Source organism: Cupressus sempervirens, chromosome 10 (genome assembly GCF_028749045.1).
Source record: "Cupressus sempervirens isolate cs-2001-9-10 chromosome 10, ASM2874904v1, whole genome shotgun sequence".
NCBI lineage: Eukaryota > Viridiplantae > Streptophyta > Pinopsida > Cupressales > Cupressaceae > Cupressus > Cupressus sempervirens.
Window position 1 is genome coordinate 778,246,212 of NC_143127.1, and position 144,179 is coordinate 778,390,390.

General features: G+C 32.9%; 1 pseudogene; it reads left to right on the forward strand.

Moving 5' to 3' along the window:
- Nucleotides 1–5,691: 5,691 nt before the first annotated feature.
- Nucleotides 5,692–102,385, forward strand: LOC149536183 (sesquiterpene synthase Cad-like; annotated as a pseudogene).
- The last annotated feature ends 41,794 nt before the right edge of the window (nt 102,386–144,179 follow it).

Genomic DNA, 144,179 nt, shown 5'->3' on the forward strand with positions numbered 1-144,179 from the left:
ACTTGCACACCTTCTCACTTAACACATCTTCAAGGAGTTGAATAAGGTACTCAATTTTACAAAAGATAAATGATTCAAGATTTGAAAATAATTTTTTGGCTTTTCTCAAATGGGGTCTAGTGTACTTATTCCTAACATTTTTGATGATTTAAGCCCTTTTTATACTCCAACATTTTCATGGACTTGAAATCCTTCTACTTCTTCTATCTGAAATACTTAAGCACATGTGTTGAATATGAACATACAATATACCACAGTAATCTTTATTGTTATGGATAATGAGGATGCCATGATGACCTACATAGAAGATAAACATCAATATACTAGTGCTAGGGGGTAAACATAATTCTTAACAACTAGGCCTGACTAACAAAAAGAAATAACAAAAATTGGTCAACTAAGAAAAGCAACAATTGTGCACTAGAACACTTAGCACACTTATGGAGGTGTGCTCACTAGGTTAAGCACCACGGTTTGTACATCTAGAAAGGGGAAAACCTAGTGCACCTTGTGAAGGTGCACATGTATAAAGCAAGTTAAGGCAGTGTACATAGCACACCTTGTTAGGGTATGCATGTGCATTGGGTGTGCTTGTGTGCACCTTTAGCTTTCATGCAATACTTGATATTCTTGGTTGGTAGATTTTGAATGATGCTAACTAAAAAACCTCCTAAATCTAAAATACAAAAGTTCGACTCCCTAAGGCACCTTGGAAGATAACCTATTCTAAGGAACAACCTTTATAGAGTCAAATTAAAAAAGGACGGTCCCCATTTCCAAAGTAAAAAATAGGGCGTGTGTTGTGGAACCATAATAGATATCTAAGGAATAAGGATTGGAATTGTCACAAGTATGAATTTTTTCCTTTGATTGAGTCATGGACACAATTTATTAATGCAAGGATGAAGTGATTTGAAAAAGGTTTCCTATAGTGGATTTTGTATAAATATTCATATGAAATATGAGTAAAATATTTGGAGCATTATGAGAAACATAAGGGATAGTGGAATATGAAAATTGGACATTATTGTAAGTATGCATAAATAATGTTTGTGAAATACCCAAAAAACTTTAAGAAGGAAAAATAATAGGATTAAAAAAGCATTTAAAGATAGAAGGAAAGGGATAATTGTGTTGAATGCATGTATTTATGAGAGGTGGAGCATAAGTAGATACACTACTTATTGAGGTAGAAATATGAATATAGGTTTAATGAGGGGTACTCCTGTTATTGACATAAACATTTGCACACCATCATAGAGGAATAAAAATAAAATTACAGGAAATAAAAAATTACAAAATTGTGAAGCTTATTTTCTATTATCATCAATGAAAAGATATTAAAATATTAAGAAATATGACATGCTAAAGCCACATGGGCAATTTGATTTCAATACTTTGCATGCTAGAGCTACCATATACATCATTAGAACTACCCTAGATAAACTTAGGGACCTTCATTATATAGGAGGGTTTTAACCACCCTAGACAATTCTAGAAATTATAACCCTCTATTTTGAGCCTAAACATCGCTAAAGTTAGATGATTTATCTTTTCTTCCATTGGAACAATCCGGTAAAATCTTTCAAAACTCACATGAGTTTTTGGGAGATTTTTATTTTTTTATTTTTATTTTATTTTAACAAAAGTAACTTTTGGACACTATAACTCTTCACTTGTTGACCTGATTTATTAATATAACACATTTTAGAAATGGCACAAAGTTATCTACTAGCTCAAGATGTCAGATGTGAGCCATGCAAAGGTTTAAACTATTTTGAAAGCCTCTAAATCCTTCATAGTTGAGTTCAAATTTTTGTACCCCTCTTCCAATAAATAAATAAATAAATAAAATAATATCTTTGAAAGTAGACTTGATCTTACCATGAAACATTGCCATAAATCTGATATAACTAAAGTAAATCTTTAGAGGAATAGATTAGAATATTATGAGGTTTAATAAATAATTTACTAGTGTAAAAGAAAAATTAAGAAACTTCTTTATAGTTAATATATAGTGTATATTAAGAAAAAATGATGTATATTAGGGAAAAAGAAAAAGAGACCTTCAAACATAACCTTCTAAAGGTCCCAAATTTGATTAGCACTACCCAAACTAGGGGATGCAAAGGGTGTCAATGTTGAATTCTAGTATTTATATTCCCAAATATATACTCAATAGATCTCTTTTTATAAGATATTATTTCTCTTTAATTTTATGTATTTAATTGATTTGATTAGTGAGAGTAAACTAACTAATTAAATTGTAAGCAAATGTAGAAGCATATATGAATGCTAAAAACATAAAAGGATTAGATCCATAAAATAAAGAAACATTTCATTAGATTTGGCCTACTGTCAACTTAGTATCATGTTATTGTTTCTCCTCTTCTATTTCTTCACAAGTGTTCATCCCAATCTCCGATTGTTTAGACCTGTGCCTTCTAAGCATGGTAATATTTCATGAGTATTTTCTAGTCTATTGTTTTTTTGGTTTGTGGAATTTAAAAAACCCAAATTTGTACAAGCTTTGGTTTAGCCAAATCAAAGTTTTGCATATCTTCATTCCAATTTTTGAGATTTTACTGAAATTGTTTGTTTCACTCGAAAGATGCGTGTAAAGTACGTAAGCTTGGAGTTGAAGAATTCTTTTAAAAAGTATTCCAATCTATTGTTTATACACTCCTTAAAAATCAAAACCAAGTTTTTATTTTCAATTCCTATTTCCTAGTAGGAAGTTGGAAAACTTGGTTTTGAAGGAAAATTGGAAGTTCCATATGCTAATTCCATTTTGCAATTTTTGATACAAATGCACAAATTTTCAAATCTAGGTTTTGAAAAAGCCAATTCCTGTCATCTTCTAGGAACCAAATGGTATTTTGTTTCTAGAATGTCTCCAATGCTCAGCAAGCTATATATAATCTCAGTATGTTGAATTATGCAAGTTGTGTCTTACGTCAGTTTTACTGAGCTATATTTCAATGCAAAAGGTAATTTAAATGCAAATTATTTTAATCAATAAAACAATAATTGATGGCATAGTTTCTTTTTGATCAATTACTTGCAACATTTTTTTAGGTCAGAAAAAAGTTCTTCCGCAACCCTTGTATTATTATAAAAGTATTTAAAGAATACCATTCACATGTAATCTCGACCAAAGTGGCTAAATTAGTTTTTTGCCCAACCGATAATAGATTAATAATTCAAATGGTACTGACTAGAAGGCTTAAACAAAAGTTGCGAACAGATGATTACATAAAATTTTGAACAAGTTATGTAGTGAATATCATCCTTGTACAGAGTAACGGATGATAAAATTTGAAACTAGTTATGAATCGAATATAGTAATTAAACATATTAACACATATGGTCACATGCTTCAACAAAATTTTAAACTAGTTATACATTAAATGTCAACCTTATACATCAGAAGGAATCAAGTAAATGAAAATTAAATAGAAAAGAATCAAATAAATACTCAATATCTTTTTTTCCTTTTTTGGTGCCAGCTTTCTTGTGGGTTATTTACATGTGTTACACTTCAAGATGATATCTTTAAGTCCAATAATCATGTTATAAAATTTATATTGGAGGTAAAACTATCGTATATACATGCTGATAAGCATACAACAACAAGGCAATTTCAATCTAGTTCATGACACTACTGAGATGTATCCCATCTGCAACTTGTATAGATACTCTTCTTCTTCTGTTAAACTACCATTAACCCATTCTCCCCTGTAACTACGCCGTTTGAAATCTCCTATCACATTTGATCCATAAGATTCCAAAACTATCAAATTAAAACATTTTAATTGATAAAAAGTACAAATGAGAAAATAATGTATAACATCCTAAAGAGAAAAAAAAATACGAAATTCAATCAAACATGAGTAGTGACATATTTAAATTCACAATTTTTGAGCCAGAAAATAACTCATCCGGATCAGTATATTGTCGACTCATTAGTAGAGGAATCAAATTCTCTTTTCTGGAAAAACAAAGGTTACAAGAATAAAATCAGGAAATTTAATATTCTCTATTAAAAGGAATATAAATAGTAGCTTTTCCTTCCTTATATACATTTTCCATGATTGAATGACTTTTCTTGGACCAAAATCATCAAAATTATCATAGTTCTCCTCCTCCTCGAAACCTTCATCAGATGTCAATTCATATGAAGTAGTTTCATTGCTCAGTATTGACTGCTTAACATCTGTAGTACTAATAGCTTGAAAAATTAATATATCATTAATATTATTTTGATTAATTAAAGTGGGAGGGGTTCTAACTCATAACAAAAAAGTAACATCAAGTTCAATAAACCAGACATTCCAAAAAGATCATGAGCAGTGACCCAATGGAAAAATATCATAACCAAAGCTAATAGCTATAGTAAACAAAACCAACTAACCATAAAAATTTATACTATTCAAATGTTTGTATAAATAATCTCAGAGCATATTTAAAAAGAAAAAAGAAATAGTTATCATTAATGTTATTTGTTTCTTGGATTTGATTGTGTGAACATTCTTTTAACATAATGTTTTTCGTGATCCATCATCAAGATGCATGCAAAAGAAAAGAAAGAGAAAGGAGCATCTTGATGATGGATCACAGTGTGTGAACATTTTTTTAACATAACATTTTCTGTGATCCATCATTAGGATGCATGCAAAAGAAAAGAAAGAGAAAAGAGCATTCTTGTGATGATGATTCATGGAGTGTGATTGGAGACGTTATGTTAAAAAATTGTTCACACAATCAGATCTAGAAAGCAAATAACACTGATGGATTGCAGATATCGGATAACTCTAATTTATCAGTATTACAAACAATATTATGTCATATTCATTTAAAAATAGTTAGCATTTTACCTTTGAATGAGAATGTTAAAACTTCCTTACTATGATTTGAATCCTGTGATACAAATTTGGTAGACTTGGACACATCCTTTGCTATGTGGCATCGGCGTTCAGCAGCTTCCTTTTCTTTCTCCATTTGCCGCTTCTTCTTTGTCTCTTCTTCCATTTCTCTCTTCTTTCGCTTAGATTCAACCTGTTTAATTATTTCTACTCTTATCATACAACACAATGATAAAATTGTAATAAAATTGTAATTGTGAACTCCTTTCTGAGAAATCTTAGCATACAACACAATGATAAAATTGTAATAAAATTTGTAATAAAATTGTAATTGTGAACTCCTGTCTGAGAAGTCTTGATTCTAATCTACAAGAACATAAATAATAATAATAATACCAAAGCTTTGTGTCTATATTCTTTTTCTTTAATCTCTAGATGTTGTTGCTCCTCAGCTTCCTTTTGTTGCTTCCGAACTTCTTCTAGTCGCTTCATCCACTTTTCTTCATGTTCTCTCCTTTTCCTTTCTTCCCTTTTCCTCTTGACTGCCGTAGCCTCCTCTGCAATTTTATGTCACTGTTTCGCCTTCTGTGTTTTCTCCTGCAATTTCCTAAGCCTGTCTTCTTCCACTTTCATTTTCCTCTCCAAATCATTTTTCAACTTCAAATCGACAATTGATTTTGCTGCCATTGTACCTCTTTTTCTACTTAGTAATTGAATTATGAGTGCACTCTTTACCTTTTTTTTCTGCTTTCACATCCAAACAACAATGAATTTCTTACTTTTATTTCTATATTGTTTTATACTTGTGTAGAAGAGTGAGTAATTTATGGCACAGGTGCATCAGACAAAATTATTCTGGCACATTGAGTGTGGAGCATCCACAAAAGGTAAAATACATTCATTACGTTCTCCACCAGCACAACAAACAAAATTCTCTATATCCTCCCATTAGGCTTGCATAACCTCCATTAATGGTTTCTGCCCTGTGGTTTAGAAAGCTTCTCTTCCACAAGATCTTGTCTACTTAGTGGGGATTTATTATTCATTGTGTCTGCTAATTTGATTCTAACTTTTGACCGGCCTTAACGGGCACACTCGAAGCTAGATTGACTGCTGAGGTAGCAGATGTGAACCCATTCATGCCGACCGGGCTTAACCAGCACACTCGAAGCCAGATTGACTGTTGAGGTGGTATTTGTGGGACCGTTCATGCCATCTGTGTCTATTTCTTAGTGGGTTGCCATTAATTTTGAATTCCATCTGTTCCCGCCTGACATCAAACAGATGGAATCTTTAGATAAAATATTTGTTGTTTCATTCTGACCCAATAATTGTTTTATAGCAACGACAATGGGAGCTTCTAAACAGAATATAGGCCTCTATCACACCAGAATAGAAAGATGATTATTTTCAAATATCAGTTGGAAATATTTTGATAGGCATTTCTGAAAAATGTGGAAGCAAAGGCAAGGCAACTGATCTGGTCGATCTGATTGTTCAAAGAAATATGGCTTCATGGAATGCGTGGACTGCAAGATATGCACAAAATGTTCTTGTCCAAAATGATTTAAAATGTTTGTACCAGATTTAATTGCATGGTATAAATGCCAAACTTTGCTATACTTTGTTGTACTTTGCCCAGCCTATCCGAAAATGGGAGCAATGAAACAGAATATACCCTTAGATCTTGTAGCTGCAAATGCCCTGCTTCACCTGCATGCAGTAGCTGTAGGTACAAAGTGTAAGTATATAAGGCACACCAATTGTTTGATTAAAATATCTTTGAAAATTATTTAATTCCATGTTAGGGTTGGCGGATGTGCCAAATTGGAGTCATTAAAAAAAAAAGCAAACAGTTTCATGAAAATCCTTCAAAGCAATATGGTGGAACATGCCGACTATAGTATTTATAATTACATAGATTTGTTGAAGCCTTGTCATATAACGGGAGTAGGTTATGGACAAAAGGAAAACATAGAGGATGGAGAAATATTGTGAGAGATAGTTGCAACGATACTAGTAGACATTTATGCAAAATATTATCACACATTATTAATAATTCTGATATTATAGGATATTTTAGATACATTCGAGCACATAAATTACTGAATAATATTTAAAGCTATCGAATTATATATGTATATGTTTAGGTCAAAACAAGTTTAATAATTGTTTTATAGATGTATATTATGTGTGTAAAATTAATGATGGTATTCAATATGATGACTTGTGTTCAAACTAGAGATTTTAGTTTAAATATGATTAGAGATCCTCATATTTATATATATTTTCTGCTAATATTTCTTCTATCATTCCTCCTTGTCATCGTTTAACAACTCTGTCTAATTATAAATATGTTACATACTTCATTCTAGATATGCTTCTCACATGCTTCTAAACCCTCAATATACAAGTGAAACAACTTTGTAAATTCAAAAATAGAATTGCAATTCTAACTCTATTATGTTCAAGTCTTCACATTGTAAATGTTTGACTGTGAAATTGTTACAAACCTATGGCCCATTGACTTTATTTTATCTATTTTTGAATTAGATTGTGGAAAGAGTGATTTTTAATGATACATGTCTAGATGTTAAATATGAAGATAAAGTCTTACCAAAATTATTTGTCTTCTTATGAATCCTAAGGACTATTCCCTTAAATACCTCTAATCCCTAGCTCATACTTTCATCCATTGTGTTGACAAGCCAACCAACACTTTTGTACCACATTTATGAGTTGTTATGGACTTAGATGCAACTGACCAATTCAATAAATATAATACAAGACACATAGAGTCATCTAATGACTATGGAATTAGGTTCCAATATTTATTTGGTAGAATTTGAGTTTGTATATCAAAACTCTTGAGCTTCAATACTAGAATCTAATTTTTAGAATTATGGGGGCTCCCCTATATCGTCCAACACTTCCAAATGTCAACAAAAAACTAGAACTATCTAGAAAGAATATAAGTCGTGTTCCAATCAAATATCTTCCACATCTAATTTTTTATTGTCTAAATATTTAGAGCATAAATAATTTAAAAATCTTACAAAGGTGATTGTTCTTAATGAACCTTCCCAATAATTTGATCAACCTTAATTCCATTAATTTATTTTATTTCTCTAAAAGGCTGTCTAGGAGCTATAATGAGTGTTATTTTTCCTACAATTTCATAAAGTTAACAAACACCATACATATACTTTATGCTATTCAAACATAAAATCTATGATTTATAAGTAATGTGATTCATCTTAATGGCGGAATGATATAGAAAATAGTTTTTTGCTCTAATAAATACCAAAGAAATGATACATTTTATTCTTATGCTTCAAAGTAAAGTACAAAATAAAATTTCAACAATATTTTTTCCATCTAGATTCTAATAGAACTACTTCCATAAGAGAGAGAGAGAGAGAGAGAGAGAGAGAGAGAGAGAGAGAGAGAGAGAGAGAGAGAGAGAGAGAGAGAGAGAGAGAGAGAGAGAGATTTTCCTATAGTGCAATCACACTATTTCAAATACAAAAAATTAATAAAGATACTTTACTATCAAAGAATTTCCACATTCTATGTTTTACTTTTTCTTTTGTGCACTATATCAGACAAAAAATTACTTCTCATGGTGTAGGAGGTCACAAAGCACAATATTCTATCATTGTTCACCATTCTCTCCAATGCTAAACTATGTTTCTACATGTGAAACCAAATTATTCATGATCCAAGTTGATCAATTGAGACAAGTGTAATCCTTTTCCAATGGAAAGTTTGAGGAAAGAGTCTTTTCTATTCTAATTTTACATGTTACAGTTTCTAATTTCTGATTTGAGATGTTGTAATCTATTGAAATTATAATATGAAAAATTGTATTATCTAGTTAAATTATAATTGGTATGTTTAAATGATATGAAAAAATCATCATAGCACCAAGGTAAAAATATAAAAACTTTATCATGGGAGCAACATGAGAGAGATTTGGAAAATAAAAGGGATCCAGAATGAGACTATTTTGTGAACAAAAAAATTTGTGCTTTGTTGATGAAGAATGTCTTTAGATGAGGTATATGAAACATCAATAGGAAGAAAAAGAGAATTAAAATTAGAAAGATAATGATGATGAATGATACTCCTACACTCAACAAGATAATTGAAATGTGAAAATTTATCTATGATTTCTCAAGTTGAAGTCGTACTGTCATATCATTTTGAAGGTACACTATCATCTAATATTGGATTCAAACCATTACATCATGTTCTATGTCCGATGGTGTACGTACTCCCTCCTATCATATTGAAGGCATTCAATCAACATAAGAAGTTGGTGATAATTAATCTTTCACATCTCAGTATTAAGTCACATCATCTTCAGTTGAAGGTATGAAATTCAACCAAAATTTTGTTGATGTTCCTAAATTTGAGTTCACTAAAGCCATTAGAATACCTTATACAATTTCTCTTTAAAATCCAAATATTGCATTGATGTATTCAAAGGTCATTGGCACATCATCTTCATCATCATCTTTGTCAATAGTGCCAAACAAGCACAAAGATCAACATTACTCATACATATGACCTCGTCTAGACTAACAAGGGTCATAATCAATTGAAAGAGTGACACAAAGAATGATACTTTAAGTTAGAGCACTAATGTTTCCTAGTGTATCGACCTCTACATGTTCCTTCACAACATAATGAACACCAAAATGCTCCACCTATGGCTTGCCAACATGCATCATAGGTAGATTAGGGTCATGATGTGTCCCTTTTCTCTCAAATAATGACCCACCACCATGATAAACCTACAATACAATTTCCTTAATAAATATTTATAAACCTCGTTATTGATAGAGGGGGGAGCACCAAAAATTATTTTTATGTCATCAGTGATGCATTAAATAATACAGAACCTCTTTCTTTTAGTTCTAAGGATGTCGTCTTCTCTTCTAACTTTTAAAACAGTTTACATATGTCATATTTTATTTAAAATAAAATCATCTCTAAAGGATAACTTGTTTTCATAATAACTATTTTCTCTTCTCTCTTATTATTCCATACATTAAGTTTCCTAGTAATTGAAGCTACATAGCTCAAACTGGACTCAAGTGACTATGTAAGTTGTACCCCTAATAGGATTTGTTTCAGCAAAATTAGTGAAATTGATGGAAGTCATTGAGGCTCAGGTTCTTCATTCAACGGGTTTTGTGATGGAGAGTTTTATGGTGGATTGGGTGGAGAGTTATCCATAATACCTAGGAGTTAAATAATCCTATTTTAAAAAGATAATAGAATATAGTTAAGTTTGATTGAGAACTAAAACACTTTAAATTTAATTAAAAAAATGATCATTTAAAAAATTACTTCTTCCACTATATTTTTATTGGCATTGATGTGGAGACACTTTTGAGGAGAATTGACCAACAAATTTGTAGCTTATTGTGTGTTCCCAGTACTAGAAGTAGGGAAATAAGAAGAAAATGTGTTTAGAATGTTGAAAATGATAAAATGGTTATGAGTTTGAGTTTCTATCATTTTTTTGACAGTGCGATCATGCTATAGGGTTACTACACATTGTTTTAGCCCATAGTGCAATCACTCTAACTATGATTGTATTATATGCATGGATAAAAAAAGATAGTGACACCTTTTTGTTACCACATCTTTGTGCACTTATCCCATTTAATCTATGCATATAAATTTTGATACCACATTAGGGAAGGAACTCCATCATAATGAAGAGTTTTATGTTGAGAATGGATTGAATGGAAATTTTATCCACTTTTTTTTCTAAACCTTCAATTCCGTATTTGGTAGATATGAATATTATAGCCCCCTATATTGGAAAAAAAATAGGAATATACCCTAGTGCTAGAAGGTTTTTCAAAGTGGCTTTTCATAGAAATAAATATGGAAATTTCATTCTTGATTATGTCTAGCTATGAAGAAAGCTTTTTATATTGTTGCTTATATCTTAACATTCAAACTTTAATATTTATAATAAAATATTTATAGTCATACCATTTAACTTTCATCTCTAAATTCTTCTCCTTCACTATTATTTTAAATAATATTTTAGAAAAATTGGAAACTTTGTGTCAATAAATTAAAAATCAGAATATTTCATCCACACAACCTATCAAGTCTCATTGTAAAAATAGAAACTATCAAGGATCTCCCTATAAAAACTATCTTAAATACTTAGTACTAGATGCAACCTTCAATTGCATAAGATGCTACAAAATCATAACATTACAATATATTGGATGATTACAATATAATGGCCTTATACTTGGGCTAGGAATATTTAATGTTGTAGCTAATTTTGCACTCTTCTTTTTTGATCGTGCACGTTTTTCTCTGAGGGGTACAAAACTATCTAGTTTCTTTTATTGTAGCATATATTTTGTAATTATTTGTATTCAAAAGAACTATTTGATTTGGCCTAAAATGACCCATTTTCATTATGTATCCCTTTGATTGGAACATTGATACACCTCTTATTTTTATCTTCTTTGCATATTGGAGTGGATTGATGGATAAAAGATCATCTTTATATTCAACAAAATAATTAGGAACCAACTTTCAACAATCTCAATGTCACCTTATTTGAAGACACTGTTTCCAACATGGGGTCTAACGAAAAATTAAAAATCTAAAAGATAATAAGTGGAGCCCACTCCATAAGTAATTATCATGAGTACTAAAGGTCTCAATTAATCTATATAAAATATGATGACTACTAAATGTCTCAATTAATCTATATATATCAACAATATTCAAGGATATAATGATGAGATTTAAAATATTTAAATTGGTTACAAACTATGAAGATGAGAATAATCCACTAGATGATAACCCACCTAGCATTATTAATTAACATTTGGAATTCCATACTTTATTTTCAAGTAATTCAAATTAAGGATTAGGACTCTCTCTATTGATATCAATAGTATGATGAAATTTACATAAATATTATATTGACTATAGCTACAATTAAGACATTACATATTTTATATATCTTTAAAAAGATGCTTACAAGCTAGTAAGAAGATCAAAACATAAACATAAACTAAAGATAAGAGGATTGAGAAAGAAAGCTACACAAGTATCATTTGAATTAGTAAAAAATATAAAATAGTAAAAATTCTAGTTGAGAGACATGAAAAATAATTTTACATGTTCTATAGAGAACTTATATACCAAAGTTTTGTGTCTATGTTCTTTTTCTTTAATCTCTAGACATCATTGCTCCTCAGCTTCCTTCTATTGCTTTCGAACTTCTTCTAGTTACAATACACACTATTAGGTGTGACCTTGTTAGATGATTTAATCACCCCATTAGGAGTGTCTTGGTTAGAGGTCTTTATAATAATTCAACTAAATTTTCACCTTGTTAGAGGATTTACAAAAATGGTTGTTAGACCAACTCTGTAAAGAGATTCTAAATTCACTATTACAATGGTAAGAAAGAAACAATGAAATGACCTAATTGATATGCAACTTATCTTTCTCTGATTATAGATCTATGTTCTTCTTTTCTAAATCCTTACTAATCGAATACAACTTTGCAACACCTCCAAGATATCTAATCCTTCATCAAAATTCACTCATTATTTGCTTATTCCTTTCTCATCCATATAATCGCTCTTCCATTCACTTTTTCACACTCACACATACATTATTTCACAACTTGAACAACTATATATATACCTTTTAAATTTATCAAGTCGGCTCATGTATAAGTTACAACAACTAAAAAACATTAGTCAGCTACATTAATTCCATGAAATAAAATAAAAATCCTTCGCTAGCTGACTCAGCTCAGTAACCACTATTCCAGAATTATTTTCTAGTGTTAACCAAATGAAGCTCAATGAACACTGCAAAACTTGCAAAAAGTCCTTTGGAGACCGAGTGAACCCGGTTAGCACTGACCTTCCTTTTTTGACCTTGTGAGCTCGATAGAAGTTAACTTTCTGCCACATTTCCTTTGATGACCAAGTGATCTTGGTAGATACTAACTTTATGTCACATTTTCTTTGATGACCGAGTGATCTCGGTAGAAGCTAACTTTCCTTTGCTAACCTTGTGAGCTTAGTAGACTCTATCTGATGACTGATATGACATTTGTGTAACATCAAAGACAACATTCAATTAACAATTGTATCTAACAATCTCCCTCTTTGGCATTGATGGCAACACAATATGTCATAGCAGAATGAAATTTGAAAACAAGTCTAACAAGTTTTTTCTTGTTAGAACAACTTTCTTTAGCAAACTCTCCCTCTTTGACAACACATGCCAAAGACAACATACCTCAAATGAATTTTAATGTACCTTTAGTAGCAATTCACATGCAATGTTTTTTGTCTATGCTACATCAACTGATAGATCTTTAACTTGGTGTTTTGATGCATCACTAAAACTTCATTTTAGTGAACTTTGGATAGGGGAGTGACCCCTAACTTACTTCTTAGATACAAGAATGCATCCTTAGGTAATGGCTTTTTGAATATGTTGGCAATTTGATCATTTCTATGGACATATTCCAATTTGATCTCCTTATCTTGCACTAATTCTCTAACAAAATGATATTTTATTGCAATGTGCTTGGTTTTTGAATGCATCACTAGATTCTTAGATATGTTGATTTCACTTGTGTTATCACATAACATAACAACTAGTTCTTTGATTTCCACCTTCATGCCTTCCAATAACAATTTAAACCAAACAATATTAGAATAGTTTACTGCTGCAGCAACATACTCTACCTCTGCTGTAGATTGGGATGTACAATTTTTCTTTTTTCTTGTCCAAGAAACCAACCTCTTTCCTAGAAAGAATTCTCCTCCACTTGTACTTTTTCTGTCATCAAGGTTTCCTACCCAATTAGCATTAGTAAACACTTTTAAATCTAGATTACCTCCAAATTTGTACCATAAACCATAATTTTTAGTTTCTTTCAAATATCTCATTATTCTTTTGATTGCCATCATGTGATTTTCTCTTGATTTTGCTGAAAATCTCACTACAAGGGCAATATCTGATCTAGTATGAACTACATACTACAACTTTCCAATCATAGATCTATACAAGGTTTAATTTACTTCTTTTGATTCATCTTCCTTGGTAAGTTTTAATCCAGTACACATAGGAGTCCCAACTGGTTTACAATCTTCCATACCAAACTTTTTTAATATCTCCTTGACGTATTTTGATTGAGTGATGTAAATACCATTTTTATTCTATTGAATTTGAAGACCAACAAAGAATTTTATCTCACAAAACATAGATATTTCAAATTCCTTGTTCATTTTTTCTAAAAATTCTTTCCTTTATATACAAGCTATTGTTATCATTAGTTCTTTGAAAACCAATCTGAATAAGATAGTTATGCAATCTTTCATACCATGCTTTAGGGGCTTGTTTCAGACTGTATAGTGCCTTGTGTAATTTGAAAACCATGTTTCTTTTATCTGGATCAACAAAACCTTCAAGTTGTTCAATGTAAACCTCTTCATCCAGTATACCATTGAGGAATGTTGACATGACATCCATATGATAAACTTTGAATCCTTTGTGAGTAGCATATGCAAGTAAGGTTCTAACTCCTTCTAGTCTTGCAATAGGAGTAAAATTTTCTCCATAGTCTATTCCTTCTTCTTGAGCATATCCTTTGCATATTAATCTAGCTTTGTTTATTGATACCTTACCATCTTCAGTCAACTTGTTTCTAAATATCCACTTGGTTCCAATCACATTTTTATCTTTAGGCCTGGGTACAAGAGTCCATGTCTTGTTTTTCTCTATCTTCTCTATCTCTTCATTCATAGTCTCAATCCAACTATCATTTCCTAAAGCATCTTTGATATTTCTAGGTTCAAAATCAGCAAGTAAACAAGTAACTTTCAACTTATTTCTTGTCATGGTTCTTTCAGATTTGTCACTAATGATTTGGTCTACTGAATGATGTCTCCTGACATATTTTACTGATACAAGTTCTTTGCCTTGTGAATCATTGTTATTATTTTGTATTTGAACTTCAGGTTCTGGCTATTCTGGCTCAATAGGTATTGGCTCAGGTCCTTCAGACTAGGTATACATTTTCTTGGTAGCATTTGAGTCTAACTCGTGTTGCTGTAGCTCAGTTTGAACTTCCTGTAACTCAATTACTAATGAATAAGGAGTAGAAGATTCCTGATTGATTGGTACTATACTAATTTCAATGAAAACAAACCTTCTATAATCTTCTAGTTCCCTTTTGCTTTCTTCTTCAGTCCTTTCTACAAACTCATCGACTTTCACATGTGCACTTTCTATGACTTTGTTAGTAGACAAGTTCAAACATCTATATGCTTTACTTTTGCAAGAGTATCCCAAAAATAATCCTTCATCACTTTTCACATCAAATTTTCCTTTTCTAGATTCTTTCAAAATGTAAAATTTACTTCCAAAAACTTTTGGATAACTTACATTAGGTTTATAGCCATACCATAGCTCATAGGGAGTTTTGAATGAGTCTCTTCTTAGCTGTACTCAGTTTAGGGTATGAACTGTAGTGCTTATAGCTTCCTTCCAGTATTTGATGGCAATGCCTTTTTCAATCATTAAGGTTCTTGCACAATCCATTATAGATCTGTTCCTCCTTTTAGCTATTCCATTTTGCTTAGGAGTTCCAGGAGCTGATACCTATCTTTTGATTCCTCTTTCAATGCAAAAGTTATTGAACTCATGTGAAATGAGTTCTCCACCTCTGTCTGACCTCAAGCATTTCAATATTTTCCCTATTTCCTTTTCTACTCTGGCCAAATACCATTTGAATTTCTCAAATGCTTTTGATTTGTTCCTTAGATACATGAAAATCATCATTCTTGAGTAGTCATCAACAAAAAGAATGAAGAGCTTTTCTCTAGTATAGCTTTCAATTCCAATGGGTCCACATAAATTAGTATTCACAATTTCTAATATATCTTCAGACTAAGAGTCTTTACTTTTAAAGCTAGTCTTTCCCATTTTACCAATCTGACAATTCTTGCATAGATGTAATGGGCACCCCTGAATGTCCCAAAAACTAAACCAAATTGCTGAAAGGAATTATGTAAAACAGTTTGCATTCAACTTCTTAAAACCCCTTATAACTCTGGAAATCAAACATTTATTTGTTTGTTGTGTTTCGTGCATGGAATTGGTATCATACAACATAAACAAGAAAAAAACTACAACAATATGCAAAGTGGAAATGAACTGCGGCTAATAAAATGTTATTTTCAGAATTCATAAAACCAAATACATGGCAGATTTATCAACTCACTAATTACTTCAGCAATATTGTCATAATACTCCAGCCCATGCTTACGAATTTTCTGCTACAATACTTTGTCCTCCAATCAGTCCACTACCTTCATAATACCATTCCCTCCAAGCGGCATAAGCGTCGGAAAAGTAGTGAAGAAGATATGAGCAAAATATCAAATCTGCCTGTAGCCGAAAATGTAACTAAACTGCCTGATAATGAAGCCAATAAGAAAGAATTCCAAAGGCCAAACCCCAAGGGAATGACATCTAGAATGTTACAAGAGAGGATAGACGTCCTCAAATGCCAAGAACGGAGCTGCAACTCACACACCAATTTCTTCTCATATTCAACCTGCCTAATGAAGCCACAGATGCTTCCTTTTATTCTATTCCCACGGGTCCGCTCAACTCATATGGGCAATGTGGGATAAAAGATTTGTAATATAAAACATATATTAAAATACCCCTTATGTCTCCCTTGGGTACACATCACCATAAAATAAATATTAAAGTAACACTTTAATATTTTACAATTAAATTAGACGTTACTTTAATAAAACTTCAGGCATTAAAATGTATTAGCAATCGAACTCCGAATAATGCGAGTGATAGCTCATCGGAAAGCTCTGACCGAGGAGTATCAAATCCAATCACCAAAATTGACCTGCACTGTGTCCTGCCGACTTACTAAAAATAGTAAGTATGCCTGAAACTGAGTAAATCAACTTCGTTTTGGCCCAAACTGGAAATGACTAGGCCAAAACACTCCAAGATCCCATTAAACCCTTCGTTAGCCCTCGGGACCATGTAGAACAAGGCTAACGCACACACACTTGGTCAACTGCTAAAATGGGGACATTACAGTCCGCCCCCCTTGAAATTGCTTGTCCTCAAGCAATCTCAGTCCAGCCTGCTGAATAACCTGCTCACTCTCCCATGTAGAATCTTCCTCCGGCAGGTCTTTCCATCTGACCAAATACTCCTTCACTATCCTGCTTCTAAGCTTCCTCTCTCTGGTATCCAGAATAGCCTCAGGTACTAACACAAGCTTCCCCTCCTCATCCAAAGAGGGTAAATCTGCAGAAGGCACTACACTCTGACCAATGGCTTTCTTAAGCCTAGACACATGAAACACATTGTGCACTCGATTGCCTTCTGGAAGCTCAAGCTCATAGGCGACTTTGCCCACTTTGCGAATCACCCTGTATGGACCATAAAATCTAGGTTTCAACTTTTCAGCTCCACTCTTCTTGAGCGATGACTGTCTATATGGTTGTAGCCTCAAGTAAACCATATCCACTACCTCGAAGCTACGCTCTATTCGGTGCTGATCAGCATACAATTTTTGTTGATTCTGGGCCTGTTGTATATTCTCTTTGAGCACTTTCAGGATGTCCTTACTATCCTGCAATAAGTTTTTGGCTTTGGGCACTCTATTGTCCCCCAAAACTAAATCCATGAAGCTAGGTGCTTCATAACCATAGAGTGCCATGAAAGGAGTCATCTTGATGGACATATGATAAGTGGTGTTATAACAATACTCTTCCATATGCAACCATCTGATCCAAGCCTTTTGTTGTGTAGTTACATAGTTCCTCAAATATCCTTCCGCCCATTTATTCACAATCTCTATTTGCCCATCTGTTTGCGGATGATAACTAGTGCTAGGTGTAAGATCTGTACCACACAACCTAAACAACTCTTGCCAAAAAACACTCATAAACTTACTATCCCGGTCGCTGACAATGAATCTGGGCAACCCATGTAACCTGAATATCTCTTTAAAGAAAAGCTCTGCCACCTGTGCTGCTGTGTAAGTGGACAGAATAGCAATGAAGTGAGCAAACTTCGTCAAGCAGTCCACCACCACATAGACGCAATCCCTTCCCTGTACTCGTGGTAAACCAGTGATGAAGTCCATCGAAATACTTTCCCATTTCCTATCTGGAATGGGCAAGGGCTGTAATAAACCTACAGGAAATGTGTGTTCTCCCTTATTCTGTTGACAAACCACACACTCCCTGACATACCTTTGAACATCATCCTTGAGCCCTTTTCATGAAAACTGCTCTCGGATCTTCCTGTAGGTCTTGAAGACCCCCGAATGTCCAGCTGTGGGTGCATCATGAAATGCCTTTAGTATCGCCTCTCTCAAATGTGATGATGGAATCAAATAAACCCTGTCCTGAACTCTAATCAATCCATCTATCACCTCATAGCGATCATCCTGTATGGTACCTGAAATCAATCCAGAAGCCCAAGCATCTCCGACATACTCTGCTATAATCCGATCTCTCCAATCTCCTGAAATCTCTGCCAGAGCACATAAGTGAGGTCTCCGAGATAAGGCATCAGCCACCACATTTTTCTTACCTTTGACAAACTCTATGTCAAAGTCATAAGCCTGCAATTTAGTCACCCATTTTTGTTGCCGATCATTAAGATCATCCTGGCTCATGAAGTATTTAATACTGTTGTGATCAGTCTTGATCACAAAACGTCCACCTACCAAATATGATCAAAATTTGGCCAATGCATGCATTATGGCCAACATTTCCCGGTCATAGACAGAATAACTTTTCTCAACTCCTCGGAGCTTCCTACTCTCGAATGCAATGGGATGCTTCTCCTGCATCAATACTGCTCCAATTCCATCACCAGATGCATCACAATGAAGCTCAAAAGGCTTCGTGAAATCCGGTAGAGCTAGAACTGGACATGAAGACATTACCTGCTTGAAATGCTCAAAACACCTCTGTGCTGCCCCTGTCCACACGAAGGCTCCTTTCCTGGTAAGATCTGTCAAGGGTGTAGCAATCTGTGAGAATCCCTTAACAAACCTCCTATAAAAACCACATAAACCAAAGAATCCCTTAAGCTGTGTAAGGTTTGTGGGAGTAGGCCATTCTACAATAGCTCTAATCTTTTCGGGATCAACCCGAACGCCATCTGCACTAATGATATGCCCCAGGTAAAGGAGCTCAGTCATGCCAAACTCACATTTAGATTCCTTGGCATACAATGACTCTCTCTCCAGAATAGATAACACCTCCTCTAGATGATGTAAGTGCTCCTCCCAGGTCTTACTGAAGACCAAGATGTCATCAAAGAAGATCAAGACAAATCTCCTCAGCTGCTTCCTGAATACCTGGTTCATACAACTTTGAAATGTAGCAGGTGCATTGGTTAGACCAAATGGCATAACCATGAACTCAAAGTGGCCATAGTGACATCGGAAGGCTATTTTCTCAATGTCCTTTGCTCTCATCCTGATCTGATGGTATCCGGATCGCAAATCAATTTTGGTGAAGAAGCATGCCCCATGCAACTCATCAATCAGCTCATCATTCCTAGGAATGGGATACCTATTTTTAATTTTTTTCTTATTCAGTGCCCTGTAATCGATGCAAATGCGCATCGTCCCATCCTTCTTCTTTACCAATACTACTGCTGAAGCAAAAGGGCTCTTACTGGGCCTGATATGCCCCATCTCCAACAAATCCTTAATCACCTTCTCTATCTCATCCTTGTGTTTCTTAGGATGACGATAGGGAGTAATCATAACTGGTTTTGCTCCCTCCTCGAGCTCAATAACATGTTCCATCCCTCTGTCAGGAGGAACCCCATGAGGAATATCACTAAATACTTTAGCGTGTCTATCGAGTATCTTCTGGACATCTAGTGGATGACTCTTTTCTTGTGGCTCTGGTGAAGTTGGCATAATGTGGCACTCTGCCGCCCACTCTATGTCATCATGACGAAAAAGTCTCTGCATTCTCCTCAAGGACACTATTCTGCAACCTCCATCTGAAAGCCCTCTAAGTACCACAGTTCTCCCCTCATGCTGGAATCTCATCTCCAATTTTGCTAGATTGAGTGTGAACTCAACTAGTGAAGCCATCCATGTCATGTCGAGGATGACATCATAATCTCCCATGTCCACATCATAGAACTCATCCTCCAACTCGTAGCCATCTCCAAACCTGATGCGAAGATTAGATATCTTCCGAGTGCATAATAACTTATCACCGTTAGCCACCATGACTCTAAACCCATCATGCTCCTCTGTCTGTAACCCTCTCGTGGCTACCAACTGTGCATCTATGAAGTTATGTGTAGCCCCAGTGTCAATAAGAGATATCACTTTCTGCCCCTGGATAGTACCCCTAACCTTAAATGTGATTGCCTTTTGGGCCCCTTGTCAAGCGTGCCAACGATCTATCATCCTTAGGAATGTTGCTCTCCTCTATAGTGTTACCCTCATCTGAATCGGAGTGCTGATCCTCCCCTTCTGACTCTGACTCTTCTGCTGAAAAATACTCCATTTGATTTGCCTTAGCCTTGAGAGAACATTTATGAGATAAGTCCCAAGGCTCTCTACAATAGAAGCACAGCTTCTTCTTTCGAAGTTCATTCAAGGTTTCATTGTCTAGTCCTTTTGATCCTTCTTTGGGTTTGCTATACTCTTTCTGAAATGATTTTTTGTCTTTGTCCTTGTGGTAGGAAGAATCTGTTGAATGGTTTTTTCCTTTGTATACCGAAGGGGCTAAATCTCGTGCCTTTTTAGTTGCTTCAGCTAACATGAGTGGATCATGTCCCTTCACCCAACCTCGTAATGGATCAGCAAGACCATCACAAAATAACACCACCAATCTCCTAGGAGAGATATCAGTAACAAGTACAGACAAGCGCTGAAACTCGGCAATGTAAGCATCCATAGAACCTGACTGTTTTAACTGTGCTAGCTCCTTGAAATGTAACTCGGGATCCTTAGTGTCAAATCTCCCAATCAATGTTTCAGTGAATTCCTCATAGGATGTAATCTGATTATGCCCCAAAGTCACCATGCCATGATGCCACCATTCATGTGCAATGCCATCCAAGTGCATAGCCACATACTTGATAGCCTCCTCCTCAGGCATAGGATTTAGCTGCAAGTATGTATCTACCTTCTGCACCCAAGCTCGTGCAGTCATCTTCCCTAAAGCATCATAATAAGGTAAAGAAAGTTTTCCAACTTTCTTCCTCAGCTCAAAGTTTTGATTCCTCCCTCCTGCTTTAGGCATGTGTCTCATCCTCAAGTCCATATAATCTCTAAGAGAAATATCCGCCTGAAACTCTGGTCCACTAGCCTCCCAGTCCCTCCTGAACTGATCTTGTAACTTGGTAATCTGCGGTTCGTTTACTGGATGAACCGGATCTCTGGGTGGAAAAGTGGGTAGAAGAGGTCTCGAGCTCGCAGTCCGTACTGGGCGTGCAACATGTCTAAAGTTATCAGCCTCATTCCCATTATTGCCGTGTCCATTATTACCATTAATGTTATTCTCAGGACCATTGTTGTTGCCTTGGCCTTCATGGTTATTGTTTCCCCCGTTGTTAGTGTTTCCCTCGTTGTTATTGTTTCTGTTGTTGGCATCACCTGGATTAATATTGACACCCATCTGTCTAGCCATGAGCTGCAACATCATGTCCATTCGCCTATTCTGCTACTGCTGCATACGCTGCCCCTGCTCTAATGTATCTAGTAACTGTCGGAACAGTACCTCCTCCTGATCTGGACCAGCATTTCTGCCTCCACCTAATCCTGTATTCCTGTCATCTCGATCACCCATATTATTGTCCTGATCACAGAATATCTCCTCTGTGTCTGTATGGTTGAATTCAATGTCCCCCTGCACGGATGTACTAGACTGTTTGCTTTGCAAGTCTGAAATCCTATTTTGTCTTGCTCTGGTATCGCAAAAATTATAAGACCCCTGTCGCATGCTCAAACATAAATGCTTAGCTTGCATTTTTTTACTTACTTTTTCCCTCTATCCGGCTGTTCCAAATTCCCTATAAGACCTCCACAGGATGGCAGGACTTATAGCTCTGATACCACTGTAATGGGCACCCCTGAATGTCCCAAAAACTAAACCAAATTGCTGAAAGGAATTATGTCAAACAGTTTGCATTCAACTTCTTAAAACCCCTTATAACTCTGGAAATGAAACATTTATTTGTTTGTTGTGTTTTGTGCATGGAATTGGTATCATACAACATAAACAAGAAAAAAACTACAACAATATGCAAAGTGGAAATGAACTGCGGCTAATAAAATGTTATTTTCAGAATTCATAAAATCAAATACATGGCAGATTTATCAACTCACTAATTACTTCAGCAATATTGTCATAATACTCCAGCCCATGCTTACGAACTTGCTGCTACAATACTTTGTCCTCCAATCAGTCCACTACCTTCATAATACCATTCCCTCCAAGCGGCATAAGCGTCGGACAAGTAGTGAAGAAGATATGAGCAAAATATCAAATCTGCCTGTAGCCAGAAATGTAACTAAACTGCCTGATAATGAAGCCAATAAGAAAGAATTCCAAAGGCCAAACCCCAAGGGAATGACGTCTAGAATGTTACAAGAGAGGATAGACGTCCTCAAATGCCAAGAACGGAGCTGCAACTCACACACCAATTTCTTCTCATATTCAACCTGCCTAATGAAGCCACAGATGCTTCCTTTTATTCTATTCCCACGGGTCCGCTCAACTCATATGGGAAATGTGGGATAAAAGATGTGTAATATAAAACATATATTAAAATACCCCTTATGTCTCCCTTGGGTACACATCACCATAAAATAAATATTAAAGTAACACTTTAATATTTTACAATTAAATTAGACGTTACTTTAATAAAACTTCAGGCATTAAAATGTATTAGCAATCGAACTCCGAATAATGCAAGTGATAGCTCATCGGAAAGCTCTCACCGAGGAGTATCGAATCCAATCACCAAAATTGACCTGCACTGTGTCCTGCCGACTTACTAAAAATAGTAAGTATGCCTGAAACTGAGTAAATCAACTTCGTTTTGGCCCAAACTGGAAATGACTAGGCCAAAACACTCCAAGATCCCATTAAACCCTTCGTTAGCCCTTGGGACCATGTAGAACAAGGCTAACGCACACACACTTGGTCAACTATTAAAATGGGGACATTACAATAGACCGACCTTAGGTTTCTTTATGTTAAGAATGCTTCTTACTTTCTTGAATTTTTTTATCTTCACCAAATTATCAAAATTGACATGACACAACCTTTTATGCCATAACCAACTTTCTTCAACTTAAGCAATAAAACATGAACCTTCACCAAGTTCAAGATAAAATAAGTTACCTTTTGTTTGAGTGCCTGATCTAATTAGTTGACGCAAGAGCATCCAGAGGTATAAGGGAAATCTTGTGTCACCCAAAAAAATGTACTTAGATTTAGTTTTTGTTTCATGTGTTTTCATTTCTGGATACCCATTTGGGTCAAATAAAGGTCCCAACTCTCATAGTTCCACTATCAGTGTTCAAGGATAGAGTATTTGAACATCTTGGGATACGTGTAAATGCTAAAAAAATAGGAGTATGTAATTGAGCCATCATTTTGGAGAACTAGGAGGTGTAAATTGGCCAAATGAATCTAATTGTAATTTAGAGCATTGTAGAAAAAGAATCAGGTCAAAAGGGCCCACGGTTTGAAAGTTATCGCAATTTTTTGAGTTTTGGAGACCTCCTAAAAATGCTTCAAAGTCAGGTTAGGGGCATTGAATGACCTAAAAAAGAGCCAAAAATGGGGGAGGTGCTAAGCTCATCCATAGGGCTATAGAGCACTTCGAGAGCTTTTCAAAAATGTAAATGGTTCGTGAATCAGAGCGACGGTTCAAAAGTTATGCCTCCCGAAAGTTTGGTTACCATTTTTGGATTCCTCTATATTTGTACCAACTTCTAACACAACTTCTGAAACCTTCTACTTGGTCAGTAGATGCCTACTAGCACTTTCTAGAATGTATTCCTAGTCCTTAACACTCCAGGGTCTATTTAAGGACATTTGTGGCATTCTAAAAGGTAGTTTGGAGTGGAGTTTGAGAGGAGGTACTGAAAGGAGAAATTATCTCTAGATTTATGTTATTGTAAGACCTTAGGGCATGTTTTTAAGTCTATTTTCTCTGTACTAAATGTACTAGCTTATTTTCATAGTTAATACAATTTTCCTTTTCTTGTTGTGTCCATTCTGTGTTTGGGTTGTGTACCCATCAAGTTGTATCAGAGCGGGTTTTCTTGAGTGTGTAGACAGAGCACCGACTGTGAGTCAGTTTGCACCAGGACTGTGTGGTTGTGGGTTTGAGTTAAGAAAATGCCTCCACGAAGAGAGCATGGTGGAAGGGCTAGAGCTGTTAATCTTGAGGAGGTTAGAGCCCTCCAAAGGTAGGTACAAGGATTGCAGGAGGAGCTCCGTAGAGGAACAAATGTTGTCGCAGGTGACGATAGTGAGGATGACAATGAAGAAGAAGAAATTGGACCAGAAGAGGAATTTGATGGGGAAGTTCTAAATCAGGAAGAGGAAAGGCTTTTTGGGGCCATTACTAAATTTGGGAAAAGACCTACAATTAATGTGGGTGTATTTTCAGGAAATCTAAAACCAGATGAGTTGATCGACTGGATCAATGAACTGGAAGAACACTTTGAGTATGAGGATATTAGGGACCTAGATAGGGTTAAGTTTACAAAGGAAAAACTGAAAGGACATGCCAAAATTTGGTGGCAAGAGGTTCAATCGGAAAGAAATAGAAGAGAAAAGGAGAAGATCACAAGGTGGGATCGCATGGTGGAAAAATTGAAGAAGCAGTTCATTCCTATGGACTACAAGCTTGATTTGTTTAAGAAGATGCATGCGCTAAAGAAAGTAGGAAGATCAATCCAAGAATATATAGAGGGGTTTTATCAACTTTTTATTAGAGCAGGGCATGCAGAAGCAAATAAGGAGAAGGTTGCTCGTTATATCAGTGGCTTGCGACCTAGCATCCAAGAGGAATTAAGTCTGGTAAGAATGACCAGCATTGAAGAGGCATACTAGTTCGCCCTATGAGTTGAAGAGAAGTTGAATAAGAGGTTTGAAGGGAGAAAAAGAGGGCATGGTCAAGGAGGAAGAGGAAGCGGTAGGTCATCTGGAGGTCGAAATAAAACCCAAAAGTAAAATGAAGGTGTGGGTACTAGCAGGAACCAGAGGAATGAAGATATGATCAAGACTTTGGAAATCAGAGAGGAAGAGGTAGAGGACATGGACAAGGAAGAGGAGGCTTCTGTGGTACCTATTTCCATTGCAATAAAGAAGGCCATCATGCCTTTGAATGGCCTCAATAATAAGGAAGGATAGATAGGAGAGCTGAGGGTCAAGCTAGGGTTACTCATGTCGATGAGGATGCACAGTCATCACATTTAGAGGATGCAGAAAGAGGAGAGACCTTGGTAAGTGAAAGGGTCTTATTAAGTGGTGAGATTGAACCAGGACAAAGGAGGAGTTTGTTTCATACCAGGTGCAAATGTGAGGAAATTTTTTTTGATGTGATCATTGACGGTGGTACAACTGACAACTTGGTGTCAGAAGAGATGGTATCTAAGCTGAAGCTCAAGAGGGAGAAACATCCCCAGCCCTATTAGATTGCTTGGGTAAATGACGATCATAAGGTCTTGGTAAGTGAACAATGTTTAGTGAAATTGAAAATTGGGAGTTACCATGATGAAGTTCTCTGTGATGTTATTCCGATGGATGTTTTCCATCTATTGTTGGGTAGACCATGGTAGTTTGATAGACATGCAGTACATGATGGTCATGCAAACACATACTCTCTAACAAAGGATGGAGTTCATAACAAACTGAAGCCCATGAAAAAGGAAGGTCAAAAGGTATGTAGCAGTGCTAGGATTTTTCTTGTTGATGGAAGGAAGTTTTTAGATGGAATGAAACATCAGTGTATGTGCTATGCTTTGATTCCTAGGAAAGATAAAGAAGGTAGTAGTGAAATACGACTTGAAGTTTCAGATTTACTAGGTGAATTTGGAGATATTATCTCTAATAATGTTCCAGAAGGATTTCCACTAGTAAGGCAAATCAGTCACTAGATAGATCTAATTCGAGGACCAAGTTTGCCTAACAAGGCTGCTCACAGGATGACTCCTACTGAAATAGACAAGCTAAATAGATAGGTTCAGGAGCTGTTAAGGACAGGCTTGATTCAAGAGAGCCTAAGTCTATGTGTAGTACCAACAGTACTCGCACCAAAGAATGATGGAGAGTGGAGGATGTGTACAGATTCTTGAGCTATAAATAGGATAGCCATCAAGTACCAGTTTCCTTTGCCAAGAATGGATCATCTTATGGACTGCTTGAGTGGAGCTCAATACTTCACAAAGATAGATCTCAAGAGTGGTTATCACCAGATACAGATACGAGAACAAGATGAGTGGAAAACAACCTTCAAGACCAAGGAGAGTCTTTATGAGTGGTTAGTCATGCCCTTTGGATTGACGAACGCCCCAAGCACCTTCATGCGGCTTATGAATGAGGTACTTAAGAAGTTCTTGGGAAAATTTGTTATTGTCTATTTGGATGATATTTTAATTTTCAGCAAGACTTTGGAAGAACATTTATTTCATATTTGTAGCATCCTTGAAAGGTTAAGGGAAGAAAAACTATTAATTAATTTGAAGAAGTGTATCTTTGCAAATAGGGATTTAGTCTATTTGGAGTTTGTTATATCCCTTGAAGGTCTCAAAATGGATCTAGAGAAGGTAAAAGCCATCTTGGAATGGCCTACTCCAAGGTCTACTACTGAGGTAAGATCATTTCATGGTCTGGTTAGTTTTTACAGGAAGTTTATTAAGAATTTTAGTGTCATATGTGCACCCCTAACTGACACAATAAGAGGGGATAGAAAAGAGTTCAAATGGATGGCAACAACTGTGAGAAGTTTTAAATTGCTGAAAAAGAAGGAGACAAAACAACCTATGTTGGCACTTTTAGATTTCAGAAAGGTGTTCCAGGTGGATTGTGATGCTAGTGGCAGTGTTATTGGGGCTGTATTAAGCTAGGAAGGTAAGCGTAATGCATATTTTAGTGAAAAATTGAATGATGCAAAGAAGAAATATTATGTTTATGATCAAGAGTTCTATGCAATAGTTCAGGCCTTAAAGAAATGGAGGCATTATTTGTTTCCAAAGGAATTTTTTTTGTATACTAATCATCATGCATTATAGTACCTAAATAGCCAAGGTAAATTGAATCAGAGGCATATGAAGTGGGTAGAGTTCTTGCAGAGCTATACATTTGTGTTGAAGCATAGAAGTGAAAAATCTAACAGGGTTGCAGATGCACTAAGTAGGAGACAGTTGTCACTTACAGTAATGCAGGTTGAAGTAGTCAGGTTTGATGAACTCATGAATTTGTACCCTGAGGATCCTAATTTTGTTGAAGCATGGAAAGCTTGTAAAGAGCTTGTTGCTGTAGATAGAACCAAGTGGTTAGACTATTTGATTCAGGATGGCATATTGTTCAAGGATAGTCAATTGTGCATTCCAAGGAGTTCCATGAGGGAAAATCTGATTAAGGAGAAACATAGCAGAGGGATGGCAGGATATTTTGTTCGAGATAAGACCATTTCAATTCTTAGAGAACATTATTTTTGGCCTCAAATTTCATAGGATGTGAAGAAGTTTGTACAGAGTTGCCAGGTTTGTCAAGTTGCCAAGAAATTTAGTCACAATGCTGGACTATATTAGCCATTGCCTGTTCCATCAAGGCTATGGGAGGACATAAGTATGGATTTTGTTCTTGGATTGCCAAGGACACAACATGGTAATCACTCAGTATTTGTGGTGGTTGATAGGTTCTCCAAAATGGCACATTTCATTCCATGCCACAAGACTAATGATGCTATCCATATTGCAGACTTGTTTTTTAGAGAGGTGGTAAGACTACATGGTCTTCCAAGGAGTATAGTTTCTGACAGAGATACTAAATTTGTGGGGTATTTCTGGAGGACATTGTGGAAGAAGTTGAGAACAGACTTGAAATTTAGTTCCACACATCACCCACAGACTATCGGCCAAATAGAAGTCATAAACAGAAGTCTGGGCAATTCGCTGAGATGTTTAGTTAGGGATAAGTGCAAGGGATGGGATTTTATTCTACCACAAGTAGAGTTTGCTTAAAATAACTCTATAAATAGGAGTATTGGAAAATGACCATTCCAAATTGTATATGGAAGTAGCCCAAGGATTGCGCCAAAATTGAGAATGACAGAGGAAGTAGAAAGGACAAGTGCTGAAGCTGAAGAAATTGTTGAAAATATCAAGTGTCTACATGAGGAGGTTCAAGCACACATTACCAATATGAATCAAGAGTATAAAGCTAGGGCTGATCAACGGAGAAGACATAAGGAATTCCAAGTAGGGCATCTACTCATGGTGCACTTACGAAAAGAAAGATTTCTAGCTGGTACTTACACCAAGCTGAAAATGAAGAAATTTGGCCCTTGCAAAATTCTAAAGAAACATGACTCAGGAAATGCATATGAGGTGGAGCTACCAGATGGTGTTCACATTTCTCCTATTTTCAACATTGCAGACTTAATAGAGTATCATGATGATGGTGCAGATGAGGAGCTGGTGTTAGAGCAATGTCCAATTCCTGCTTCTAAGAAGGAGGAGATAGAAGACATTCTAGATCATCGTGTGGGTAGACATACTAGAAATAGGCAGTATGAAGAGTACTTGGTCAAGTGGAAAGGATGACTGATTGAAGACTCAACTTTGATTTCAGCAGTTGAGGTTTCCCATTTGGGATATCCTCTACCATTCATAAAGTGACAGGGTCACTTTTCAATCTACCCTGGGTGTTTGATGCAAGAGCATCTAGAGGTATAAGGTCAATCCTGTGTCACCCAAAAAAATGTACTTAGACTTAGTTTCTGTTTCATGTGTTTTTATTTTTGGATACCCATTTGGGTCAAATAAAGGTTCCAACTCTCATAGTTCCACTATCAGTGTTCAAAGATAGAGTATTTGAACACCTTGGGATACATGTAAATGCTGAAAAAATAGGAGTATGTAATGGAGCCATCATTTTGGTGAACTAAGAGGTGTAAATTGGCTAGATGAATGTAATTGTAATTTAGAGCATTCCAAGAAAAGAATCGGGTCAAAAGGCCCCACGGTTTGAAAGTTATCGTAATTTTTTAGGTTTTGGAGACCTCCTAAGAATGCTTCAAAGTCAGATTAGGGGCATTAAATGACCTCAAAAAGGGCTGAAATATGGAGGATGAGAAAAGCTCCTCCATAGGGCTATAGAGCGCTTCAAGAGCTTTCCAGAAATGTAAAAGGTTTGTCAATCGGAGCTACGGTTCAAAAGTTATGCCTCCCAGAAGTTCGGTTACCATTTTTAGATTCTTCTAGATTTGCACCAACTTCTAACGTGGCTTCTGGGGCCTTCTACTTGGTCGGTGTATGCCTACTAGCACTATCTAGAATGAATTTCTAGTCCTTAACCCTCCGGGGTCTATTTAAGGACATTACTGGCATTGTAAAAGGTAGTTCAGAATGGAGTTTGAGAGGAGGTACTGAAAGGAGAAATTATCTCCAGATTGATGTTATTGGAAGCCCTTAGGGCGTGTTTTTAAGTCTATTTTCTCTGTCCTAAATGTACTAGCTTATTTCCACAGTTAATACAATTTCCCTTTTTCTATCGTGTCCATTCTATGTTTGGGTTGTGTACCCATGATTAGTTTTCCTTTGTCATTTAGCAGTCTTGCTTTTTCATGCATGAATTATACTTTGAGTCCATTATTGAGTAGCTATGCCACACTCAACAAATTATGCTTTAGTCCTTTTACCCAATAGGCATTATCACATATAAGTTCTTTGGTTAGAGATATTCTTCCTCTTCCTTTTATACAACAAGGTTCATTGTTACCAAATCTTACACTACCACCATCATAGTCTTCAAAATATTCAAACTTAGTTTTATCACCAGTCATGTGATGAGAACAACCACTATCTATGATCCATGTGTCATTTTTGCTCATATGAGAAATGAGTGCCATTTCCACATCATTATCAGACTCATCTTTCATAGCAATGTAGACAATTTCATCTTCTTCTTCATCATTAGAATCATTAAAATCTTTAGCCATAAAACATGTTTTCTTACCTTTGTCCCTGAAGGATTTGAAGTCTTTCTTGCCATTGTACTTGTAATCTTTCTTCTCATCTTTGACCTATTTGTTTGGGCACCTGGCAGCAATATGACCAATTTCTTCACATGAAAAATAGATTAGAGGAACTTTACCTTTATATTTTCCTCTACCTCTAGAATATTTCCTTGCTAGTAGAGCTTTAATCACTTCAAGATCACTGTCTAAACTTTGTTCTGATTCATCTTCACTTTTTGACTGGGATTCCTTTTTCTTTTTGTTTTTCTCATTGAGTGAAAGCTTGTCTTCAAATGCTGATTCAATGTTTTTGGAAGCTCGAACATAGTTGTCAAAGTTGTCTAGTTCAAATGCAGTTAATCTTCCAACTATGGCCTCTAGATTTATCTTATGATTTGCTTCACATCTTCTTTCTTGGATTGCAGAGACTCTAATTGCATAGATTGGTAGTAATGTTCTGAGAATTTTACTTATAATTGTCTCTTCACTAATATCTCCTCCGGATGCTTTGATTGCACTGGCACATGCTTTAACTCTTTCAACATATTTGGCAATATTTTCATCCTCTGTCATTTTCATTTGGTCAATTTGTCCTCTCAGACTTTCTACTTTGGCTCTTCTCACATTATCATCTCCTCCATAGATTTCTTTCAGCTTGTCCCACATTTCAAAGGTAGTTTTGCAATCCTTGATGTGATCAAATTCTTCATAACTCAAAGTAGATGCTATATCTATCATAATAATGTTGTGAGTCTTCTTTTCAGCAATATCATTGACAAATAGTGTACTAGCAGGTTCTTCATATTTTTCATCAAGGTACTTCAATCCTGTATCGCCAATAGATGCTAGATGAAGTCTCATCAATCCTTACCATGCAAAGAAGTTGTTCCTATTAAGTCTTGGAATTTCCCTTTTGTAAGACATCTTAATCTTTAGCTTAGATCCTTGAAATCTTTTCCTAAAAGCTCCAAAAAGCTCTGATACCAATTGTTGGAAATATAGATGAAATAACTGAGAGGAGAGGGGTTAATCAGTTACCACAAAAATAAGTCCAAAAATCCCTTAGATGTCTAAAATGCTTATTTACTACTGATACTCAATAAATAGTGCACAAATACTTTAACTTGGTAATGTAACTAGTTACTATTCATCTAGCATTCAAAGATATTAACATGCATGAAGAGCTTAACTAAATGAACACAAGAGATACCAGATTTAACATTGAAACCTAATATGGGAAAAACCACCAAGTAACTAGTCACCAATTTTCACTCTTTTGAAGTGAGCCCTGTTAGGAGCCAACCCTGTTAAAGGTTACAATACACACTATTAGGTATGACCTTGTTAGAGGATTTAATCACCCTGTTAGGAGTGGCCTAGTTAGAGGTCTTTAGAACAATTCAACTGAATTGTCACCTTGTTAGAGGATTTAAAATAATGGCTATTAGACCAACTCTGTAAAGAGATTCTGAATTCACTATTACAATGATAAGAAAGCAACAATGAAATGACCTAAATGATATGCAACTCATCTTTTTCTCATTAAAAATCTATGTTTTTCTTTTTTGAATCTTTACTGATCGAATACAACTTTGCAGCACCTCCAAGATATCTAATCCTTCATTAGAATTCGCTCATTACTCACTTATTCCTTTCTCATCCATATAATCGCTCTTCCATTCGCTTTTTCACACTTACACATACATTATTTCACAACTTTAACATCTATAAATATACCTTTTAGATTTATCAAGTCAGCTCATATATAAGTTACAACAACTAAAAAATATCAGTCGGCTATATTAGTTCCATGAAATAAAATAAAAATCCTTCACTGGTCGAATCAGCTCGGTAACTACTATTTCGAAATGATTTTCTAGTGTTAACCAAGTGAAGCTTGGTGAACACTGCAAAACCTGCAAAAAGTCTTTTGAAAGACCGAGTGAACTTGGTTAGCACTGACCTTCTTTTGCTAACATTGTGAGCTTGGTAGAAGTTAACTTTCTGCCACATTTCCTTTGATGAACGAGTGATCTCGGTAGATACTAACTTTATGTCACATTTCCTTTAATGACTGAGTGATCTTGATAGAAGCTAACTTTCCTTTGCTGACCTTGTGAGCTTGGTAGACTCTATCTGATGAATGATATGACATTTGTGTAACATCAAAGACAACATTCAATTAACAATTATATCCAACAAGATCCTCCCATTAGGCTTGCATAACCTGCATTAATGGTTTCTTCCCTATGGTTTAGAAAGCTTTTCTTCCACATGATCTTGTCTACTTAGTGGGGATTTCTTATTCATTGCATCTGCTAATTTGATTCTAACTTTCTTTAATGTTAATTTGATTCTAACTTTCTTTAATGTATTTTTTTTTAATTATGAAAATTTTAGTTTTCAATTTTTATGTTATTAAATTCTTGATATCTTTGCTTCTTTATTAAATTCTTGCATTATATTTAGAATTTAGAATTTTTATTTTTATTTTCAGTTGTTTTCTTTTATTATTATTCCAATATTTTATGATTAATTTTCCTCAAATAATCATTTCAATTGGTTTTTTTCAGATTTCAAATATTTTTTTTAGTGTTTTTAATTGTATAACTAATTATAAAAACTTGACATTTGTTTATACAAATTTTTATTAGATTCTCTAGTTTATTTAGCCTCCATAATTTTTTTCCTTAGTTCACAAATCAGTTTTAAACTTTTGGTCCAATGAGTAAAGTACCTTTATAATAGGTCTAGTAAAATAATGAGTCTAAAAATCAATATCAAGATTGATAAAATTGACGAGAGAAATGATAACCATATATTTACTTTTTAATATTAATTATCTAGATTTACTTATCAATAGTTTTAGATTTTTACTAGAGGAAACTCTTTTTTTTTTTTTTTCTCTAGTGATATTATTATTTCTTTTATGGGATCTATAATTTTTTGTTTTTCTAATATTTGTTCATGTTTAGCTATTAGATTCAATTTGGTTTGTTGTTAGGGTTCTATTCATCTAAGTTTTATAACTATGACTAAAGTATTATCTCCTTAATCAATTATTTATTAGTGGTATAGGTTGAGTTTGATTTATATTATTATTTTGGTTGAGATTCAAATAGAATTATAGTTGATGTTGTGTGGAGAATTATAAGTATAATTTAATAAGGTTTAAGGTTAAATTTTGGTTAGTTTTTAATTAGGTTTCATACTAGAGTTCTATTTCTTTATTCTTAGCCTTAAAAGTTTTTTTACCTTTGACTTCATGACCACAAGATTAAGGCTAAATATGTTTTATTATTAAGGATAAGGCTCAATTATGTTGATGAATAAAGTAACTTTTCATGCATTGTAAGGATTAATATTCCACTAGGTTAAGAGTAGGGATTAGTGATTAATGTGATTGGTCTTTAATTAGGATTAGTATTAGGATTCAATTGATATTATGGTTAAAGTTCAAGGTTACCATTAGCTTAAGGCCTTGTATTCAATTTTGATCAGGATCATGGTTCATTTTTTACTACTTTTAGTGTTAGGATATAATTTGGTTTAGGATTATGGGTTGATTTGATTTATTGTTCTATTTGGTTTAGCTATATGGTTCTATTTAGTTTAGATTTTTTTGATAATAGAGGAGTGGTTATATATGTTTTAGTTTCAAGTTTAGGTTTAAATAAGTTGATAAATATGGTTCAATAGTTTAGTGTTTAATTAGTTTTCAAATTTGGGTTTTGTTGATTAGTAGATGTGCTTTTGTTTACAAATATTAAATTGACTCTATCACCCTATTTTTTGTTACAAATAATTATTAAATGATTGGGTAAATGTGCAATAATCACTCCCCTTTGAATTTTACTAAAAGGTCCAACTCCCTTCACAAGAACTTTAATAAATTATTATTAAATTAATAGAGAAATTTAATTTAACTGAAAATCACTTAAGGTCTCTTAGATCATTTCTAGATGAAGAGTGTAATATTAGAAATCAAGGAGATTGATCACAAATCTAGAAAATCAAAGTTCTTCATTATTTATGATTCCAAAGAATACAATTCTTTTAAATTTTTTTTCTCATAGAAACATACATTCGGTGAATCCGAATATAGATTTGAACCATTTCCATATATTAATTTTATCAATCAATGTTTGTAGACATGACATTCTAATTCAGAAATATTTAGACAAATATGGGAATCATTTCATTCATAAACATAAAATCAAAACCATTTTTTTTTCTAGCACCTACTTTTTCCAAACCCTTATTAGTTTTTAGCTAAGCTAATATATAAGCAATCTAAATATCCAATCTTTCTTGAAAAATTGAGCTCCTAGTTCACAAATCCGTTTTAAAACTTTTGAGACAATGGAAAAGGTACCTTTATAATAGGTAAAGTAAAATAAAGAGTCTACAAATCAATATCAAGATCGATAAAATTGATGAGAGAAATGATGATTCATTATATCTATCCATCTTCTTCATCATCATCTAGAAAATTCTTTGAAATAAGTATATTAGGTCTTTACCTAATCATCTCCTTAAATGTAATGGTCCAACTCATGAATCTTATCTTCAACACAATTTCCATCTCTATAGAAATCAATCGAGTCGACTGGGAAACATGATTTCCTTGAATTTATTCCCATACTGTCACCTAACAATATCTAAATTTTGACACTAGGTCGTCACTAAATTACTCATTTGTTGTAATGATTTTCACTCGACATCAGTTATCTTTTCTGATTGATACTAATGCTCAATACACACGAGATTTAATTAGAACAAACTATAGCTCAGTTGACACTAGCATCACTTGACATTCCTTAGCCTTTTACTCTATTGGTCGAGATGGGTTAGCTTTCTTGGCATAAAAAATCACTTTTCTTTATAAAAGTCTATCTAACTAAATGTCCATTGTAACTCCTTTTTCATAAGTCAACTTTTCCTCTAGGTGGTATTGTTATGAGTGATTTCTCAAATCATCTCCATCAATTAAATAGATATGACATTTAGATTAGGTAGCAATATGTCTTATCAAGAGATTTGACATCTATGACAAAACAATAATTGTTTGAATTTGTAAGTTTACAATATATGCATGCTCTCCACTACTCAAAAAAATCAAGGTCAGTTTCATACAAAGCCTTCATCTCATTAAAATCAATAAATTCAACCTTCATCTTGGTCAAAAAAGATATTTGTCTACTCAATGCATCTACAAATCGATTTGTGACTTCTCTCTTATGCTTGATCACAAATGTGAAATTCTCCAAATAATCAACCCACTTGATATGCCTCTAATCTAATTGATGATGACTTTCCAAATATTGTAAAGTCTTATGATCGGTATACAAAAAAAAGTCCTTGGTTACTAAATAATCTCCCCACTGCTTTAAGTATTGGACAAGGTATGTGCAGGATCATGGTGTGCCAAAAAGTGGCGATCTAAAAAAATCTTTAGTTCTGAAATATCTCAAACCATTTCAAAATCTATTCCAACCTTTTTCACACCCACCCTAATACTAAATGAAAAAACATCCTATAAATGTTCTTTTGTCCTATTTTTATATGATTTTTACTTCAAACATATAGCTAATGACTTTTTTTTCACCAAAATTTGATGAAATAAAAATGGTTTCTTAAGAATGTTCTTATATTTCCATAAATGTATGGTTTGTCAAATTATGAGTTTAGTAAATAATTATTACTTATTTTCTAATGGAGTTATGTATAAAGTCTTAACAAACACACTACTTGAAAAAAAAACTATAACTTTCAAATGGTACAACATTTTTTATATCCAAAAGATGCATCACATTCTATGTTTCTTCTTCTATAAGGGAAAAAAATGAAATATTGAATTTTACAGAGTTTTCAATTAGTTAAGGTGGTCAGACACAAGTTTTTTATTCTAAAAATACTAAAGTCAAAAATTAATTATTAATTATTATTTAAGAATAAAATTACCCAAAAATATGTGTCACATCCAAGCATGAGTCTACTACTTTTATCTAGAATATTATTAAAAAATATTATTATTTGGTTTTGATTAAGGTGGTCAGAAATACATCTATTTTGTATTTTTGTTTTGAAATTTTTGTAATATTGCATTAAGATTAAAAATTTTGACCAATCAATTTTTAATTTTTTGAGATAAGTCCTAGTAGTTTAGAAACTAGATTCAATTTTCTAGAGATTCTTTTCTCTCAACTTTTTGATATAAAGTTAATAACAAGTAGAAAATTGCACATCAAGTTGACATAAACCTTACTTTCTAATTTTTTATTGCCACTTAAGAGCATAGTTTAGTTGACCATCATCTTGCACGTACCTAAAAACAACATATAAATATTGACTATATATAGAATACTTTATTTTTAGCATTATTTAACTTCTCACTAAAGAATGTAATAAGTTTACCATCTTGACTCAAAACAACTCCAATTGTACTATCACTTGCATCACATTTCATTTGAAATACCCTATTGAAATTAGAGAAAGCTAACATTTGTAATTAAATAACCTTCCACTTAAATATTTCAAATCTCTTATCAATACCAAATGTCCACTTGAAGTTGTCTTAGTCATAACATTACAAATTGAACAAAAATTTCTAATGATCAAAACTTGTCAATCCATCAAATGATCTAACTTCACCAACATTCTCAAATGGAGGCTAGTGAGGAATTTATTTTACATTCTTAGGATCCATCTTCAAACCATCATCATAAATTACAAAAACCAAGGTACAAAATCTTATCTTTCATGAATGAACACTTCTTCAAATTAACTTACAACTATTCTTCTTTCAATCTCTCCAACATTTGGCTAATATGCAATAAATGTCCTTCCCTACACTTATTGAATATAGGAATATCATAAAGGTATAAAATTACCAACTTACCCATGAATTTATTCAAAACCTGATTTATCAACCTCATAAAAGTACATGGCACATTATTTAAACGAAAAGGAATAACCAACAACTCATACAACTCCTCTTTTGTCTTGAATGTAGTTTTACATTCATCAACTTCTTTGATTCTAATTTGATGATAGCCAATCTTAAAATATATCTTGGTAAAATATTTTTCACTAGTTAAACAATCCATTGTATCATCTATCCTTGACATAGGAAAGTCATCCTTTACTATGATGATATGAATTTCTTTAGATTTTTTACACATTCTTCATTCTCCATTACTTTTAGGTGCTAGTACAAGAGGTATTGTACATAAACTCAAACTATCTTTGATCAAACCTTTTTGCAATAAGTCATGAATTTACATATTAAATTCCTCATTCTTAGTTGAGGTCAATCTATAAGGTTATTTGGTTGACAAAATAACCTAAGGAATTAGGTCCGTACAATGACTTATACTCCTCGTAGGTGGTAAATTATTAGGCACATTATCCAAAATATTCTCCTTGTACTTGGTAAGTAATTCTTCAACTTCTATTAGAACTCGATCAACACTATCATCACTTGATGTATTAAGAATTAAAGAAAAAAAAACTTTTTGTTTCCTCGAATCTTTGAAAAACTAATTTCCATTCACCAAGAAAACCAAAACTATTGTACAATGATATTCATATGGTATCTCTATTAAAGCTAACAATACATGTCTCTTTCCATTAGCCTAAATGGTATAGTGATTTAATCTCCCATTATGTACTACTTCTCTATCATACTACCAAGGTCTACCCAAAAGAATATGAAAGAAATGGATAGGCATGATATCACACAAGACTTCACCATAATATCTCTTGAATCTTAAATTTTAGAAGGGCTTTTTCACTTACCAATAATTTATGCTCATTGCTGATTTCAACAATATGGTATAGTTTAGGATGTTTCAACCTCTTCAAATGCAATGTGTTAATTGACACCCTTCATGGGAGGGAAATTTGCTTCAAGTGATGGTCAAAAAAATCACACAATCTAATGCTGAAAAAATTCACTCACTTACAATGTGTTGATCAAGTCCTCTAATGCCAAGTTTTATGAGCTTCCACTATTAAAGATTACCTTGAAAAATCTATCTTCAATCATGTATTTGGTATTGAGTAGAATTCTTGTTTAAATAAGTTCCTTATCATCTTTCTTATTCCATAAGAATCTCCTTCTCATCAAGTTCCTTCAATTTTTAGGTTCATTAGGTGGACTCAAAGATTCTTCTTGAGATAATGCATTTCTATTATTACTCCAAGTCTTCTTCTAAAATTAAGTACATTCAAAGTCTCTATGACCATCTCCATACTAAAAATAATTTCCATAGAATTTTTCTCTATTGTAACCACCTCAATAAGAACTACTTATTCCTCGATGTGAAATACCACCTTTCCACTTGGTCTATCCTTTGTCTTTTCCTTTCTATTCATATTTGTCTATATCTTTTACTATACCATCATATCTCATATTTTCTTCATAAGATCTACCTCTACCTCTTTGAAATATTCCCCCTCTTCCTCTTTGTCTCTTCTCACACCTCTTTATCAAAACCTCTTTATCCCTCAAAGCATACTAGTATGCTTCCTTCACATTATCTATTTTCACATGATTGATCTCATCTTTAATTGATGTCCTTAAGCCATTCAATTATCTAGAAACTTTTGTTGATCTAAGATTTGTTTTTCACAAGTGAGTATCAACACACTTAAGTTATTTACTTAGTTCATGCCAAACAAGTAGTACATGCCGAGCACAACCATGTATATTATAGGGCATGTTGAGTCCATAGTGAGTGTTGAGCCACTCATATGTCAAGTCACTCAAGTGTCACGTAGATAGTGTATGCTGAGTGATTCAGGAGCTGAGGGAATAGTGGATGCTGAGTGATATAGATGTTAAGTCACAACAAAAAAGTTAGTGTAATCATAGAGCATTCATGGTGGCTAAGGAGTTATGAAGTGAGATAAAATTGTAGAATGAATTAGAGTAGAATAGAGGAAAGAGAAGAGTATACAACAAAGATATATCTAATCAAGAAGGATCAAGAAGACATCAATTAAAACAAGATTTTTTATTAGGTGAACAAGTGCTAACTGCAGGATCAATGCTGACACATTCTAACAGGTGACTTTAGTCAAAATCTCTTAATAGAGTAGTCCTAATAGGTTGTATTGAAATTCTCTAACAAGGTGCTTACTTAATTGTGAGTTAAATTCCTTTAGCAAGGAACACTTCTAATAGGGCATTGAAATCCTCTAACAAGGTGAGACCTAAAAGTCTTTATAAGCCTTTAATAGGGCAGACCTTTCATAGGGTAGATCATGTCTCATGATCAAAACATTCTAACCTTAATTGGATACACTTTATTACTGTAGTAGTGAAGATTTGTGGTTTTTATCCCCACCCTAGTTTTACCTTCACATTGGAGGGTTTTTGGGTAATCATATCTAGTGTAATATGTGTGTGAATCTTTACTTGTTTACATGTTCTAGATATACATGCTTTACATGTTATTTTAGTTTACTCATTGAATTTATGAGATGGATGTGTGGTTAAAGTTTTATGGATCTAAGTTTTAACTACTAATTCACCCCACCCCCCTCCCCCCCATAAGTTTACCTTTCATATTTTAATTCCAACAACTTTCTCAACTTCATCATCTACATGTCCAGATCTAATATCTAACTTGTAGAACTCCTTAATATAAGCCTTTGTAGTTGTAACCTCCTACCTCAAGTTTTGCATTCTCCTCAATAAATTTACCTAAAAATATACAAGTAGGAAATTATTCTTCAATTTACCTACCATCTTTATTCAATTTCTAATCTCTTCTTTTCTTCTTATTTGTCTATCTATTTGCAAATATTCCCTTGAAAGTGGAGCAAGACCCTTCAACTTGATAACTTCTATTTTAAACTTCCTTTTATCAGAGGTTCTATCACACTCAAATAAATTCTCCATCTCAAAGATCCAATCGAAGAAGGCATTGGTATTCAATTTCACATCATAATTAGAAGCTTCAACAACGATTTTATAATTTTCTCTAGATAAAACCCTTAAAACCCTCTCTTCATCTTCTTCAATTTAAGGTTCAAGATTAGGTTCTACTACTTCTTCATCACCACTGATATCATCAAGATATACTCCTCTCTTTTGAGATATTTCAACAACATAGATAATGTGGCTATGATTTGTCTCAACATCTCCATAATAGAATTTTATGCATTTCCTCTACCTCAAACAATCTTGACAACATGTTCCTATAACATTGTAACCCTTTGCAAGTTATAGGTCATAACTTAGATCTTCCACTCTACAACCAATCAAACTAGGGTTCTACACAGTCCTAAAATTCACATGAACAAAACCTCACTTGGATACCACTTGATGCAAGGTATAATTATAGCTAGGGTCAAAGCCTCAATAAATTACAATGCAACCTTAGTAATTTAATACAACATAAGGATAATAATGAAGAAACAATGCTAGAAGGAGACAAAAGATAGATCTTTATTAATTTAGCAATTTAATCCATACATGCAAGGCTATAAGGCCTTTTGGGTTGCCACAAAATATGAAAAATCAATTATAGAATAGATTCTTCATGTAACACGCACAATCTATGATCTTCCAAACTCAAAGATATAACTCTACCTAGCCTTTACGTATTCTCTCTACATATTAAACCTAAGAATTGACCCCTTTATTTATACTTTCCAAAATGGCTTTCAAAAGATTCCAAATTTGCATTGGATAAAGAAATGACCAAAAATAAGTCCACCTACTTCCCAATGATCGACCCAATACATTTAATCTAGACCATGAATTACATACAAAAGTCGTCTCTCAAGAATCAAATAGACACCTTGGTGAAAAAAAGAACAAGATGTTGGAATATTAGGAAAGGTGGGATGTTGAGAGGTAGATGAATAAGTATTCTAAAAAACTTTTACCATTAAACAAATTCAATATTCACATTAATTCCTCTATCACTCGGTAATCCTATATAACATCTACCACATTAATTGTAATTGAAACTAACTTAACTAATTACACATGCATCAATCATAAACTCATAAACATAAAACATAACACTTTACACAATCATTTGATTACACAAAAATACTTGGCCATAGGGAAAATTGTAGTGGGGATGGTATCAAAAAATCTATCACTACTACAGTAAAAAGGTTCCTTATCGGGGTTATAATATATTGTCAATTCTAGTGACTTTCTCTATTAGGATTATATAGTCATATCTACTAGGATCTACCTTTCTCAAGGATTTTAGAATAGTCCTCTAATTGTGTACTCGGTTAAGAGATTTACATAAAATAAAGTTAGGTCGACCTGTTTCAAGGATTTATAACTGCTACGCTGATTAGAATGTAGGAGAAAGTTAACTTTGTAATAGAAACTTACTTTTATTCATTAGATCCATCTTCTCCTCACTCATATATCACCTTCCTAGATTGATCTGCAGTTCCTCTCAATTCTTCTCAAATCTTTGATATCTAACGTATGATACACTATGTACTTTACTCTATCATCTGTTTTCCTTTCACCCTTCAATACTTTTCTCAATAATAATAGAAAGCTTCTAAATTATTCCATATAGGTTATTTTATAGTTTCCTTTTGCCTCTTTGCAATCTAACCTAATTAGGGTCTAGGAACTTTCCAAAATCCATCATTGATTTTAATCAACGGTCTACAATAAGCTATGATTTCATTCCTCCCCTTTCCTGGGTTTCATTGGTCTTTTCTACCTTATAATCATAGAACATTCAATTAACATTATTCAAGAAATATTTGTAAATATTTACCTTGAACTGTCTAAAATATTTTTCAGTTGGTATGATCATGTCTCATTAGATTTTGTACCAATCCAAACTTTCACATAGTCTTTATTTCACCCAGCAAATATTATATTATTTGTGTTGCCATTCAATATTATCTCTTCTCATCTATAACTATGTAGCTTGGTAATCTCTTTTCTTGGGACACGCTATCCAGCTTGGTGAATGGTTCTTTTCAATGTATAAAATGCTCAATAAATACTAAGCTCAAGTATAATTGTAAAACTCATTCATCTCTTTATTCTTTTCTCACGAAATATCACAATTTAGTCACTATGCTCACTTTTAGTTAGATTTTTGACACTAATTGGTATTATGATTATACATGGGAGTAACATTCCCCCCTTTCGACATTAGTGAGAAAACATTATGTGTAGAAATAAATACAACCCCCTTTGTGCATATACATTTTGGCATGATCTAGTTTTCAAAATCTTTCTCAAAACTATTTTTATTTTCTATATTATATCAACTCTTGATAACTTTGTAAATAAACATAATACAAATAAATATATAGAAAAAAGTATATACTATCCCCACTATTTTTACACTAATGTAAAAATAGATCTAAACATAGAAATAATTACATTGGATGCAATCCAAAGTGATTGAGAAAATCCTTGTGATTCTTCAGTATAACTTCCAATGTACTATCCCAATTGGACTTGATCAGGTCAATAATCTTCTTTTCTATCCTTAGTTTGGTAGTGAGATCTATCGCGTGATCAATAATAGATAAGTTCAAGGAAGCTATGAGATTCTTTGCAAATTTAATATGATCCTCCATCACCTCAACATGAGATAATATTAATTATTTAATTTTATTATATTAATTATTTAATTTTATTGATCTTTTCTCTGAAATTACTCTCTTCTTTTAACAATTCATGTTGAAGACCTATAAGAAGTATCACTCGGTTATAGTGCAGGGATGGTATACTTCAATTTGTTTTCAATTCACTAACACTTTCCTTCATATAATCACTAACCTTTTGAAATTTTCTTTTTACTTCACTTGTTAACTAGGGAATGTGACACAATTTTTGAAATAATAGTAAAACATTCTTCTCAATTTTTCCAATCTAGTATCATAGGTGGACAAAGAGACTTGGTGTATAGCAATTTCACTAGCAATGTTCTCCAACACTTGTTTCTCAAATTTCTTCTCTTCTCACTCCATAAGCTTTGATTGTGTATCAATTTTTGGTGCATTAAGCTTGTCCAATTTTTATGGGTTGATAAAAAATGATTGTCTTCTCATTCAATAGAATATCTGGAATATCTAGCAATATGTCCTTGACATCATCTACAACTATTTTTTTTTTATGCTCTCTTCTTATTCTTTTTTTCTCAAATTGTTTAGCACATAACTCAATATATATTTCTATTTTCTCTTCATCCAAAGTATTTGGATAGCAGTTTGGTATAACGATCACTTTATCTATTGTTACAGGGTTAGACTTGATTTCTTGTGCTTCCTTCTTCTTATTCTTAATTTTTTGACTTCTTTCTTTTTGAATATATAATTCTTGTGCTTAGTGATACACTTTGTGGCATAGGAACTTAGAATTTTATACATCTATATTTGATTCCAGTGTCTTTCTTTGATTCATATCCCTTTTTTGTGAATAAAAAATAACAGAAGCTATAGTAAGTGCTACAAAAGGCTCTAACTGTAACACCCCACCAAGGGATCAAAAGAATTAACCTAAAATTTTTACTAAGTTTGGTAGCATTTTTTTATAAAATCAATAAAATTAAACCATTCATAACATAGTAGCGAAAGCAATAACATTATCCAACTGAAAGTAAACATTAACATACATACATAATAGGTTTCATTCTTAAGGATCCCTTAACATTGAATCACATCTAAATTTAACTATTAATGATTCCATCTAGTACTACATCCACATAAAATAATACTAAAAAGTCCAACATTGTTAAATTACATTTTTGATTGCTCAATCATCCACTATACATGCCACATGGTGTGAAAGGCTTAAAAGAATATACATCCATGTAAATAAATTACATCATCCTACTAATCCATGATGCAATAAAGTAAATGTACTCACATGTCCTACATGATACATCATCATAGAAGATAACCATAAAGCATCAAACATAATTAACTAAGTGCACGGTTCCTCCCAACCATAAATAGAATCATTAGATCATCGTGGGCCCTAGCCATCCCTCTCTGCGTAACATTCCAAATCATTGAAGAGATCATCAGTATTAACATAGTAGGAATGTCACACCTAAATCATACTACATCATATGAAAAAAATGATCTAACACGCTACAATATATGCATAAGAAATCTAATCATATAACATAAATCATAAGGCAAGTAAACAACATCATCTGTCATATACTAATTATCAATATAAGGATACGTTTCCACCATCATAATCCATGAATAGAAGAAGATGCCAACAAGAGAATGCGTCAGCCACGGTGTCTCGTATGGATCTCAAATAATAAGAGTGGAAAGGCACTACCACTCGACCGTGTTGTACCTAAATGGTCCACTACCACTGCGCTAAGGAGATAATCTCAAGTCTCAAATAGGCTATCAAAATCACGTAGCATAATACTCTCTAAGTTCAGGAATCCTAAAAGTATACTAACTCAAAGGTTCCAACACAAACCGACATCTAATCCCAGAGGCACAAAAAAGACATGTAGGAAACCTACAATTAATTATGCTACATAACTCAATGATTATCCAATTCACTAATGCTCTCATTTTTAGGTTTATTATCAAGTGAAAGGCTTTCTTCTATCCTATAATTATTTCATATATACAGTTGATTCGATTAAGGTTTAACCCCATGTTATCTTAAAATCAACCCTTTCCAGTGCCAATTCAATTAAATTTAATCAAATTAATTAACATTTCTTCCTAAAGGACATCACCCATTATCCAAAATAAGACTTATCAAATTTCAATTAAATCAAATCAATTAAAACTTTATTGTATAACCTAATTATCAATTAGATTTAATTAATTCTACGATTAAATTAACTAGTAGCTATGTCAATAACTACATGATTATCAACTGATCATAATTTTTTACATTAAGAGTTAACTATATTTCATTCCATCAATATTCAAATTAATACTTTTGATAATAACAAGTCATAATAAATCCCCAATATTAATATCTCAAATAAATTCCTCCTATGTACGTTGATTAATTAAATCAGTTAATTAATACTCCTCCAATAATTAACCAATTCAAATTGATTAATATATTTTACAAAACTTTAATCATTAGTCTCAACTAAATTAACTTTAATTGGATTAACTACTTAAGCCATTTATACTATTATTTACTTAATAATTTGCTAGACCCAACAAACATTAACAAATAATAAACTCAATTTCTTCTCTTGAAAATCCCCAAAATAACAACTTAAATATTTTATTTATAACATTATTATTAACTATAATTAAACTAAATTATAATTAAAAATGATTAAATTAAAATTAAGTTATTTATTTAAAATCTAATTAACTTGAGTATACAAATTTCATTGATATATATATATATACATATATTCTAATATTATTAGTCACATATGAAATCGAATTACAAACTCAAATCATAATATAGCCATTAACTAGGGCCAATAAATGGTATATTATACCCATGGCCCATTTTTTAAAAAGTCGTTGTTGTAGCGGCAGTGCTGTGCACTAATGGTCATTGTCGTAGTCAGCCCTGTGACCACAGTCATAGGTATGACTAGGTCAATGAGCCATTAGGTTGGCACAGATATATATACATATGAAGAGTGGGGTGGGGTGAAACTTCCCCCCCCCCGCCCCACTTTAAATTACTTTGTTATTATTATTATTTTTAAATCATTTTCTAAAACACTTTTCCCATATGAGTATTTCAGATTTTAAACATTATTATTTTTTACTAGGATTAAATATTTGATTTTTTAATATATATATATATATATACATATATATGTATGTATGTATATATATATATGCATAAATATATGTATGTATATATGTGTGTGTGTGTGTGTGTGTGTGTGTGTGTGTGTGTGTGTGTGTGTGTGTGTGTGTGTGTGTGTCTGTATATGTATGTATGTATATATAAATGTGTGTGTGTGTGTGTGTGGGTGTGTATATATATATATATATATGTATGTATGCAGATTAAAATATATATATGTATATTTTAAATAAGGAAAACATTTACAATAATGCTTGCAAATATAACATTATTTTTTTAAACAAATAGGGCTTTTCAATTTTATAAATTAAGAATTTTCTCTTTAATTATTGTTCTCTAGATTTTCCTTATTGCTCCTTCTAACAAGTTGTCCATGGGCATCTGAAAACCATAGCCCCATAATTGCCTCAGATCTATGCATATGAAAATTTCTTATATAGAATTAACTACCCATAATGAAATGCAAACAACCAAGATATGAAAATCCTCATCAAGCATTTAGAAGACACGAGGAAGACATGAAGTGCAAGAAGCAAAATAACATAAGCCAAAATCACAAGTGTCTTCTTGGACACTAATGCTAAATCACTTCTCCTCAGAAACTGCAGAGCAAGCTCCTTTCTTCTCCAATGTTCCCAAGTCCTCCAAACGTGCTCCCTAAGCTTCTAGGAGTGTCTATATATATAGAGCTCTCATGAGGTACCTAGAATGTCTCTAGAAACAACCAGAAGGTGTTGACAACTAAGCATGACTCTTTTCCAACCTTCTAGATGAGTCATAAGGTTGCGGACATCATGTGCTTAATTTGTGTGCTAACTCCTATGTTGTTGACAACTTGTGCATAATTAGAGTGCAAACTCTTGTGTTGTCTACATGACAACTCTCGAGAATTTCCAAACTCCTATGTGAGCAAATATTAAAATAATGCACATTAATTAATTTAATATTCTCTTTACTCTTTTCAATACAATTTATTAATTTTAAATCTCATGCACTCACTTTTATAAATCCACTTGTTTAATATATTTTAATATCTTTTCCATTTTTAAATTCATTTTTGAAACTTAATTGCTAAAATACATAATAATATTATTTAGCATTTATTAAAAATGAACTCTAAATATATTTGTAGGACTAGAAAGCTGGTTAAAATGCATAACACAATATCAAAAAATCACATAACTCAATAATCATACATTAGCACCCACTAGTCTACCATGAAAGCCAAACTAATAAATAAAGCAATAGAAACCCCCTCTTTTGTTTGTAGCTCCCATGTCCTTCTTTCTTCTTCAAATGATTGTAGCTACAATTTTCCTATAGTGCACACAAGATTGAAGCAAAAGCCTATGATATGGATAATGCCATGAGAATACTAGAAGTTTGATTTTAAGCTTGAGAGAAAAAAGTTTACATGCAAAGAAGTGGGGACTCAAAGACTTAAGAATTCTGATTTTCAAGACTTAAGCATTAAGATCCAAAATGAGAGAAAGAGTGTCCATTTTATAATTGACATGGAGGATGAGAGAATTGGATTTTTCACCCATAGATATGCAATGTGACAAGAGATTCCTTTGAGAATCCATGACGCATATGAAAAAATATGCCAATTGTAAGATTCTATGACACATGAAAGTCAAACTTTTCTAAATGTGGAAGAGAATCTATGATGCATCATAAGACACCTAAACCCACTTAAAGGCAAGAATCTATGACAAATAAGTGAAATAGGGACATGTGTAAGAGATAAGAATATTTGATTATGATATATCCTATCCAAGTGTCAAAGGAGAATCAACGAGGTGTCATATGGAATATTCGAATTAAAAATCCTCTTATTCCACAAAATAAGAATTAGTAGAAAATGGAATTAATGATGGAAAATGGAACATAGGAAATTGTAAATTTCCATGGTTTACGGATAATGAATTAATTAATTAATTAAATTAATTAATTGAGGATGATAATTAGGAAGAATAATTAGAAAGAATAATAGGATTAAGTTATGGTTTATTTAATCCTATAGAGAAAATTAGTAGATGATTGGCCAAATTGATTAAATGAATGCGACTATACCCTTTGATAAAAATGTAATGATAATGGACATCAAATAAGATGATGATAGATAGACCAAAGCCATGGTCAAATTGAATGATAGATCAAAATTGATAACATGCCAAGGACACATGACATGAATTAGTTGATATGTAACATTTAACTGCCATTATAAATGCTACAGGATTGAAATTGATTGAAAAGGTTTGATCATAATAACATCGATGAACACTGCCAATATTATTAAAATGGTTGATGATGCCATGATCTAACATTGAAAGCCTCAACAATGTCAAAGATTGGATGACATGAATGATAGTTTAACCTAGCACTAAGAGCCACGACAATACTAAGGTCAGATTGATGAGATTGATAGGTTGATAGGTTTCCAAGGCATTGAAAGCCACTACAATACCTAGGAGTGGATAAATGATGATTGATTTGGGATTTTTGATATGCTTTGGGTTTATTAGGATGATTTCGAGTGATTCCAGGTTGATTTGTGGTCTTTTTGAGTTGATTTGAAATGGTTTTGAGTTTATTTGATATGATTTCGAGTTGATATGAAATGGATGCGAAAGAGGATACAAATGATAAAGTATGATCAATTTGGCCAAAAGATCAAAGTTATTAGAATGAGAAAATGGGACAAATTAGTATGAAGAAGTGATGAAACCATAGATGTGAACCATTTTTGAGCATCTACAATATTATTATTAAAATAAATATAACTTATAATTTAAACTTATTATGTTCCAAATTTAAACTTATAACTTTTATCTTCAAATTAATTCTTTTTATTTAATTAATTTCCCTATTAAGTAAATAAAATAAATATTAAAATATCATAAGAATTTTCCATTTAATTAAAACTTTTAATTCGATTTAATTAGTAGGAAATACCCCAAAGACTCATAAAGTAAAATACAAAAATCCATCATGGAAAAACACATACAAATCCCATGTGTGGGGGAAGTGTTTGGGGGAAATCTCATGGTAGGTGCGTTGTTCAAGGTTTGTTGTGCCATAGCTTGATTATGAGGATCTTGTGGATACATGTTCAAGGGGTCTGCTAGTAATGGTTGTGATGCCTCAATTTGGTCTTCATCAAAGGTTTATTGGATTTTCTTGTTCTTTCTCTATCTTGGATGAGGTTTTGGTTGTGCTTGTGTCTCAGAAAACAAAGGTTAATAAAGTTCCTTGGGTCTCTGAGCTGATTGTGTGCTAGTAAGTGCTAGCGTGATACTTAAGAATGTCGATACAATGGAATTTTTGAGTGTTTTGGTGATTAAGAGTGGTAGGTATGCAAGATATGAGTGTTTTTGGGATTTATAAGTGTTACGCAATGTGAGGAAATGCTAAATAAATTAGGGTTTTGATGTGCAAAGAGAAATGTCCTAGGGATATTATGCAAATGCAAATGCAAGGTGATGTTTTGAGGGTATGCAAAATGAATGTTAGGGTTATGTTTTGAATTTGATAATGACACTAAAGGTAGGTGTATGCAAGGTAGACTATGCAAAGGATGGTTTCCAAGGGTTGATAATGACATTTAGGATATGCAAAATGAGGGTAAACGATCAAGAAGGCAATTTGGTTGATGGGTAATCTGATAGGGTTTTGTAGTGAGAATGATACTAAGGTTTGGACCATGCCAGATGAAGGGGATATACCACTAGGGTAAGTTAAAATGATGTTTGGGGATGCTAGGGATATGATTATGCTATGACAAGGGTATATGGAAAGTTTTGAACTTAGGTAAAACCTTTTAGAAAGTATTTTGTCTAGGAGTTTAACCTTGTGATAAAGGACTTTGGATCTTGACCAAAAACTTATAAAAGATGAAAAGATCAAATTGTTAAAAGATGACAAGGTCAAATCTATCAAGACATAGATAGATTTTGACCCAAGAAAGTGATAAGAAAAGATATAAAGACTAGTCAAGATCCATTATCCGTCAACACTAGGAGATACTCTAAGACTCATACTTTGTCTAGATTTTTGACTAAATTCAAAGGTTTTGGGGGTTAAAAATGATGTTTTGAGGACTCAAAATGGTGGTAATGTTGAGAAGATGTGTGAAATGGACAATTCCTATGATGTAAAAAGGGATTTTGGGTGCAAGATACGATTTTGCATCAAGTGCAGAATGGGGAGGTGTAGAGGCTCCTGGATGTAGTTTTAAGGTTCTAAAGTGTAGTCTAAAAGGCCAAAATGGTACTATAGGTGACCAAGTGTGCCCTAATAGTGCCAAGTGCACTCAAATAGTACCAACTATTTTAATGACATAGTTGGGGCTACTTTGGGCACAGTTGGTAAGCTAGGAAGAATATTTGTTGATCTTGAAAGGTATGGTTGCCAAACTAATATGCCAGGAAGCTAAGATGCTAGGGTTGATGTTAGGATGGGCTGAGAAGTGTAGAAGAGATTTTATTACCTATAGAATGATGTCCTAAGTGAAGGTGATGAAGACTAGGTGATGCCGAATGTAGATCTGGACAAGCTAGTGCAAGGGGAGCTAACCAGGTACCTAAGGACACTATTGAAGCCCCAAAATGTTATCCAAAACCCAAAACTGGGTCTCAAGACCACCAAGTGTACCAAAATAGTGTAGATTGCATCAATTATGTAGTTGGTAGTTTTATGATGCAATCAGTAGTTTAGGGCGCAGTTGGTAAATTAAGCTGAAACTAAGGCAATTCTGGGAGCTATGGTTTGCAGATTGATATCATAGAGAGGTAAACAATAGGGGATAGTGTTAAGACTAGTATGAATGCTGAAAATTATTGTTAGGACACCTAGAATTATGGATAAAGTTGTCAAGATGACAAATAGTTATGCAAAGATGCAAGGTGGTGAATGCAAAAGTGCTGATTTTGAGATGGGAATGTAAAAACTAAGGGAGGTAAACTGAACCTAAAAGGATGCAATATGAAAGGTAATAGATACTAAATGAGGACTAAAAGGTGAAATATGAATTATATATGATGCATGAATGAGGCCTATACTAGGGTGAAGGGAAATGAAGTCTATGCAAGTGTAAGATCTATGTTTTGCCAAGCACATTTAGGAGTACAAGTCACCATGTTTTCCAAGGTTTGAGTGTGTTGAACCAAAGTTTGGAAAAATGTTTTGACAATGTGTAATTTTTTGACAAGTTCAAATGATATCCAAGGTGTAAATTTAATATTTTGGCTTTTATCTTGATTATGTTTTACACACACGCAAGACACATTAAGACAAGAATAGCTATTGTTAAAAGTTAACAAACACACCACAACCTAGGCTTTTAGGACTATATCCACTAAATTCCTACTTGAACCGAAGTTCAATTATATTATCTAGAGTGGGAAAGCTAGAATCTTGGCACCATAGGCTCCCCCTTACAGTGCACTCACTTCTTAGGGCTACCAAGATCTACTTCCCAAGAGACATGACTTCCCAAGGGACTGTTGCCTCTACTAAGGACCACAAGAATGTAGGATGTCTTCATGGGCATGGGTGACCCCTTAAGCTAGTGGATAGAAAGGATTTTGGCCACTAAAACATGATTTTTAGTAAGGGAATTATGTTTGGCAAGTGAATGACAAACTTTCGTAGAAGGTCTCCTAGCCCCAAGAGCCAAGGTTTGACGCACCACAAGGGTACTGGAAGAGAGCTATCATGCAGCAATACTGCCAACATGGCTTTCATCTTAATTTAATTTTATATAGTGTCTGGAATGTTGACCTATATTTTGGCCCATTATCGCTCTGAGGTCATCCCCTGGCATACCCAATATCGAGTATCTTGGTCCAAGGTAGGCCTCCTATAGAAGTTACATGGATTTCTATTACACCCAAGATCCACAAATGGTGAGGGAAGAGGATACGTACAATGGAACTTCTAGGGATTTAACAATGTAGACACACTAGGTAGAAAAGAAAAAGGTTCATTTTAAGCACCAAACAAAGTGTTAGCTAATCTAGGAAATCCACACACATAGTTTTGAAAGACACACAAAGTCTTCGACAACGTCCTGCAAAGCACACATTAGTAGTTTCTTATGATCACATCTTCATCCAATGATTGTCACATGCTAAGAATAGACCATCAGTAACACAAAATCACCTAATCTATGTCCTAGAGAGTGATAGGAACCTTAGATGTAGATTCTAATTGATGCATGTGCTTATTGTGAACCCAAGTGTGCTCTCACAGAGTAGATTGCACCCCAGAAGGCCAAAATGGCTTAGAAATCCCCCAAGTGTGCCTAGACAGTGTAGACTATGTCAAAGACATAGTTTGGGCCTAGTTGGGTGCAGTTGGGAAGTCAGGTGCGAAGTGTAGGGAAATAGTGCCTCGACAAGACCCATAAACTGAAATTTTCAAAGCTACACTCCCAAGTGCACCCAAATAGTGTAGACTACATCAATGATGTAGTTGGGCACCAATTGGGTGTAGTTGGTAAGTTAGAAACAATAGAAAGAGGTTTTGGTGGCTTCTAGACTCCTAAAATTGCTCCTAGGGGTCCCAAGTACGCCCTGACAAAGTAGAGTGCACCCTAGGACAACAAGCTAATAGAATGCATGAAACAATAGCATATACGCATTTGACTAGACCCCCTAATTAATATAGGTGTCAAAAGGAATAGTAGATAGTTGTTATACCCTTCCAAGTGAGCTCCTTTCTTGCACCTGCAAGCACAAAACAAGAAAACCCAAGTTAGATATGCATGTTCACGTCAGGTTCACCAAATGTAGGACCGAAAAAATGGGTTAAAATGCATAACACACTATGAGCAAATCATGAAACTCAATAATCATATGTTAGCACCCACTAGTCTACCATGAAAGCCAAACTAATAAAGAAAGCAATAGAAACCCCCTCTTTCATTTGTAGCTCTCATGTCCTTCTTTCTTCTCCAAATGATTGTAGCTCCAATTTCCCTATAGTGCACACAAGATTGAAGAAAAAACCTATGATATGGATAATGCCCGGAGAATACTAGAAGTGTGATTTTAAGCTTGAGAGCAAGAAGTGTAAATGCAAAGAAGTAGGGACTCAAAGACTGAAGAATTTGGATTTTCAAGACTTAAGTATTCAGATCTAAATTGAGAGAAAGAGTATCTATTTTATAATTGACATGGAGGATGAGAGCATTGGATTTGTCACCCATAGATATGAGATGTGGAAAGAGATTCCTTTGAGACTCCATGACGCATATGACAAAATATGCCAATTGTAAGATTCTATGACACATGAAAGTCAAACTTAGCTAAATGTGGAAGAGAATCTATTACGCATCATAAGACACCTCAACCCACTTAAATCTAAGAATATATGATGAATAAGACAAATAGGGACATGCGTAAGAGATAAGAAAATTTGATATGATTATGAGTTGATATGAAATTGATGTGAAAGAGGATACAAATGATAAAGTATGATCAATTTGACATACAGATCAAAGTTAGTAGAATGAGAAAACGAGACAAATTAGTATGAAGAAGTGATGAAATTGTAGATGCAAACCATTTTTTAGCGTCTACAATATTATTATTAGAATAAATATAACTTATAACTTTAAACTTATTATGTTTCAAACTTAAACTTATAACTTTTATCTTCAAATTAATTCTTTTGATTTAATTAATTTCCCAATTAATTAAATAAAATAAATATTAAAATATCATAATAATTTTCCATTTAATTAAATATTTTAATTAGACTTAATCTCATGGAAAAAAAAATACAAAATTAAAGCAAAATAATTAATATCACAAATTATGTCATCTGACGCATTGGAAGGGTACTCAACTTAGATACTTATCCTAATTTTCAATTAGGACAAATGGCTTAAAGTGTTGGGATTTGAACTTGAGTATTTATCTCCCCCCTCTTATCATTGAGATAATATGATAGGGTACGCTCATCTTGGCAATTTAGGGAAGTTGATACTCGATACTTGCAACTTGCATAAAACTGATGCATGTACAAGCACAATATATACTAAACTAAACAAGCAATGGCAAGAAGTGGTGCATTGTGTAGATCTTGACCAGTAGGTGACTACAACTCCTTTCCTTAACCACATCAGAAATGCCATATATGAAGAAAAAAAATATGCACACCATACACATGAAAGTATGGGGTAAGTATCCATAAGAAAACACATATGATTATAAATCATCTAACTAATCATCATCAATAGCTTAAATCACATACTAATCATTATATATACATGAACTATAAAGTACCAAGTAATCTCATCATATACCAATTGAATTTGAAACAATATCTGATAATCTCAAAATAATGTTACTTATAATCATCAACATAAAACTAGACCTAAAATAGTTTGACAATGATAGAAAAAATGTAAACTAGGGGTAGGTACTACACTAACTCCAAGATGATTACTTCAATGATTATGCGTACTTGGACAAACTTGTGCAATATGTCTCGAATACATCTCCAATTGCATGAACATAAGTCCACAAATACAATCTTGGTGCTCCTACATACTAGTTTTTTGACTACCCTAGGATGCTCCTAATTAAATTTCCCACTTGAATTTGAATCTCTAAGTGACCATGGTTTAGTCTTTTAGATGTGTTTAGTTCACTTTTGTGTTTTCAATAATAAAAGTGAAGAATGTCCTACTATTGTACTCTAGAGTTTTCCTACTTCGAGAAAACCATTGTAATTGGGCCAAGATAATTTTAGGAAACTACATATAGAAATGGATGGGACTACATTTAGAAAAGTTAATTTTGACAACCTAGACAATCTTCATACAATCTTTTTTTGAAGTCTTGTACATAAAATTACCACAATCAGTGTCTCCTTCTTTGTACAAATTAGATGTTATCAATTAAGGGGAATAAACGCTTGTAAATTCATGAAATTTTGGCAATATATTAGAAGTAGAGAACTAATTTCAAGCTAGGAAGAAAAAAAAATTGGGATAAAGTGGGTGAACATAGAGTTGGACTAAATTTTAGGTGGAAATGTGAGCAACAAAAGCAGTTTTGGATTTGGTAGAAAATATCAAGTATCCACTTAGAATCTTATTATCCTACAAACTAGACAAAGAAAGAAAAAACTTATGAGAAGTTGGGAGAAAGTCATAATTCTTTTAATTATTAGATCACACAAAATTTTATTTCTCATCGATTGAAACAAAAATAATAGATTATCCCATCCAAGCCAATTATGATTTTGTACAATCACATGACCTTTCAAGTGCATTGAACCAACATTATAATGAGTCATGGAACTACAAGTAAGTTCTAGTTGACAAAAATATATAGTTAAAGCACAAGAAAATTGCTATTAAACTAATGTTAAAAAAATACATGTATGTAAACATGAACTATGAAAGATGTGTATGAGTTGAGAAAGATGAATTCAATGCTTGACATGACCATGAATCATACTCCTATTACAAATTGTGGCATATTCAATAAAATAGGAGAAAATTGAAAAGAGGGGTATCCATACTTTACTTTGGCAATTTTGGGTATGTGTGAAGGGAACAATATTGCAAGAATATGTATATACGATAAATTAAAGAGTAGGAAGAGAGGGATTGCAGAGTGTAATAGATAAGAAAACATTATGGTAAACTTTTTAAGTTTATTTTTATAGTTATATTTTTAAGACTTAATTATATAGTATGTATGTTCGAAATTACATAAGTATAATTAGGTTGACTTCATGAGTAAATACTAGAAAAGACAACAATAGACATTTTTTTCCTTCCTCAACATAGTAGTTCAATGTTCATTGATATCTCATGTCTTAAATATCTCAAGAAATCTAAGAATGTCACTAATGTTTTAGTTTAAATGTTACTAAATGATGGTAGATCTAAATTATATCATATGAAAAAATAAATAATAATATTTATAATCCTTATTCTTGATATGAATCCCTTTGTCTGACATTAGTTTGTATTGGACTATATTAATTATAGTTTCATACATTGATTTTTGGTATTAGTTTTATAATTATGTTCATCTTTATTGATACAATTGTATTACTTTTAAATATTTTACAATTCATTTTAAAATATTCTCTTACTTTCGAGAGGAAAATAATTTATATGAATCATATGATATATGAAAATATTGCATTTTGAGTGAAATATATTTATAATGTTTCAATCATGTTAAAGTTTGATATAAATAGTGTTTATTTTTTTATATATTTTTTTAATATTTGATATACATTTAACATAGATCTACATCCTCTTCAACTTATAGGATAATCATTTAATAACACAAAAATATGTCTTACAAGGCCACCTATAATGTCATCATTTAATAAACTTATCTTTAGAGAGAGTACTTAATTAGATATATTTTAATTATTAAATAAACCATAGACTCATAATTACATATTATAGGCTAATTATTTTGTCTATGGGCTCAAAGAAAGCTAGAACAATACCTAAAACTTAGATAATTTTAATATTACCATAATCGGTTGTTCAACCCTTATCTTAAGAAACCTTGTCCATAATGAGTTCTACATTGGATCTCAAGTTTTCATAGATTACATAAGTACCTTCCTTAGTATGGAATTCAGTATACCAATTTTTAGCATTTTTGCGATTCACTTTATTTGGCCCTTTTTTATTACATCTTATAACAAACTCTAGAAAGCTTTGAAGGAAAGGTTATGTTTCTTCTATATTTTTTAAATATTCCCATGTTTGACCACAAGGATTCTCAAATACATTTACGATGGCATGTCATCTAAAAAAAGTTTTTCAAAGTTCCTCAAAATCTAGATGGTTAAAGTTACACACAAAGAAATATTGCAAAATGCTAATCTTTTGAAGGGCTTAGTATTAAATCTTCTCCCCCCTACAATCAAAAAAAAAAACATTATCTCCTTTTCTAGATTTCCAGAGATAGAATGAAATTACAATAGATAGAATTAATCATATATTATTGTGTTATTTATTCAAGCTTTTAATATAACAAAAAATAGTCTTAGCCTAATAAATATTTCCTTCTCAACATTTTAAATAAATGGAAAAGGAGGAAAAGAAAAACACCATTGCAAGGCCTTATACTAAAATGTTTTGGTAACTATTCATTCAATGAACTTGTTATCATGAGAAACGTCTCTGAAAATTTGTTTGGGAAGTTTTCACGTGACTCAAAGGGAACATCTCTATAGTTATAAGTCTCAAAGTTAGGGATGTCGATGCATTGAGGAATTACAACATTAATGATATTGTTGAGTAGTCATTTAGCATGATTCTAATGACAAAAATTATCACGAATCTCTGTCTTGAAAAGTTGATCAATGAACAACTCCAAGCTTCTAGATGGTTATTTTTCAACCTATTAGGAAGCTCAATTGAAGATAAATGTAAATGTTCACAAAGAGGCCTTTTATAGTATCTGTCAATTCTACACAACTTTACCAAAATGTATTAACAAAACCAACACATTTTTGTATTTTTCCATTTATGATGAATGGAATTTCTTATCAATCAAACCATATGAACTTCTTTTCTAATAAAAAATTTGAAAAGAAAATAACGAAGATAGGGTAAGGAGAGATTAAAGTAAATTACTAAAAAGGGGAAGTCCTAATGGACACAAGCCAAAGCAACAACACATCTATTAATTAAATTATCAGAAGGACCTAGTAGAAAAAAAATGAAATTAGGAGTAGTGCTTCATCAATTCCACTGATGCAATCATCAATGAGAAATTTGATGGAAAAAATATATATACTTCATGATTCATCAAATTTTGCAGCCATGAAAAGTGCACACACATGAGGAAAAATAATATGCATGAATAATAGTCATCCTTTCTCTAATTCACCACAACGATAAATTTTTTTAATATATGTGAAACACCATAACTAAAACATCACAAAATTACCATAACACAATAAAACCATAGGCTCCATTACTATTCATGAACATAAATTCATAAAAAGAAACACAAATTTAGCAAGAAATACTACATAGAGAGTAAGTGAACCAATAGCATCCTTTATTACATCAAAATACTAGCCTTCAATACATATTACATTCATGTATTTAAAGTGTTCCCTTTCCTTAATATGATACTAGGAGTAAGAGTTCTTCTAAGACAAATAGTATCCTAAAAACTAATAAAATAAAGCTAATTGTATACAAACTAACTCTCTAAATGGTGCTAATTAGGTCTCGACCCTTGTTTATATCAATTAATGTGTGCATGATCATTTACATGACTAAATATTGTAAAAGAAGAAGAAGATAAGAATATAGAATCCATGAGATGATTTAGGAACCATTGGAGCTTCAAAAATTGCAAGAACATCCTTCTCTAAGATATTTTAGGAGTTAAACTATCATTGAAACACACTTTCAGTGCATGGAATGCTGAAAAACCAGAACAAGTAGTTAATTGTCAAAGCACTACAACTTATCCAAAACAATCAGCTCACCTTTGTGTTTAGTGCACATGATGAAAAGTGCACCTCTATGTCTGGAACACTTTGTGAAAAATACACCTTCATATTTGGTGCACCTTATGAAGTGTGCACCTTTGTGAAAAGTACACCTTGATAAAAGGACCAAAAATGATAAAAATTTTCTAAATCCACAATTTTCTAAAAGTGATCAATTTTTTGTTAGTCCACAATTCTCCAAAACTGGTAGAATTTAGTAAGTCCATAATTGTCCAAAAGTGATAGAATTTTTCTAAGTCCACAATTTTCCAAAAGTGATAGAATTTTTTCGAAGTCCACAATTTTCCTAAAGTGACAATTTTTTTTTTCTAGTTTCACATTTTTTTAAAGTGGTAGAATTTTTTCTATGTGCACAATTTTGCAATTGTGACTAAATTTTTTCTAAGTCCACAATTTTACAAAATTGAGTTAATTTTTCTAAGTCCATAATTTTCCAAAAGTGACAAATTTTTTTAAAGTCCACAATTTTCTAAAAGTGACACAAAAAATTCTAAGTTCACAACTTTCCAAAAGTGACAAAAGTTTTTCTAGATCCACAATTTTCCAAAAGTGATGCAATTTTTTCTAAGCCCACAACTTTTAATTTCCAACATCTAGGTCTTGTTGGTGTTCAACCAAAATGATGTTTGGATGTTCTCCTTTGAACTTTTGGATGATGGAGATGATTTCTTGAGGATTTGACAAGTCTAAAGATTCATACTTTTCCATCACTTCCCTTTGGAAATCATGAACTTCTTTCCTTACAACTATAAAATCATCTAGCTTAGAGTTCAAATCCCTTAGTGTCTCCTTGGTTTCAAAAATATATCCAACATCATCTTTAGAGGATACTTCTTGAAACAATGCTTGAATTTTTGTACAGCTATATTCACATAGTATAGTTGGGATTTGGAGTCATCATCAAATATCTCTAAGCTGGTTGAACTATATTATTTATTCACTTTTAAGAGTTGGGCATGCTCTATTTGTATATCTTGGATATCTTCATACATAGATAACATGACCTTATAATTGACCTATATGTTCTCAATCTAATCATCAATCTTATTATGTTATTATCTTGTATAACATATAAAAACATTTGGTATCTCTCACTACCAAGTGCAAATCAATGAAATATGAATTCTTCGGTGCTCCTTGGAACTTGAAAGTCATGGGTTTGAGTGTGATCTTAGCTACTACAGAAGATGAGGAAGCCATGGTAATCTTTGAGACCTCTATATGTTTCTGATATGTACACTAGCTTATCTTAAGACTTAGCACACCTTTAAAGTTAGTGCACCTTTCTACTTGCACACCTTCTAACTTAACACATCTTCAAGGAGTTTCATAAGGTACTCAATTTTACAAAATATAAATGTTTCAAGATTTGAAAATAATTTTTGGGTTTTTCTCAAATTAGGTCTAGTGTACTTATTCCTAACATTTTTGATGATTTAAGCCCTTTTTATACTCAAACATTTTCATTGACTTGAAATCCTTCTACTTATTCTATCTGAAATACTTAGGCACATGTGTTGAATATGAACATCCAATATACCATAGTAATCTTTATTGTTATGGATAATGAGGATGCCATGATGACCTACATAGAAGATAAACATCAATATACTAGTGCTAGGGGGTAAACATAATTCTTAACAACTAGGCCCGACTAACAAAAATAAATAACAAAAATTGGTCAACAACTAACAAAAGAAACAATTGTGTTGTAGCACACTTACCACACTTATGCTACTGTGCTGACTAAGTTAAGCACCATGGTTTGTACATCTAGAAAGGGGAAAACCTAGTGCAGCTTGTGAAGGATAAATAATAGGATTAAAAAAGCATATAAAGATAGAAGGAAAGGGATAATTGTGTTGAATGCATGTATTTATGAGAGGTGGAGCATAAGTAGATACACTAGTTATTGAGGTAGAAATATGAATATAGGTTTAATGAGGGGTACTCCTATTATTGACATAAACATTTGCACACCATCATAGAGGAATAAAACTAAAATTACAAGAAATAAAAAATTATAAAATTTTGAAGCTTACTTTCTATTATCATCAATGAGAAGATATTAAAATATTAAGAAATATGACATGCTAAAACCACATGGGCAATTTGATTTCAATACTTTGCATGCTAGAGCTACCATATACATCATTAGAACTACCCTACCTTCATTATATAGGAGGGTTTTAACCACCCTAGATGATTCTAGAAATTATAACCCTCTATTTTGAGGCTAACCATCCCTAAAGTTAGATGATTTATCTTTTCTTCCATTGGAACAATCCCATAAAATCTTTCAAAACTCACATGACTTTTTGAGAGATTTTAATTTATCTATTTTTTTTTAATTTTAAGAAAAGTAACTTTTGGAGACTATAACTCTTCACTTGTCGACTTGATTTATTAATATAACACATTTTAGAAATGGCACAAAGTTATCTACTAGCTCAAGATGTCATGTGTGAGCCATGCACAAGTTTAAACTATTTTGAAAGCCTCTAAATCCTTCATAGTTGAGCTCAAATTTTTGTATCCCTCTTCCAATAAATAAATAAATAAAATAATATCTTTGAAAGTAGACTTGATCTTACCATGAAACATCACCATAAATCTGATATAACTAAATTAAATCTCTAGAGGAATAGATTAGAACATTATGAGTTTTAATAAATAATTTGCTAGTGTAAAAAAAAAACTAAGAAAGTTTTTTAAAGTTAATATATAGTGTATATTAAGAAAAAAAAATGATGTATATTAGGGAAAGAGAAAGAGAGACCTTCAAACATAACCTTCTAAAGGGCACAAATTTGATTAGCACTACCCAAACTAGTGGATGCAAAGGGTGTCAATGTTGAATTCTAGTATTTATATTTCGAAATATATACTCAATAGATCTCTTTCTATAACATATTATTTCTCTTTAATTTTATGTATTTAATTGATTTGATTAGTGAGAGTAAACTAACTAATTAAATTGTAAGTGAATGTAGAAGCATATAATAATGCTAAAAACATAAAAGGACTAGATCCATAAAAATAAAGAAACATTCTTTGAAATGAAAAAATAAATGAAACTTGAGGTCGCATAGGAGAAGCAAAATCAAGTCTAAAAATATGCTATCAAACTATGTCAAAATCTCAAATAAAAACAAATATAATACCCTAAAACTAAGATCTGTGGATCTTGAAAATCAAGGATTCTTTGGTAAAGGTCAACCTGGAGGGTCTAGGTTAACATGGATTGAGATATGGCTCGACCTTAACTTGTGTTTTAAGAAAACATAAATCTAAAAGTTTGGCAAAAATATGAAACCCTAGTTATAAAATTTGAATTTGTTACTTTGGAATTTTTCATGGGAGGAAGAGGAGAAATGTCCTTAGTCAATACATGTTAGGAATTAAACTTGAAATGAGAATGCATATAAATGGTAAGCTAAATGTAAATATTCATCTTACTTACCAAATCAATAAGGATGGATTCAGTTATAATATCCATAAAGATATATGACTACTTGAATATAGATGTGTAATGTAGAATGTAGGATTTATCCACAAATGTAGTAGATCTAAAATTGGAAAATCATCCAACAATGGATGTGAGTATTCTCCTTAATAATTGAACAACTGAATCCTTGAATAATACTTACAAGCTTTCTTCCAAATGATGACTTGTATGCTTTCTTATGTGCATACTAAATAATAATGGATAACTGGCATATAGAGTAGATCTGGTGCACATAAAAAATGATGATTAAATGAAATGAATAAGTCTTCTTTCATAGTGATTTAAGAATCATAATTGAAATGGTTGATAATACAAGGTAGGAAAATAAATTAAAGACCCCAAGATGGGTCAAGGATTCTAAATCAATGATATTTGATGTCATATTTTGTATATATTATATTTCTAAATCTTAGATAAGAGATATTAGTCAATGTTGAGTATTTTGGAACTTTAACAACAATACAATGTTTTAAAAACTAATGTGGGATAAAAATTCAAAGAAAATTCTCATCTCAGTATTATCTATTTTATGAGCCAATTATTATTATTTTTAATTATTATGCGACCTATAGCATAGTTTGAGACAACATGTTTCTTGTAAGCCTTAAAATCGTCTATCATGAATGCATTATTTTGCAAGATTTAAAAATCATTAATGTCAGTATTTTTATCTTTGCATACATGTTAAACATTACTTGCATTTTGTTTTTTAAATATTAAGGATCTTAATAATTCAAATTTCAAATTTTTTATAAATTATAGAGTTTAATGTGCCAACAAATAGATAGAAACTAATAGGGTGAATAATAGGATGAAGGAAATGAATATAGGAAGTTTTATATCATATTGGGGAAAATTCTTAGTTAGGAATGATACATCATATGAGAAACACCCTATTTGTTTCCCTTATAGAAAGAGAGGGCTTGCTACATTTGTCTTTCATAGAAAGAGGGAGGTTGACATCATGGTTTTCCCTGAAGGAGTAGATGGATGAGGAATAACTAATTAATTCTTTATTTTGAAATTGAGGGGGTGTTATTTACATTTGGTTAAGGTGTCAATTTTTAGAGGAAATGTGTGTGATGTGCAAGAATATGATTGATCATTTGTGTGGCAGATGAGTGATTCTTTTATAGGAGTAGAGGGGAATTCGGTGTACATAATTAGAGGCACATGATACACTTAGAGGAGATATGTAATCTCAAAGAAAATGTTTCTCATTGTGTGTGGGAGGTGATAATTTTCATGTTGTGAAATGGTTTTAGGTTCTATAATTAGGAAATAAACTAATGTAGTAAGTTTGGTAATTTTTAAGTGAGTGACAAGGATTGGTGACCATGCTTTAGAAAAGCCTCTGGAAGGATTAGATTCAAAACCGTTGTAATGTTCCACTCTTGTCTAAATTTATATAATAAAGGAGGGAATGTTGGAGCTTTACTTAATTTAGATTAATCTTATAGCTTATATTAATATTTGAAATCACGTATATTTAATTATGGAGAGTTATATTCCCTTAAGTGGTTACCCAGAGGAATACAAGTTATATATAAAAACTACTAATTAAATTTTACAATTTAGTGATGTAGATATATCAATCTTAGTGTTGTATTTAAGAAAAATTCCATTGCCTTCAATTTTTGTTGTGATTTTTTGAGCTTCTAAGCTAGATAGCAAGAGCCAAGTGAGTCCTTTGTCTTCCATCAAATTGAAACATTTATATCTATCAGTGTATGACCCCTCCAATAGAATCTACAATTTTTTCATGAACCTTTTTCTTCATACTTAATCTCATGGAATTTTTTCATCCAAGAAATTGAATAAACATTTTTTCTTAAATCTTCTCTTCTCTTGTAAAGTGTCAACCTTTGATTCAATATTGAGGGTTTTTATTTATAGTAGGATTTCTTTGGAATCACATTTATCATGTATTCACCTTGAATTCTCTTATTAGTTGAAATTCATCGATAGGTTATAGAACTTGAAATAAAATCAACTAAACTCTAGATTCTATAGTCTATTTGAAGATCCAAATGAATATTTGACTAAAAATATTGAAGTGCTATGAATTTGTATATCTTCATGAAAATTTGATTAGACTTTAGGATTCAATAAAATTTTGAGGAATGCATTCCTCATGCTCTATATCCCTCAAAATTTCATATTTTCACATAATGTTTCAAAATTTGTAATTTTAAGATACCAATAGTTTACTTAAAATTTATCTTAATATATTCTTCAAGGGAATATACTTCTAGAAATATTGATGAAGTTGAAGTAGTCAACCACTACTACATGATTGAAGATATGGACATGGGTAGTTATGGTATGGTTACCTTTGAGGTCACTTATAACTAATATTGGTTATAGTAATGTTTTTTTTTGTTTAAGACTCTGACCAAAATTATTGAAATGATGTTTTACACTAGAGAGCTTTGTTGGTGAACCTTGTCAAGATTATTTTGGGATAAAATGGGATTCATGATAATTCTATAGGTTTTCCTTAGGGGAAATTTTTACTCATGGAAAAAATTTCTAGCCTTGCTTTAATTTTCACAAGGTTCATAAGTATTTATGTCCAAGGGTGAGGATCAATGATAATTATAAAGTGTGTTTTAATTCCTTATTAGAATTATCTACTATTTTTTTTCATTTTAAGTCTCCCCAAGATCTGATTTCCATATCTTTCTTGAGAAATAAAAATGCCATCATGCACTTATTTTACTTCTATGCCTAGCAAATACGTCAAGAGACCCAAATCTGTCATTTCAAACTCACTTTTCATGGTCTTTTTGAAATTAGTGATGAGGAAATCATCATTCCCAATAACATTTAATTTGTCTATACATAAGACAATAATTAAAACTTTTCCATTAGTTGCCTTGATGTAAAGAGTGGGCCCACCATTTCTTTTTCTAAATCTATTTCTCATCAAATATAAGTCAATCATGTTGTACCATGCCAGTGGAGCTTATTTCAACCCATAGATATTTCTTTTCAGCCTATAAACACTCCACAATTTTTGGCAAACCATCTACCATTTTTTTCATGGATAATAAATTTAAGCTAACATAACTAAGATGTACATACCTAAGATGCCATAGCTTGAATGAGTCTTCAATCACATTCTTTAGATCTAATTTCTTATGTACTATAGTGCATACATTCTTGGGAGGTGCAACAATGATTTGAGAAGAGAAACATGTCTCTATTCTCCAAGGAAACATGCAATTCTTTGTCATTTGAATAGTCACAACTATTTTCTTACTCCCATCATTCTCATGGATGACACAATTCTCATTTTCCATCAGCACTTTATAACCATTTTGAATGAGTTGTCTAATACTCATCAAATTGTGCTTCATACCCGATGAAAAATAAACATTTTGAATCTTCTTCTTCTCACCTTGCTTGGTGTGAATCATGATAGATCCCTTGTCCACAATAGGAATGGTTTCATTGTTCCCCATTCTAATTTCAAATTAAAAAATTTTATCAATAAAAGAAAAGAAAATTTCAATACCACTCATGTGGTTGCTGCAACCACTATCCAAATACCACACCTCAGAACTACCTTCTTATCCAATGTTTCACATTATGAAGGCCACAAAATTATTTGTTTCACCAACATTCATAGCAGCCACATTTGCACTTTTCCTTAACTATTTAGTTTTCTTTTTCTAGCACTCACTTCCATAATGCCTAAATTATTGGCATTAATAACACTCCACATCTCTCTTGTTAGATATTTATTTTTCTTGCTTCCTCTAGAGCGATTTTGAGAGTTTCTTGCTCCCTCTTGGCTACCTTCTTGTCCTAAGGCTTCTCCTCCAACATTTCTTTGTTTGGAGTTACCATGACCTCTACCAAAGCCATTTCTTCATCTCCCACTACCTCTTGCATTGGCTTGAGCTTTAAAATCTTGATGTTAGAAAGATGTTCTTGATCTATTAATTTAATGCTCATGTGTTTGGAGAATACCCATCAACTCATCCATAGTTAAAGTGGTTAGGAATTTTTCCTCTTCAATGGTCATCACAAGATTATCATACTTTTGGGGTAGACTTCTTAAAATTTTCTCCACTATTATTTTCTCCTCATATTCTTCTCCATTTGAGTTCAACTAGTTTATAAAACCAAAGATTCTTGAGGTAAATTTTGTAATATACTCATGTTCTTTCATTTGAAGATTCTCAAACTCTCTTCTAGTCATCTATAGCTTCACCACATAGAATTTATTAGTCCCTTTAAAATTAATCTCAAGGATATCCCATGCTTCTTTTGAATAGTTAGCTGCTACAAGTTTTGGAAAAATAATCTCTTCCATGACTACCTCAATCAATCTTATTGATTTTGTATCTTTCCTCCTTGACCCCTTCCACTGAGTCTTTTGATTATTTATTAGGGAATCATAATGAGATGGTTCTGTCACATCATTGAATCCATTGACCAAAAACTCCCACAAATAATTTGCTACCATAATGGTTATCATCTTCTTTGCTCGAGTATTATAATTTTTGTAATGTTCTCGACGATACACTTGAGAATAACTACCTAGTGGAAACCACTTCAGGGAAATGTGCCCAAGGAAAACCAACTGAGGGAAAGTTTTGAAGGGAATGTATGTGAGATAGGCCACCTAATGAAAATTTCTTGAGGGAAATCAATCAAGGGAAAAAAATGCAAGGGAACCACAGGGGAGGTATCTTGAGGCCATGCCATAAGGAGCCAAGGTTGCATTGCAGGGAGACAAGGCCACATCTGAGAGACCCTGATGCCATTCAATAGGAATCCAAAGCCTACAGAAAGGGAGGCAAAGGCTACAAGGATAGAAGTTATTAATGTGACATTCAACTAATTAAAGACAACTATGAATCACTTAATGCCTAATATTCACCAGATACCAAAAGTAAGCCACATATAGAGATGTAATAAATTATAGAAAATTCTCAAAATCATACTATAGACAAAGATGACACCCAAACAAGTAGTATAGAGGATGAAAATGGGTGGGGTTGAATCTCACTAAAACTATAAAAGCCAAATAGTGAAGATCTCTCACTTCCAAAATGGAAAACAACATAGAACTCTGAAAAGAATTCCCATACAATAAAATAATCCAAATAACATGTCCAAAATAACCTACAAGATGACCTTATAAAAGGCTTTGAGGAAGCTTCCCAAAAGGATTACAAAAATGGTGACAGGTTGACAAGTTACGATAAAATAAAATAAAGAGTAGGTCCCTTTATTAATTAAATCAATTATTTAAATAAGTCCTTTTGATATGTTTTTCTTAGGACCATTTATTTAATTGACCTAATTAAATATTTTATTAAAAATTAGGGACGTTACAAATCCTCACCATCCAAAAATTTCTTGTCCTCAAGCAATTTTCTATCCAATCCATACTATCAATTCCTCAATCCCAAATCAAAAGCACAAGTAGATGATGTGAATTGACATCAAATCTCTTTTGCAACACATAATCATCCAAATTTTGCTATGCAACTCTAATATAAACATTATTGTACTCTTCACTATGATACCAATGATGACAATAAATGAAATCCTTTATGTTGTGATATTCAAAAATCACTTTGGGTATGGTCATAGGCATAGATGTTGATGCTAGCACAAACTTAGCCATTGACACAACCATTATGACTGCTATTATACCCCTTATTGGAAAATGCCGTCTAAATAAACCCTATAGAATATTCACAATGGATAAAGCCTTGTTTGTGAGTAGCTCATATAATGATATCACAATCATGAGTACCGTATTGAAGGGAGCCTCAATGGATAGATACTTGATGATAGTATGTAGACAATACAAAAGGCAAGTTGTATAGTTAGTTAGCCAATGTGCCTCAATAAAGGGAGTCTTAGTGAACATTATGTTAGTGAAGGGGTCCTCAGTCATAAGTAACTCAGCAACATGAGCAATGAAGGGTTCCTCAAAAAAGGGAGTCTCAACGAATAGTATCTCAGTGAAGGGAACCTCAACAAAGAGTAACTTAGCAAAGGGAACCTCGACCATGAGTACCTTGACATAGAAAGTCTCAAAAAAGAGCACCTTAGTGGTAGAAAAAACATTGATGAAATACAAAATTTCAGCTACAAAGAGAGCTTTGGAAGAACACAAAAATTTGATGATGAATAGAGCCTTGACAATTAACATCTCCTTATTAATGTACATGATGATAGAAGTAGAAACAATAATGGACATAGCCATAGTGATAGACACACAATGGTGATAGAGAAAACCATTATGATGATGGCACAACTACAACTATACTGACAATGATAGAAATAGCCATAATGATGATAATGAGAATGATGGGGACACAACCCAAGCATAGAATGGACAGAATAGGAATGGGAAATTTTATTAACTTTGTGAATAAGCTAATACATTTAGTACAGAGAAAATAGACTTCAAAACATGCCCTATGGGCTTACAATAGCATAAATTTGGAGATAATTTCTCCTTTCAGTACCTCCTCTCAGACTCTACTCCGAACTGCCTTTCACAATGCCAAAAATGTCCTTAAATAGACCCCAAAGGGTTAAGGATTAGGAATACATTCTAGAAAGTGCTAGTAGGCATCCACTGACCAAGTAGAAGGCTCCAAAAATGGTAACCAAACTTTCAGGAGCCATAACTTTTAAACCATAGCTTCGATTGACAAACCATTTAAATTTTTGGAAAGCTCTCAAAGCGCTCTATAGACCTCTAGACCAGCTTCGCTCGTACCCCATTTTTTGGCCCTATTTGAGGTCATTTAATGCCCCTAACCTGACTTTGAAGCATTTGTAGGAGGTCTCCAAAAATTGAAAAATTGCAATAACTTTCAAATTGTGGGGCCTTTTGACTTGAATCTTTTTTTGGAATGCTCTAAATTACAATTACATTCATCCAGCCAATTTATAGCTTCTAGTGCACCAACATGATGGCTCAATTACATACTCCTATTGTTTTAGCATTTATATGTATCCCAAGGTGTTCAAATACTCTATCCTAGAACACTGATAGTGGAACTGTCAGAGTTGGAACGTTTATTTGACCCAAATGGGTATCCAAAAATGAAAACACAATGAAATAGAAACTAAGTCTAAGTACATTTGTTTTTGGGTGACACAGGATTGCCCTTATACCTCTGGATGCTCTTGCATCAGACACCCAGGGTAGATTGAAAAGTGACCCTATCACTTTATGAATGGTAGAGGAAATCCCCAATGGGAAACCTTAGCTACTGAAATCCAAGTTGAGTCCTCTATTGGTTGTCCTTTCCACTTGACCAAATACTCTTCATACTGCCTATTTCTGGTACTCCTACCCACACGATGATCTAGAATGTCTTCTATCTCCTCCTTCTTAGAAGTAGGAATTAGACATGGCTCTAACATCAGCTCCTCATCTGCACCATCATCATGATACTCTGCTAAGTTTGCAATGTTGAAAATAGGATAAATGTGAAAAGCATCTGGCAACTCCACCTCATATGCATTTCCTGGGTCATGTTTCTTCAAAATTTTGTAGGGGCAAAATTTCTTCATTTTCAACTTGTTGTAAGTACCAGCTAGAAATCTTTCTTTTTGTAAGTGTACCATGACTAGATCCCCTACTTGGAATTCCTTATGTCTTCTCCTTTGATCAGCCCTAGCTTTATACTCTGGATTCATCCTGGTAATGTGTGCTTGAACCTCGTCATGTAGATGCTTGATATGTTTAGAAAATTCTTCAGCTTTAGCACTTGTCCTCTCCCCTTGCTTTATCTTCCTCAATTTTGGGGCAGTCCTTGGGTTACTTCCATATATAATTTTGAATGGTGATCTACTAGTACTAATATTTATAGAGTTATTGTAAGAAAACTCAGCTTTTGGTAGAATCAAATCCCATCCCTTGGGCTTATCCCCAACTAAACATCTCAACAAATTACCCAAACTTTTGTTTCGCCATCAGTCTACAGGTGATGTGTGGAACTGAATTTCAAGTCTGTTCTCAACTTCTTCCACAATGTCCTCCAGAAATACCCCACAAATTTAGTATCTCTGTCAGAAACTATACTCCTTAGGAGACCACGTAGTCTCACCACCTCTCTAAAAAACAAGTCTACAATATGGATAGCATCATGAGTTTTGTGGCATGGAATGAAATGTGCCATTTTGGACAACCTATCAACCACCACAAATACTAAGTAATTACCCCTTTATGTCCTCGACAATCCAAGAATAAAATCCATACTTATGTCCTCCCATGGCTTTGATGGAACAAAAAATGGCTGATATAGTCTAGTATTGTGCCTAAATCCCTTGGCAACTTGACAAATCTGACAACTCTCTACAAACTTCTTCACATCCTGTGACATTTGAGGCCATAAAATAATGTTCTTTGAGAATGGCAATGGTCTTATCTCCACCAAAATGTCCTACCATCCCTCCACTATGTTTCTCCTTAATCAGATTTTCCCTCATGGAACTCCTTGGAATGCATAATTGACTACCCTTGAATAACATACCATCTTAAATCAGATAGTGTAACCACTTAGTTCTATCTACAGCAATAGGCTCTTTACAAGATTTCCACACTTTAGCAAAATCAAGATCCTCAAGCTATAGGTTCTTGAGTTCATCAAACCCAACTACTTCAACTTGCATTACTATAAGCAACAAATGCCTCCTACTTAATGCATCTGCAACCCTGTTAGATTTTCCACTTCTATGCTTCAACACAAATGTATAGCTCTACAAGAACTCTACTCATTTCATATGCCTCTGATTCAATTTACCTTGGCTATTTAGGTACTGTAATGCCTGATGATCAGTATACAAAACAAATTCCTTTGGCAATAAATAATGCCTCCATTTCTTTAAGGCTTGAACTATTGCATAGAACTATTGATCATAAACAAAATACTTCTTTTTTACATCATTCAATTTTTCACTGAAATATGCAATAGGTTTACCTTCTTGGCTTAATACAGCTTCAATAGCACAGCCACTAGCATCAAAATCCACTCGGAACACCTTTCTAAAATCTGGAAGTGCCAACACAAGTTGTTCTGTCACCTTCTTCTTTAGCAATTCAAAACTTCTCGCAGCTGCTGTAGTCCATTTGAACACTTTTCTATCCCCTCTTATTGTGTCAGTTAGGGGTGCACATATACCACTAAAATTCTTAATGAACTTCTTGTAAAAACTAACCAGGCCATGAAATGATATTACCTCGATAGAAGACCTTGGAGTAGGCCATTCCAAGATGGATTTTACCTTCTCTTGATCCATTGTGACCTTCAGGTGATATAACAAACCCCAAATAGACTAACTCCCTTTTTGCAAAGATACACTTCTTCAAATTAATGAACAGTTTCTCTTCCCTCAACCTCTCAAGAACACTATGAATATGCAATAAATGTTCTTCCAAAGTCTTCCTAAAAATTAAAATATCATCCAAATAAACAATAACAAAATTTCCCAAGAACTTCTTAAGTACCTCATTCATAAGCCGCATGAAGGTGCTTGCGGCATTAGTCAATCCAAAGGGCATGACTAACCACTCATAAAGACCCTACCTAGTCTTGAAGGCTATTTTCCACTCATCTCCTTCTCGTATCTATATCTGATGATAGCCACTCTTGAGATCTATCTTTTTGAAGTACTGATCTCCACTTAAACAATCCATAAGATTGTCCATTCTTGGCAAATGAAACCGGTACTTGATGGTTATACTATTTATAGCTTGAGAGTCTGTACACATCCTCCACTCTCCATCCTTCTTTGGTGCCAGTACTATAGGTAATGCACATGGACTTAGGCTCTCTCAAATCAAACCCTTCCTCAATAGCTCCTGAACCTGTCTATTTAGCTCCTCAATTTCAGTAGGAGTCATCCTGTGAGCAGCCTTGTTAGGAAAACTAGCTCCTGGAATTAAATCTATCTGATGACTGATTTGCCTTACTGGTGGCAATCCTTCTAGAACATTATCAGAGATAATATCTCCAAACTCCCTTAGTAAATCTGAAACTTCAAGTGGTATTTCACTACTTCCTTCTTTATCTTTCCTAAGAATCAAAGCATAGCACATATGTTGATGTTTCATTCCATCTAAAAAATTTCTTCCATCAACAAGAAAAATCCTAGCACTGCTACATTCCTTTTCACCTTCCTTTTTAATGGGCTTCAGTTTGCGGCAAACTCCATCCTTTTTTAGAGAGTATGTGTTTGCATGACAATCATGTACTACATGCCTATCAAATTGCCATGGTCTACCCAACAATAGATGGAAAACATCCATTGGAATAACATCACAGAGAACTTCATCATGGTAACTCCCAATTTTGAACTTCACTAAACATTTTTCACTTACCAGGACCTTATGATCATCCTTCACCCAAGCAATCCGATAGGGCTGGGGGTGTTTCTCCCTCTTAAGCTTCAGCTTAGAGACCATCTCCTTCGATACTAAGTTATCAGTGCTACCACCATCAATGATCACATCACAACATTTATTGTCACACTTGCACCTGGTACGAAATAAACTCCTCCTTTTTCCCCGTTCAATGTCACCAATTAGTAGGACCCTTTCATTTACTAAAGTCTCTCCTCTTTCTACATCCTCTAAATGTGATGACTGTGCATCCTCATCCACATGAGAAACCCTAGCTTCACCCTCAGCTCTCTTATTTGTCATTCCTTGTTGTTGAGGGCATTCAAAGGCATGATGACCTTTTTCATTACAATGGAAATAGGTACCATGGAAGCCTCCTCTTCCTTGTCCATGTCCTCTACCTCTTCCTCTCTGATTTCCAAAGTCTTGATCATGGGAGTGGTTGAAACCCTTGTTCCTCTGGTTCCTGCGAGTACCCACATCTTCATTTTTCTTTTGGGGTTCATTTCGGCCTCTGGATGACCTATCACTACCCCTTCCTCCATGACCATGCCCTCTTTGTCTTCCTTCAAACCTTTTATTCAGCTTCTCTTCAACTAGTAGGGAAAATTGGTATGCCTCTTCAACGCTGGTCATTCTTACCAGACTTAATTCCTCTTGGATGCTAGGTGGCAACCCACTGATATAATGAGCAACCTTCTCCTTATTTGCTTCTGCATGACCTACTCTAATCAAAAGTTGATAAAACTCCTCTGTATATTCTTGGACTGATCTCCCTACTTGCTTTAACCCATGCATCTTCTTAAACAAATCGATCTCATATTCAACAGGAATGAACTGCTTCTTCAATTTGTCCACCATACGATCCCACCTTGTGATCTTCTCCTTTCCTCTTCTATTTCTTTCCAATTGAACCTCTTGCCACAAAATTTTGGCTTGGCCTTTTAGTTTGGTATTTGCAAACTTAACCCTATCTAGATCTCTCATATTCTCATACTCAAAGTATTCTTCCAGTTCATTGATCCAATCAATCAACTCATCTGGTTTCAAATTTCCTAAAAATACACCCACATCAATTGTAGGTCTTTTCCCAAACTTAGTAATGGCCCTAGAAAGCCTTTCCTCTGCCTGATTCAGAACTTCCCCATCAAATTCCCCTTTTGGTCCAATTTCTTCTTCTTGATTTTCATGTTCACTTTTGTCACCTGTGGAAACACTTGTTCCTCTTTGGAGCTCCTCTTGCAATGCTTGTACCTGCCTTTGGAGGGCTCTAACCTCCTCAGGATTAATAGCTCCAACCCTTCCACCACACTCTCTTCATGGAGGCATTTTCTTAACTCAAACTCATAACCACACAGTCCTGGTGCAAACTGCCTCACAGTCGGTGCTCTGTCTACACACTCAAGAAAACCAGCACTAATACCACTTGATGGGGACACAACCCAAGCACAAAATGGACCCAATAGGAATGGGAAATTTTATTAACTTTGTAAATAAGCTAATACAATCAATAAAGAGAAAATAGACTTCAAAACATGCCCTATGGGCTTACAATAGCAGAAATTAGGAGATAATTTCTTCTTACAATATCTCCTCTTAGACTCCACTCCAAACTGCCTTTTACAATGCCAGAAATGTCCTTAAATAGACCCTGGAGGGTTAAGGATTAGGAATACATTCTAGAAAGTGCTAGTAGGCATCCACCGACCAAGTAGAAGGCTCCAAAAGTTGTGTTAGAAGTTGATGCAAATCTGGAAGAATCCAAAAATGGTAACCGAACTTCTGGGAGGCATAACTTTTAAACTGTAGCTCCGATTGACGAACTGTTTACATTTTTGAAAAGCTCTTGAAGCACTCTATAGCCCTATGGACTAGCTTTGCTCATCCCCCATTTTTTGGCCCTATTTGAGGTAATTTAATGCCCCTAACCTGACTTTGAAGCATTCTTAGGAGGTCTCCAAAAATTGAAAAATTGCAAAAACTTTCAAACCATGGGGCCTTTTGACTTGATTAATTTTTTGGAATGCTCTAAATTACAATTACATTCATCCGACCAATTTACACCTTCTAGTGCACCAAAATGATGGCTCAATTACATACTCCTATTTTTTGGCATTTACACTTATCCCAAGGTGTTCAAATACTCTATCCTAGAACACTGATAGTATAACTATAAGAGCTGGAACCTTTATTTAACCCAAATGGGTATCTAGAAATGAAAACACATGAAATAGAAACTAAGTCTAAGTACATTTTTTTTTGGGTGACTTAGGATTGCCCTTATACCTCTAGATGCTCTTGCATCAAAGAACAACAATAATCACTAACACATACTCGATAGTACTAGACATAGACTCAATGATGACGATAGGTAGAGAATCAATGATGACAAGCAAAAACTTGATGACAACGATGGACACAATGATTATAGACACAAACTTATTAGAGGGAAGTTAAGGCCACATCAAAGGGATTCAAGGTTGTATTAGAGGGAACCTAATGTTATGTGAGAGAAACCTAAAGGCTACAAAAAATGAGCTAAATTCTTTGAGGAAGCATATATAAATGTGACATTCAACTAATTGAAGATAACTATGAATCACTTAATGTTAGATATTCACTAGATGCCAAAAGTAAGTCACATGTAGATATGCAATAAATTATAGATAATTTTCAATCTTATATTGCATACAAAGATGGGACTTGGACTTGCAAGATCCAAACAAGTAGTATAGAGGATGGAATAGGGTGCAATTGAATCCCAACAAAACTATAAAAGCCAAATAGGGGGAAGATCTCTCACTTCCAAAATGACAAACAACACATAACTCCAATATGAATTTACATACAATAAAATAATCCAAATTGCATGCCTAAAACACACTACAAAATAATCCAAATACATGTTACTAAAAAATAAAAAATAAAAGAGCAGGCCACTTTATTAATTATATCAATTAATTAAATAATTCCTTGTGATATTATTTAATTTTTGAGACCATTTAATTAATTAACCCAATTAAATATTTTATAAAAAATTGGGGAAATTAAAATTTTGTCCATTAAAGGATGGTGGTATTTGCTAAGTCTTTCCTTCATCTCTAGCCATTTTTCCTGCACAAAAAAGTTCAATACCAAGAAAAACAAATGCCCAAATACACAAGGATTTAGTGGTGGCTCTGATCCCATGTCAAGAAACTAGAGAACAAGGGGTTAATCAACTCTAGCTGAGCTACTCGATAAAATAATGTCCAAGTCACTCAATCAAAATAGGAAGCACTCGCCCAAAATGAACACCAAGACAAGGTCGAGAAAATGTTAACCCTTGGTAATCTTACTTTTTAACCCACTACCAAAAATTAATAATAAAATTCCAAAAACTACATGAACAAAACTTGTTATTTTATTTTTCCTTACAACCAAACACACAATGGAATAAAGAAAATGGAGACAACACAAACACAAGAGCTAGAGATATGCAAGTTTTCTTGCTTGCTTGTTTTCTATTAAACTAAAATGAACTATTAAAAATCTTCTTCTTTTCTATTAAACTGAAATGAAATATTACAAATTTGGAAGGGAATAAACTACAAACTTAGAAAACTAAAATAGCTACTACTGTTGTTCATAAAATAAACTTGCAGCAATATGTGGCTGCATACAATAACCTCGGAGTAATCACTACTCAAACATGACAAACTTTGGTGTTGATGTCTGCCTAACTTAACAAACTACTGAATTTAGTAATCTGAATTTCCCAGAAAGTTTGATCAATAATCCTAAAACTTTGAAACTAAGGAAAAAAATCTACCACAAGTGGAATAGATCTTTTAATGAAGATTCTATTTCTTAAAAAAATCCAATGCAGATTCCTCAAAAAAAATATTCGGGTTGAAGCATGAATGAAAAGTACATCTGATATAGGAGTAGGGATCCCCTATCATGTCATTAGATTTAGCCTACTATCAACTTAGTATCATGTTATTGTTTCTCCTCTTCTATTTCTTCACAAGTTTTCACCCCATTCTTCAATTGTTTAGACCTATGCCTTCTATGCATGGTAATATTTCATGAGTATTTTCTAGTCTATTGTCTGTTTGGTTTGTGGAATTAAAAAAACCCAAATTTGTACAAGCTTTGGTTTAGCCAAATCAAAGTTTTTCATATCTTCATTCCAATTTTTGAGATTTTACTGAAATTGTTTGTTTCACTTGGAAGATGCATGTGAAGTGCATAAGCTTGGAGTTAAAGAATTTTTTTTAAAAAGTAGTCTAATCTATTGTTTATACACTCCTTAAAAATCAAAACTAGGTTTTTATTTTCAATTCCTACTTGCTAGTAGGATGTTGGAAAACCTGGTTTTGAAGGAAAATTGGAAGTACCATATGCTAATTCCATTTTGCAAATTTTGAAACAAATGCACAAATTTTTAAATCCGGGTTTTGAAAAAGCCAATTCCTGTCATCTTCTAGGAACCAAAAGGTATTTTGTTTCTAGAATTTCTCCAATTCTCGACAAGCTATATATAATCTCAGTATGTTGAATTATGCAAGTTGTGTCTTAAGTCGGGTTTACCGAGCTATATTTCAATGCAAATGGTAATTTAAATGCAAATTATTTTCATCAATAAAACAATAATTGATGGCATAGTTTCTTTTTGATCAATTACTTGCAACATTTTTTTAGGTAAAAAAAAAACTGAACCGCAACCCTTGTATCATTATAAAAGTATAAAAAGAATACCATTCACATGGAATCTCGACCAAAGTGGCTAAAAAAGTTTGTTACCCAACCAATAATAGATTAATAATTCAAATGGTACTGACTAGAAGGCTTAAACAAAAGTTGAGAACAGATGATTACATAAAATTTTGAACAAATTATGTAGTGAATATCATCCTTGTACAGAGTAACGGATGATAAAATTTGAAAGTAATTATGAATTGAATATAGTAATTAAACATATTAACACATACGGTCACATGCTTCAACAAAATTTTAAACTAGTTATACATTAAATGTCAACCTTATACATCAGAACAAATCAAGTAAATGAAAATTAAATAGAAAAGAATCAAATAAATACTCAATATCTTTTTTTCCTTTTTTGGTGCCAGCTTTCTTGTGGGTTAATTACATGTGTTACACTTGAAGATGATATCTTTGATTCCAATAATCATGTTATAAAAATTTTATTGGAGGTAAAACTATGGTATATACATGCTGATAAGCATACAACAACAAGGCAATTTCAATCTAGTTCATGACACTACTGAGATGTATCCCATCTGCAACATGTATAGATACTTTTCTTCTTCTATTAAACAGTCATTAATCCATTCTCTATTGTAACTACACCATTTGAAATCTCCTGTCACATTTGATCCATAAGATTCAAAAACTATCAAGTTAAAACATTTTAATTGATAAAAAGTACAAATGAGAAAATAATGTATAACATCCTGAAGAGAAAAAAAAATCAAATTACATCAAACATGGGTAGTGACGTACCTTCATTTAAATTCACAGTTTTTGAACCAGCAAATAACTCATCTGGATCAGTATATTGTTGACTCATTAGTAGAGGAATTAAATTCTCTTTTTTGAAAAAACAAAGGTTACAAGAATAAAATCAAGAAATTTAATATTCTCTATTAAAAGGAATATAAATAGTAGCTTTTCCTTCCTTATATACCTTGTCCATGATTGAATGACTTTTCCTGGACAAAAATCATCAAAATCATCATAGTTATCCTCCTCCTTGGAACCTTCATCAGATGTCAATTCATTTGAAGTAGTTTCATTGGTTAGTATTGACTGGTTAACACTTGTAGTACATAACAACTTGAAAAATTATTATATCATTAATATTATTTTGATTAATTAAAGTGGGAATGGTTCTAACTCACAATAAAAATGTAACATTGAGTTTAATAAACCAGACATTCCAAAAATATCACGAGTAGTGACCCAAGGGAAAAAGATCATAACCAAAGCCAATAGCTATAGAAAACAAAACTAACTAACCATAAAACTTTATACTATAAATATGTTTATATAAATAATCTGAGAGTATATTTAAAAAGAAAAAAGAAATAGTCATCATTAATGTTATTTGTTTCTTTCATTTGATTGTGTGAACATTCTTTTAACATAACGTTTTTCGTGATCTATCATCAGGATGCATGTAAAAGAAAAGAAAGAGAAAGGAGAATCCTGATGATGGATCACAAAGTGTGAACATTTTTTTAAAATAACATTTTCCGTGATCCATCATCAGGATGCATGCAAAAGAAAAGAAAGAGAAAAGAGAATTCTTGTGATGATGGATCATGGAATTTGATTGGAAATGTTATATTAAAAAATTGTTCACACAATCAAATCTAGAAAGAAAATAACATTGATGGATTGCAGATATCAGATAGCTCTAATTTATCAGTATTACAAACAAAATTACATCACATCTATTAAAAAATAGTTAGCATTTTACCTTTTCATGAGAATTTTACAACTTCATCACTGCGATTTGAATCCTTTGATAAAAATTTGGTAGACTTGGAGACATCCTCTGCTATGTGGTGTATACATTCAGAAGCTTCCTTTTCTTTCTCCATTTGTCACTTCTTCTTTGTCTCTTCTTCCATTTCTCTCTTCTTTCGCTCATATTCAACCTATTTAATTATTTCTACTCTTTGCATACAACATAATGATAAAATTGTAATAAAATTGTAATTGTGAACTCATGTTTGAGAAATCTTGATTCTAATCTACAAGAACATAAATAATAATACTAATACCAAAGCTTTATGTTTGTGTTATTTTTCTTTAATCTCTAGACGTCATTGCTCCTCAACTTCCTTCTGTTGCTTCAAAACTTCGTCTAGTCGCTTCATTCACTTTTCTTCACATTCTCTCCTTCTCCTTTGTTCCCTTTTCCTCTTGACTGCCCCAGTCTCCTCTACAATTTTATGTCATTGTTCCACCTTCTATATTTTCTCTTGCAATTTCCTAAGCATGTCTTCTACCACTTTCATTTTCCTCTCCAAAGCATTTTTCAACTTCAAATTGACAATTGATTTTTTTGCCATGGTACCTCCTTTTCTACATAGTAATTGAATTATGAGTGCACTCTTTACCTTATTTTTCTGTGTTCACATGCAAAGAACAATGAATTTCTCACTTCTATTTCTATATTGTTTTATACTTGTGTAGAGGAGTGAGTAATTTACAGCGCAGGTGCAATGGAAAAAATTATTCTGGCACATTGAGTGCAGAGCATCCACAAAAGGTAAAATACATGAATTACATTCTCCACCAGCACAAGGAACAAAATTCTATAGATCCTCCCATTAGGCTTGCATAATCTCCATTAATGGTTTCTGCCCTGTGGTTCAGAAAGCTTTGCTTCCACAAGATCTTGTCTACTTAGTGGGGATTTCTTATTCATTGTGTCTGCTAATTTTATTCTAAATTTCTTTAATGTTAATTTGATTCTAAATTTCCTTAATGTTAATTTGATTCTAACTTTCTTTAATGTATTTATTTTTAATTATGAAAATTTTAGTTTTCAATTTTTATGTTATTAAATTCTTGTATTATACTTAGAAATCACAATTTATATTTTTATTTTTAGTTATTTTCTTTTATTATTATTCCAATATTTTATGATTAATTATCCTCAAATAATCATTTCAATTTGTTTTTTCAGATTTCAAATATTTCTTTTAATGTTTTTAATTGTATAACTAATTATAAAACCCTGACATTTGTTTATACAGATTTTTATTAGATTCTCTAGTTTATGTAGCCTCCATATTTTTTTCCTTAGTTCACAAATCAGTTTTAAACTTTTGGTCCAATGAGTAAGGTACCTTTATAATAGGTCTAGTAAAATAATAAGTCTAAAAATCAATATCAAGATTGATAAAATTGATGAGAGAAATGATAACCATATATTTATTTTTAATATTAATCATCTATATTTACTTATCAATAGTTCTAGATTTTTACTAGAGGAAACTCATATTTTATTTTTACTCTAGTGATATTATTATTTCTTTTATGGGATCTATAATTTGTTGTTTTTCTAATATTTGGTTATGTTTAGCTATTAGGTTCAATTTGGTTTGTTGTTAGGGTTCTATTCATCTGAGTTTTATAACTATGACTAAAGTATTATCTCCTTAATCAATTAGTTATTAGTGGTATAGTTTGAGTTTGATTTAGATTATTATTTTGGTTGAGATTCAAATAGAATTATAGTTGATGTTGTATGGAGAATTATAAGTATAATTTAATAAGGTTTAAGGTTAAATGTTGTTTAGTTTTTAATTAGGTTTCATACTAGAGTTCTATTCCTTTATTCTTAGCCTTAAAAGTTTATGTACTTTTGAGTTCATGACGACAAGATTAAGGCTAAATATGTTTTATTATTAAGGTTAAGGCTGAGTTATGTTGATGAATAGAGTAACTTTTGATGCATTGTAAGGATTAATATTCCACCATGTTAAGAGTAGGGATTAGTGATTAATGTGATTGGTATTTAATTAGGATTAGTATTAGGATTCAATTGATGTTATGGTTAAAATTCAAGGTTACCATTAGCTTAAGGCCTTATATTCAATTTTGATCAGGGTCATGGTTCATTTTTTACTACTTTTAGTGTTAGGATATAATTTGGTTTAGGATTATGGGTTGATTTGATTTATTTTTCTATTTGGTTTAGCTATATGGTTCTATTTAGTTTAAATTTTTTGATAATAGAGGAGTTGTTATATATGTTTTAGTTTCAAGTTTAGGTTTATTTAAGTTGATAAATATGGTTCAATAGCTTAGTGTTTATTTAGTTTTCAAATTTGGGTTTTGTTGATTAGTAGATGTGCTTTTGTTTACAAATATTAAATTGACTCTATCACCCTATTTTTTGTTACAAATAATTATTCAATGATTTGGTAAATATGCGATAATCACTCCCCTTTGAATTTTACTAAAAGGTCCAACTGCCTTCACAAGAACTTTAATAAATTATTTTCAAATTAATATAGAAATTTAATTTAAGTGAAAATCACTTAAGGTCTCTTACATGATTTCTAGATGAAGAGTGTAATATTAGAAATCAAGGAGATTGATCACAAATCTAGAAAATCAAAGTTCTTCATTATCTATGATTCCAAAGAATAAAATTCTTTTAAAGTATTGAACTACCCACCTTACAATGGCATGCCTCCTCACTCTGAATTGGAACAACACGTGACATAAAATGAAATATTCTCATAGAAACATACATTTGATGAATCCAAATATATAAATTTGAACCACTTCTATCTATTAATTTTATCAATCAATGTTTGTAGACAAGATATTCTAATTTAGAGATATTCAGAGAAATATGAGAATCATTTCATTTAGAAACATAAAATCAAAACCATTTCTTTTCTAGCACCTAGTTTTTCTAAACCCCTTTTTGTTTTTAGCTAAGCTAATATATAAACAGTCTAAATAACCAACTTTTCTTGATAAACTGACCTCCTAGTTCACAAATCAGTTTTCAAACTTTTGATACAATGGACAAGGTACCATTATAATAGGTAAAGTAAAATAAAGACTCTACAAATAAATATCAAGATTGATAAAATTGATGAGAGAAATGATGATTCATTGTATCTATCCATCTTCATCATCATCCTCGAAAAACTTCTTTGGAATATTTATATTAGGTCTCTACCTAATCATCTCCTTGAATTGAATGGTCCAACTCATCAATCTTATCTTCAACACACTTTCCATCTCTACAGAAATCAATTGAGTCAACTAGGAAAAATGATTTCCTTGAATTTACTCTCATGCTGTCACCTAACAATATCTAAATTTTGACACTGGGTCATCACTAAAGTACTCACTTGTTGTAAACATTTTCGCTCGACATCAATTAACTTTTACGATCGATATTAATTCTCAATCAACACTAGATTTACTTGGAACTAACTGTAGCTCAGTTTACACTAGCATCACTTGACATTGCTTAGCCTTTTACTCTATTGTTCGAGATGGGTTAGATTTCTTGGCATAAAAAATCACTTCTCTTTACACAAGTCTATCTAGCTAAATGTCCATTGTAACTCCTTTTTCATAACTCAACCTTTCCTCTAGGTGCTATTGTTATGAGTGATTTCTCAAATCCTCTCCATCAATCAAATAGATATGACATTTAGATTCAGTAGCAATATGTCTTATCAAGAGATTTAACATCTATGAAAAAACAATAATTGTTTGAATTGTAAGTTTACAATATATGCATGCTTTCCACTACTCAAAAAAATCAAGCTTAGTTTCATACAAAGCCTTCATCTCATTAAAATCAATAAATTCAACCTTCATCTTGGTCAACAAAGATATTTTTCTACTCAATGCATCTACAAATCAATTTGTGACTTCTGTCTTATGCTTGATCACAAATGTGAAATTCTCCAAATAATCAACCCACTTGATATGCCTCTAATTTAATTTATGATGACTTTCCAAATATTGTAAAGTCTTATGATCGGTATACAAAAAAAAACTCCTTGGTTACTAAATAATGTCCCCACTGCTTTAAATATTGAACAAGGTATGTGCATGATCATGGTGTGCCAAAAAGTGGCGATCTAAAAAAATATTTAGTTTTGAAATATCTCAAACTATTTCAAAATCTATTCTAACTTTTTTCACACCCACCCTAATACTAAATGAAAAAACATCCTATAAATGTGCTTTTGGCCTATTTTTCTGTGATTTTTACTTCAAGCATATATCTAACGACTTTTTTTTCACCAAAATTTGATGAAATAAAAATGCTTTCTTAAGAATGTTTTTATCTTTCAATAAATGTAAGGTTTGTCAAGTTATGAGTTTAGTAAATAATTATTACTTATTTTCTAATGGAGTTATGTAGAAAAGTCTTGACAAACACACTACTTCACAAAAACTATAACTTTCAAATGGTGCAACATTTTTTAAATCCAAAAGATGCATCACATTCTATGTTTCTTCTACTATAAGGGAAAAAAATGAAAAATTGAATTTTACAGAGTTTTCAATTAGTTAAGGTTGTCATACATGAGTTTTTTATTCTAAAAATACTAAAGACAAAAATTAATTATTAATTATTAATTAAGAACAAAAATACCCAAAAATATGAGTCAAATCCAAGCACGAGTCTACTACTTATATCTAGAATATTATTAAAAAATATTATCATTCGATTTTGATTAAGGTGGTCAGAAATACGTCTACTTCATATTTTTGTTTTGAAATTTTTGTAATATTGCATTAATATTCAAAATTTTGACCAATCAAATTTTAATTTTTTGAGATAAGTCCTAGTAATTTAGAAACTAGATTCAATTTTCTAGAGATTCTTTTCTAGGAGTACCTTTGGTGGAATTTTTGATTGAGCTCCATGCGAGTTGAGCGATTCAACTATGGCGGGAACAAGCTTGAAGCTAGGTACTTTCCATTCGACTCCCTTCACAACCATTTTAGAGCCCCTCTTCACCTTGCTACTGTTGGTGCTCGCAGATGCCATTGCTGCTCTATGCGTGAATGATTTCATAAAATAAATTCTTCACTCAAAAATCACTTCAAATCACTTGAACTCACTTGCGTGCTCTTAGAAATCTCTTTGCTCTGTATATTCTAAATTCATGGTAAAAAATGAGATCAAATTCTGCCTTTTTGATGAAAATTTTGTCATTAATGCTTAGGTACGAAGGTAGCTGAGATGACTTAGGGTTTTTTAGATAGTCATTAACTTACTCGATAAACCTTAAAACTCGGTGAACAAACAAAACCTTTTATATTCTTGACCAAGCTCAATTAAGTCTGAGACCAACCTTGCTAAGTAGATGCATCACAGTGAACTATGTCTTGTATCTGAAATACTAATTTGTTATTTGCACTCCTTCATTCTAGAACTGCTTAGGATATAGCTTGAAGATGTAGTCCTTGATCCTCCTTGATGAGTCTAATTAGAAATGGCGGAGTCACCCATTTCTTGAGTGACATTGCCATCATTTGAACTTTCTGGTTCAGTAGATTTAGGAATCCACTGTTGTCTCATATGTTTTTGAATTTTGTCAGCTCTAGCTTTCTTTTCATCTTCAACTCTTCCTATGTTCATGAAATTCTTGGATATATGACCAAGTTTGATACATGTATAGCATCTTATGGTAGTATCTTTCTTCCTTAGGTGATGCCTTGTGTAGTTTACTCCAATGAGTCCATATTCTCCACAATAGTGACATCTGCACCAAGTATTGTAGTCCCAACGAAATAATGTTTTGACAATACGTTCTACTGAATTTAATGATTTAGATCTGCACTTAGATGCGTTGTGACCTTGTTTCTTGCATTTGTGACATTTGCCTTCAAATTTTGGTTTCTCTTTGCATTCATTGGCTTTGTTACCATGTTGATTGCAATTGTAGCATTTACCATTGAATTTTCCTTTACCATTGCTCCAACATCTGTTAGATGTGTAATCTATCTTGCCATAGTGATTTCAAGTGGGTCTTTGATTCCTTTGGGTACCTTGTTTGTAAGATTCACCTTCTTCATTGTATCCAAGGCTTGCTTTACCTTTTTGTCTATGAAGATTCTGCTCATTTTGCTGATTCAATTGATCCACATCTATTTGAGATTTTAACATCCTTTCATTGACTTGCTTTTCAATATTTAAGTCATTTTCCAAACTTTCATTGATTTGTCTTTCAGATCTTAGATCACTTTGTAAGCTTGCATTGATTTGTCTTTCAGTGATTAAATCATTTCTCAAATTTTCATTCTCAGATCTTAAATTCACAATTTCTTCATCTGCATTAGATAGTTGACCTATAAGATTTTCATGCTGAAGGGATTGATTATTTCTTACCTATAAGTCTTCATTTTCCTTGTTTCTCTATTCCAAAACTTCACATAGCTTGATGGATTGGATTTCTTGTTCTCTTTTAAGCTTTCTTACTTCTTCTTGCAAAGAACCATTCTTTGCAAGGAGTTCCTTGATTGCTTCATTAGCTTCATTTGAGCTACTTGATGGTAAAAGGTCTTCAATCTTTTCTTCAACATACTGATGATCATTCATTTGTCTTGCAAGTTCCTTTCTTCTTTTTAGAGATTGAGAAAGATGCTCCTTTGCTTTTTTGAGTTGAGCCATGGCTATTTCCAGATCTAGCTTTTAATTCTCAATTGATTTGTCAAGTCTGAATATCTCCATTGTCCTGATCTTTGCTCCAGCTGTCAAATTTTATTCAGAGAACCACAATGCTCTGATACCAATTGTTGGAAATAATCAAGACTAACAAGGTTACTGAGAGGGGAGGGGTGAATCAGTAACTCTAAAACTTCAAGTCAATTCATTATAATAACATATTCCCCATCCATCCATCTAATCTACTGTATGCATAAAAAGATAAACATTCATAACACATGAACACACTAATTTGATGACCTAGAAACCTTCCAATTAGAAAGTAAAACTGGGGTGGGGATGATGCCCACAAAACTTCAATACTGTAGTATAAATTTGGCTTGTTAAGGCTTACAATGATCACTTCTGGTGATCTGCCCTGTTAGGAGCAAGTAGGATTGCTAGATCCACCTTGATAGAGGATTTACAAACATACAATAAAGTATGTACTCTATTAGGAGATTTACAAAAGACTGTTAAGTCTACCCTATTAAAGGATTTACAAACTAATTCACCTATTAGGATGAAGCAGTGGATTTCGTTACAATTGATTGCTGATAAGATCCTTTATGCATTGATCACCTGATGTGATAGATATAACTTTTCTGCATCTATGTTGACCTTGTTGTATTCCTCTATTCTTCCATTGATTCTCTTTTATTCTTCTCAAAATATAACAATTCAAAGATACAAATCATTTTTTCACCTTTTAAAAATGATATAATACATTACATATATACCATTCTAATATTTACACTGGTAAGGTCGGCCAAACAAAAGTGAATCAAAACATTATTGAGTTGGCCAGATAGTAGAAAACTCGGTATTCTCAAGTTGATTTGATGACCTTCTGACACTCGGCATCCACTACAATACACTACATCGTCATGAACTTGGTAGGAGTAGAGGCACGGTCCATACTAATCACTCTAAGTAGGTTGGAACTCGATAACCATTGGTGACTTGGTGAATATTATGTCACTCGGTAAAAACTAAATCCATTGATAACCTTCTTCACTTGATAAACATTGATTCCTTCATTTACCTTGTTCACTCGGTAAACACTAAGTCCTTTGTTTACCTTGATCACTTGGTAAACACTAAGTCCTTTGTTTACCTTGATCACTCGATAAACACTAAGTCCTTGGTTTACCTTGATCACTCAGTAAACACTAAGTCCTTCATTTACCTTGATCACTCGGTAAACACTAAGTCCTTCATTTACCTTGATCACTTGGTAAACACTGCGAAGCTCGATGAACATTAACTTCTTGGAGAACATTGTTCTGCTCAGTAACCATTATGAACTTGGTAAACACTGCTGAACTACCCATATGCTTAGTTTCCAAGGGAATGCTCGGTATAAACTGTAGACTGAGTGATGAGCTTGTTAAGCATTTAGAATCGAATAAGTGTTTGGACTAATGAAAAATATACCTTAATTCCAATAGATAACTTATATTTCTTAGGTAGAATAAATTTATCTAGATCATATCTTTGAACAAGATTAATTTTTAGAAAGAAATACTCAAATTCAATTGTTTTGATTAGTCATCTTGAAAGGTGACATAGCTTTGTACTTTTACCTAGGCCTAGTAGACATAAATGTGACTATAGCATTTTTTGTTTCCTCATTAACTTCCTCATAATTTCCTCCCATGAGGAGAATGAATCTCTTCTTATTCCTCAATAAAGGTGCTACACCTTTTAGAATAACTATTATTTCTTCTTTGTTATTTATAGAACATAACTTTTTCACCATATTAATTCTTATTTTCTTATCTTCCTCTACAACTCTTCTTTTTCTATTTAGCAATCTATTGTGCAAATCTTCAGGTATTTGACCTTTTATACTATCAAATCTTTAATCTTTTAGGATTGTATTCCTAACTACAACATTTTCTAGCTGTCTTCTATCCATATTATTATACAAATCATAGTACTAATTCAATTGTGCAAAATTATTGTCATTAATGATTTGCATGTTATGATTCTCTACCTTTAACTTCCATTCTTTCATCCTACTAAATTCTTTGCTTCTTGATCTAATGGCTCAACTAGTCTGTCATCTGTTTCTTCTTCAAATTTAGAAGAACTAATCTACAAGGTTCTTCCCTTCTTGCATGGACCACTTGTAGTCTACTTTAGACTCTTTTTAGCGGGGCTTTTGGTCCTTTCAAGCCTTGTATACTTCCATGTAGTTGTCAACTCTTTAGTCCTTACTAGATTCATTGAAGGTTTTTGTCGCACAACTATTGCATAAGGCTTTGTAGGTGCTTGTGCACTTGTCTATGCAACTGTGACCTATTTAGTAGGTCCTTCCACTATAATGTGTGTAGGGGTCAATAGCTTAGATTGACCACTGCCATTCATTTCCATAGCTATCCCTTTCACCTCATCAAATTCATTTCTTATCATTCTTGATTATTTAAAAATAGAATCAATCACCTTATCCACCTTTTTCTTGGAGTCCTTAATAATATAACTTGTCTTAACTTCTCTCATCTTCTCAATGTATGTGCCCCATTTAAGACATTTAGAATCAACTTCAGATTGTAAGATTATCTTTGCATAACCTTTAATCAATTCCTCACTCATTTCATAACCCATAGGTTCAATGAACTTAACTCGAGGGATTACTACCTCCATACATGTGAATTCTTTTTCAACCATGAAACATAATTCATCCTTATACTTCACTACTAGCATAGGAGGTATCCTATACCTTTGCTTCATTTCATCTCGGAAAGACTTCATTATTTTGTCAATATCACTATCTCTGACTGTATCAGGTTTGGTTTTGTATGCTCAAGTGATAATATGCATTGTGCATTCATTCTCATTTCGATTTGTGATACTAGGATACTTCTTAGTAGCATAGAAAAATATATGTTTGAATAGGGATTCAATCCTAAAGACTGCACTCCTTGATTTCTTGATTCTAGATATGTTATCAAACAATTGTGTTTCGATAATGTCACACATATTAACCTCTTCACCTCTTATTGCCAATTAAGCTACATAAAGAAATCCTACAGGGATTAAATCTATCCTAGACCCATGATTGTACTTATATCCAAAAATCTTACAAATTAATCTCACTCCATCATCTTGAATGGTGTTGACTTTCATATTTCTGCCATTAAAATATGTATTGGGATTTGTCTCAACTAGCTTGTGCACATTATCTATGTTCACTGGATTGCATCCATTATTGCTCAAACTTGTGACCATGTGAATTAGGTCATTACCAATACATATGATAGATTCTCCCAACCATAGAAAATCATCATGTACTCTGCTCGGAATTATCCTTGTCCATTCATTATTTTCAAAATCCATGTATAACATATGGTTAACTAGGTTAAGTCATTCTAGGTATCTATGTTCAGGTTTTAATGAAAAATCTTTGCTGCACATTTTCTTCAATTCCTTATGAATTTCTATGTCACCCATGCTTTAAATTTTGCAATGAATATATCCTCAACATGAAGTAAATTTTTTGGAACTTGTAAAAATGCCCCAATTGGGTCATCAAGCAAAGAATCAAATGGTTGTTTCTTGAAATTGCATCTAGGTATATTGCTTACATTATAAAATTCTTGTTTTTCCATTTCTAAAAATATGTTCAACAATTTTAGAAAATACCTTCAAGTTGCATAATAGGGCTTCACTAAATTCATGTATCTAAAAATTTCTTTAGTACTCCAAGTCATACTCCAATCTTGCACTTAAGACTTTGCACAAGCAAATGATGTTTTGCAAATCAATTTATGTCCTTTAAATCTTTTTCAAATTGTACTTTGCATTGAATGCATATCTTCCACTAGCCCAAATACTATCTCTGTATAATAGAGAGATTATACTTCTCACATAACTTTACATAGACCATATTAAGCTATGTGCACTTCACTGAAGAGTTCTTTGAGTGTTTAATGTGTATTGCTAATTGTGCAACTTCCAGTATACTAAATCTTTTTTCCCACAACTGGATATTTTTAATTACTTTACCATATGCATATGAAAGTAAACTAATAATACTAAACAATATAAATAACCATACATAAAGAGAGATCATAACACCATATTTTTTTAACGAGGGAAACACTGGCCAAGGAAAAACCCCAATAAGGATCAAACCCACTAGATGATTCACTATACAAAGGATTTGGTTAAGGATATTGACCACGTTAGGAGACTAGGCCTTGTTAGAAGTCTCAACCTTGTTAGGAGTTTCTTCAACCCTATTAGGAGTTGGTGGATCATATACAAATGTGTGCAAGAAGAATCCATTGTCTTAACATGCAAATATACAATTGATTTCTTCAAGAGAATAGATATACATAAAAAATTGTATCACTTGCTTTACTTCACAAATCTTCTAATTGCAAGTTCTTCATAAAATCCTTGGTAGACTATAGACAATCTTCCTTTTAGTTCACATTTTCATTCACATATAATATATATCACATATATATCACACATATCATACTTTGCATACTTGCTTTCACTTGCTCATTCCCATACTCACGAAATTACACTTTATCTTCACAAATGAAGGTCTTTCCTTAAATCAAACATATTAATAAATTCTTCCTTAGTTAGCTCACAAATCATTTTTAGAGTCGACTCATCAAGAATTAATAATCAAAACAATTATTGAAGTCGATTAACTTATTCTGCTAACATGCTCTGTTCTAGACTATGAAATCACTACATCATTGTTTCCGTCATAACTTGATCTCAATAGCTTATACAAACATGAACACTAGTATGCATCATTAGAATTTTGTCATGCATCTCTAGTTTACTGTGTAAGAGAATATTCCAAATGAATATTCCACTACTGACAAGTCTTGACATACTACTATAACACAATCTAATACTTAGACAATTTTCCTTCACAAACAAATATGATTGAATTGCAAAATAAATATTGACATAAATGACAACCATATATCTCACCTTACTTGATTGATTGGACATATTGGAAACATCAGTAATGTCTATGATTTTTCTTCAACTGTCATCTTAACTCAGTGATCCCAATGCATCTAAATGTTGATTTGGATATTCTTGCTTGCTGACTAGAACTAGTATAAGATGTATTCTTTTGAATCATAGTTCCATTAATCTCCATTGAGAACTAGTTTGAATGTCAACACTTTTATGACTTTGACTTGAATTCTCTGGAGATTTCTTTATCCATTTGTACCTCATTTGACTTCTAATATTATTATCCTTTGCTTTCTTTTCATCTTCAACCTTACCTTGGTTGATATAGTTCTTCACTAGATGTCCTAGTTCTATGCATACAAAGCATCTCTTTTTAGGGTCTCTCTTCTACATGTAAGTTCTTTTGCAATTTTCTCCAATATGCCCATGCTCACCACAATAGTGAAATCTACACTATGTGTTATAATCCCAACCAAAGATAGCTTTGATAATTTGCTCTACTAGGTTCCATTTCTTGGTCTTGCATTCTAAAGATTTGTGTCCTTGTTTGTTGCAATTGAAACAGTTTCCTCAAAACTTGGTTTTCTTTATGCATTCACTAGCTCTATGTCCATGGTTGTTACAACTATAATATTTTTCACTAAATTTTTATTTACCATTGCTTCAACACTGGTTTGATGTATGCCATATTTTAATGCAATGATTACATGTAAGCCTTTTGTTCTTCTAAGCTCCTCGCTAAGATTATTCACCTTCATCTATATGGCTTAATTTTTCTTTTCCTTTGTGTCTAAACTTGAGTTTTATCATTTAATTGATTCATGCTTTCTTGATATTTCATCATCCTTTCATTGGTTTCCTTTCCATGCTGAGATCATTCTACAATCTTTCATTGTTTGTCCTTAAGTTGATAAGATCTTTATTTCCATAATTGAGTTGACTTATCAGATCTTCTTGTTGAAGAGATAGGTGTTGAATTTCATTATCCTTTTCTTCTATCCTTTTAGTTAGAAATATTTTCTCTTTTATTGATGTGTCTTTTTTCTCAATGTTTTCACACATTTTGATTGACTAAATTTCTTGCTCTCTTTTTAATTTTCTAACTTCTTCATGTAAAGTGAGATTTTTCTCTAGTAGATCTTTGATTGCTTCATCAACTTCATCTAAACTTCTATCTTGGAAAATGTATTCAACTCTTTCTTCTGTGTATAAATTTTCATTCATTTGTAATACTAGTTATTTCCTTCTTTGCAAAGATTTTGAGAGTTGCTCCTTAATTTTCTTGAATTGATCCAAGGCCAATTCTAGATCCAACTTTACATTTTCAATAGATTTCTCCAATCTATACACTTCCATTTCCTCTGATCTTTTCTCAAGCTACTAAAATTCTAAAGTGAGAACCAAATTCTCTAATAACAATTGTTGGAAATATAAGGTAGGCTAGGTGCCTGAGAGGGGGCATGAATGAGGAATGGATATGTCTTTTACTTAATTGACCAATTAATACTCTTTAAGCTAATCTAATCTAATTGCATGCATGAAATACCAAAAACAATAAAACATTCATAATACTTGACACAATATTTGGTAACCTAGAAACCTTCCAAATAGAAGGCAAAGTTGAGGTGGGGATGATACCCACAGGCTTTATGATTGTTGTATAAAGTTGCTTTGTTAAGGCTTACGATTGATAACTTCTAGTGATCTTCCCAATTAGGAGCAATAAGGACTATTAGGTCCACCTTGTGAAAGGATTTATACAATACAATGAATTATTCAATTTCTTATTATGTACTATTATAATTTATTCTCTACAAGGGAAAAGTTCAAGGTGTGCTCCCTTGCTATTGATTTCTTCTCTACAAGAGAGAAGTTCAAGGTGTGATCCCTTCCTAATGAATTCTTCTCTATGAGGGATACATTCAAGTTGCAATCCCTTGCTAATGAGTTCTCTAAGATGGAGAAGTTTGAGGTGCAATCCCTTGTTAATGGGTTCCTTTTTAGAGGGAGAAGTTCTTAGTGTGGTCCCTTGCTCCACCTTCTAAGAGTAGCTATGGTGGTTCCACACTCTAGGAGTAGCCATGTTGCAAGTCATGTAACTTCATGAATTAGTTTTATTTTATTTCACCCTTTAGGACTAGCCATGGTGAATATCATGTTGAGATGATAATTTTCTATTGAGAAAATATTTTATGAGATTTTGTCACTAATTTGTTGTTTTTTTTTTCCTATGTTTTTCATTATAGATAGAAAAGTATGAATATTCTCTCTCTTTCTAAGAGGGAGTGTTGATGTTTTATAATTGTGTAAGAGAATACCTACCTAGGATTCACATGTCCTGGTTTTCTTGAGATCCATTTGTTCTTCATTATATGAAGACATGTGTCCTAAAAGGATGCAAATGTTTAAAAATATGAAAATACATGCACACAAAAAATACATGTGTTTAGAAATATTAATTTGTATGCTTCATGTAAATAAGCATGTATTTCAAATTATAAAGGATCTCGTATTTGGAAACTAAAGAGACTTTTGATTATGATATGAAGAGCCTTTCAATTCATGATATATATGTTTTTTTTATGTAATAAGTGTATAATTCAATTAGAATTATTGTATTTGGAACTCTATTATTTCATAAAAGAGGTATATTTTTGTGTGCTTGGGTATTTCCCCTTTGAGTTGGAGAATTCTCTCAAGATAAGTTATTGTGTCTTAGTATGTTAGTGATCTTTATTTGAATGTTTATTATTGTTTATCTTTATCTATTGAAAAAACATTGACAAGTATGTGATGTACTTTTAACATGATAGCAAGTTCAAATAAAAGAAGAAACTTTGTGTTTCTTTCCATAAATTGCAAAATTGTCCAATTTGGAAGTGAAAAAAAAATATTTGGGAAGCTTTTTGGACCTTGAACATTGTAGTCATTTTTCTCTATGTATTTGAATGATTTATGCTGATCCATTTTACTGTCACTTTAAACAAAACAAAAAACAATGAAATTATAATTATCTAAAAAAAATTGACAAGAAAGGTATAATGTGTGCTATAGCAAAGATATCATTGATGAAGTGAGACTAATTTATTAATCATTGTATGCATTATCAAATTACACAAATAATTTGAGCACCACTCTACTTCAAGTTTTATCACAAAAGTGAGATTAATTTATTAATTACTACATGATTTTCAAATTACTTAAATAATTTCATCACCATTAGACTTCAAATTTTCTAAGATGCTTCTCTACTAGACTTAGGTTAGAGCAATTCTTTCACAAGATTCTTATCTTTTAATGAGGAATGTGTAGCTGTCCACAAATTTAAATTAGGACATATTACTAACTTAGTATTGTAAATACTCCTTGATTGTCCCTTTTACTTCTAGGAAAAGAGCTCAAATTCTAAAAATTATGTTTTGAAAAATAAAAATAAATCTTAACATTATTAGAAAGCATAAGGAAGTTGAATCAAGAAAGAAATGATCATATATGAAGTAAAAATGTAATGTGACTAATTTTAGTAGATTTGAGTATTACAAGACCACTATAATAAGACATTTCTACCCTTATTTCCCTCTTAAAGTTTCTCTTTCTAAAAGCTCTTTGGGCATACTCTACAAAGACTTGAATAGAACACAAGACAAGACTACCACAATATTAGCCTCGTGGTTGTCATCTTATTATATTTCACAATCTTATTCAATCATTTTGGGTAGTAGATTAGCATAATTTTTTCAATATTATACATTGTTTTTGTGTTCAACTAAACCTTTTTTCCCTCGTGAATTTTCTCTTTCAAAAAGCCCTTTCAGCATACTCTACAAAGCGCTAAATAGTCCACAAGAAAATACTACTACAATCAGATAATTTTAGACCTCTCTAGTTCACTGAATTAATCTATTACACTATTTCTAACATGTACTTGGAAAAGACTAGATTTGTTAGGATGGACTCTATGTTTTCATTCATTTTATGACAACAAGTTCGAGCAATGGAAAAAAATTATCATGATTGGAGCAAATTGCGATTTATTGCTATGAAAATTTAAAGAATATTAAGTTCTAAACAACAATCATTATCCTATTTGTACAACATTGCAAAGGTTTGCAAAGGATAATAGTAGTCGATCATCTTACAAAGCCTAGGTGGCTAACTATACAAGGTAGCAAGAGGATTTGGAGGCATATAATTTGTTTGCAAGATGAGACTACTTATTAAATTTACTGATCTTGATTGAAACATTGCTCTTCTTTAGGTTTCTTTAATAAGTGATATTGCTTTCCTTTCTAATTTGATAGATCATTCCTACAAAATCAACATGTGCTGCCTACAGTTGGCAGGAACTATGTTGTCTTACAACTCCTATTTTTATGGCTAATTTATTTTGTTATATAAGGAACCATCTTAAGTATGATGGTAGATGGCTAACTTTTTGTACTAACTACATTTCTTTTAGGATGTCATATGAGGTTTGTTAAAATATTTTGGAAGCAGCAATATTGGATTTCAACATACTACAAGCCCAACATCAAATTGAGCTCAAAATCGTATCCAAGTAAGTGATATGTTTACATATGAAAATTCACTTTGTCTTTATTAAAAATACTTTTTATAAAAAATAATTTCTTATGCCAATGTTAGATTGCTGGTAATATTAATTATATTGGAACATGTATGGTGTGATACAAATATGTAGATGGTGGAGTGAAGCAAGTGTAAACAAACTTGATTTTTTTCGACATCGACCTGTCGAATTTTACTTTGCATATTCATGCGGATTGCACGAATTTGAATTTTCTCGCACATGAATTGGATATGTCAAATTGGGTGTCATGATTACCATGGTTGATGACATTTTTGATAGTTATGGAACTATTGATGACCTCATACCTTTTAAGACAGCCTTGATCAAGTAATTCTAGCGGTTTACATTTATATTTCTATTTATGATTGCAATGCCTTGCAATGAATTATCAATATTATTTAAAATAATCATAATTTATTATTAACAAATGAATTACTTTACTCTTGAATTTTGTGTTCCTTAGCTTGGATATTTCTATGGTGGACGGTCTTCCCCAATCAAGTAATTCTAGCGGTTTACATTTATATTTCTATTTATGATTGTAATGCCTTGCAATGAATTATCAATATTATTTAAAATAATCATAATTTCTTATTAACAAATGAATTAATTTACTCTTGAATTTTGTGTTTGTGTTCCTTAGCTCGGATATGTCTATGGTGGATGGTCTTCCCCAATATATGCAAATTACTTGGTCGTTTTGCCATGAAATATACATGGAATTAGCTAATGAAGCAAAGAAAATCCATGGTCCACGTGCACGAAAGTGGATACAAGAACATGTATGTCACTAGTCAAATTCATCTATCAAACTGTGTGTCTATTTAAAATATGTATAAATCTTATATTTCACATTTCATGCTTTTTCTATTGCAGTGGACAAAGCTTATTGTGTTAGTGTGTCGAAATTCTGAATGGAATGCGAAAGACTATCTACCCACTTTGGATCAATTTTTAAAGAATGCGCTTAATGCTTCTTTGAAACCCGTGGTCACACTATTTCCAATGATTTCAATTGACATGGTTCTTCCTGATGATATTCTACAAAGGGTTAGTAAGTTTGAATATGATGTATCAATTGCTGTTCGACTAATCGATGATATCAAAAAATCTCAGGTATCTATCAACCAAACTTGCCTAAAACTATCTTCTTATTATCCATAAATTACATACTTTTAAATAAAAGATAGTTGGTATTATTTTCCTTAATGAGCATAGTTTCTAATTGTTGAGAAACATGTGTCTCAACCTTGCAATCCTTTCTTGGAAAATTCCATAATTTTTTTGTGGAAGTTTTCCACTTGTTTATGCATTGGAAAATGGTTAGTGAGTTGTTAAAATGAGTCTTGTCCATAGTAGAATATAAGTAGGTCATTTTTAGAGCCTTGATGACTCATTTTGTGACTTTAATGGGGGTCTAGACTAAGAGACAAAATTGTGGACGGGATTACTATTTTTAACTTGGTTGTTTTTCCATATTGGAAATGTAAATGTCAAAAATGGGTAACATGTGGCATGGTAGTTTTGCTCATGGTTTTGTAAAACCATAAGTGGTTTCCAGGTTGTAAAATCACTAAAAAAGGAGGGCTTGGGGAGGTGTTTGTGTAATTGAGTTTAGTTTGCAAGACTGGTGCTAGAAGGAGTCTCTCTGAGTTCAAGTTGTGGTGATGTGCTCCTATAAGAACTTGCATTGCAAGTGTATTGTAATCATCTTGGTTTGATAATACATTGTGCAAGTTTTAGAGGGTGGGGTTTTTATCCCAGAAGGGTTTCCCCATGGTAATCACTATGTTGTGTGTTCTTTGTTATTTTGATTATGTTATTATGCATTTCTTAAGATCTTTGCAATAGTTACTTTGATTTGCATAATCGTCCTCTCAAAGATTAGTGTAGGAAGCAATTCCATGCACCTTTGCTTCCTTTCAAGTGGTATCAAAGCCTGGCCAGTTTTGGTTCTATTTGTTGGGTAAAGGGTTTTTTTAAGCTAATCAAGGTTTGAGTGGGAGCTTGTGTAGAGCATTTCATTTTTTTGTTGCAGGATTAAAAGATGAAAAGCATGTTGGGGAGAATTGATGTTGAAAAGTTTTCTGGCACAAATTTTGAGATGTGGAAACTGAAGATGAAAGATTTGTTGACTGATTGGGATCTATGGGATGCGATTGATGAGAACAAGCTGAGGCCCACATATCCGATATTAGCTACACAATATGATGTGAATGATAGAAAAGCTAAAGGTCTCATTAGATTGTGTCTTGCAGACTTGATTCTGATTAATGTCCATGAAGAACTTACCACGAAGAAGCTTTGGAAAAATCTTAGTGAGATCTATCAAGTGAAATCACTTGTGACTAAGATTTTCTTGAGGAAGAAGTTGTATTCCTTGAAAATGGAAGAAGGTGGACAAATTTCTAAGCATCTAGAAAGGTTTAATATGTTGGTGACTCAGTTGACCCTAGTAGGGGTGCCAATGGGTGAATAAAAAAGGTGTCAAATCTTGCTATGTTCATTGCCATACTCATGGGATAGTCTTGTGATGGCTATAGGGAGCACTTCAGTTGTCTTGAATATGGAGGACGTAGTTGATTCTCTACTTTTTGAGGAGATGAGAAGGAAGGTCTCTCTGAATGCCAAAGCAAATTTGAGTGTTCATGAAAAACCAAAAGAAAGAGGCAAGAATGAAAAGCAGCATGGCCATTCTAAGTCCAAAAATAAGGGGAGATCCAAATCCCCTAGTAAGTCAAAGGCAATTTGTTGGAATTGTGGCAAACATGGACACTTCCAAAAGGACTACAAAGAGGAGAAGAAAAAGAAGAAGAAAAAGAAGCAAGATTCTGATTTTGAGTCCAAGAAGGAAGATGGAGATGCTTTCATTGCAGCCTTGGCCACTCATACAGGTGAAAATGCATGGTTAATAGATTCAGGTGCATCTTTCCACATGACTCCTAATAGGAACTAGTTTAGTAAGTATGAAAATTTTGATGGTAGTAAGGTGTATTTGGGTGATAATTCAATACTTGATATTGTTTTTCATGGAAGTATTCGTGCAAAATTTTCTAATGGTAGAATTAGAAGATTTGATGGTGTCTTAGATATCCCTGGACTAGCAAGGAATTTATTATCTGTTAGTAAGCTAATAGATGCGGGTGTGCATGTACAATTTTCTGAAGCAGGTGTAAAAATGGTGATAGGCACTATGGTAATAGGAAGAGGAAGTAGATTGGGTACATTGTACCAACTTGATGCATGCACAGTCAAGTGCAATAGTACTTCTGATAAGATTGTGAAAAAGACTACTCAATTGGAGAAGGAGAGAGTTTCTCTTTCAACAGATGGTCATGATTTTTGGGTACCCAAGGGTGCTCTGTCTACTAAATCAAAGTTGCCTGCAAAAAAGACTATGTTATGGCACCAGAGACTTGGCCGCATAGGTGAGAAGGGCCTACGGACCTTGAAAAATAAGAACCTTGTTGATGGGTTGAATGATTGCAATCTTGAGTTTGATTTTTGTGAGCATTGTATCAATGGTAAACAAAACCATATTCATTTTTACTCGAGTTGTCATAAGTCTTCATGTATTTTGGATCTAATTCATTCAGATATATTTGGTCCAGTTGATGTTCCTTCTATTGGTAGATCAGTTTATTATGTTTCTTTAATTGATGATTTTAGTAGAAGAACATGGGTTTATTTCCTTAGGAGTAAAGCTGAAGTTTTCAGTTGTTTCAAAGAGTTTAAAGCAATGGTTGAATTGTAGACTGGAAAGAAAATAAAATGCTTGAGAACTGATAATGGTGGTGAATTTTGCTCTAATATTTTTGACACATTTTGTAAATATTGTTGTATTAAAAGAGAGAAGACAACTCCATATTCTCCATAGCAGAATGGAGTTGCAGAAAGAATGAACAGGACCTTGATGGAGAAGGTTAGGAGTATGCTGAGTGGTGCTAGACTAGAACAAAAGTTCTGGGCTGAAGTTGTAGCCACTACCTGCTACCTGATAAATAGGTCTCCTACATTAGCTCTTGTTGATAGGACGTCAATAGAAGCGTGGTCGGGCCACAAGCCTTCACTTAGACATCTGAGATTGTTTGGTTGTGAGACATATGCTCATGTGCCAAACAAGAAGTGAACAAAATTGGACAACAAAGTTGTCAAATGTATCTTCATCAGATATAGTTATGGTGTGAAAGGATACAAGCTTTGGGATCCTATTGCACAAAAGGTATTTTATTCGAGAAGTGTTATTTTAAGAGAAACTAAGACTTCTTCTATTACAGTGCAGCTTGAACAAATTAAAGAAAAGAAAGATGTGATTCAACTTCCTGCTATACCTGAGAAAGTTTAATCAAGGCCCTTAGAAAGACAAGATGTTGAAGAGAGCTCTACGAGTTCTAAATCATCAGAGGAAGAGGGAGAACCTAATCATGAACCTAAACCTCCTAAACCTGAACCAGATCTTGTTCAAAGATCTACTAGACAAAGGAAACCACCTGAAAGGTATGAGTATTCTCCTGATGATTGGAGGTGCATATTTGCATTGAATGCTAACATTGATGAACTGAGATCTGAAGAAGAGGCTCTTGGTATGAATGATTCAGAGTCCTGGAAAATAGCCATGGATGAAGAAATGGCAACTCTTAAGAGGAATCGAACGTGGGACCTTGTACCATTGCCTGAAGGACGAAAGCTTGTTGGTTGTAAATGGGTGTTCAAAAGGAAGATGGGTTCAGATGGAACTTTTGAGAAGTATAAAGCACATTTGGTTGCAAAAGATTACTCTCATGTTGAGGGAGTAGATTATGGTGAGATTTTTTCTCTAATAGCCAAAATGACATGCATTAGATTTTTGCTTTCTATTGCAGCAGCTTATGACCTAGAGATCGAGCAAATGGATGTGAAAACTGCTTTCCTTCATGGAGATTTGGAGAAAGAAATTTACATGTCACAGCTAGAGCACTATTTCGTGAAAGGTAAAAATCATTTGGTCTGTAAATTGAAGAAATCCTTGTATGGTTTAAAATAGATTCCTAGGATGTGGTACCATAAGTTTGATACATATGTGTTGAGTTTGGGATTTGTGCGATCTAAATCTAATCATTGTATATATTTCAAATTTGATGACAATGGTTTCTCGGTTATTGCCTTGTATGTTGATGATATGTTGTTTATTGGCAAAGGAAAAGGTTTGACTGTAGAGTTAAAATCTCAACTCTCAATAAAGTTTGAAATGAAAGATCTTGGTGCAGCTAGGCACATTCTGGGAATGGAGATTATAAGAGATAGACGAAACAGAAAGCTTTGGCTAGGCCAAAGTAAGTATGTTGGTACTATTTTGAAAAGATTCAATATGCAGGATTCAAGACCATTGAGTGTTCCGATTACTATGGGAAAAAAGCTTTCTAGCTCATAGTGTCCTACATCCCCATTGGAGATGGAAGACATGAGTCGAGTACCATATTAGAGTGTTGTTGGAAGTTTGACATATGCTATGGTGTGTACAAGACTAGACATTGCCCAAGTAGTGGGAGTACTTTCCCGTTATATATCTAATCCAGGAAGAGCACATTGGGATGCAGTAAAAAGATTTTTTAGATACTTGTGGGGTACCTCAGAGTACTCAATATAATTTCATCGAATAGGAAGTGAGCATTCCTTGGATATTCGAGGCTATGTGGATTCAAACTAGGTTGGTGATGTTGATAGAAGAAGATCCACGAGTGCATATGTGTTTACATTATTTGGTGGTGTAATCAGTTGGATGAGTAAGCGATAGGCTGTGGTTGCTTTGTCTACTATTGGGGCAGAGTATATGGTAGCTACTCATGCTTGCAAAGAAGCCATCTAGCTAAAGAGATTGTGTTTAGATATAGAGTTCAAATAGGGTGTAGTGACAAATTATAGATATAGCCAGAGTGCAATCTGCCTAGCGAAGAACCCAACTATTCATGTGAGGACCAAGCACATTGATGTACAATATCATTTTATGAGAGATATGGCCGAGGATGGCAAGGTGAAGCTGGAAAAGGTAGAGACTTTGATGAATGTTGCTAATGCATTAACTAAGCCCGTGAGCACAAAGAAATTCAGATGGTGTTTAGATTCTATGGGCCTCTCAGCCCCTAGCAATTAAGTCTATGATATTTCGGATCCCCTGACTCTTGCAAGGTGTTCGACAAGTGGGAGAATGTTGAGAAACATGTGTCTCAACCTTGCAATCCTTTCTTAGAAAATTCCAAAAATTGTTTGTGGAAGTTTTCCACTTGTTTATGCATTGGAAAATGGTTAGTGAGTGTTTTAAATGAGTCTTGTCCATAGTAGAATATAGGTAGGTCATTTTTAGGGCCTTGATGACTCATTTTGTGACTTTTATGGGGGTCTAGACTAAAAGACAAAATTGTGGAGAGGATTACTATTTTTAACCTGGTTGTTTTTCCATATTGGAAATGTAAATGTCAAAAATGGGTAACATTTGGCATGGTAGTTTTGCTCATGGTTTTGTAAAACCATAAGTGGTTTCCATGTTGTAAAATCACTATAAAAGGAGGGCTTGGGGAGGTGTTTGTGTAATTGGGTTTAGTTTGCAAGATTGGTGCTAGAAGGAGTCTCTCTAATTTCAACTTGTGGTGATGCACTCCTATAATAACTTGCATTGCAAGTGTATTGTAATCATCTTTGTTTGATAATACATTGTGCGAGTTTTAGAGGGTGGGGTTTTTCTCGTGGAAGGGTTTCCCCATGATAATCACTCTTTTGTGTGTTCTTTGTTATTTTGATTATGTTATTATGAATTTCTTGAGATTTTTGCAATAGTCACTTTGATTTGCATAATCGTCCTGTCAAAGATTAGCGTAGGAAGCAATTCCACACACCTTTGCTTCCTTTCACTAATATCTCTTGAAGGAAGATAAAGATCGAGGACAAAATGTTTCTTGGCTAGATTGTTATGTAGTAGATAACCTTGGAACTACAATGGAGCAAGCTTTAGATAATGCAAACGTTACCGTTCAGCTACACATGGAAGAATTAACTAAATATTTCTTGTGTTATGAGAAAGATATACCAAAATGTTGTAAAAGAGTGTATTTTGATTGTATGAATAGATGGGTAGGTTTTTTGTGGAGGGATATTGATGGATTTTCACATCCATCCAAGGGTAAGGATGACATAATAAAAATACTGATCAATCCTATAGCTCATATCCTTGATAAAGTGTCTAAGTAAAAAGAAAATAAGGGCTGCTATATGCATTTTTATTTTTGAGATCCTAATAAGTTGACAAATAGAAATATTTTTGAAAGTTTAAAATAAGCTAGGAGAATCCTCAAATATATAAAGTCAAAACAAATTCAGCATATATTGATGCACCCAATATTTAGATGCTTCTGTTTTCACCTATAGAAATGCATGCATAAAAGATAAATTTATATCAGCTAGATATTTTCTAAATTAATGAATGTTTTCTCATAGTTTCTAAATTGTATCAATAATATTTTGATATATTTAAAAGAGTTTCATGTATACTCTAAAAAGAAATATGTTGTTTAATTTGATTAATTATAATTGTACTTGATGTAAATGAATGAAATGATCATTTTGGAAATATAAAGACAACATACTTTTCAAGAAAAATATAACACACTCTAGTAGTCAAATATGTGCTGAAACTTCTAATAAAAAAATTAATAGTTACCAAAATTTATTTTAGATTCCTTATATTGAAGAATATATAATGGAAAATGGAATAAAGTAAAATAAAAGAACAAGCACAAAATAATATAATGATAGTACAAAACCACAAATAGATCCTTAGGGCACTATAAAAAATGATTTTTTGTTATGGTAAATTATAGGGAAGTTGATGTAGAGTAAATATTGTGAATGAATTCCTTTTTGCGTATTTAGATTACTTTTTGAGAGGTTTTCTATTATTGTTTTGAAGAATGTATATTATGGAGAATGGCTACTTTTTCATGAATCTCAAGATCAATTTGGAGAGATTAGTTGTTGATGCATGTGTTTGGTCAATGTACTTGTACTTGTTAGAAGTTCAATCGATATGCAACTTTATTTATAAGTGTGAATGGTGGAGCCAATTACTACTCTTTTTCAAATAAATGAAATATTTGGTGCACGTCACAAGAAAAAAATACATAATCAGAATATCTCTAAGATTCTAAATTGGTCCTATTGCAGTTAGTATGTAGCTTTTGTTATAGTAAAACCACTACTACGTAGGTTGATCTTCAATATTTTCTATAGCAATTTTCTAATCAAATTTATGAAATTATCATTTTATTTATAAGTAGGAGATATTTTCTATAGTAATTGAAATTGTGATATTGCTATTAGGATTTAACTTTATAGTTTTTGAGTCAAATTCATTGACCCATATTTTGTGACTAGTGGTTTAAAAAAAACCATCTTTCATGAGAATAAATGGAAAACTTAGTACTCATTGGATCTATGTGATGCTCACAGAGGTGAAGCAAGAGAATTTTGAGGAGGTCACCCATCCTACTACTACTCTAGCTCAAGCGGGCTTAACTACGAAGTGACCTCTAGGGATGTGTGAGTGCTTCACGTCTACGAGCATCACCTAGATCCAATGAGTGCTAAGTGTTCCATTCATTTCCATATAAGATGGTTTTGTGTAAAATAGTACTCCTAAAATCCAAAAATCTAGAGTTCTAAAAACATGAAGAGAAAAACAAACTTCCAAAAAAGGGCACGTTTAACCTTAAAAGTTGTTGCAGTCACACTTCCAAACAATCACCATGCTTATTTTCCTTTGAGGGTTTCTTATGTTCCATGTCCACAATCCCTTTGCTAGAGAAATTTCAATGCACCTAATCAAATTACAATTAAGGCCATTTACAGGGTTTGACTGATGATCCCAATTCATAATCAGATGTCACATGAATGGAACTCTTGAATGAAAAGCAATGAATCCTCATGTAAATTGATACCAAAAGAACTAAAGATAGATGAGCTTAATCCAAATCTGGTTTATGGATTTATCCTTCATGAAACATAATTAAATTTGTCCCTAGTGAAGAAAGGGATATTTGCCATCCCAACACCCCAATTGGGAGCCCATTAAAAACATCTATGCTTAGCTTCCATAGCCAGCCAATATAGTATTTATGCTTTGTTACAATTTAGGATAAATATATCTTAGACAAGAGATGCACAAAACATTAGTCTGCTAGAGTCCCCTACAAGACTAATCTTTTTAGTTCATGTTGTAGGCTGTAGAACTATAGGCAGATTTGTTTTTAACTATTGATTAATCTAATGAACATCAACCAATCATTTTCACAATTTTTTTTCTTCATTTGAATTTTTACTATTTAATAAAGTAAAATGCACAATTTTAAAGTTTTTCAATTTATAAAAGTATTTATCTTTAATATGATTGGTATGTGTTAGTTTTTTAAATTATGAAATACTTTTAAAAAATAATTTATAAACAATTATCAAATACATCTTTTTAATATTTATTTATAATTAATAGATAATAAAAATATGTTACATTTAAATTTGAAATTAATTAATAAAAATATAACATTTATAATTACATTTTTAAATTTTAACTATTTTATTTAAAATGAACTATTTTCATTATTATTCCATATATTCCATCAATTATTATTTTAATTTAGATAAATTAACAAATATTTAAACACATTCATTATATTTTCATCAAGAAGTTAAAACTATAAATTATTTCAGAAAATTTAATATATCTTCATTTAATTTTTCACATCATCATACTTTTATGATAGAAAAGAAAATCATTTTGTTATTACAAAACATTTATTTTTATATTGTAACTATTATAGTAGTTATTATAAATTACATTATATATATAGAACATAATAAAACACTTCATTAATTTTTTTAAAATGTAATATACAAGAATCAAATATAATTTATATAAACTTTGACTCTTTTAAATAATTAAGTTAATATGATGATTTCACATATTCAAATTTAAAAATAAAATAATAATAATTAATATCAAATTATTTAACATTTTTTATTTCAATATTCTCCGAACATTAATATGTAATTTTAATTGTTTTCATGTTAATATTTAAAAAAAATTTAATATTAACCAATTCTATCAACTTTTTGGCATGAGCTTTGTTGCTTTGCAAACATGTTTAAAAACTAGTTCTTCAATAATCTTAGTGATACAATTACAACACAACATTCTAATGGTAAACAAAATAGTTTTTATTGTAATGTTTCCCTAATCCAACTTTCTCCAATATCAAGTTAAAAGTGAGATAGAACCTCTCTAAATCCAAATTCATTCATAAATAAATTTAGATATTCTACAATAATATTTCAAGTCGCAACATAAAATTGCAAAAAAATAATTTATTTTATCATAAAAATAAATTTAGAATTTTATCAATTAAAGATAAATATATTATAATTTATATATCACATATCAAGACATGGTGATTATAAATAGATTAAATCTAATTAATCTAGAATAATAATTAAAATCAAAACATTAAATTATTAAATTTCAATTCATAAAATATCTTTTTCTTAGATCATCTTTCAATTGCACATGAATTGTCCTAGGGGTTTTGGTTTTCATTGTACTGTAAGTTACCTTTTGTGTCTATCCCCTATCATATTGCATTTATTGTAGGATTTTTAGGTTATATAATTTCTTTAGCCTCCTTTAGCCTATTTTTTGGTAATGGTGTTAAAGTTGTTACTTTGGATGCTCATGGCATCGCCTCATAATAAACATCCTCGCAAGTTCATCCCAAAGGTTTTTCATAATGTGTATCTCTTGATGTTTTTCTCCATGTTGAAGATTTTCATAAAGCTTGTGATAGGTTTAAAATTTGTACTTTGATAGGTTATTTTGTAGGAAGGATCCCGCATGAATGCATGTAATAGGAATGGGTTTGCAAAGCTTGGCCATTTCATGGAATTCACCTTGAGGTCATCCAAAGCCTCACTAAGGGATATTTCTTATTTCTCTTTTTCAATCCCTTCTATGTGGATGTCATTCTTGGTAATGAACATGGCCTATTTTTTTCCCTTGTTGCTTTTCCATGTTTGTCTCGAGACTTTACAATCTTTGATGAATAAAAGCTTCATGTCCTTGTCCAGGTTGAGTTATTTGGTTTTCCCTTGCTCTGTTGGTGGTTAGTCTTGAACTTGACCACTTTTAACACTCATGCCCAAAGAAGAGTTTTCTTTAAGGTTTAACTTTTACATGACCTCAAGAAAAATATCAAGATTTAGGTGGGTAACAAGGCTTTCCCTTAGAAGGTTTTGTATATTAGCTTGCCCAACACTTATTACTATTTTCAATAAGAAGGCAAAAAGATCAAGGGTTCAATGATGGTCACCCCTCAAACTATACCACCTACCAAGGACATCAAGGATGCTAGTTCTCAGCCAGTTGATGCAGCAAAAAATGAAGAATGAATAAATCTCATTTGCAAAGGAAAGAAACTGCTAGTTCCCAAGTTAAGAATGGTTTTGGTGCTTCTAGACCATTGCAGACTATTTCTTCTCATCCTACACAAGATTTCATTTCTCAACCAATAGTTATTTCAAACCCTAATCAATAGGAGACCTTTTTTGGACATAGTGCGACCCCTACTAGAGGGATAAATAATTTTCCTTCATATTTGTGGTCTTCTTTGGTGATTACACCTCAAGAAGCTTTAGTTATTAGCATCTTTGTCACTCTGTATATCTCTTGTACTCCTTCTAGGCATGTGGAGGTTGTAGATGGTGGCTCCAATAAGTACATGCTTGTTGATTGTAAGGATTCTTCCATCAACTTCACTCCTATTGCTCCTTTTTTTCCCAATAGATTGTCGTCCTTGGGAGATGAGGATGACATCCAAGATTTCACATAGTGAACTTCCTCTCATGGAATTTTTATGGTTATACTAACCTCTATAGAAAGTATAATGTTTGTGAGGCTTGTTAGAGAGTTTGTAAATTTGATTCAGGGACATCTTGGGTCATCGAGCAATCATGCATCAGAAAAAAAGATTTCTTAGTTTTTATACAATTTCCTATTCAAGGAGTAGTCATTTCTTCTCATGGTTTCAAGTTGTGTGCAGTTGGCATCTTAATGTGATCTAATTTTGAATCCTCACCCTAAGTGTATAAAATCTAATGTTCTTTGTGCTTGGGGTTTGGCACCTCTTTCCCCACTCACTTTTCACTACTTATTTTATCCAATGTACCATGGAGTTTATTTATGTACAATTTCCTATGATGATGTGGCATTGTGTATAGTTGAGGAACCTCTCTTGGATTATGTATGAACTTATCCTTAAGAGTGTTGATTATCATTTGATCATTTTGCAATTAATTGTGTGACATGTTGACTTGTTCTCTTGTTGGTTGTATAAGGACTTAAATTAGATGTGGGAAAGTAAGGTAACATATATTACAAACATGGAGCTCAGATATTGTAATTCATTAAACTAGCCATAAGGAAAAAGGGCTTACAACCTAACATATATTTTTTATCATGCCGGTTGTCTACTCAATTGATATTTGTTCAAGAATTAAGTTTTTCTTTTCTATTGCATATTTGTTTTTATCCATTTGTACTCTTGGAAAGGTGTTAGGATGCTAGAATTGATTCCTTTCTTCCACCTACCTTGCATCAGGTACTATTAGAGCTAGGTTTCCTTTCCTTGTGAGTTTTTTATCATGGAGAACCTTAATTAGATTGGTTTTAATATGGCACAACTGAATTCTAACCTATTAATTGGCATGAGCTTATGATCTTGTAGGAAATATTGTCCAAATGCTCTATGAAAGATGAAATGTAGATAATGTCATTATGCATATGTTGAGACAAATTGTAACAAGACTTAAGCTATTGATATAGCCTAGAAAATAGGTGTGTACATCTTGAGGATTTTAGTGGTATTGAAGAAGTGGCACCTAATCCTAATCCTAAACATGAAGTGGACCAAGATGAGGAGATGCTTCTAAGTGTTCTATCTATGGAAAAGTCTCGACCTTCTACTGAAGTTTCTTGCTATGATGGAAGGCTTGAGACTACTATTTTGTTTCATTGGATCTCTAAAATGAATAAAGTCTTTGAATATGAATGTACCTCTGAGAATAGAAAAATAAATACCGTAATCACCATGTTGAAGGGTTGTGTAGATTAAAAGGAAGAAATGAGGAAAATAAAAGATGAAGGCATGGGAAAAGATGATTAGCCAAATGAAGAAGTTCATTCTTGCAAATTACAAGGTTAATTTATTTTGGAGAATGCAAAATTTGACAAAAAATAATATTATGGTGAAAGTATATGTTGAGGAATTATACAAATTAAACATCAGATCTAGACATGTGGAGGATGAGGGTGACAAAGTGGCTAGATATCTAAATGGTTTAAGGACATAAATTTACAATGTGATTAGTTTTGTTATGTCATATAGTGTGAAAAAAGCATATCAGTATGCCATTAAATTGGAGGAGTCATTGGCAAAGAAACATGCTCAAAGTAAAAGATGAAGAGGTAGAAGATTTCAAAGAAGAAGAGGTAGAACCTAAGGAGAAATTAGAAGATCTAGCAATACAATGCAAGACAAAGGTAAAAGATAATGGAAAGAGGAATCTATTGGTAAGAGAGGTAATTACACTAGAGGTATCTACACTAGTTATTCTAGAAAAGAAAATAGTAGTAAAATAGAATAGGATCTTGGTTGAAGGGAAGTTATTTCAAGTATGGTAGAGAAGGACATAAAGCCTTTTAATGTAAAAATTCTGGAAAGGAAATTGTAGGTATTAGTAGAAATGTTTGTCGAATCACCCAATAAGCCTAAGAGTGGTGAGAACTTGATTTTTCCCTCTAACTTATTCTAAAACCAAAACTTATCCAACAAACCTTGTGTTACACATTGGTGGTTGATAGATTGTATAGGAAAGGTCTAGATGACACTTTATTTAGATGTCTAGAAATTGATGAGTCTAATATTTCTCTACAACAGGTTCACATTGATATTTGCAAGTCGCATTCCAGTGGTTTCACCCTAGCTAGAATACTCCTCATAATGGAGTATTTATGGCCCATAATGGAAAAATATTCTATCAACTATCTTAAAATTTGTAAGAAGTGTCACATCCAAAACAACCTCATTCATGCTCCAGCCGAAGAATTCAACCCATTAGCCACACCATGGCCCTTTTATTAGTGGATTTTTGAATTGATTGGTTCAATTCACCCACTTTCCTCTAGCGAACAAAAATGAACCAAATGGGTCAAAGCAACATTGTTCATAGACTCCACCGAGAAACAAATCTCCTCATTTATCTTGAACCATATCATTTGTCGATTTGGCATACCTTATGCCATCTTAATACATAATGACTTGTTCTTCAAAAACTAAATTTTTGACATGCTATATGAAAAGTTTCACATCATCCACCATTCATTATCAATTTACTATCCCTAGCGCAATGGCCAAGTAGAGGCCACGAATAAAAAAACCATTAAAATACTCAAAAGAACTGCCAATGACACTGGTAGGAATTTGCATTTATAGTTAAATCCTACCCTATGGGTATATAAAACAAGTGTTTGAATGCCTTTAGGTTCAACATCTTTCTCTTTGGTCTACGACAGTGAAGTAATTCTCCCTTTAGAGGTTGAAATGTAATTTCTAAAAGCCACCCTCTATGATGTCATGTTAGATGAGGACTATAGAGTGGCTAGGTTAGAACAACTAGAATTCCTAGAATAACATCAACACACATAACACGAACATCTTAAAGTGTATCAGAATAGACTCTCCAGACACTAAAACAAAAAGGTGAAGCCTTGTGTTTTTCAAAATAGAGATTTAGTCCTATGAGAAAATCTCAAAAAATAGGCAATAAAAGAAAAGAAAGGAAAGTGGGAGGCCAATTGGATTGGCCCTTATATCATCACAATATCTTTTGGAACAGGTACCTACAAACTTTCTGATTGTGATGGAGAAGAATTAGCACAACCCATTAACAATATCCATCTCAAATGGATCTATGTCTAAAGCCTTCAAGAACTACCTCATACCTAAAACTAAAAAAAAATTAAAAAAATAAACATAGAAAACATTTTTAAAAATAAAAATAAAAATAAAAAATCTGGTATAACAGAGATGAGAAATACCACCTCTAGTATAAAAGTGATATACCACCTTTGGTATAAAAGGAGTGAGAGATAACACCTTTAGACTTTTGTAAACAACACAAGCAAGGTATTTTTTAGTGGCTAATATTGAAAAATTGGCTAATTTTAGAAAATTTTGACTAGTAATTTGCCTAATAATTTAAGAATTGATACAACCTAAATCATGATAGTTTTATAAAATTTAGTTCTAGAATATTTAAAACCACTCAATAATTTATTTTATTGAAAATCTCAAACTCAAATATTCACCACGATATTGTTTACATGATTAGATTTAAGTCACCTAAATATGATATATTATTGGAGAAATTAAATTGAATTCACCAATAATTATCATAAGTATTAGTTACTTTAGGGATATATCACCAATATTTAGTTTTCATTATTAATTTAAAGTCTATGTAATGATCTTCATAATACTCCATGAGGTAAAAATAATTTAATTTTGATTTGTAATATTCCACGGTGATTAATGAACTTCCTATTATTATTGAGATTCACCAATATTTTATACAAAAAAATTATGATTCAAAAATAATCGCTAATATTAATCATATTTAATATAAAAAATTGAGAGATTCACGAATAGATATTATTTTGTTTTTTCAAAATAACGAAAGATTCACCAATATTTATATATTTTTTTGGAGGCAGCTTTCTTAAAGTTTACCCTAAACACAAGTCCCTCAATGTGAAAATGCAATAGGACATGGCTACAACAACACTGTCTGAGCCAAATTTTTCTTGTTTGTGGCCTTTTCATTTCATATCGCAACACTACTTGGCAAAATTGAGTTACTTTTACACATAACCAATTGAGAAACACATGCCAATTATAGTTCAGTGGTTTCTTGGCATTAGAAATAATTCACAATAGAGATAGCTGAAAAAAATAGAAACAAAGGGAAGACAAGCAACTCAAAGGAAACATGGAATCTGATTATGTTCTAAGATATTATAGGCATGAAATAGAAAAATTATTGCATAGCTCAAATATTTGTTGCTACGAAAATTTCCCAAAATCCATTTTAGCCTTCATAAATTCCATTTTTATTCTTAAAAGTCCATTTCTCCTCCATTATTCTAGATATATCTCTTTGAGATCCCTTTTAGCTTTCACAACCCACTTTTGGTTTCCTTAACTCTTTATGTTCTTTGAAATTGCCTCGGTGATCTCCATATTCCAATAAATCTCACTTCTACCCTCCTTTTACTACTAGTAGATCAAATATCATCAAAAATAGTAAAAAATATGAAAACTCATAAAAAATAGTCGAAAAAATCAACAAACAAATTACAAAAAATGGATCATTGTGTGTGATCTAAAATATTGATGCTAAAAAATGCCACATAATCAAATTCCAGAAAAACTCTAGAATATTATCAATGGATTGTGGAAATCTAATGTCAATTATAAACAAAAAAATCAAAAAAATCAAACGAGTGATCACATACATGTCATAAATACTATCTTTAATTTGACATAATTTATTTTTGTATTTTTCAGTCAGATGATCCATTGATTTCATGTTGTGATGGTGTCTATCTATAATTGCTACTCCTTTGGGATAGGTTTGTGTACCTTGACCAATTTTATATGAAATCAATGGAGAGGCCCCCTATATTGAAAAATATTGAAATATTTTATGGTTGATTCCTTGCCTTATTACTTCTAGAAAAGACAATAAAAAAATGCATCAATTGATTAAGAAGAAATTTTGTTATGTCTTGAAACATATCTTAGGGCTTTGGAAAATTTGGCACAATGTAGATCACTAAGGCATTCTCGTCTCTATCTCTCTCACAACAATATCAAATGGGTTTTTCAGCCTTATTTATGTTGCAAAGACAATGATTGATCTAGCACCCTTCAACAAATATATCAATGCTATCTTGGAAGGTCCTTATGATCTCATGACTCATCTTTACAATTTAAGGACACATTGGTAATCTAGACACCATTCAGATTACCACAGATATCTATCGCACTCTTTCATTAGAGACCGCAATGCCCCTATTTCACCTTTTTCATGGCCTCGTAGCCCCATTTAGGCCCAAACACCTTTTTCATAGACATGTTTCACCATTTTAGGCCCAAATACCTTTTTCAAGGCCCCTTTAGTGCCTTTTTAGGCCTAGGCACCTTTTTCAAGGCCTCGTTAGTGCCTTTTTAGGCCCAAACACCTTTTCCAAACACCCTTTCGTGCCTTTTTAGGGGACAAGTGCCTTTTTAGGCCCAAAAACCTTTTTCAAGGCCCTAATAACACCTTTTTAGGTCTTCCAATGCCTTTTCAGGTCTCCTAGCACCTTTATTTTAGGCCATTAGAGTTTCTTATAGGCCCAAATTCCTTTTCCCTAGCACCATAAGTATCCATCTTGGCACACACCTCAAGAAAAATCCCAAATTTGGCCCTAAGATTATTTGTAAAGGCTATCAATATACACAAAATTTTACAATCCAATTCTACTTGCAGCTCATGGTTTAACACTTCCTACTTTTTCCATGTTGTGCATTTCTGCTCTCAAAATGTTACACAATTCTTTACTCATCTTTCATTGAGAGTCGGCATCAACATTTGGTTACTAGACATAAGTGAAGCTTAATCTTCCTCTAAATATCCCATCACTCAAACATTTGTGGATATTGACAACCTTCCAAATATTTCCAAAAAATACAAAAAAAATCCAAAATATATCACCAAAATATCAAAACAAAACTAACAATAATTATCATATGCTTTTAATCACATTTTCCATAAACATGAAATGAGTGCTAGTGACTCTTTTTGATTGCCATACAAACAATAGACTTTTTTATTCTATTAATACAACAAAGGAAATATTACATCCACAACAATAGAAGACCACTTATTTTGACCTCCCTTATGGAGGAAATAGGATGGGATTTCGGATTGGGGGCTTTTCCCCTAGCCTAGTCCCAAAAGATGAGGCCCTTGGTGTAGATCCCCCTTGCAACCAAATAACATCCATTGGTATCAAGAACCTCCCACTATGCAGTTTAACATTCAATAGTTACGAAAATTGTCTATCCATAAACTAGGACTCCTGTCACTGCTCTAGGGGGATTGACTAATAATATAGCCCCATATTATAAGTAGCTTCCTGGTGTACTTTCATAGTCCTTTGCATATCTACAAACACATTATCCACCAACTTATTAATACTTGACATAATGATCACTCATTGAGCCATGTCCCACTCATGTTGCATATGTACAGTCCCCATTCTCTAGTGCTCCACATTTTCTTTTGTCTCACTCACCCAATGTTGTAGCTACCTCACCTTTGACTCGCTCGCCACTAAGAACTCTTGTAGCTATAATGACATCGTGTTTATTTTTGACACCACATTCCTAAATGACTCTGACTACACCTATAGTAACACAAGTTCATTTTTTATGCTTCCAAACCTTCTTGAGCCATCCTCAGTGACTCCTATAACCTCTATTCCCACATTCTCTTAGCTTGAGTCCCCGCATCATTCCCCTCCACTCATGACCATTCCACCTACAACTCATCTTCCAACATTCGCACTCGTGCTTGTTCTATATTCATCATTAGTTGGGAGTCATCTAGCTTTTGTTTATGCTCCATGTTCATGAGCTTTATCCATCAAACCCAATAAAAATAAGCTTCTTGTTCCACATTTTCTACCCATACTCTCTCTATCGCCAACATTTTTTGCAACTCTTCACTTTTCTTGATGCTTTCACTCCACCCTCTACCTTTTTCTATGGCTCCACTGCTCTCAATACACCCATCTCCTCTTCCATTGACCTTTGTCCTAAGATTTCGAGACTAATCAAATGACTTTCTACACTCGTCACCTCACCCAAACTGACATCCTTAGTCACTCTTTGACATTTTTCAACAGTCTTTCCTAGAGAGTTGATCTCCCCCACTTCCATCATTGCATTTGACATGCTTTTTTTCATCCTGTGAGGACTACTTTCTTCTTGCATCATGGGATAGTCACCCACCTCTGCCTCCTACTATGACTCATCTAGTGAGTTCACCATGCTTACAAATGCACACTTACTTTGCTTCTCTAATAAATAAATCTCCTAACATTTGGACTACATATACCTTCATCGTGTATCCTTTTGTATGCACATTACTCATCTATTTATCGCCATCACTCAATGCACACTACACTTCACTAGCCTTGCCATACATTCACTCTATGAATCCTACAACACTAGTACCAAGTACACTTGCCACTCTGCTCTTACAGTACTACACCTTGATTTCCACCAATACATATCTTCCAATGCACTCATCATGCATTCTACTATATAATATCCACTAGCACATCCTATGACTTGTTACCATAATCCTACAAAAACTAATCCATAGATAATGGCTCTTCAATTGTTATGAGCTTCTAGTTCCTCGATGATTTATTTGACTAGATGTACTGAGGTGAAGCCATGATCTTTTATTTTCTTTTATTTTTCACCATTTGATCAAGTGATCCTTTGATTTTACGTATTATTTGTGTCCACATGTAAGTACCTCCTCTCATTTGGAATGCCATGTGTTCCTTGACCCATTTTGCATGACATCTTAGGTAAGGTTATTTATCTAACATATGCCTATTTGTGTGTTTTTTTTTCATTTACTATAGTAATAACTTATTTTCTTAATGATTATCATTACAATATTTATTTTTGGTCATGATTCTCGACATGATAGATTTTTCATATTACCATAGTTGACCTAGTGGTGGTTGCACTATGTCACTTTTTATTTAGGTGCTCAATGATGATATTTAATTTGCATCTCTTTACAAAATGTGCTAGTCAACTGTATCCATCTAGTTTTCATTTCATCTTAGATACCTCAAAAACAAATGATTGGCACATACACAGAGAATACACAAGAATGCCTACACAATGTCATCTAACAAATTAGTAACAAAACTAAGATACGATTATCAAATGACACATAACAACATCATTATCACCGCAAGCTTTTAACACTCAAGTATTGTGTTCTTTGTTTCATCACAAAATCACCACCATTCATCACACTTCATTAGCCCATAATACCCATTCCACCTATTCATTATGTGACTTTTGAATCTCAAAATTTCTAGTCACTATTTCCCTCATTACTACACACCTTTCATATCATTTGTTGCATTATGTGACCTTCAAATCTCAAAATTTTTGGTTACTATTTCCTCATCTTAGACTTCTCTTTCTATCATTATCAATCATGTTCTATGAATTCCCTACTTCACACTACTTATTGATGCCTTGAAGTTCCTTTGTGGCCTTCTAATTTGAAATGTTGAGTTACATCTCTTCATCTCATCTCATCTTCTATTATCATTTTTCTATGATTTTTCTCATTACATTCTTATGTCATCTATTACATTTCATTATATTTCTTCTTATTTATCCTCAATCTTTTGCATTTCATCTTCATTTTTATTTCTTTTTATATCATCTTCAATTTATTTCATTTCATATTAATTTCATTAGTTCATTTTCATTTTCCATTTTCTCTTTCCATTTTCACTCTTTTCTTTTCTTATTTATTTGCTCCTCATTTCATTTTATTATTATCATCTCATTTTCTCTCATTAATTCATCTTATTCTAGTCAATTTTCATTGTCATTCATTTTCATTTTCATTCTCATGTTCGTTATGGTTTTTCTCACTCACTCTTCACTTATTCATTTTACATCACATATTGTTTTTATTACATCCACCCATTTCATTCATTTTGGTCATCATTTTTCAGTTTCTCTTATTTCCAGGCCATCTATTTATTAAAATACTTTTATTACCATCTATTCCCTTATCCTATTTTTCCATGTTATTTCAATACATCACATTTCATTCATACACTTCATTTCTACATTGATAATCCACATATCATTTAATTATAGTAATCATCTATCCACTACATTAATCATCCCCATTACATCAACATCTATGACTATCATATAAATAAAATCACACAACCACATACATTCATCCATGACATTAGATATATAAATTCCATGATACAAAAAGTGTGAAAGTCTAAACTTCAAAAAGATCAACTAATCATACATCAAAAAGATCAAATCATCATAAATTAAAAGGTCATCATCATAAATGATAGACATGATAAGCCAATAGCATGCAATAAAACATGATACATAGATCATCCCAGTGTCTCACCACTTGCATCATCTATGTGTGTCTAATAAGCCAGTGCCTGATCATTGGGGGCACTCATCCCATCTTGTGAACCCTAATCTACTGGACCTGTAGCATGTGTCCTAGGAATAGATGAGGCCACTTGACTAATAGTCACCTCATCTATCCTCATTGCTAGTGGAGGTGGAGGCCTCAGTACCATCAAAGGTATAAATGGTTGCACTATAGTACTCAAATGGGTAATCTATGTCCCTATCAATCCAACATATGTCTCCATGGCACTCATATGAGTCTCAATAACTACTCTCCCACTTGATTTCACTAGTGGTGACTCTGGGACTACAAAAATGTGTGGATGCACTTGTGACTATGATCTATGTGCCCCTATGAGGGGAACCTATACACATGGCCTCTATCTCCTAAAAAACTAAACATCATTTGATAAAATGGCCCTGGTATGAGCTAGCCTACATGTACCCAAATCACTTGTCCTCTTGCTTGACCCTGCATCACTACCTATGTTGCCTCTCATCACCACCTTGCCTTTCCCTCAGACCTCTCTAGGTCTATCTACTCCAACATCCATAAGAATCCTTTGTTGTGGCAATGCTACTACCATGCCTTGGCCCCCATACCTCCCCCACACTTTAGTTCTACTTCTAGCTTAGCCTCTAACCCTGCCTCTCCCTCATCCACCACCACTAGCATCCTTTCCCCCACTAGACTCATCCTCTATCCTAGGTATTGACACTACCAGATCTATGTACCTTGGAAAGGGATGCTCTTTGAACCATCGAGAATTATCTCCCACCATCCCTGCATCTACCTTACCATCCCTTAAAGCCCATATCTTTGGAGCGTCTATCATCTACATAAATGCCTCTCAACATGCCTCATACTCCAATTTTGGATCCCATATGGACCTCTATGCTTAAACTCAGGCATAATGTGTCACTCCTTAGGGCATCCCCTATCAATAAGTAAATTATTAGACTACCCAGCTAAATCAGAATCTCTCAATCACCATAGGGATTCTACCAAGCAAATATCAAGGAGAAAATAAATAGACCATCTCATCATCATCCTCTACCCATGGATTTGTAAATCTATATGGTCTCCACATGACCTCATCAAGGTCATCCAACGTACACCACTAGTACTCTATCTTGCCTAGATGGGGTTGCACAATCACACCTAAATAAACAAAAATATACAACATATCATGTGGCCATTTTCACAAACATATTGTTCACGTAATGAGAAGATGCTCCAATGTACATATCTATAATAATACAACCCCTGTTGAGAGTGAAGCAACCCTAAAATACACTGCTTGATGTAAATCATGATATAAGTGGGCTAATATACATCTCCCCCGTAAAAATCTCCACTATCAGTGGATCATATCTTGAATAATATGACCCTATCCAATGGGATATTTTTTTCCTCACCTATTTGGCAAAAGAAACCCTCCTTGTTAGTATTCAAAACATCTAGAACAATATATGAAAAAATAGTTAAATGTAGAAACAAAAGAAGAAAAGCATAAGAACACATATAACACACAGATTTAACATGGTTGACCCAAATCTTGGGCTATGTCCACCTACATTGCCATCCAACCTTTCTTGTTCTCCAATGATTATAGTACAAACCCTGATAGCTTAATACCACTACAATAACAACCTATCTCATTATTCATCACATTACAACAATCCTTAACCCTAAGCTATCTTATATAATATATTCCCACTTTAGGGTTACAATATGTCTATCTAAATAAGGAATGATAAAATAGGAGAAAAAAAATTTTCAGGGAAAAAATTATGGAGTATGTATAGTAATTCTCTGATTAGTCACCAAAAACTAACAATCTCCCACTTGGGGACTAATCATACTCCACGCTAGACAACAATCTCCCACTTGGAGATTGATCTCTTACAAATACCGCTACCACATGGGGCTCCCACTAGATAAAAGCCTTTGTTGTGTATTAACTCCATGATCATCAGTTAAGAAGCCCAATAGAAGCTAAGCATGAAACTAACTTCTCCTTGGGGACTATCTTCATGAACATGTCTACAAGATTATCACTTGTGTGAATCTTTTCAAGCCATAATTGGCCATCCTCCAAAATGGACCATATAAAATGGTAACTAAACGATATGTGCTTTGTCCTTGAATGAAAAGAATAATTCTTTGCAAGATGAATGGCACTCTGGCTATCACTATGCAATGGGTGATCTTCTTGCTTCTAAGCCAATTCCTCAAGAAAACATTATAACCAAATCATCTCCTTGGTAGCTTCCATAGTAGCTACATACTTAGCTTCAATGGTTGAAAGTGCATTAACCTTCTGCAATCTAGAAATCCAACTAATTATAGTACCCCCTACAGTAAAAACATACCCTATAGTACTCCTCCTTGTATCAACATCTCCTACTAGATCAGAGTCAACAAATCCACTTAGAGCATAATTGGATCCTATGAAACATAATGCCTTCGTAGTAGTACCACTCAAATATCAAAGTATCCATTTGATAACAATCCAATGTTCCATACCTAGATTACTCATATACTTGCTGACAACTCTCACTGCATGAGCAATATCTGGTTGTGTGCATACATCAGACTACCAATTGCTGATTATATGGGATGTTAGACATTTTATCTGCCTCTTCCTATGCCTTTGGGCACATTTCCTTAGTCAATCTAAAAGGACTAGCCAAAGATGTACTGACTACTTTTGCATCCTACATATTAAATCTTTTCAACACCTTCTTTATGTACTTACTTTGGGACAAATTCAAGGTTCTATTTTTCCTATCCTATGTGATCCTTATACCAAGGATTTTCTTAGTAGCACCCAAATCCTTCATAGAAAATGACCTTGCTAATTTCTATTTAAATACATTTATCTGTCGCATATTAGACCCAACAATAAGCAAGTCATCAACACAGAGTAATAGAATAATGTAACTCCCATTATCCAATCTCTTAAAATATAAGCAGTGATTAGAATGACATCTATGGTAACATTGTTCAGCCATGAAAGTATCAAATTTTAAATACCATTATTAGGGTTCCTATTGTAGGCCATAAAAACTCTTCCTTACCCTTGATCTCATATCCCTCTAGTTGTTGCATGTAAATTTGTTGCTCTAAATTTCCATGGAGAAATCTTATTTTCACATCTAGCTGTTCAAGATGCAAGTCATCTACAACAACAACACTTAGTATAGTTCTAATTGAAGTTATTTTTACAACAGGGGAGAATATTTCATCAAAATCTATACCCTTTTTCTATGCAAAACCTTTTACCACAACTCTGGCCTTATACCTTTTCTTTCCTCCATCTTTCTCCTTCAACCTATAAACTCATTTGTAAGGCAAGGCTCTTTTTCCTTCAGGTAAAGGGATTAAGTCCCAAGTCTTATTTTTTAATAAGGAGTCCATCTTCTCTTTTATTCCTAGTTTCCATTATTATTTGGCATCTACCAATATTGCCTCTTTATACTCCTTTGGTTCACCAGAATTAGTCAATAAAATAGAGTATAAAGAAGGAGAAAACCTTTCAAGAGGTCTACTCAAATGAGTAGAATGTCTAACACTTACAGGATTTTTTGGGATAACCTGTTGTTGCTAAGCATCAAATATTAGTGGCATTTCTTTTTCAGGAGTCTCATCCAAAACCACATAGTTTTCTTTGACCTGTTCATGCTTCTTTTCCTACAACTATTCTTTGTACATGACCTTATCATTGAATATAACATCTCTACTTCTAATTATTTTTAGATTTTCAAAATCCCATAACCAATAACCATAGTCATCTATTCCATATCCAATGAAGGTACATTTCTAAGATTTAGCATCAAGCTTGGTTCTGTTTACTTTATCAACATAGACAAAAGCTTCACAACCAAAATTTTTTAAGAAATAAATAATTTAGGTTTTTACTAGTCCATGATTCCTTTGAAATACCACCATCCAAAGGATTTGAAGGTCTCTATTTATCAAATAGTCAAAAATGTTTACAACATCTTCCCAAAAATGAAGTGGTGGCCTAACATGCAATCTCATGCTCCTTGCACATTCCATGATTATCCTATTCATCCTCTCAAACACACCATTTTTTTGTGGAGTTCTTGGAATAGTCTTCTACCTTTTGACTCCATTAAGAAAAAAATAATCTTAAAAGTACTTGCTATAATACTTAGCTCTATTATCCGATCTGGGACACTTTAGCTTCTTTCCTATCTCATTTTCAACCAAAGCTTTTCATTTCTTGAAAGTTTCAAAGAAATCATATTTTTCTTCAAAAAATACACCCATGTCTTCTAAGTTGAGTCATCAATGAAAAAAATATAGTAACAACATCCACCAAGAGATGATGCCTGAGCTGGTCCCTACACATTTGAGTGCACTAGCTCCAACTTCTGACTCTTCTTCTCTTTTCCATCTTTAAGAAATCCAACTCTTCTCTGTTTACCATAAAAAAAATTTTTAGAGAACTCTAAATCAATATTTTTCAACCCTGGCAACATAAATTTAGAGTGAAAGATTTTCATCCCTTTCTCACTCATGTTCCCAAGCCTATGGTGCCAAATAATTGAACCCATTCTTGCAACATTTATAGTAGCTTTCCTTGCATTATAAATATTAGTAGCAACTAAAGTGGAATACGTGTTCCTAGTACACAAGTACATTGTGACAACCTTTAGCTACTACTAATGAACCTTTAGCTACCTTCTAGACATTGTTTGTAAACATGACTACACAACCTTCACTACCCAATTGTCCTACAGAAATTAAATTTCTTATAAATTAGGGACATGCCTTAACTACTACAACAACTAGTCATTTTCATTTGGCAACTTGATTTTGATTTTTTCTTTTCCAGCAATAGGACAGGGCTCATCATCGCCCAAATATACCAATCCAAAATCACTTTGAACATAATCTTGAAAATATTTCCTATAATGTGTAGCATGGAATGAGGCCCTAGAACCTATTATCCAAGAATCATTAGTATTATCTAAACATAAGATTAAAGCATCTTGTAAATCATTACTTGCAACATTAGCTTCCTTACTATCATCTTCATTTCCATCTCCTTGTTTGTTTTACTAACACTAACAACCTTTTTGTTTTTCCAAGACCAACAATCTTTCTTCAGGTGACTAGATTTTCCATAGTACTAGCAATCTTTCTTTCCTTTAGACTAATAATGTCCTTTCTTTGACTTCCCTTGTGACTTCTCATGTAAAGCACCTCTTCCTCTTTGACTTGTTCTTCCTCTATTCTCCACATTCAATGCAAAACCTGATGAGGTTGACATTTCAATTGTGCTTTTTTGTTGCATTTCCTCGCTTAGGATAACACCAACAACTTCATCAAATTTCAAAGTATTTTAACTAGAGACAAAGTTACTTATTTCCATAACTAAGCTATTTAGCTTTTTGGCAAAGAGCATAAAATTAAGAGAGCCCTAACCTCTTCATTGAATGAAATTTGTATGGATGACAATTGACTGGTGACTATGTTAAACTCATATAAATGATTCTCTATAGATCCTCCCTCACCCATTTTCATATTAAATAAATGCTTCATAAGAAATACCTTATTTGAAGATGAGGATTTCTCATATAACTTAGCTAGTGTCCCATCAAATCTATAGTCATTTTTACCCTTGATACATTGAATGTTATAGATGGTGCAAGGCACAATCAAATAGATCCCAATGCCTTCCTATCCAAGATCTCCCAATCTTCATCTATAATTGTTCCTTGTCTCTTCGTTTTCCCTTCTAATGGCTTCCATAGATACTTTTGATATAGATAATCTTACATCTACATTTTCCATAACTAAAAATTGTGGCCATTGAAACAGATAATTTTGGCATTTTCCATAACTGATAATTCTAGCCATTTTCCATAACTGATAATTCTGGCATCTATTTCATCAAATTTTCATCAGAAGTGATTATCCTATGTCAATAAAAAAAATTCATCTAGCTATCTAGCTAATGGTTCTATCTTGAACCTATTATTTGTCTCACTCTGTATGTAGAGACATACATGTTAGTTTTCCTTACTTTGTATCCTGAGGGAGGCACTTTTCTATCTATCATACATCATGTAATTGATTCTCCAAATTTCTTTGTGACCACATATTCCCTATTTTTTGCCTCATTATGTGAATCAGACCTTACAATGACTCCAAAATTTTGAACTCCATATTAGGATCCAGTCCTATACTTTAAGAAATATTATGCACATTCGATGCTACCTATCTAAACATTCTACTAGTGGCCAACCCTTAAATAAGCCATATGTACTATCCAAGACGATAGATGCACCATAGGAATTCTACACACTATTTTATTCATGCTTTGCACTACTATACCAAACATATATGCATTCCAAAATTCAAAAGTGTTATTACTTAGATCAAATGTGTCATTCCCTAACATGGATGTGATACCATAGTTATAAGCACTACTAATAGTGGTGTATGTGCTATTAAATAGACTAGATGTGCAATGACATGTAAAGGCACTACTCCATTCATCATATGCACTATGTAATTAAATGAATGTGCTACAATAAACAAAATCACTAGGAAAACTAGCATATACGATACAAAAAATACATCCAACTTGTCATTTATCATCATTTTGAATCAACAAACCCTAACTATAAGATGTGTTGTTCTACCAGGTATATGCACTAAAATGCCTCTGATATGCACTAAAAGACTTAAATAAGCTATGCCATCATGCATATGCACTACGGTTTTACAATATGCGCTATTTCAAAAACCAGAGTTTCTTATAAAAGTGCTATTCCACCTAGTAGGTGTGCTATCCTAAGTCATGGTTGCACTAAAATATTTTAAATGCACTAAAATGTTGGATCTAAGCATTTATGGGGAAAATTTGCACAAAAATATAGAAACTCGTGCAAAACTTAAAAAAATTTAAATAATAAAGGATCTTAATGACTTACCAAGGTAACATAGTCAATACGACACTCATATTGGTGACCTTTCTCAAATTTGTGCTCTCACAATGGGATAACCATACTCATTTGCTCAGAGCTCTAGGACAAAAAGGTGAAAAGGGAGTGTAACAATGAAATGGGTAAAAGGTCTTTTGACCTATTTAACCCTCCCTTGGGGCATCTTTACAACATTTTTCAACATTTTATGCCCAAATTCATGCCTTCTAACCCATTTCTTTGACCTAGGTATTATTCCATTTCACTTGACACAATTTTTTCCACCCTGGTCTCCTATCAAAGTTTATCTTTCTAGAAATTGAATTAGAATCTCCCATATTGCCGATCATTTTTTTCCAATTTAATTTATGAGGGTGCATTGTAACATACATCAAACTAGGGTGTCAAAATGTTCAAATATAGAAAATGTTCTACCCTAGCTAAATTTGAACATCAAATCAAAAAAAAATTGGAGCATCCAAGCAAGTTATCCTAAATGAAAAATTTTAAACATCGCAATAATGAATTAGACATCAACAATTAGACATCAAATTATTAACAATCAGACATTGTACCCACATCAAATTAGATATCATATCAGCATCATAAATCAAACATAAAATGATCGACAATCAAGCAAGCATCTTTGATTAGACACTCAAACAACAAAATCTAGCTAAAAATAAAAAAATCAAGATACTATTTTGAACTAATATGCTTCACATATTAGGTAAAAGAGGGACATTTGTAGATACCTTAAAATTGGAAAAGACCTAAAAAAATGAGAATTTTGATCAAGCAAAGAAAATTAAGGACAAAATCAGATAACAAACTTTCAAATCAATGGTAACATCAAGTCATTCGAGCAATTAAATCAATCAATCACCTATCAAATCTAAAAGGACCAAAATCACTTTAGAAAGAGGAAAAACAATTCATAAAATCATAAAACAAAATAATAAAGGAAAAAGGTAAAGAAAAAAGTTGAAAGTAAATGCAACATTTTAATAAATCAACAAAAGCTATTTATTCTCTCAAAAGTGAAAATCCTCCTTTTTGAAATTAAAAGAATTGAAAAATCCTCATTTATCCTCACAAACTAAGTTTGTTGGACTTTTCCTCTTGGTGCCTTATGAGATATTTTCAGTTTTACCATTACCCTCTAGTGAAAAATAACATCATAATGCTTACCCCAACCACCTCTTAAAATTCTATAAATAGGAGAGAAAATCAAGAGCAAAAGGACCCAAGTTTGTAGGCATCCATACTATAGGCATTTAGAGTTATCATTTAGAATAATAATTGTTGAGAATTAATGTCATGTCAGCTACATTTTAGCATCATTTTGATATCTATTTAGCATTGTTTAGCATTTCTCTAGTCTCATGCATGCACATATCATAGCATTTTAGTTTTATTATCTTCATATAATTGGAATTTCATATAGATCTCTTATAGACTTACCCAGATTTGCATTAATAGCATACTCCATTCTAGAACTATCTCTAAGATGTTGGTCTAAAAGAAATTTTAGTAGTTTTAGTTAGGGAAACATGATATGTTCATGGAGTCTTTATTTTACATTGATTTCTTGTGTCTAGATTAGTTCATTGTTATTTTGATTGCACTTTGCACTAAGGTTTCATGAATATGCAATTCCACCATGTACAACAATAATATTTTATTATCTTAGAAAATTTTCTTTTTTAATCAAATTGAAAACTATACTTTAGCTTTATTTCATGTTCAACCAGTAATACTTAATAAAACTAAGATAGCTATATCAGGATATCCTCAATCAATTTTGTCTCAAACTCCTAATAGAACTATCATCTCAATTAAGGGTTATCCATAATCTACCCCTCAAATTTTTACTACACTAGTTATTATGGTTAAAGGATGTTATCAAAACATTTTCTTTTAAACTCTAACAATCCCTATTATAAGTGTGAAAGGAAAACCTAGAAATCCTTTGGAGTTCTTTCATGACTACAATCTTGTGCCTTACACCTATTGAACAAGAAATAGTCCTTTACCAACTAATATAATTATTCCTAACTATTTCCCATCTTCTCACCCTATGCTTCCTCCTTCACCCTACATTCATCAAAATATTGGAAAGGAGTATAATTTGTTAGAGAATTAATACCCCTACCAAGATCTACTATTTGGAGCTTCTTCAAACTTCTCTTACATATCATGAAGCCTTAAAAATAGCTTCAACTACTCATCAAGATAACATCAATTCCTTTTTACAAAGTATGCATGCTACCCCTATCCCACCTCAAATGGTGTTTACTGAAGATAATTTACCTCCTAATGGAGTTTTACATTAATATGATGATCTTATGTTATCCAACCTCATCAATATTAATCTCATTTTTAGGACCTTAGTTGATAATTTGGGTGTGTGCTTAATAATTTTAGAATGGACATGCTCAAAGAAATCAAGGCTAATATTTCAATCATTAAACCTAACTACACAATATTACTAAGAAAACATAAAGCATCATCACTTAACCTATTAAAGTACATTCAACTATTCTAGATACTCTCATGCATGCGATTCCATGTCCTCCTAGTTGGAATATTCTTTAGGTAGACCTTGGTTACATAATATGCATTTTGTTTCTTCAACTCTTCATCAAAAATTTGAATTCATCTATGACAATGTGGTGTACACTCCTAAAATAGATGATAGACCAAATCATTGTTTAAATGTTGAATCGAGCAATACTCTTGTATTTACCAAAGCAAAAAATGACCCTAATTCTAAATTTGATTCTCAACCTAAAGATAGTCATGTATTTACTCTAGTTCTCTTTCAAATGATGATAGATGATCCTTAGATTTCACACCAACTTAAATTGTAGAGTAGAAAGTTTTAGACCTTTAGTTATGCAAAATAACTCTTTCTCAAGAGCTTAGTATAAATTTGGCTACTTCTTCCACTCCTAATAAATCTCTAGAAACTATCAAACTTGATTGTGATGACATAGTGACTAACAAGGCTACATTGTCTCTTTTTTATGTGGCTTCTTGTTATGGTCTTGGTTATCATTTATTAATGAAACACAAATTAAATTGGAATAGATGTGGTAAAAATAAACAAGTAATTTATGTTCCATTAGGAAATTATGGGGGGGGGAGTGGGGCATGATCATTCTTATGATTGAGTCTTTAATCCTTATAAGAAACCATAACTAGCTACCTTTAACACTATCATAAATAATGATTCTAACATAGTTCAAGATATGCACAAAAATATTTTGAGAATCATGAGATAAATATGAAAGAGTTTTTTTTTGAGTCTCCTTTGTCTACATCCTCACCTTCATCATCAAACACTTCATCTACATATGCCATTAATCAAGAAATGTTTTTTCCTATTCTTCTTTGGGATATGGTGATTATAGGCCTAAAAGGAAAAACAACATAGTCAACATCTTGTGACTCTTCCTTTTTGCATGTATCACTTCTAGCATGACCAATCTACTAATAAATATCGATATTTACATTATAAAATTCAGTAATACATTGATAATACTATTATTTGTACACATCATCTCACAACGAGTCACTTTTCAATACTATTTTTTATAAACAATATCCACTTCCCTCTTATGTTGCTTCATACCATGTAACATTGTTAGCCTATTCCTTGGGCACTCAATTTCTTGCATAATGTAGTATAGTTCATCAACAACATAAGAGGTCGCCTTTATGCTTCTCTCCATACTTGGGGAAAAAATGTCCTATCAATCTCTCCCCTTCTCTCAAGGATCCACTTTTTCCTTGGTTAAATTTTGTTTTTTTGTCAAGTGACATCCAATCATACATATAAATAGTCATTTACATTATGGACATGCATCTTCGATCGTAACCATATTAATTTTTTGCAATTAGGTTTCCATGATAAATAAATTCCCTATCTTGGAGACTAGACAATGTTTCCTCTTTCAAAAGGATCTCTTTTATATTTCTTGCATGGTATCTCTTTTTATTTTCCCCTTCCATGAACTCATAATACTTGTGACCTCTTTGGCTTATAGTGGGTTTTTCTTGTGGATATTATTTTGTTTGTAAAAGTGATTCATCCTTGTTCTTCTTTTCCTTAAGATTATAAAGTAATACCTTTTTTTCATCTGAAGTGGGGTCATACATATGGCATCCCTGGTACAACTTTAGACTATATTTAAATTTATACCCATGGTACAAGATATTCATATCTATCTATGGTTTGCACATATATAAACCAACCCTAATTACTATAAGTGATTTATATCCATGCATGGGGTGCACGCGAAAAGATAATCTTCATGATAGAATTGATCTCTATCCATCTATGAAGTACACATATACAAACAAACCTTCATGATATAAGTGATCTGTATACATTTATGAAGTGAATATATACACACAAATGTGCCATTACACACAAAACTCTCAAGGTGGAGCTGACTATTATTACACAATCTTCTAGACCATCAACTCTTCTTTTTCTTCTCTCTTCTCTTTATCTCTCATGGATTTCCTAAAACATCATAAAATTTCCTATCTCATGCCATCCATAATTTTATTTATCTCTCCTCTATGGTTCCATATACTATCTTTCTTTTTTCCCTATCTTAACCAACATTACTTTTTATTATATTTCAAGGTTAATTCCTATACAAGGCCTTGACCAAAAGAAGTTCCTTCCCCCAAAAATTTACCCTTCTCTCTTGTGTATAGGTTCAAGTTTAAATATAAACATGGCTATGGGTGAGTGCACCAAGATGGTGTATAAAAAGGGGGGTATAAGTGGACACCTTTTTTTTTTTTTTTTTTTCTCTGAAATCAAGTAAATCTAAACTTGGAGGAGACATTTGAGGTTCATCCACTCAAAATGAAAATGTGTTAAATATATAAATTTTAGTTCTTTGAATCTACTTTCTAAACTATTACAATCTCTACAAAATGGATAAAATTAGGTGGGTCAAACCCTACGCATAGGAAAAATAGTTCCTAATTTTTTTAGAAAACATAACATAGTTGTTTTCATCTGCAACACAAAAAGCATATTTATATTTATTATTTTTCATAACCCTTTGGTAGGATGATAGTTAAGGGTCATATCTAGAATTTGTGTATTTTTTTGTAAGTTTTTTATGAGTACTTTATTTTTTATGAATTATTGAACTAACTACATCCTAAAATTTTGGTACATGTTCATATGTTGAGCATAACTTGCACCAAACCAATAGAAAATGGGAACTTTTTTTTTAAAGTGTATAGAATCAAGTGTAGAGCAATAATATACAATTTATTTTGATTTGGTTATGTATATCAAAAGTTTTTTTTTAAATGGTAGACATATGGTTGTGAGGAATATCAAGGCATTGGTAAAATTATTTAAAGTTTGCATTGTTTATATTGTCCAAAAAATAGAAAAAATTATATGGTTAGAAAGCTAAGAAGACATGTAATATTATGGTAGTAATTTTAGTGATACGTAGTTCATGATTAGAAAGCCTAATGAAGGAAAAGATGATAATTCATCTGAGAAGATGAAGAAACATCTAAAGGAACAAAAAAAAGGTGGAGGCAAAACAATCAGGTTATCATGTAGATAAATCAATTCTATGTCATCAAAATTTTATTTTCCATCAATTTGAATTAAGTATAATTTAAAACAAGTTATCATTATTTTGTAAATCAATAATTTTTGGTGTAATTAAATGTTTACTAATTACACATTACTTATGTTTATTTGGGATAATGTATATTCATATTATTTGTCATGTAGACACCTAGGATTTTGCATATTCATATGAGTTATCATGTAGACAACACAATAGTTTGTACTCCAATTAAGAACAATTTGTCTACTACATCTCTTTATGAGATACACCTTTGCATTCTTATCCTCTCATTGTTGTATGTACATTCATGCACAATGGAGGATAATAAACTCTTGGTGGACATGTGCTTAGTTGTTATGCTTATCTCTTTGTTGACTCCTAGTCATGTCAGTTACCTTTATATAGAAGGAGCTTCTATAATGTATTCATCCTATTATCTGAGATGGCGATTTAGAAAAAGTAATTATAGAGGTGATTTTCAAATAGCGATATCTCCCTGATATCGACTTGGTTTTTCAAGAAATTTTTTTTTTTTTTTTTTCTTTTAGGGTAGAATTTTGTGATCTACACATTAGTGTAGGTTGTTTGTGATCTCTATTCTTGATTTTTTTTAAAATTGCCAATCTTGATTTTTACAACTTCTAAGGCTTCGCTCAGGCTCATATAGACACATATTTAGGTGCTATTTTTTTTGAAAGTGCATAATATTTTGTCTACTTTATAGATGTTGTATCAGTTTGGAGTAATTTTTGGTAGACATAGTACTTTCAGAATTTGGTCATTTTTGGCCTATATTTGCACTTGCAATTAATTTAGATCCTTGAGAGATCTAGCATCTTATGTACTTGAGTCCACTATAGCTTCATCTTTTCTATTATAAACATTAAAATTAGAAGTCCACTTTGATCTATTTTTACAAGTGGCCAATTGTATATGCACTATATATAAAGTGCCAAAAGAATCAGCTTTGGGGGTGATTCTTTGATTGAGTGAAATTTGGGGGGGGGGGGGTGTCTTGTGTTCATGTGTCTCTCCTTCTCTCTTATGCCTTTTTAATTTTTACATCATGAGTTCACCTAAAATCCCACTTTTAATTTCACATAATTATACTACATGGAATGATATTGTATGGAGTAGACTAATGGAAAAAGGTTTAAATCTATATGTTGATGGTACAATTGTAAAACCCACTGATTTTCATGCACAAGTTGATTGGAAAATTAAAGATAACTAGGCTTTAGGAATTATTAGGAGTTGTGTTCATAGAGATCTCTTCTTCCACATTTCTAGCTTTAAGGATGCCAAGGGTGCTTGGGACAAACTTGAAGGGTTGTATGGTAAGGTGGTTGAGGAAAAGGGATTCCAAATTGAGGATGATCTACTACTATTGGATCCTAATAATTTTGACACAATTCAAGACTATCTCAACAAATTCATTGAATTGAGAGCACTACTTAAGAATCATGGTAATCCCATGAAGGATGATATATTTATTCATCACATCTTGAAGAGGCTACCTTTAGATTATGCATCTTTTGTTTCGAGTTACAACACTCACAAGTTGACCATGGGAAGTTCCTTCACTAAGCCTTTATTTGATGCATTTGTAGAAATGTTGATGTTGGAACAATCTAAGTTGACAGATATGGGAATTCTCAAGTCATCAAAGTCTAAAGTATTCATGGCTAGTAAAGAGAACCACACAAATCAAGGAAAAAAATGTTTCACTAGCAACAAGAAAAAGTAGTGGAAGCCAAAACCACAATCAAAGACACACCAATCTTCCTCCTCACAACAAGGAAATTCTTCTTCCAACAAGAAGGGAAACAACAACAAGAAGGATAAACTATTTTGTTCATATTGCAAGAAACCAAATCATGATGAGCATCATTGAAAGACTAAGAGAATAGATGAGTTGGAAAACTTAGGAAGAAAAAAATCAATGTTCCAAATGCTTCCAAGGATTCAAATCCATCCACTTCAAAGGGAAAAGGGAAATATATTACAACAAGTTCAAGTTCTTCAGGGGAATGGATTCTTGATTTGGGTGCCTTGCTTTTGATATTTTGGTCATGTTTGTTATTAGTGACATACACTTATTTAAACTATGAGTTCATACCGAGCATATTGTATAGTTAAGAGAGTTAACCAAGAATTTTAGTTGTTACCAAGTTCTACAGTTGCTATTGAGTCCTTTGGACAAATTCTAGTGTATGCCAAGCAGTTACAACTATTGTGAAGATCAATAGTGTAAATTGAGCATTCTAGGGTATGTCAATTTTACTAATGGAAACCAAGTTTTGCAGTATTTATTGAGTTCATAGTTGATGTGATGTGTTGGAAATATAGATGGAGTAATTAAGAGGGGAGTGGTGAATCAGTTGCCACAAAAATAAATCCACAGATTCTTAGATGTCTTAAAATATAGTTGCTTCTGACACTCAGTAACTACACAAATAAATGTTGAAACTTGATAGATGTTCTGTTAACTTATTAAGCATTAAAGTGATTAACATGCATGCATAAAGGAAATAACATGAACACAAGAGACAACAGATTTAACGTGGAAACTAAATATGTTAAAAACCACCAAGTAACTAGTCACCAATTTTCACTCTTCTGAAGTGAGGCCTGTTAGGAGCCAACCCTGTTAAAAGTTATAAAACACACTGTTAAGTGTGACCCTGTTAGAGGATTTAATCACCCTATAAGGAGTGGTCTGGTTGGAGGTCTTAAGAACAATTCAACTGAATTGTCACCTTTTAGAGGATTTACAAAATGGCTGTTAAACCAACTATGTTAAGAGATTTTGAATCATTGGTACAATGATTAGAAAGCAACAATGAAGTGATCTAAAATATATGCAACTTATCTTTGCTGAATACAGATCTCAATTCTGCTTCACTAGATCCTCACTGGTCAAATACAACTTTGCATCTCCATAAAGATATCTAATCCTTCCACAACATTTTCTCATATATTCAATATTTGGTCATTCTATTTACATCCATACATTCGCACTCTTATGCATCCACACTCTTCATATTCATGAATTCACAACTTGACCTTTTATATATACCTTACATATTGTCAGGTCGACTCAATTAGAAGTTACAACAACTAAAAAACATTAAATCATTCAGCTACAAACATTAAATAAAATAATTAAACTTAATTCTTTAGAACAATAAAATTCTTCACTACCTAACCTAGCTTGGTGACCACTTCTCTAGAATGGTTTCCCTAGTGTTAACCTAGTGAATCTCGATAAACACTACAAACCTTGCAACTTTCTTCGGAGACCAAGTTAACTCGATAAACATTGACCTTCCTTCGCTTACTAAGTGAGCTCGATAAAAGCTAGCTTTCTCTTCGATGACTAATTGAACTTGGTAGACATTGACTTTCCCTTTGTTAACCTTGGGAGCTTGGTTAATATTATCTTTTTGCTACAAAATCTTTTGATGCCCGAGTGAGCTCGGTAAGAGCTAACTTATTGTGTAACGTTCAGGAATGCTTGGTAGTCACTATAAATTTCTTTGCTAACCATCTAAGCTCGGTAGACTCTGTCTGATGGTTGATATGACATTTGTGTAACATCAAAGACAATACACAATTAAAAATTGCATTTAACAATCTCCCTCTTTGGAACTGATGGCAACACAACATGTCATAGAAAAATGAAATTTGAAAACAAGTTTTTCTCTTATATGGAAACACAACATGTCAACATAAAAATTCTCCCTCTAAGATAGAAAACTCTCCCTCTTATAGTAATCTCCCTCTATGAAAGAATTACATAGAAAACTCTTTATCTTAGACAAATTTCAAAGAGGTATGATAGTAAAACTTTCCCTCTTTGACAACACATGCCAAAGACAACTCAACTCAAATGAATTTTAGTGTATCTTTAGTACTGATTCATATGCAATATTTCCTGATTATGCTACATCAACTGATAGATCTTCAACCTGGTATGATTTGAGGCATCACTAAAACTTCATTTTAGTGAATGTCAGATAGGGGAATGACCCCTAACTTACCTCTTTGATACAAGAATGCATCCTTAGCTAATGGTTTTGTGAATATGTCAGCAATTTTTTCGTTTGTATGAACATATTTGAATCTGATCTCCTTATCTTGCACCAATTCTCTGACAAAATGATATTGCAATGTGCTTGGTTTTGGAATGCATCACTAGATTCTTAGATATATTGATTGCACTTGTATTATCATAGAACATAACAACCGGTTCTTTGATTTCCACCTTCATGCCTTCCAACAAATGTTTAAATCAAACAATATTAGAATAGTTTATTGCTGCAGCAACATACTCTGCCGCTATTGTAGATTGGGATGTACAATTTTGCTTTTTGCTTGTCCAAGAAACCAACCTCTTTCCAAGAAAGAATGCACCTCCACATGTACTTTTTCTATCATCAAGGTTTCTTGCCCAATTAGCATCAGTAAACACTTTCAAATCTAGATTACCTCCAAATTTGTACCATAAACCATAATCCTCAGTTCTTTTCAAATATCTCATTATTCTTTTGATTGCCATTATGTGGTTTTCTCTTGGTTTTGCTGAAAATATTGCTACAATACCAAATGCAAGGGCAATATTTGGCCTAGTATGAACTACATACTACAACTTTCCAATCATAGATCTATACAATGTTTGATCTACTTCTTTTGATTCATCTTCCTTGGTAAGTTTTAATCTAGTACACATAGGAGTCCCAACTGGTTTACAATCTTCCATTCCAAACTTTTTCAATATCTCCTTGATGTATTTTGATTGAGTGATATAGATACCATTTTTATTCTATTGAATTTGAAGACCAACAAAGAATTTGATTTCACCAAACATAGACATTTCAAATTCCTTGTTCATTTGTTCTGAGAACTCTTTGCAAAGATCATCATTTCCTGTGAACATAGTGTCATTTATAAATATCTCTACCAAAACAATCTTATCATTTGATCCTTCCTTTATATACAAGCTACTATTATCATTAGTTCTTTGAAAACCAGTTTGAATAAGATAGTTATGCAATCTTTCATACCATGCTCTAGGGGCTTGTTTCAGACCGTACAATGCCTTGTGTAATTTGCAGACCATGTTCTTCTTATCTGGATCAACAAAACCTTTAGGTTGTTCAATGTAAACCTCTTCATCTAGTATACCATTGAGGAATGTTGACATCTATCTGATAAAATTTGAATCCTTTGTGAGCAGCATATGCTAGTAAGGTTCTGACTCCTTCCAATCTTGCAACAGGAGCAAAAGTTTCTCCATAGTCTATTCCTTCTACTTGAGCATATCCTTTGCATACTAGTCTAGCTTTGTTTCTTGATACCTTACCATCTCCATCCAACTTGTTTTTGAATACCCACTTAGTTCCAATCACATTTTTGTCTTTAGGTCGAGGTACAAGAGTCCATGTCTTCTTTTTTTTTTTTCTATTTGTTCTATCTCTTCATTCATAGCTTCAATCCAACAATCATTTCCCAATGCATTTTTGATAATTCTAGGTTCAAAATCAGTATGTAAACAAGTACCTTTCAACTTATTTCTTGTCATGGTTCCTTCAGATTTATTTGCAATGATTTGATTTGTTGAATGGTGTCTCCTGACATATTTAGCTAATACAAGTTCCTTGCCTTTTGAATGAATTTTATTATTATCCTCTTGCATTTCAACTTTAGGTTCTATCTATTCTGACTCGGTAGATATTTTCTTAGTAGATGTTGGCTCGGGTCCTTCAGACTTGGTAGATACTTGCTCGGTAGTCACTAAATTTAACTCAGTTTGTTGTGGCTCAATTTGAACTTCCTACAACTCAGTTACAAATGACTCAGGAGTTGAAGATTCCTATTTCTCTGATGTAACTAGTACTGTATCAGGTTCAATGAAGACAAACCTTTTATAATCTTCTGATTCCCTTTTGCTTTTTTCTTCAGTCCTTTCTACAAACTCATCAACTTTCACATGTGCATTTTCTATGACTTTGTGAGTAGACAAGTTCAAACAACTATATGCCTTAATTTTGCATGAGTATCCAAAGAATATACCTTCATCACCTTTCACATCAAATTTTTCTTTTCTAGATTCTTTCAAAATGTAATATTTACTTCAAAATACTTTAAGGTGACTTACATTAGGTTTATAGCCATACCATAACTCATATAGGGTTTTGAATGAGTCTTTCTTCACCTGTACTCAGTTCAAGGTATGAACTGCAGTGCTGATAGCTTCCTTCCAGTATTTGATAGCAATGCTCTTTTCAATCATTAAATTTCTTGAACAATCCATGATAGATCTGCTCCTTCTTTCAACTATTCCATTTTTCTAGGGTGTTCCAGGGGTTGATACCTATCTTTTGATTCCTCCTTCAATGCAAAAGTTATTAAACTCATGTTAAATGAATTCTCCACCTCTGTCTGACCTCAAGCATTTTAATCTTTTCCCTATTTCCTTTTCTACTCTGGCCAAATACCATTTGAAATTTTCAAATGCTTTTGATTTGTTTCTTAGATACATGACTGTCATCATTCTTGAGTAATCATCAACAAAAAGAATGAAGAACTTTTCTCCAGTATAGCTTTCAATTCCAATGGGTCCACATAAATAAGTATGCATAATTTCTAATATATCTTCAGACTGATTATTTTTACTTTTAAAACTAGTCTTTCACATTTTACCAATCTAATAATTTTTGCATAGATTGACCTTAGGTTTCTTTATGTTAGGAATGCCTCTTACTTTCTTGAATTTTCTTATCTTTACAAAATTATCAAAATTTACATGACACAACCTTTTATGCCATAACCAACATTCTTCAACTTGAGCAATGAAACATGAACATTCACCTAGTTCAAGATAGAACAAGTTACCTTTAGTTTGAGTACCTGATCCAATCAGCTTTCCTTTGCCATCCAACAGTCTTGCTTTACCATGCATGAATTCTACTTTGAATCCATTATTGAGTAGTCATGCCACACTTAACAAATTATGCTTTAGTCCTTCTACCCAATAGGCATTATCACATATAAGTTCTTTGGTTAGAGAGATTCTCCCTCTTCCTTTTATACAACAAGGTTCATTGTTACCAAATCTTACACTGCCACCATCACAGTCTACAAAGTATTCAAACTTAGTTTTGTCACCAGTCATTTGATGAGAACAACCACTATCTATAATCCATATATCATTTTTACTTACATGAGAAATGAGTGCCATTTCCTCATCATTATCAGATTCATCTTTCACAGCAATGTAGACAATTTCATCTTCTTCTTCATCATTATAATCATTAGAACCTTTAGCCATTAAACATGTTTTCTTACCTTTATCCTTGAATGATCTGAAGTCTTGCTTGCCATTGAACTTGTATCCTTTCTTCTCATCTTTATTCTGCTTGTTTGGACACCTAGTAGCAATATGACCAACTTCTTCACATGAAAAATAGATTAGAGGTACTTTACCTTTGTATTTTCTTCTACCTCTAGAATATTTCCTCTGCTAGAAGGTCTTCTATTACTTCAAGATCATTGTCTAAAATTTAGTCTGATTCATATTCACTTTTTGACTGAGATTACTTTTTCTTTTTGCCTTTTTCCTTGAGTGAAAGCTTGGCTTCAAATTCTGATTCCATGTTCTTGGAAGCTGGAACATAGTTGTCAAAGTGGTCTAGTTCAAATTTAGTTAATCTTCCAACTATGGCCTCTAGGTTTATCTTATGATTTGCTTCACATCTTCTTTCTTGAATTGCAAAAACTCTGATTGCATAAATGGGAAGTAGAGTTCTGAGAACCTACTTATAACTATCTCTTCCTTGATATCTCCTTCAGATGCTTTGATTGCATTGACACATGTTTTGACTCTTTCAACATATTTTGCAATGTTTTCATCCTCTCTCATTCTCATTTGATCAAATTGTCCTCTCAGGCTTTGGGTCTTCTAACATTATCATCTCCTCCATAGATCTCTTTCAGCTTTTCCCACATTTCAAAAGCAGATTTGTAGTCCTTGATATCATCAAATTCTTCATAACTCAAAGAAAATGCTATATCTATCATCATAATGTTGTGGGTCTTCTTTTCAGAAATATCATTGACATATAGTGTATCGGCTAGTTCTGCATATTTTTCATCAAGGTATTTTAGTCATGTGTCTCCAACAGAAGCTAGATGAAGTCTCATCAACCCTTGACATGCTGAGAAGTTGTTCCTATTAAGTCTTGAAATTTCTCTTTTATAAGACATCTTGATCTTTGGCTTAGATCCTTTAAATCTTATCCTGCAAGCACCAAAATCTCTGATGCCAATTGTTGGAAATAGAGATGGAGTAACTAAGAGGGGAGGGGTGAATCAGTTACCAGAAAAATAAATCCACAGATCCTTAGATGTCTTAAAATATAGTTTCTACTGACACTTGGTAACCACATAAATAAATGTTGAAACTTGATAGATGTTCTATTAACTTATTAAGCATTTAAAGTGATTAACATGCATGCATAAAGGAAATAACATGAACACAAGAGAGAACAGATTTAACGTGGAAACCCAATATGGGAAAAACCACCAAGTAACTAGTCACCAATTTTCACTCTTCTGAAGTGAGCCCTGTTAGGAGCCAACCCTGTTAAAGGTTACAAAACACACATTTAGGTGTGACCCTGTTAGAGGATTTAATCACCCTGTAAGGAGTGGTCTGGTTGGAGGTCTTAAGAACAATTCAACTGAATTGTCACTTTTTTAGAAGATTTACAAAATGGCTATTAAACCAACTCTATTAAGATATTTTGAATCACTGTTACAATGATTAGAAAGCAATAATGAAGTGATCTGAAATATACACAACTTATCTTTTTGAATACAGATCTTTGTTCTACTTCACTATATCCTCACTGATTGAATACAACTTTGCAACTCAATAAGGATATCTAATCCTTCCACAGCATTCGCTCATATATTCAATATTTTCTCATTCTATTTACATCCATACATTTGCACTCTTATGCATCCACACTCTTCATATTCATGAATTCACAACTTGACCTTTCATATATACCTTACAAATTATCAAGTCGGCTCAATTACAAGTTACAACAACTAAAAAAAATTAAATTAGTGAGCTGCAAACATTGCACAAAATAATTAAACTTAATTCTTTAGAATAATAAAATTCTACACTGCCCAACCCAACTTGATGACCATTGCTCTAGAATGGTTTCTCCAGTGTTAACCTAGTGAATTTCAGTAAACCAAGTGAATCTTGATAAACACTGCAAACCTCTCAACTTCTTTTAGAGATTGAGTTAACTCGGTAAACACTGACCTTCCTTCTCTTACTGAGTGAGCTTGGTAAAAGCTAACTTTCCCTTTGTTAACCTTGGGAGCTCGGTTAACATTAACTTTTTGCTACAAAATCCTTTGATGCCCGAGTGAGCTCGGTAAGAGCTAACTTATTGTGTAAAGTTCAGGAATGCTTGTTAGTCACTATAAATTTCTTTGCTAACCATATGAGCTTGGTAGACTCTATCTGATGGCTAATATGAAATTTTTGTAACATCAAAGACAATACACAATTAAAAATTATATCCAATAGTGATGTAAGTCTAGTGTTAATCGAGCTACTCAGTGGTAACCAAGTGACTCAATTTATATTGAGCTTGAAGTGATAGTGTTTACTGAGAGATGCAGTGGTAACCAAGAGACTTAGTTTATATAATGAGTTTCATAGTATTCATCGAGTCACTAGTATGGACCAAGCTTCTACATCTACTAAGTGCATGATGATGTTGAGTAGTGGTAGTGGATTTCGAGGATGAGAACCTCACCAAGTCAGTCTTCAGAGCCTGAGTTACTATACTTTGGTCGAGTTTGTAATATAATGTGTAAACTTTTATTGTAGCTGACTTTGTAATTGTTTAATTGGATTGATATATTTAATGTATTGTATCAAATCCAAAGTATGTATGGTATCAAAAAGTAATCATCATAAAAGAATATAAGTGTGAATTAAAAAGGCTACAATAGTATAAGGAGAAACAAAGATTCATCTATCACAATAAGGTGATTTGTACACTCAGAAGAATCTCATTCAACAAACTAAGTTGTAGATCCAACATTAGCTACTAATAGGTTGATCAATCAAATCATTTAACAAGGTAAACCTGATAGACTTATGTAAATCTCTTTACCGAGTGCATACTTCATTGTATGTTTGTAAATCCTTTTGCAAGGTGGACCTAGCAGTTCTTATTGCTCCTAATAGGGAAAATTACCATAAGTGATCAATGTGAGCCTTAATCAGCCAACTTTATAATGTAGTACTAAAGCTTGTGGGTATCATCCCCCCCCACTATTTGACTTTTTATTTGGAAGGTTTTTGGGTCACCAAATCTATGTGTCAAAGTGTTATGTATGCTTTCATGTTTCCTCACTTTCTCATGTATGAAGTTAAATTAGAATTCATATCAAGCATTAATTCATAATTGGGATAAAAGTTTTAGAAATTACTAATTCACCTCTCCCCTCTCAATAACTTAGCTTGTCATAATATTTCAAAAAATTGGTATTAGAGAACTGTGGTTCTTAGAGAAAATTTTAACAACTTGAGCAAAGATCAAAGGCCATGGAGATATTTAGACTTGACAAAGCCATTGAGAATGAGAAGCTAGATTTGGAAATGGCTATTGCCCAACTCAAGAAAGCAAAGGAGAAACTCTCTCAATCCATGAAAAGAAAAAAAGATCTTGTAATTCAAATGAATGATCATCTCTACATTGAAGACCTCCATTCAAGCAGTCCAAATGAAGCCAGTGAAGCAATTAAGGAACTTCTAGAAAAGAATGGTTCACTGCAAGAAGTAAGAAAACTAAGAAGAGAACAAGAAATTCAATCAGTAAGGTTGTGTGAAGTCATGGAAGAAAAAAACAAGATAAGAGAAGAGATACAAGGAAAGAATAATGAAAATCAACACCTATCCCTTTAGTAACCAAGCTTCATTAATCAACTCACCAATGCAAATGAAGAAATCATGAACCTGAGATCAGAAAATGAAAGATTACAGAATGATCTAAATTCTAAAAGACAAACCAATGAAAGAATGTTGAAATCCCAAGTAAACATGAATTAGTTGAATGAGCAAAATCTCTATAGACAAAAAGGAAAGGAAAGAATTGGATATACAAAAGAAGGTGAAAAATTCAAGCAAGGAGCTCCAAAAATTTGAAAACCTACTTACAATCACTATGGTAAGATAGGTTATACATCAAATAAATATTGGAGCAATGAGAAGGAAAAATTTAATGGAATGTGTTATAATTGCAATCAGCATGGTCATAAGGCTAATGAATGCAAATAAAAACCAAGATTTGAAGGAAAATGTCACAAATGTAAGAAATATGGACACAAGTCATCAGAATGCAAAACCAAGATGTTGAATTTAGTAGAAAAAATTATGAAAGTTATATTTGGTTGGGACTACAACACCTAGTGTAGATGTCATTACAATGGAGAATTTTGAGACATTGGAATGAATTGCATAAAATATCACATGAGGAAAAGAGATACTACCAAAATATGTTTCATTTGTACATAACTTGGTCATCTTGCCAAGAATTGTATGAAAATTGGAAAAATAGAAGATGAAAAGAAGAAAAAAGTTGATATCATCATAAAACAAATGAGACAACAATGGGTTCCAAAGTCTACCAAGAATGCAAGTCCAAGCGATGATGAGCAAGTCACTCAAGAATTGAGTGACTCCACCATTTCTACTTGATCTCTCAAAGGAGTGCTAGAATTTTGATACTAAATGAGACAACAAATATAAATTCTAGTCAAGTAGGATGAAAGATCCAAACTAGTATTCAAGATGCAAAAGGGATCATTGAGTAATAAATGAAAGTTATCACCGAGCAAGGTTGGGTTACTATCTTATCAAGCAAGGATGGGTTATAGACTCTACCAAGTAAGGTTAGGAGTAATTAAGATATGTATGGTTACCATGTCACGAAGACTTTGCTTAGTGTTCAATAAAAGGAAGTGGATAACAATCTATCAATTCAATCTCACATTTGTACCAAGCATTTATGGAAAAATTTGATAAAAGGAATGAAATCAAAGTCATTTTTACCATGAAATTTTGAAAGAAAATTGTGTAGAGCAATCTTCAAGACCATTCAAGAAATTTGAGCAAATTGTTACCAAAGATTTTGAATTCTCTCAAACATTACCGAGTGAAGATGGCATCCAGTAGCAACAAGGAAAAGCGAGGTTTAGATATGCCAGTTCATGGTGTAGAATGGAAGGCACCAGACTTCAATCTCACTCTTGTAATCATTGAAACCCTAGCCCTGAGTGGAGTGTAGTCTCAAATATCTTCTAAGGTACTATTAATCAATGACATCTATTCTCATTTTAAATGTGCAATTAAAGAAATTGGTACACTAGAAAAGGACAAAACCTTAGAAAGGTTATGTGTGAGTGGCATTTTGAAACCTAAGCATCAACATCTTTAGGCTAAAGGGTTAACCAATATACTTCATGTGCCCCATGAATTCCAAGTGAAATGGATTAGGTTTATTCTTAGTTAGATGCACAATCAATATCTATGGTTGGAGCAACCAATTTGGATTACAAAGAAGATGATTCATAGGACTATTGATCTCCCCATGTTGGCAAAAGCTAAGATGACCAAAACCCTAGGTTGGGCTGAATTGGAAAAGAAAACCATAGCATAGTGGGATGGAAGAGGTATGAAGATAAGTAGCATAACTAATATGAAATTGAAGTTTGGCATCTATATCATTGCACACAAGATCTATAGTTCAAGCAAGTTAAATAGTGTATCATGTGAGGCAGTAGACTTGGCACATAAGATAGTCAAGAACAATTTATCTCTTGACCTTGCTGAGTGGTTGTTGAATCAATTCAACAAGAGAGCAAAAAGACATCAAAGAAAAATCCTTTTAATTTTGGCTCTCTATTGACATACTTATTCTTTTATGTTCAAAAATTCTTCCCTTCAAAAGACACTATTGTATGGAGAAAAGATGTGGCTGTACTCTTTCAAATTAATGAGTACATTGCTGAGATGGGTGAAAATTATAATAGTATTATGGATAATTATTTTGATGCATTTAAGGAGAAAATGAATGATAGATTCTAAATCCCCAAGAAACTAGTTGAAGATTACAAGGATGATATATGTTTTTATGGTAGATAGTGATAAAGTATACATTCAAGTAGTTAGGCTTAGAATTGCATGGGTGAAAAATCTTGGATATGAGGTTAATATTGATGAAACAAGAGATATTATTGAGACACTAATAAATGAACTAATTGATCCTAAGGAAACCTATTTTGGTACATATGATGAAGACAAGGCCAAGATCAAACTGGAGATCAAACTCCCTTAGGTAGTAAATAAAGGCAAGAAGAGAATTGCCAAATTGAAAACAAGTTCTACTCTTTTGTTAACCAAGGGAAAAGGTGAGGACGAAGAAGCAAAGAATGAAGAAAATTTAGAGGAGGAAGAGCCACTAAAGAAAAAGGGCAAGGCAATAATTACCAAGTCTACGAAGCCATCCACTGCAGTGTTCACCAGGAGATTCTCTAGGAAGAAATCAGACAAGGAATGAGAAGACATAATATTCAAGAAACCTCCACCCACATTCCAGGATAGATTGAAGGATTTGTAGTTAGGGGCCAACATAACCAACTTCAAGGCATTGAAGTATGAGATTAGGACTGAAGAAAAATAGAAGAAAATATAAGATCTAGTGATGGATAAAATGGGTAAATGAAAATACTCACCTGATCAACTTACACTTCAAATCCTAGCATTTTGATGGATAACATCAAGACAAGATGGGAATTTGCAAAACAAACTGCTAAAAATATATATGAACAAACTCTAAGGTAGCTTATGCCAAGCCTAATTGACAAAGAGGTGAAGGAATCCATGAAGAAGAATGAAGAAAAACTAACCTTGAAATTCAACACTTGCCTTGTATTGATGAAAGACATAGAGAATGTTGTGAATAATGCAACATATACATGGAAGAATGTATATCTTCTTCATAAAATGGGTGATTTTCTAGTCAGCATAATTGACAAAGAAGAAGAATACGATGATGATGATAAAGAAGTGAAAGACAAAGAGGAAAATGATGAAGAGGTAACACATTTAGATAACATTGATAATGAAGAGGAAAAAGAGAAAGAGGCTACCAAGAAAGAAATTTAGGATATAGAGGAAACCAACTTAGTTAAGATTGTTGGAGTAGTTATAGCGTCACTTCCTCACTCTCCAAGAAAATTATTGACAACATCAAGCATAGAGACAACCTTTGTAGAATTGATTGTGTCTAGCACTCCAAGAACAAATAGCCAATCAATCTTTGCACTAGTATAGCTTAGTACATCATTGAATAAAGTGTGATCTACTTCATCTATTAAGCTATAGACTCTTCCCTCTTCAACATTTTTAGATACATCAATTTTGGCTTTAACAGGTACTTATACTAGTATTTCTACAATAAGTGCAGTATCAATTTTTGCAGCAAGCCACACTATTTCTACTATTGTTTCCATTCCAAGTACAAAAGAAATAAGTGCAAGGAAATTTGAGACCAAGCCTCAGCCAAGCACAAATTTTTTGCTTAAAAGTAAAGAAAAGGAGGATGATGTTGAGCTTGATGAGGAGATTGTGATTACAAATTGGGATATTTCAAAACTTGATGAGGATGTTCTTGATGAGGAAATTATGATTCCAAATTGAGCTATTTCAAAACTTACTTTTGATCAAATGTAAACCTTTAGAGAATTAGTCCAAAAGAAAGCCAAGTAGTAGAGACTAAGAGAAGAAAGAGATAAAGAATTTAAAATCATTGAGGATGCCAAGAATATTTTAGCAGAGGCTTTAGGTATAGAGATTGATTCTTCTCAGCCAATTTTGTTTCAGTCAGTAGAAGAAATCTAGAAGTATAATGAAGATATAGATGGAAAGTA